Source organism: Tenrec ecaudatus, chromosome 4 (genome assembly GCF_050624435.1).
Source record: "Tenrec ecaudatus isolate mTenEca1 chromosome 4, mTenEca1.hap1, whole genome shotgun sequence".
Classification (NCBI taxonomy): Eukaryota; Metazoa; Chordata; class Mammalia; order Afrosoricida; family Tenrecidae; genus Tenrec; species Tenrec ecaudatus.
In genome coordinates this window covers 164,333,849-164,478,027 of record NC_134533.1, presented here as the reverse complement: position 1 = coordinate 164,478,027, position 144,179 = coordinate 164,333,849, and the positions used below count along the sequence as shown (strand labels likewise).

The 144,179-nt window shown below is 37.6% G+C and overlaps 1 protein-coding gene across 1 annotated transcript; it reads left to right on the top strand.

Annotated features, from left to right (window-relative positions):
- The first annotated feature begins 46,709 nt into the window (after nt 1–46,709).
- Nucleotides 46,710–141,197, top strand: BCHE (butyrylcholinesterase). The gene is made up of 4 exons (XM_075546999.1): nt 46,710–46,877; nt 52,874–54,398; nt 125,703–125,869; nt 140,679–141,197. Exons 1-4 carry the CDS (start codon nt 46,829–46,831, stop codon nt 140,801–140,803), a joined length of 1,866 nt encoding a protein of 621 aa, XP_075403114.1. The 5' UTR covers nt 46,710–46,828; the 3' UTR covers nt 140,804–141,197.
- The last annotated feature ends 2,982 nt before the right edge of the window (nt 141,198–144,179 follow it).

The window sequence follows — 144,179 nt, the reverse complement described above, 5'->3', positions numbered from 1 at the left end:
TAAACCAGGAAGCTGCCAGGCTTTTCTTTGAACGCCACTCTTCTTGGTTGACTTGACATAATTGTGTATTGATTTAGCACATTTAGAGTCTACCATTAAACTGTAGACGTTAATTTAGTTTTCAGTCCCCAGATTTGTGGAAATGCCCGTAACAGGCATTGGGAAAGCATCTATCTAATTCAGATAGGTGAAATTATATAACATTTAAATGTCCTTTTCCAAGACTAAACTTCCTTACTTTTAGTTTTTTATCCTAGCACGTTTGATGCACAGTGCTACAACATTGGTGCACTTGAGTAGATCTCTGGTTAAAAGTAAAATCATCCAAAGCATGATGAAACCTCTCCTGGTAGAATCTCACTTACTAGTTGAGTCACAAGAACTTTTCTCTACTGCAGCCCTGAGGATTAGTGAAAGATTAAAAGGATCAGAAAACTTTCTTTACATAGTTATCTGAATCAAGAGAAATTTATTTTCAATTCTGTTTTAAATTCAAACCTCTCATTTTTAATTATCTGAAAATTAGGCCTCGTTTCAGATAATAAAAATAGTCAACTTAGCAGCACACTATTGTTTTTACCTCTCACCCTTGTCCCATATTAATCTATTGAGAATTCAGGTTTATTGATACTAAAATTATGAAATCTATTATGAGCCTACATTAAAATATATGGGAAATATAATGGGGAATAAAATAAACTACCAATTCTCACTTATAAATGCTAATACATTTGAAGGGGGTATGTATCAAGACAAGTTATTTTAGTTAAAGTAGACGTGGGAAGGTGTTGAACTAATTGAATGAAGCACTGGGGGCTAAAGGAGTGACAAATTACAAGTTGAACTCCAGGAAGCTTTAGTGTGACAACTATGTTTAGAGAGTCCATAGCCTGTCTTTTTTCCCTATTTAAATGGAGAATGCACACATGCATGAGAGGTGATGTAGAAAGGTACCAGTACAAATGAAGTAGGATTTAGCACAAGGACAAGTACTACAAAACCCTTTTATCTTACTTTTGTTAGTAAAAGAAAATTATTCTGAATTTTTAATTATCTCTAACTTGTAAAATGTTTGAAAATAATTTCATTTTTAAAAAGCATTGAATATATATGTGTGTGTATGTATGTGTATATGTGTGTGTATATATATATGTATGTATATATATATATATATATCATATTAAATGAAGGGGGAAGTGCAGAGTGGAGACCCAAGGCCCAAGTGTCGGCCAATGGAGATCCCCTCATAGAGGTGTTTAGGAGAGGAGATGGGTTAATTAGGGTGCGAGGTAGTACCGATGAAGAACACAGCTTTCCCCCAGATCCTGGATGCTTCTTCCCCTCAACTACCATGATCCGAATTCTACCTTGCAGGGCTGGATAGGGCACAGGCTGTACACTGGTACACATGAGGGCTGGAGGCCCAGGGAATCCAGGGTGGATGATACCTTCAGGACCAAGGGTGTGAGGGGCGATGCTGGGAGAGTGGAGGGTGATTGGAAAGGGGGAACTGATTACAAGGATCCACATGTGACCACTTCCCTGGGAGAGGGACAGCAGAGAAGGAGGGGAAGGGAGATTCCGGAGAGGGCAAGATATGACAAAATAACGATGTATAAATTACCAAGGGCACATGAGGGAGGGGGGAGAGAGGAGGGAGGGGAAAAAAAAAAAGAGGACCTGTTGCAAAGGGCTTAAGTGGAGAGCAAATGCTTTGAGAATGATTGGGGCAGGGAATGTATGGATGTGCTTTATACAATTGATGTATGTATATGTATGGATTCTGTTAAGAGTTGTATGAGTCCCTAATAAAATGTAAAAAAAAGAAAGAGGAGAAAAAAAATGATGAGGGCAAAGAATGTACAGATGTGCTTTATACAATTGATGTATGTATATGTGTGAACTGTGATAAGAGTTGTATGAGCCCCTAATAAATTGTTTAAAAAAAGCATTGAATAAAAGAAACACATTGAATATATTTCCAAATTATATTAAACTGCATTTCCATTTTGTAGATAAAATATTATGAATAAAGTTTTTCCATATAATTATTTAGGCCATATCAATGTCTTTGTGTCATAATTTTGAATAATAGTTAAGGATGATAAATTATTTTTATTCTGGAAGACTGCATTAGTAAAGTTGGTTAAATGCAAAAAAAATCTGCACGTTGTTTTTTAAAATTATATATTTTATTATAGTTTCTTTGACAACTAGTTCTATTTTTAATAACAAAGGAAGAACATTTTAAGTAATTGAAAAGTCTACATGTTGAGTTTTAATTTAATATTTCAAGAATCTCTTCAAAGTTAAAAAATAACTAAGTATTAGTGTTAACAGAAATACATTACATAAATAGATTTATAATGAGTAATTAATGTAAGAGGATATTAATGATTATATTAATAACTTGCAGGAAAAGAAGGCATTTGTGATTTTTTAATGTAATATGAGGGGTACCAAAAATTGGAATTATTTTTTCAAAGCAAAGTATTTAATTAAAAAGAAATAAATAAAACAACCTTATCCCCTTCAAAGTACTCCCTATTACATTTACTACATTTGCCAAATCTGCAGTTCCATTCTTGGAAACATTTTTCAAATTCATCTCTTTGGATAACTGACAGCCTCATTTTTTTCTTTATCCCTCTATGCTCTCAAACTGCTGTCCTTTCCTGTCTCTCTTTATTCACAAAAACAAAAATAAGCCACAGGGAACAAGGTCAGATAAGTCCAGTGCATGGGGCAAGAGAAACATGCTGTTTTTGCCCCAAAATGGCACACTGAGATGACTGTGTATGTTAGGCAGGGTTCTCTAAAGAAACAAAGCCAGGGCACTTACAATGATTAGATAGATAGATAGAGCATGAGGAATAAAACAGCTAGTTAGTCCATTCAGCAATAGAGAAGGCTCAGTTCAACTCATGTCTGTGGAACAGTTAATATACTTGACATCATTCAATACATGAGGGCTGCCGGGTTAAAGGTCAAGGAAGCTGACACCTGAGTCTTCCCTTAGACAATGCAGGCAGAGCTCACCCAGAGTCAGCAAATAGCAGGGCAGGTCACTGACAGTCAGCAGCTCAGGAGCTTAGTAAAGCAGGCCTGGATGGGATAACAAACGAAAGCAACACAAGATTACAGGATCCACCAGCCTCAAGCTCAAGGGATGTACACACCAACAGTGTGGCAGCTATTAAAGGAAGCTTAAGCACTAGTGACACGATCCATGAGTTGGCTGTCCCACAGATAGTATAGCTCATAAGTTGAGGCAGAGAACTAGCTCATGCAGCCACACACTGGTCTGATCACCAGAGAGCAAGAGGGAGAGGGTGGGGCTTACCAAGCCATTTATCTCTTCTCCCTCCAATCAAACTGTGACCTGATTAATCCCATGCATTCCTATTGGCAAGGTTGGCACAATAAACCTATCACAGTACACCCCTTGCCAACTTGGTACCTGTGCATAATTATTTAGCCGTATGTAAATTCCAGACATTAATGAAATCACACTTACACCTAACATCATACATATAAATGAAAACGCACTGGATCTAATGGTGTCTGGTACATCATCCACGAACAAAGGAAAGATATTCAATAAGCACATGTAAAGAACATAAACTGACAATCACAAACTTCGCTTTTGCAATTGATCACATGGTCATAAGTGATAGGTAGAACTACCTTCTTTTACTACTCATGCTGTATTATCTTTGCCCTTGGCCAGCACCTCAGCTGGCTGTGGTTCTTTGCCTTGTGGGATGACCCAGGTTTTCATTACTAAGGGGTCTGGGTCATTAGATATCCTGTCAGGATTGGGTTGCTATAGTTTACTTTAATCACAGGGCATGGTAGTACTAAGAGATGGCCTAAGGGATCACCTTAGATTCCAGGCATATTCTTCTTTACCTCCATTGTGTGGCAACAGTCCAATTTCTCCTCGCTAATCAGGATCACTCACAGCACTCAGTAATTAATGTGTTAGCTAGGGACACTAGAGAAAGTAATCATAGAAATGGAGGGTGGATGCTTGTTTGATCTCTGCCTCATGGCAGGTTTTCTTCTTTGGCTGGCCAGAGGTCAGACATGGTCATGTAGTTTACTGGGTTGCTTTCTGGAACGAATATGGGAAGTTAAAGTTTTTATTATTGTGTTTGGTTGTTGTTTTTGGTTAGTCCTCTTTGAAATGGCGAAAATGAATGTGCTTAATGTATATTTTGAGCTCAGGGGACAAAATTGCCCCTTGAATTTCTCAGAGCTGCTCAGTGAAAATGGCTGACAGAAGGTCAAAATGGCTAACAGAAAACTAAGCACTGGCTTGATGCTGTCACAGGTCTAAAATCCCATATTTTGTTTCAATAACATAGTTTACAGAAGGATTAAGATAAAATAGATAAGGATTGAACTTGACTGTCTTAAGAATTGAGTTTACCCTTGCAAGTCTGGATAGAGCAGAGGATGAACACTGGAGCAGATAGGAGCTGGAGGCACAGGGAATCCAGGGCGGATGATACCTTCAGGACCAGGGGTGTGAGGGGCAATACTGGGAGGGTAGTGGGAGATTGGGTTGGAAAGAGGAAACCGATTACAAGGATCTACATGTGACCTCCTCCCTGGGGGACGGATAACAGAAAAGGGGGTGAAGGGAGATGTCGGACAGGGCAAGATATGACAAAATAATAATTTATAAATTATCAAGGGCTCATGAGGGAAGAGAGAGAGGGGAGGGAGGGGAAAAAATAGAGGACCTGATGCAAAGGGCTTAAGTAGAGAGCAAATGCTTTGAAAATGATGAGGGCAATGAATGTACAGATGTGCCTTACACAATTGATGTATGTGTGGATTGTGATAAGAGTTGTATGAGCCCCTAATAAAACATTTTAAAAAAAAGAATTGAGTTTAGGATCTGATTCTACTTTGTTTATACTGATTTCTTCTACTTATTATTGTTGATAAAAAACAATTGATAGAAATGATTATTGGGGTATATGAAAATCGTTTATAAGCCCACTTGCCTTGAGCCATCATAATTTCATCTAAATGGGTTTGGTAATGGTCTGCAAAGAGGGCTCTGAAAAGCTATGCCAGACTTGCCTAGGGGGCTGTTGACAGATTGGAGGGAAAAAAAAAGGAGCTTTTTGGATTTTGAATTCATGGTTTGTGCTTGAGGCTGGAAAATCTGGAACCATAAAGAAACGCTCCTCTCTAGGACTGAATGTTAAAGGGAGCCTGTGGGCAAGCTGAGATGCTTGCTAGATACACTTTTTGAGTGGAGGGGGGAGAAATTCAGCAATAAAGAGATGGGTGGAGTCTAGTCTGTTAATCAGGTAAAAGCTTGATGACTTGATTTGGAGGTGCCACAGAGATAAAATGCTCAGTAGAGGCCAGATAAAGACAGATTCTCTGCTTGGTCTCCCTGCGAGATATTCCCTGGGACAAACTGATGGAGCCAGATCCCTGGAACTGGAGGAGATACCTGGAAACCCACACCAGTGATGAGATTCTTCCACTGTCACTGGATCTACAAGACTTTCCACCCACTGGACTGTGATCTTCCTGCATTTGGTATTATTGCATGGCTGTGTGAGTCTAAATGTATCGACTAGTTTAGGACATATGAACTCTTATATTGGACTTATGGATTTGATCTACACTAGGCTGGGATGTTTTCTTAATGTACAATTACTCTCTGATATAAAGTTCTTTACAACACAATATGAATGCCTATGAGTTTGTGTCTCTAGTAAACCCAGACTAACATACTACCTGAGTAGGTGTATTATTTTGGTGGAAATCCAGTCCCCTGTCTGCAGCAAATCAGGACTTTTTCGTGGCACTCAGTTAAGCAATATTTTTAGAACCTCTAAATAGAAAGCTTGACTAACAGTCTGGCCTGATGGAAAGAACTCCAAACTCACCATGAGTTGTCATTTTCATCCATTTGGGAAGTTGACAGGCAGCCAGAACAAGGTTTGTTATCAATCGACATTTCACCTTTTTTGAAGCAAGAAAACCACTCATACACTTGAGGTTTTCCCACAGTGTTGTCCTTGTAAGCTGTGTTTAACATCACAGCAGCTTCTGTAGCATTTTCCCCCAGCAAACACAATTTCACAGCCACATGAAGTTTTCTTAAACTGGCTATCAAAAACAAAAAGAAAAACAAGGTTCAAGTGAAACTGCTTTTACAAAAAAATTTCACTGTGACCAAAAAGAATCTTCTCAGGAGATGCTACTGGGTGCACTAAATCAGAGTGAGTTGCTGGATACTGGCCTAGTTTTTATGGGCAGCCCCTCAGTGTCAGATAATTTAGTTTGTATAAATAAAGAGGTGGAAATGAATTATGTGTGCTTGAGACTATTGACTTAATTTAGGCCATTATCCCTGGATCCATCTTTGTATATCCATATACCTTGTTCCTGGTCTATATTTAAAGAGATTATACTTCCCCAAAGCCTCTGACTTTGGCCTGTTATCTTGATTCCAGCCCTCAGGTGAAGCAACAGAAGGTTTTATACTTCAGCCTCAATCCACTTTTACCAAAAAAGGTACAATTTTATCATCACAACTGTAGAATTTTATCATTACAAATGTATAGCACCACACAATTCTAATGGAAGAGAAAGCTGAAGCATCTCTGTTTGAACATGTGCAGACAAGAAAACTTACAACATAGTACATACATTACTCATAAGCTTATATAAGAAACATACATTTTTAAAAATTTTACCTGATAGAAAAATATTTACATAATTTCTGGGAAGATTCTCAAAATAATCTCTAGCTTACCTAACTTCCTTTTCTGTTCCTTTATTCTAAATGATAATTACTTCTTTGCTTAGAAGGTAACCCAAACCTGAATCATGACTGTCTTTATCCTGAGACGCTGAAAAAGGTCTGTGAGTGCAAAAGCTATGTTTACCGTTTTCACTGCTGTTTATGTTGTCTTAGCGTGGTTTCATGTTGAATAAGCACATTAAAAATCATTTTATTGGGGGCTCATACAATTCTTATCACAATCCATACATCCATCCATTATGTCAAGCACATATGTACATTTGTTGCCATCATCATTCTCAAAACATTTGCCTTCTACTTGAGTCCTTAATATTGGCTGCTCATTTCCCCCCTCCCTCCCCACTCCCCTACCTCATGACCCCTTCATAATTCATAAATTATTATTATTTTGTCTGACATCTCCCCCCTTCTCTGCTGTCTATCCCTCAGGGAGGAGGCTATATGTAGATTCTTGTAGTTGGTCCCCCCTTTCTAGCCCACATTCTCTCTGCCATCCAGGCATTGCCACTCTCATCACTGGTCCCAAAGGGGTCATCTGTCCTGGATTCCCTGTGTTTCCAGCTGCTATGTACCAATGTACATCCTCTGGTCCAGCCAGATTTGCAAGGTAGAATTGGGATAATGATAGTGGGGAGGGGGGAGGTGGGGAGGAATCATTCAAGAACTAGAGGAAAGTTATATATTTCATCATTGCTACCCTGCACCCCAACTGGCTCATCTCCTCCCCACAACCCTTCAGTAAGGGGTGTCCAATTGCCTACTGATCAGCTTTGAGTCTCCACTCTGCACTCACCCACATTTACAATGAAATTATTTTTTGTTCTTTGATGCTTGATACCTGATCCCTTTGACAGCTCATGGTCACACAGGCTTGTGTGCTTCTTCCCTGTTGGCTTTGTTGCTTCTGAGCTAGATGGCCTCTTGTTTATCTTCAAGCCTTTAAGACCCCAGATGCTATATCTTTTGATAGTCGGGCACCATCAGCTTTCTTCACCACATTGGCACCCATTGATATGATTTTTAGTTCTTTGATGTCTGATAATTGGTCCCTTCTACAGGTAGGTTTCTGTGCTTCTAAATTGGCATTCCAGGATGCACACCTTCCTGACATGATTACTGAAGAAAAACGTGTGCATAAGCAAATGTGGTGAAGAAAGCTGATGGTGCCTGGCTATCAAAAGGTATAGCATCTGTGGTCATAAAGGCTTGAAGGTAAACAAGCAGCCATCTAGCTGAGAAGCATCAAAGTACACATGGAAAAAGCACATTTTTACAACGTGTAAGAAAGAATATATTTGAAAATGCTTAAGGTAATCATATATCTACATGAGAAAAAGGTTTTTTTTAATTTTGTTGTTAAGGCTAACGTTTTTTAACACCTTTAATAAACTCGTTCAGTGATAATTGTATGTTAAACTTCAGACTCTACATTGTTTATATCATGGAAGTAGATTACCTGTTTTCATATCTTCTCTACTCAGATGACAAGTTATGGAAAGAGGAGGATCAGGACAGGATTTTTTTTTTAATTAAGCATTCACCACTTTTAACCTTTTATACTATAAGTTCACACATAGAAAACACTATGACCTTATCTTCAAAGAGGTTGTAGGTTAATAGGTGACTTGTACCAAACCACTAATAGCAAACCATAGTGAGCTTGAGTTGAGACAAACTTGGAGAGAACCTATAGGACAGGGTAGAATTTCCCTTGTGAGTTTCCACTACTGTAACCTTAAACAGGAGTAGAAATCCCCTTTTTTCTCCCACGATTTGCTTGATGGAACTGCTGACCTTGCAGATCGCAGCCCATCATGTAACCAAAGCGCCCTCCAGGCTCCGGTGATGTGCACAGTGAACTTTCAGAAAGAAAAAATTTCAAGAGGATGTAATTTCAAGTTATGAAGAAAATAGAAGTTTCCAGTATTCCATGTTGTCAAATTTTACATTCAAGTGGAGATATAGGCAATACATGGAGTAAAGCATGTAGGGTGTCCGTTCGCAATAATTAATTTTAATTAAAATTTACTTGAGGTTTGTGGGGCATAAGATAGCCCCCCTCACCCACTCACACCCTTTTATATCACTATATTCTATAGATACAATAAAGAAAATAATTTTATTTATCATACATGTGCTCATGAAAATATAAAATTTATGTTCTAAGAAATTATGCTACCTTAACAATTATGCCTTTTGAATATATGGATTATTGGTGGTTTCATTTTGATATGAAAATGCCTTTTACACTCTGTAGCAGCATTTGGCATAGTGTTTTATTCATAAGGAGTTACTCAAAATATCTGGAATCTTAGTTGGGGGACATCTGTCATTCTAAGCAGAACTAATCATTGATTGATTGATTGATCAGCATCAAAATATTTAGCACTTACACTGAGAAAATGTAACATAATCTTTGATCTAATTTAATCATTTTTGATAAATTACATATTCATGTTAAAAAGACTGATCTGTAGTTTATTAACTTAAGTTTGATGTAGAAGGATTATGTTTTCCATCATTGAATGCCAATATTATAATTTGACCCCACTTTATTAACATAAGATAAAATGAAATATCTTCATTTCTGAAATCTCTGTATTTTAATTATTATATATGTAACGTCTGTCCATTATCGTACTTTGGTGACTTGTGTGTTGCTGTGATGCTGGAGGCTATATGTCACAGGTATTTAAAATGTCAGCATAGACAGACAAAGTAAACAGGTTTCAGTGGAGTTTCCAAAGTAAGAGTAGTCAACGGAACAAAGAATTGCATGTCCACTTCAGAGGCGCAGCTTCAAAGTATTGTCAAATAATGAAGGTCTAACCAATGGACCAAACATGTTATCAGATATTTTGCTGTTGGATGGACCCCTATGGTTGAGAGCACCCTGAGTATCACTGAGGGAGAGATCCATTCTCAGATTAAGGGTAACCATAATAATCTGAATATAGTGAAGCCTGGGGAAGGGGAGCCTTCAAAGTCTTCATTTGTTGATGAGGCACGACTCCAGGTAAGAAAAAACAGCTGCAAAAATCTGCTAATCATTAGAATGAATCTATGAAAATTGGGAACAATCAAAAATGAAGTGGAATTCATAAGGTTTGATATCCCAAGCATTAGTGGGCTGAAATGGACAGGTGTTGGCCATTTTGAATCAGAAAATAAGATTAACCACGTTGGAAGTAACAACATCAAGAGGGACGGTATTGCACTCACTGTCAATAAGGACATTTCAGAATCAATCTTGAAGTACAACACTGTGTCAGGATTATATCTATCCACCTTCAAGGAAATCCAATTAGTACAACTAGTATTCAAATTAATGAGAAAGTTACAAAATCTAGTGATGAATAACCTGAAGAATTCTACTAGCGATTTCAATCAGAAATTGATCAAACATGCCACCGAGATGTATTAATTATTGGTGATTGAAATGGAAAGTTGGAAACAAGGAACAGCGGCTGGAAAATATGGTCTTAGTGATAGAAAAAAACCTTGGTGATCACATGATAGAATTTTGCAAGACAATGACTTGTTTATAGCAAATACCTTTTTTTTCCACAACACAAAAAGGCAAGTATACATATGAGTCTCTCCAGAGGCAATTCACAGAAATCAAACAGACTCGATCTGTGGCAAGGAACCACGTAGCAGCTCCGTAACACCAGCTCAAACAGGGGCAGGTGCTAGCTGTGCAACAGAGCATCGAGTTCTCATGTACAAATTCACATTAAAGCTGATGAAAATTAATAGTCCACGAGAGCCAACACAGACCTTGACTCTATCCCACCTGAAATTCAAGAACTTCCCAAGGGCAGATTTACTGCATCGATACATAGATTTACACTCATGACAGAAGACCTGATGAGCGGTGGGGGGATTTCAAGGGCATTATTCATGAAAAAAAATCAAAAGGTCAATTGAGAGACAGGAGAGAAAGAAAATATCAAAGTGGATGTCAGAAGAGTAGTACAGGGAAATGGAAATAAACAAGAAGGTCAAAGAGTTTAACAAAAGATTTCAAGGGGCATCTCAAGAAGATAAAGCAAAACATTATAATGAAGTGTGCAAAGACCTAGAGATAGAATAGGCTGTGCAAAGAATAGAATGGAATGTACAAAGGAAGAATAGGCTCAGTATATCTTAAACTGGAAGAACTAAGAAAAAATGAGTTCTTAAGTTGTAACGTTGAAAGATTCTATGGCAAAATATTGAATGATACCCACGGATGCAGAAGAAAGAAGTTCCAGCTACACTGAAACAATAGTTAAAAACAAGGCTCATTGAATTGAAATACTTTCAATCTTTCAACAGCTTATGAAATATTGGAAGTATTTGCTCTTCCATCCCAGAAAATTTAAAAGACAGCTACTTGGTCAATTGACTGGAAGAGATCCATATTTGTACCCATTACAAGAAAGGTGACCCAAAGAATGCTTAAACTATAAAAGACTATCACTGATATCACATGCAAGTAAAATTTTGCTGAACAATGGTTGCAGCAATACATTGAAAGTCAGCTGCCAGAGATTCAGGCCAGATTCACAAGAGGTTGTAGAATAAGGGATCTCATTGCTGATGCCAGATGGATCTTTGCTCAAAGCAGAGAATACAAGAGAGGTGTTTACGTGTTTTATTGACTATGACTAGGCACTAAATTATGTATATCATAACACATCATAGGTAACCTTGAGAGCAATAGAAATTCCAGAATACTTTATTGTGTTCATGAGGAACCTGTACATGGATCAAGGGGCAGCTGTGAGAACAGAACATGTAAGTGCTTCATAGTTTAAAATGAGAAGTCTATGTCAGGGTTGTGTTTTCTCATTATACTTGTTCAATCTGTATGCCGAGCAAATCATCAGAGAAGATGGATTATATGAAGCAGAGTGCAGCACAGGAAAGGAGAAAGGCTTATGAACAACCTGCAATACGCAAATGACACAACCTTGCTTGCTGAAATGAGGAAGACTTGAAGCACTTGCTGATAAAGATAAAGGATTGCAGTCATCAGTATGGATTGCAACTAAAGGTTAAAAAGACCAAAAATTTCATAACTGGATCAATAGGTAACAAACATCGTGATAAATGAAGAAAAAGTCGAAGTGTCAAAGCTTTTGTCTTGCTTGTATCTGTAGTCAACTTTCATGGAAGTAGCAGTCAAGAAATCAAAAGACAGCGTGCAATAAATAAATCTGCCCTCCCCCTCTGTAGACTATTGAGAAATAAGGATATCGTACATCCTTATTGAGGACTAAGGTGTTCCTGACCCTAGCCATGATATTTTCAATGTCTCGTGTATGTGAAAGTTGGATGTTGAGTAAGGACAACCAAAGTATTGATGCATTTGAATTGTGGAGCTGATGACAAATATTCAAAGTACCGTGGATACTGAAAGGACAAACAAATTTGCCTTGGAAGAAGTACTGCCAGAATTTTCCTTAAGGGGCCAAGATTTGTCTTACAGACTTTGGACAAATTTTCAAGAGAGGCCAGTCCCTGTAGAAGGACATCACATTTGATAAAGTAGAGGGGTAGTGAAAATGAGGAGGGTCCCCAATGAAGTGGATTCACACAGTGGCCAAACAATGGTGAGCAACCGTGAACATGGTGCAGGACTGGAAAGCACTTCCCTCTGCTGCATGTAGGGTCACTCCGGGTCAGAACCAATTCTCCGGCACCTAACATCAATGTTACATTTGATCAACACAGTAAATCTTATGAATATCACCAGTAATATATTCCATGATGCTTTCACCAAGGGTTAACAAAAATTATACCATGAATTCTCAGCTAAACTGGGTTTTGGGTCAGAATGACACAGAGAGAAGAGTAGAATTAATTACTTCCATACTATGTGCACAATATTCTTTTTCACGTGCCACGTGTTCTTGACTCCCTTTTAAGGACTTTCATTTGGCAGTGATGTTGCAAGTTATGTCAATTGTATTTAAAATAGAACCAGATCACCCACGTTGAACAGGTTTCGGTTGTTTCCAGATTACGACAGACAATCAGGATATCAGCTTCTGAAAATTATCCAACGAAATCTGTGTGGGTCACGAAGAATGTGGCACAACTTTGCTTATGTTGTCCATGCCCTCTGACGGGACCAATTGCTGGAGGAGGGCACTGTATTTGGCAAATGAGAGAGCCAATGTTAGTAAAGGTTAACTTTAGGAAGATGGATTGACACAGCATTTAACAGCAAAGGACTCCAAAATGCCAATGATCATGGGTATACCCAGGACCAAGCAACTGTTTTCTTCTGTTATACATAGGATCACCATGTGTCACTTTCAGTCAAGGACAGCTATTTCTCTTTACTTTGCTATTATTACTGACAGGAGTGTGATTTGTTTTATTTTGGAGAAACAGTCAAATGGTTGGGAATAACTGCACTATTTATTATAGGTGGTATGCTAAAATAAGTGTGTGAGTCTGGGTACATTAGAGAAACAAATCCTCAGAAACTCATGTATAAGAAAGAGTTTTACATAAAGCATAAGTGTACATTAAGAAAGCATTCCAACCCACTGCTATCCAAGCCCATAAGTTCAACATTAGCCTATATGTCTGACACCAATCTACAAAGTCCTCCTCCATCTCACAAAACACACACAATGGCGCCGACTACAGGAGGAAAGCCGAATCAGTGAGCGTGTAAGCATCTCAGCACTGGCAGGGGTCTCCACATGACTGCTCCAGCACCCAGGGCTGCATCAGGGTAGGTCCATGTGGCTTCTCCTCAGAGATGTCTTGCAGTGCCTGGCCAGCTAAAGCAGAGAACTGGATAAGGCAGCTGCACCCTGGTCCGACCACCAGAAAGCAAGAGACCCGAGACTGGAAAGGTGAGACTCACCAAGCCATTTATCTCTCTGCCGTTCAATTAACACCACATGTGTTTATCAGCCAGTTTTGCACAATAAACGTCCTCTATCTCAATAAGTTTATAAGCAGAAAATTTGACATAAAATGCTCTCTCTTTACTCTGCACTCTTCCTGCCTCCAGATGTACGGATATTGGCACACAAGTTTTCAGAATGCTCCAGTAGATTTGGAACTTGTCGCTCTCTCCTAACCCCTACTCGCCTGAGACAGCAGAATCTACACACACACACACACACACACACACACACACACACACACACACACACACACACACACACACCGGCGCACTCTCACTTGATCTTCAAATTTTGGGAACTTTTCACCAGCCACAAGTGTCTCTCTCACTGGCTTTATTTCTCCAGCCACAAGTGTCTCTCTCACTGGCTTTATTTCTCTAGAGAAACTGAAGACACAAATGTAAATAATTTGTGGTGTAAACGAGAAGAAACCCTAACATGGGAGTGAATTTATTTTCTTTGAAGTCATGCTGTTATTTTTGAACTCTGGACAAAACTCTAACACTTCTCTACTGAACCACCTCAGCCATTACCTATTTAAGGTCATTCTATCTGTTTACTTACCTGCACATGAAGGATAATTATTGCTTATTTCCCAAAGTTTTGGTAAAGTTAAAATGAGATAATCAATGAAAATAATTTATCCCAGAGGCTAGCACAAGTATTAAGTGCTATCACCATTGTCATCATCATCATAAACATGCATAGAACACCTTGTCATATTAAACATTCTTAGGAGACTGTTACCCTAAGGCTTCTTTTAAAAAGAGTACCTTATTAAGGCTAAATCTGATCTGTTTGCTTGGTTTGTGTTTTCAGTTGCCTTTTTTTACAGAGGCAGAAAGCCTCCAGAGCTTTTTCACTAAAGCAATTTGCAGTTTTGCAAATGTTGGGGATAGTTAAACCGTTTGAGGAGAGTAGAAAAGGATCAGACTATATCTAACAAGAAAAACACAGCACCAGTCTGAGGTAGCAGAGGTCATTATTATTTTTGGTCAATAAGAAAAAAATTATATTTCCTTTCTTATGATAAAGCAAATAACCATGAGGATGGAAAAAGTCTTTCTCCAGGAAGTACTCACATAGATAGCTCCTTAGTTTATTTGTTTTTGTTATTCTACCCACAAAATACAATTGAAAATGGGAGAAATACCTGGTTACTTAGAAGCATGATTCATTTCCAGAAGTTTGATCAACCAATAAGGCTACGATCACTTAAAACCCTGATTGTCTCACAGCTGCCCAGGGAAAATCTTTTACTTGCAAATCAGCAATGGAGAAAATCAGTTCAGTATTTAATATTTTTAAAAAATGATAATAGTTAAGAAGTACTAACATAAATCCCATGTTATTTCTAGGAATTGTTTAATTAAATTTCCTAAAGGTTTCTCTTGTATATATATGTATATATATATATATTTCCGTTTTTACAACATTTTGCACAAAGCATACTTATAAGCAAATCCTAAAAACAGAGGTAGATCTTACCTTCCCACCTCCCTGTGCAAAAGCAACTTTTAAAGTTCCCTAATCCTGAACATCCTGATAGTCTTTCAATTTGGATATTCCCCTACTTTCATCTCCTTGAAAATAATATTTTGTAAATTACCCAAAATGTTCAGAAGGTGTTAAAACTGCCCTTTACCTTGATTTAGGTGTGTGTTTCCTCAGTATATTCATTGGTCAAATCTCATTATAATTATTCATTAATATCTGTGCATAGTTTCCATTTGCACAAATTTGGTATTGTTTGCTAGAGAATAATATATTTGAATGTTTTGTGGTTAGCTTAAAATAGAATTTTAGACATTTTTTAGCGTTAACACAGTAGATTATGGATTTCCTTCAAACGTTCTCAATCAAAAGAGATTAAAATATGTAGTTTAAAAATCATAGCCTGGTGGCAGTTTCTAACTGCTATTGTTAAGAACGGTATTTATGAGAAGAATCAGCCCCAAACTGGTAAATAATAGTAAGTGATAGCTCTATAATTGTATCCACTTCTCTGTGATACCATTGTTCTAGATTTCTCTCTGGAGATCAATGTCTGGTTTTAATCCATCAATAGAACCTTGAATTTAGAGGCCTGGTGAACACTCCTCCTTTACGCTAACATGCCTCCTGAATTCAGATAGACACATGTCAACTGTGGGAGAAATTTTCAGTTTGTAAAGCACATACTCACATCTGATTCTCTGCTTTGTACTTTTTTGAGATGGAGATGGATAAAGAATCAAAATTCAATAACTTATATATCTTGGCATATTAGCCCTCTCAAATACAAAAATGCATACCAGTATATTTTCCCCAGCTACAGTTATTTGGAGTAAGAGGATAGGGGTGGGGGAAGATGATGTTTCTGGAATATGTAAGTAAAGTCATTCCCTATTACAGAGTGAAAGGACATCCACTGGAAACAGGAGAAAGTGGAGGTGGTTTCCAGGCATCACGGGCATTCACTCTGGACTAGACATACTGCAGATCACAGGCACTGAAATTTAGTGCCTTACAAATTATTGTAATTCTCCTTGGATTCCAAGTTCAAACATATTTTATAGAGGTCACTTTATTTGGTGTTAAACAGAATGAAATAAGAAAAAGACAACCATCTGGATGGGGGAGAACATCTGCATGAGATCATAACGGTATCTGAAAATGTCCTAGTCATCTGGCTATTTAAATAGGACATGATCAATAAAGAAAATTGCCACAAAAATCATTTGTTTGCTGGTGGGAATTCAAAAGTGGGAAAAGGAACCTTGATTGGGCAACCTACACTATAAAAAAAAAAAACACGTCAAACACTCTCATTGACGTTGACAATTCACAGCACCCATATACAAGGCAGGGTAGAACTGCCCCTGGGGATTTCTAAGACTGTAACAGTTTACTGGTACAGAAAGTCCCTTCTTTCTCCCAAAGAGCATCTGGTGGTTTCGAACTGCTGACCTTTCAGCTAAGGAGCTCTGTGGCTCTCCTTCTTCCAAGATAGATTTGTTTTTCCTTATAGCAGACCATGGTACTTTCAATATTCTTCTCCAGCACCACGGTACTTTCAATATTCTTCTCCAGCACCACAGTACAAAGGCATTGATTCATATTCAATCTTCCTTATCCAATGCCCATATTTTACATGCATATGAACCACCTGGATATACCATGGCTTTGATTAAGTGTACCTTAGTCTTCAAAGCAACATCCGTGCTTTTCAATATTTCAATGAGGTCTTATACAGCCAATTTGCCTAATTATGCAACGTGTCTTGTGATCTTCTGACTGCTGTTCCCATGAAGTAAAGCAAGACAAAATTCTTGAGATGCTTGATCTTTTCTCCAGTAATCGTCATGTCACCTATTGGTCAAGTTGTGAAAATGTTGTTCTTTTTCACATTGAGTTGTAATCCATATCGATGATTGTCATCCTTGGTTTTCATCAGCAAGTGCCTCAATTTTCGTCATTTTCAGCAAACAAGTTTGAGTTATTTTCATATCAAAGGTTGTTAATAAACCTCGCTCTGATCTTGGTACTACATTTTTCTTCATATAGGCCAGCTTTTCTGATGATTTTCTCAGCATACAATGTGAATAAGTATGGTGAGAAGTTCCACCCCTGACCAGACATCTCCTGATATTAAACCAAGCAGTATTCCCTTGTTTGGGTCTCACAACCCTCCCTTGATCCATGTACAATTTCTATATGCACACAATAAAGGTTTCTGGAATTCTCCTTCTTCTGACCCAAGAGGGCTATCCACTGGCATTCTTACTGACAGTGTTAGCATTCCATTCATTAGGCCTTCGTATCTGACAATGTTTCAGTACTATGCATAAGGTTGGCCCCTATTTCCTTCAAAGTGGGCAGTCTATTCCTTCTTTGGTATTTGTTTTAGTGTGGAAACGCTGCTGAAATTTGTCCACGTTAGGTGACCCTATGGGCCTTTTAAACACCAGTGACATAGGTTCTAACATCGCAGCAAGACACAGGCCATCACAGTATAATAAACAGGTAGGCATGTGGTGGATGGTTAAATTATGTTATATAATGATCTTTCTTACTAGACAACACATTCTAGGAGCACTCTTTTCTGAATTGATGAAGTAGATAGACATGAAGAAAACAAACAAACATCATCACAGAGAGCCCTAGTGATTCCAATTCAATTTGACAACTTTCAATTTTACTAAATTTGTGCATTGTATATTGAATATTCTGGTTATCAATGGATTTTTTTAATCTTGAGGCATGTCTCATTAGCAAATTAAGTTCTCTAGAACTGTATTCCATCCACACTATTAAGGTTGACTCTATTTTGAAGAGGTATACTGTCCTCAGTCAGATTTTGAATGCCTTCCCGTCTGATGGACTCATATTCCAGTACTCTCTCATGCTTTCCTATTCATGAAATCTTCAGGGTGAAATCCTCAGAAGTGAACACACTATTCCTTTGTTTGTATGTTCTTAGTCTGTAAGCTCTACTGAACCTTGTTCCTCATGGGTGACTTTGTTGATATTTGAAATCTGGTAGCAAAGCTTCCAGAATCACAGCAATATATAAGCAACTACAGTCCAACACACTGACAGGTGAGTTAAAAAATGCATCACACACTATTTATTTAATATTCCAATATTAGATATATAATTTAAGTAGATATCATAATCTAGATGTTAGAAAATTCATGTACTCTAATTATCATTTTCAGAAATCTGCTTTGTTTTGGCAATTTCACCTTGAATGTGTTGGAGTGAGATAGGTGTGTAAGAAACACTGATACCAACCTGATATATAAACACCTGAAGAGATCTCTAATCATTGCCATACAAAGATTGAATGTGAAGCATCTATAAGTCACTATGAAATTCCTAGCCACTCTGAACATCAATTTCCACCTTCATAAAATAAAAGAATTGGACTAGGTGATTTAAAAACTGTCCTAGAGGCAACCTTTATATGGAAAACTTAAAGTAATTTACACACATATACGCACACACACACACAAAGAGAGCATGGCTGAGCAGTATACCATTTTCATTGTTTATCCCACATATTGCATTGCTTTCCAAGTGCTTAGGAACAGCATTTGCAATTACATTTAAATTGCTCTGTCCTATAGGATAAATATGGATCAGAAGTAACCCTCTTGTTTATTTTCATGAATAATAGGAATGAGTACAGGTTTTAAAATTATAGGTAGTGCTTTGTCTTTCTTTTTAATGAAAAAAATTATCATTTTTTTCCTATGGATTGGCCAAAGAAACTACTATTTGGTTATCATTTTGGTTAAACATTATTGTTTTGGCTTGGCTTATATATTTTTTTGTGCTTATTTCAGCTTTAAAATTTTACTTTGCTTTTATGAGTTAATGATCTATGCAGAATTCACATGCATATATCATCAAAGAGCATTTACACAAAGGCAGAAAATAATTTATTTTCCTAATATTCCATGTTGGCAACTATGTTTTTTAAACAGATGGCACTTTGATAAATTACCCAATATGTAGGAATCATGGCTTGAATCTGGAAACTTTTCACAGATGCTTATAATGTGATGTTCATGATCACATACCACTTGTACATTAAGGAAACGACAGAGCCTTCTGCTGCCAAATACATTTATTTGGTGAGGTTTCTTTTCAGTAATGTTTATAGGCATTGTTTTAATTTAGTGGTAATGTATTTCCCCAGAAAATGCATTTATTATATGTAATAATTTTTAAGGCAAAATACCTGTATGGGAAATTTTTTATGGAAAAGATATTCTATGCTTAAAGATATTTGTCAAATCGATTTTGTAGATTTTAAATCATTATGTTTTTAACAACAAATCTAAAAAGACTATCACAATAGGAAGATTTTATTTTCTTACAAGGAAAAATAATTGTTTCAAGTGAAATTTAAAAATTGCTATCAAGATGTATAAACCATGATATTATATCAATACCTTTTGAAATTCTGATGAGAGAAATTCAGGTTACAAAGTCAGCCATTTAGGAATAAAGATCAGCTATTATTATAAAAGCATCTGGTTAATCAACTTGAGTTACAAAGAACTTTAACATAGAATTAATAGAGTTCTCCTGGCTTTGACCGCCTCTGGTGGCTTACATGCTCCTGTGATATTAGAAGCCATGTCACTGGTATTTCAAATACCAGGAGGATCACCCAAGGTGAATGTGTTTTGGCAGAACTTTGAACAAAGGACAAATTACTAGGAAGGGAAAGAATGTGCACTTCTGAGAAATTTGACACTGAAACTTTACGAACAGTAGCGGTACAGTGTCACATACTGAAAAACTAGCGACTAGAAGCAGGACATTGTCAGAAGAGTCGCTCAGGTTGGAAAGCACCCAAAATACAGTAAATACAGTCAACCACAGTAAGATGAATTGAGGACAGCTTTTGGATCCTTCATTTGTGGCTGGGGTACAACTCAAAATGAGAAATAATTGCTGTAAACATCTATTTGTAATTAGAATTTGGAATGGATGAAGTATGAATCAAGGAAAACTGGAAGTCATCAAAATTAAATAAACCACATACATATCTGCTACCTTGACTTTAGTAAGTGGAAATGGCCTTGTGTTGACCATTTTGAATCAGACACTTATATGATTTACTAGATCAATTATAACAAGTTTAAGTGTAATAGTGTTACATTAATAAAAAAAAGGACACTTCGAACCGGGAAAAAATGGCGACCTGATAGGACTCACCCGTCCAGAGCTCCTGCTGCCAGAACAGAAAATTGGGAAGTAAGGTGAAATAAACGGGGAGGTGGAGACCTGAAATTAGAACTAGGGTTCTTTTCTGAACCCCTTTTTGTGTGTGTGTGATTTCCACTCACAAAGCAAACCAAGAATGGTTTAAAAGCACTCTAGCTTTGGTGCGCCTGCAGGAGACAGCTGTGCCCTTGCCGCGAGCTGCAATTTTTCCAGGTGAACGCCCTGAAGGGGACAGAATCTCAGATATGAGGAGAACCCCATGCCAGAGCTCCCCACGTTGTTGGCTGCCTAGAGCTCACAGCCTGGGGACTGGTAGAGGCGGGTAGCCATAATATAGAGTAGAAGAAAAAGCAGATTTTTACCTCAGGTAGATTGCGGTGTGGGAGAAGATAGGCAGATAGTCGAAGTCCAGGGAATGAATTTAATTCCAATTGGCAAAGAAGGCAACAATCCCCCTGATATTGGATCTCCCCACATCAGAGCACATCACAAGCATAATTTTTAAAAGGTGAAATGCATATTATTGGTTTAAAACTTAAACACCAGTCTGGTTGCTCAGGTCCAAAGAGCACATATGGGGGGGGGGGGCTTAACATAAATGAGCATAAGCAGAAACCTAGCTAAGGAAGGCCAGAACTCAGCTACAGGGCCTGGCAGCTTTTTGAATAACAAAGACCCGCTGTAGCAAATGTCAGCTTCAAACAGCATGAACCTGCAACCTAGAGACTGTGGGAGACAATTTAATTGGATTTGATTCAAGCTGACCAGGGGGATAATAAAATAAAATAAAATCCTCTGATCTAGTAGGGCACCAGTAATCTAGATAGGACAATAAGCCCAGCTTCCCTTTAAGTGATTCTACACATAGCTGGAGAGGCCCTGCTTGTCCTGGGGCCCTCAACAGGGCTGTGGGAACACCCCAGCCCCCGCCCCTGCTGCAGTGCTACATACAACACAAGGCAGGTATACCAGTAAACTCCAGCAACTGATGCCTTTCCATGGGTGTGATCTTGCCTTTGAAGTAATCCCACACAGCATCTATGGAACCCTACATCAAATGGGTACACCACTCTGCTACCTTGAGGAAGAGTTGGAACTCCTCTGCCTCACGCAGTGATCAAGTCTCAGTTATCTCCTTACCTACTACTCTATTTCATCTCACTTTATTCACTAGCCCTCTATCTTTCCCACCGCAGTCAATCTCAACGAGGTCAGGTTTGTGTTGGATTTTTCCCCCACTCTCTTTCTTCTTCTTCCCTTTTTCTTTTTCCCTTTCTCCACTACTCTCCCTCTCTGTCCTATCATATGTCACTACTGGCTTCCAGGTCACTACCTTCCGCTTAGGGCAAACAACCCAAATAGCAGGGAGAACTCCAGCCTGCCCTCCATGGAGGTGCTGTACACCACACAAGGCAGCAGGGGCAAACATCTACACTACACTGCGCTGCTGAGGAACCCTCCATCAGACATCTAAGGCAATCTTGTCAACAAGGGCAATTCTGCCCAGCACCACTGGGTCCCTGCATTAAAAGGGCATGCCAACCTGCTAGTGTGGGGCAGGGTCTAAAGTGCTTTGTCCCCACATTCAAGCAATCAAGGATCAGCTATCTGTTTATTCTGTATTTCCTCCTTCTCTCTCTCCTCCCTCTTTATCATAATAGCCAATCTGAGTGAGCACAGTTGGGTTTTCCCCCCTTCTTTCTCTTTCTTTCCTCTTTCTGTGTTTGTTCTCATTGTTTCTCTCTCTGCTTGAGAGATTCTCTCTTCTCCCTCTCTTTCCTTTCACATGCCACTGCTGGTTCCCAGACCCCTACAGTCTGCCTAGTGCAACCCTGTCCTCCTAGTGGGCAGCCTGACCCCTAAGACAGTGCTGCACACAGGACGAGTCAGTGCTACGCACAGCACAGCACGGGGTCAGCTATTTCTTTATCTATTTTAAAAATTCTCTCTCCTCCTTTTGCTCTTCTTTTTCTTTCTTCCTTTGTGTTCTTCTTTCACGTTTTCTTCTTTTATCCTCTTCTAGCAGATTCTGTTCTCCCTTTTTGTTTTGTTTTCTTTCTCTCTTTCTCTCTTTTTACTGTTTTCACTTTAGTTTACTCTGTGACTTTTAGCTGTGTGTGTGTGAGTTGGTGTCAGTTTGCTTGGCATTGTTGCTCCAGTCTGTGTCTTCCTCTTTCCCACTTTTTCCTCTCCTTTCACTCTCTTTCCTGTCACAAGACACTAGCGGCCTCCAGGACACTCCCCTCTGCCTAGGGTAACTCTGAAGACCCAACTGGGGGAGCACCCACCCACATTTATTGGCTTGGCAAGCAGCTGGGGAATTCACACCAGTTCTCTTCCACACACCAAGCATCAGGGTGTTCTCCCCTACAAAAAGTGGGGGCATCCCCAACCCACATGCAAAAATTCACATTCTTTTCAAGACCACATGGCACATATTTGAAAATAGACCACATGCTGGGACACAAGGTAAACTTGGGTAAATTCAACCATAGAGATGTTATACAGACATCTCTCTCTGATCACTAAGCCATAAAGCTGGAATTCAACAGAAGGACAGTGAGGAAAACAAGGGTAAACAATTGGCGGATGAACAATTTCCTATTGCAAAGGAGTGGTTATTGACCCAGATCAGAGATGAAAATCAGGAAGTTTCTAGGAATCAATGAGAACAAAAATACTACGTACCAAAATCTGTGGGGTACAGCAAAGGCATTTATCAGAGTAAGGCTGATAGCAATAAATGCACACATTAAAAAAGAGACTTGTGGATGATATGCTAACACAGACTTACACCAATTAGAGCAGAGTCAACAGAACAACACTACTAATAGCAAAAAGATAGATATAATAAAAATCAGAACCAAGACACAGGAGAGGGAAAACAAGAAAACTATGGAAAAAATGTTCCTAAAAGTTGGTTCTTTGAAAGAATTAACAGAATTGATAGACCTCTGGAAAACCTAACCAAAGAAAGGAAGGAACAAACGACATTTGCAAGGATGAGGGATGAAATAGGGGAGATTACAACAGACCGTAATGAAATCAAAAGGATAATTACACAGTCCTATGAAGGTCTATATTCTAACAAACTCAACAATTTGGAAGACATGGACAGCTATTTGGAAATACAATTCCTCCCGAGACTATCCCAGATGAATGTCAAGAACCTCAACAGACCCATAGCAATGGAGGTAATAGACAAGTGAGGTAGTTAGTTTATTGTGCCAGCCTGACTGATAAACACATGTGGGATTAATTGAAGGACGGAGAGATAAATGGCTCGGAAAGCCTCACCATTCTTGTCACTCGCTCTTTGATCATCAGACCAGTGTGTGTCTGCCTTGCTTGTCCTGTGCCTAAATTTGAAAGCTAGACTATTTGTGAACTGTCACTGTAATTGAGGTCCCTTTAAGACCTCCTTCACCATACAATTGGAATTTACATCTCTTGAGCTGGGGACTAACTGTTGGTGACCCAGCTGACATTTGGTGACCTGGCTGACTGTTGGTAACCTGCCTTGCTGTTTGCTGTCTGTCCCAGGATAGACTGGATCTCTCTACAGAGGACTACCTGGTGACCCTCAAGATTTGAAGAACTGAACTGCCAGTGTCTCACAACTCCCTTTCAGGAGTGACTTGCACTGAGACATTTGTACTACTTTATAATTTAACTGTTCATTTCTTGTATTATCTATCTATCTATCTATCTATCTGTATATAATTTAACAGTTCATTTTTTGTGTTATATATCTACCTATCTTTATAAATATAAATATAAATATAAATATATATATATATAATTATTAGCAATCTGGTTTTCTCTCTCTTGAGAACCCTGTCTAACACAACAAGGTATTCAAGGGATTACCAACAATAAAATCTCCTGGGCCAGATGGCTTTATAGGAGAATTCTACCAAGAATTCAGGGAAGGGCTGACACCAATCCTATACAAACTCTTCCATAACATAGAAAAAGATGGAAAACTCCCAAACTCTGTCTATGAAGCTAGTATAACTCTGATACCTAAAGCTGGCAAAGGTGCCACAAAAATTGAGAACTATACACTGATATCCCTAATGAACATTGATGCAAAAATCCTTAACAAAATACTGGTCAATAGAATACAAAAGCATATTAAAAAATAATCCACCATGACCAAGTGGGATTCATACCAGGGATGCAGGAATGGTTCAACATATGAAAGACCATCAGCATTATTCACCACATTGGCAGAAAAAAATTATAAGAATCGTATGATAATATCGATACATGCGAAAAAATCATTCGACAGCATCCAACACACATTCCTGCGTAAGATACTCAAGAAGATAGGAACAGAAGGAAAATTCCTCAATATTATAAAAGCCATATATGAAAAACCAATAGCTAACGTGGTAGTTAACAGAGAAAATATGAAAACGATTTTACTGAAAAAGGGTACCAGACAAGGATAACCCTTGTCCCCACTCCTACTTAACATCTTACTTTAGGTCCTAGTTAACAAAATAAGATAAAGGAAAGATATTAAAGGTATTCAGCTGGGGAAGAAAGAGGCAAAATTATCATTATTCGCAGATGGTATGATTCTATATATTGAAGATCCCTTAAACTCCACAAGCGGAGTGTTGGAAGCAATAGAGGAATAATGCAGAATACCAGGATAAAGAATCAACAAACAGAAGCCTATTGGACTGCTCTACACATCAGGTCACAGAAGAGATGATTATAAAGGTAGTACTCAAGCACAAATTGAAAACCTAGGGATGTACCTGACTAAAATAACGAAAGATTTATATGAGGAAAAGTATAAAACACTACTTCAAGAAATCAAGAGTGACCTCAACAAATGGAAGAATATCCCATGCTTGATTTTTCAAAAAGATGGAAATTTAGTTACCATATTACCCAGCAATCCCCATACTGGGCATATACCCAAAGGAGTCAAGAAACAAACCACGGCCAGACATCTATGCACCAATGTTCATTGAAGCACAGTTCACAATTGCAAGAAGTTGGAAACAACCCAAATTTCCATTAACTGATGAATGGTATAAAAACTGTGGTGCATACATACAATGGAGTACTATGCATTCCAAAAAGCAGTGACGAATTCATGAAGCATATCGCTGCAAGGGAAGCACTGGAGGAAACTACGCTAAGTGAAGTAAGCCAAGCACAAAAGGACAAGTATAACATGAGTGCACTGAGGTAAGTTTATATATGTGTATATATATATATATATATATATATATATATATATATATATATATATATATATATATATATATATGAAAAACAGAAAGGTAAATGCAAAAGGGGCACAGGGAAAAAGCTACTGTATACAAACACTCCAGGGGTGAGGTCTAGGTAGTATGGCAGGGGCCATACCAAATCCAGTGGTACATATAGTAGCTAATTAAAAGGGGGGAGGAAAGGGGAAAGAAAAAAAAAGTTGTGTGATGGGGGAATAGGGTACTGACCCACCCAAGGGGAGGGTATTGTTTGTGTCTCCACAGGGAAAGAGGGACCAGATTTAAAACCAGTACCAGAGAAATGCAGCATGGCGGCAAGGAGTAGGGAGCCAGTGGAGGAGCCTGAGGGCTCGGCTCCCATACCAGCTATGTGGACAACTGCCCCTCACCCCAGAAGAATTTACTTGAGAGGACGTCACTGAAGTTGCAGCAAGGGGAGAGGGGCGTGTCTGATCAGAGCAACTGGAAGCAAATGAATGGAGAGGAAGAGAGAGTGGAGCACAACCTGGCCCTCCAGGCCTGGAGGACGATATCCCCTTTCTGAACAGCCAGTGGACAGGGTGGACAATATGGCTAATCCCACTACAAGACACGCTGTCCCTTGGTGTAGTGGCCCAGGGCACTAAGGGGGACAACACTGGAAACTCAGTGTCAGGACTGGCCCAGACTGACCCTCGACACCAAGGAAAACCACTAAAAGCATGCAGCAGAGCAACTGTGGAGCAGAGCAGGGAGCCCCTGAGGGAGTACAAAGGACAGACTCTGGGGCCAGAGCATGGTACCCCATTGGACCTGAGTGAAGGACATGCCTAGAGATCAAAAATCAGATCTTGGTCTATTCACAGGGGTTTTCTTTCTTTTGAAATTTTTTTTCTTTTAATTAATTTATTCTTCTATGGGTGATTGGTTTTGTTTTTGTTGTCATCGCTGTGTTCTCATTCATTGCCTACCTTGCTATGGCTTGATTTGTGGTGCATATTATTATCTCTACAGGTCTATATTGATAAAATAGACTGGATGAATAGTCTGGAGGAGAAAACAATGGGACCAATGGTTCCGGGAGGACATGGGAGATGGGGAGCCGGGGGTAAGGAGGTTGTCCTGGCCAACCCAGTGATAGGAGAGCAACAAGGGATCCAAAATCAGTGACAAGGTGGGTGTGAGAGGCTTGGTAGGGATTCAGCCAGGGCAAGGTAACTGAGCGAAATTACTGAAACTCAAATCAAGGCTGAGCATGATGGTGGGACGAGAGGAAAGTAAAAGGCAATAGAGGAAAGAACTAGGTGACAAAGGGTATTTGCAGGGGTCTAAAGACTGGAATGTACATATGTAAATATATTTATATGAGAGTGTGGGGAAATAGATCTATGTGCATATATTTATATGTTTAGTATTAAGGCAGCAGATGGACATTGGACCTCTACTCAAATTGCTCGTTTTTAACTTCTAGTGGAAGTTGTAGAAAATTAATACAAATTTGTGAAAGCTAAAACACAACCTTGAGTATTTCCCATCTGAATTTCTAGGTCTTAGGAACTGATCTGACTCTTTGAATACTAGTGAAAGAAAACCTGATGAGCTATGAGATGTTATCTAGAATATAATACGTAAAGAAAGCATAAGGTCATTACAAAGATAGGAAAGGTCAAAGTCAATGTCATAAGAAATTCTGAAACTTTTCTTAATCTTAGACTAGCTAAAGCAAATGGAAGAATTGACACAGTAAATGAGTTAAACAGAATTTCTTCAGCAGCTCAAGAAAGCACAATAAAGTATAACAAGGTGTCAAAGACTTTATTATGCTTGCATCCAAAACTGGTGCTCATGGAAGCAGCAGTCAAAAAATAATAATTAAATAATGCATTGTAGTAGATAAATCTACTGTACAAGACAACGTTAAAGTGTTGAAGAACAAGGATGTCACTTTGAGAACTAAGGTGTAGCTGACCCAAACCATGAAATTTTCAATTGTCTCATCGTACGCATATGAAATGCAACATTGAATAAGTAAGCCTGATGAAGAACTGAAGTATTAAAATGATGATGCTGGTGAAAAATATTGAAACTATCATGGACTGCCAAAGAACAAACACAGCTTTCTTGGAAGAGGGACAGCCAAACTGTCCCTTAGCAGAGAGGAGGGTGAGACTTCATCTTAGCCACTCTGTGCTTGTTATCAGGAAAACCATCCCGAATAAAGCACTTCATGCTTGGTAAAGTAGAAGGGCAGAGAAAAAAATATGACTTTTGAGGAAATGGATCCGCATAGTGGTTACCACAAGGGACTAAAATCTAAAACTAATTGTAATGATGTCACCGGACCAGGCAGTGGTTCCTTCAGTTGCCATCCATAAGGTGGTTATGCGTCTACCTGGCTCAATGGCACCTAACAAGTTATTTTGAGTGTTGATTTGACAAGGAAGGGAGCTACATTACTTGTCATAATATGAATCCGAAGAATCAGTAGAAACTCTGGGGGTGCAGAGTTAAATATTTGGGTTAAGTACAGAGGGTTGTTATGAGATAGATTGACATGATACCAATAAAAATGGAAGAAACATACCACTTAACAATATAGCTATTGGATTTGAATCCCTTTTAATATTCCAGCATCTGAACACAAGTACGAAGCTTATTAGACTTTGTGTATAGTGTCCATTCCTTAAAAATATCTAACATTTACAGAGGACAACTCGGCGGCCCACAAGACTTGAAAGACTGCCAGTGTCTCACAACTGTCTCACGGACATGAGTTACACTGAGCCATTTGTACTGCTTTAAAATTTAATTAACTTTATTTCTTATGTTATCTCTCTCTCTCTCTCTCTATATATATATATATATATATATATGTGTGTGTGTATATATAATTATATATTATATATATATATAATTATCGCTTTCTGTTTCTGTTTCTCTAGAGAACCATGTCGCACATAGCTCCTTTAAAAACCTCTCCTTTCCTCTTTTTTGGGAGAAAAGGTCTGCATTTTCAAGGTTTTTCTCTCTAAAAAGTCTCTCTGCTTCCCTGGTAAGCTTGGCTCCCCATTTTGTTATTCTTAATGAACACAGACAATGACTTTTAATTGGAATTATAGTTCAGTCGCAGTGTATAGACTCGCCACAAGTCAGAAGCTACTTAGAAGCAAACAATGACCATACTAAACTTTGACATATCTAGAAAGTTGAGGAGAAGATGAAACCACTTGTTCCTGTAAAGTTTTACAGCCTCAGAACCTTTATGTAGGCAGCTATGACTGAGAACTGACTAGAGGGCAATGCTTGCTTTTTGGTTTTGACAATTAATATCCTAAATTACTACTTGATAGTTTGAAAGTTCAAGTCCACCCAAAGATACCACATACACATATATATCCTAGTGAACTCCTTCAAAAAATGACAGCCCTTACAAAACTCCACAGAGCACAATTCTACTCTGATACACGTGGGTTTATCATAATTCAGATAAGAATCAACACAAATTGGTGTCTTAGTTTGCTGTTCTTGTTGAATATTAGAGGTATAAATAACGATGAATTACATGCCAAAGTTAGACAATTTACCTATTTTGCTGTGTTATATCTCCAAACAGAATTATAAAACTTTGTACGTGGGTAAAATGGAAACCTGCTAAAACTTGTGTAAATTATGACTGTTACATTACATTTTTTACTTTTATATAAAATTCTAATATTTGCAGCCACTTTCATTTGTATTAAATATGACCATGAATACTAAAATTGAAAATAATAAATTTCACAAAATATTTAATATAGACAATAAATGGTCATTTTCTGATTAAGAAAACATAGGAACCCACTATTTGCTTTACAAAGTGGAATCTGTGGAATCCAATTTTTCCTTCAAGTTTGCTTGAAAGTTCAGATACTCTAATTCAAGGAAAAACAGCATATGGCGCAATTTGAGAGGGATAAATTCAGGAGACATGGGCAAATGAATTATTCTCTCAAATTTTCTCCATCTATCATTAATTTTTCATAGTTTTCTTAAGTTGAGGTAGAGTGCATAATGGCTATAACAAAATTTTAAAACTACCATATATAAATTAGGCTGTGTTAGGCTTGGCTGTCTAGAGAAACAAACCCATTGACAGTCATATGTACAAGAAAGAGCTTTAAATCAAGAAGTAATTATATATTAAGAAAGTGTCCCAGCTCAAGTTCAATTCAAGTCCATAGGTCCAGTACTAATCCTGGAGTCCCTCTTCAGACTCATGCAGTCACATGCAAGTGATACAAAATGCAGGAAGATCATAGACTGGTGGTGGGTGCAGAGTCATGTAGATCCAAGGTAAATGGAAACATGGCAGGGTACCGGAAGCTCTGTGTGGACGACGGAGTCCCAGCAAGCAGGAAGGCAGAGGAATAGGGTGAGTAGGAGTTTTCCAGTGTCCTCTTTATGAAAGGCCACACTCTCAAGGAAGCACCATTAGACAATGACCCGATTCACAGCTTGGACTCCACCCCTATTCTCTCATAAATATTCAAGATGACATAAAAGTATCTTACTACTACACAGGCCAACATGTTCACAATGTTTTTCAAGAGCACTTAGTTTCATGAAATCAAAACTGTTTTTACAATACTAAGACCTTATTTGCATTTTCACACTTATTATCTCATGAGTGTCTATGTTGTCTTCCAGAGGTTGTATGACATGTGATATCAAAACAGATTATCCAGTGACTGGCTGTCTGTAAAACCAGACACTGAGGAGAGTTTTTAAAATGTAAAACAATGACTCTTCTCATTGAATTTTTTTGTTTTGTTTTGGAATTCAAAATTGTTTTGTATAAGAATTCATTTATTCATGTTAACATATAATGGGTTTATTGCTTTTTGAAATAAATTTGAAAATTATATTTTTGTCTTTTAATTAATAATGTTATGAGTAGCTGTAAAACTTAAAAAAATATTTAATTTTTTTTTATCATTTTAAGGGCATAAAAGCCGTCCCCAAATAGCAAAACTTTGGCACTTTCTACCATAGATTAATCTCTATTATTACCATTTTCTATTTATGCAAAGGCACCAATGCAATAAAAATATATACACTGTACCTCAGAATGTCCCAGTATATACATTTATTTCCCTCTCATATTAGGCTATGCAATTAAACTATATTGAAAATTTTAATATCAGTCATAGTACTATGTATTGGTTTTAAAATGATCAGTAAGATACATATTAATTTAAAAAGGAAACAGTGAATTGAAGTTATAATATTCTTCAAACCAAAACCAGCAAGAAAATGGTACTCTCTTGAAAGAAAATAGTATAATACTGGTATGCAGCACTGTTTTCTAAATAAAGTTTTAAAATTATTTTAAGCTAATAACTATGTCTTAGTTATCTATCTGGAAATATAATAATAACATGATCAAATTAGAAATAAAATGTGCAGCTGGTAATGTGAATACAAAGTCACCTTCAAGATGTGCTGATTTGTAAGAGTTGTGTATCACCCTGAGTCTTGTCAGTTTTAGGATATTAGGATACTTGTACCTTTCTGGAAACAAATACAATTGTGACTCACAATTGAACAATGATGCAAAACTACTCAAAAAAGATCCCCTGTTCTAGTATCAAAGCTACTTGTGAAGAAAACACATATTCCTGGACTCTGTTCCAAATATGCTGAAGCTGATATTCTGGAAGTGGTGCCTAATGATCTGTTTTAACAAGCCTCTCAGTTGATTGGATGGACAATTACTCTGAGAACCACTGTTCTAGGACAAGATATAATTTTTTCTGGTGCTCAGATTTGAGAATAATATTCAGATCCCAGGTTGTACATAGTATATATATATATATATATATATATATATATATATATATATATATATATATATATATATATATATATATATATATATATATATACACACACAATATTTAGGTTTCAATTTCTAGAATGAAATGGTGTCAATATGTGTGTGTGTATAAATACATATAACAATATTTAGGTTTAAAATGGTGCCCTTACATGAGAGTAAGTGGTCTTTTACAGAACAGAGAAAAAAATACTGGGGGAAGATCGCATTGAGTTAATATTTTTGTAGTATAAAAGCAATAAATGTTCATTTCCAGTCATCTCAGTTTTACCCTTGCTACCATCGACATTGAAATTATGGCATGAATTGTCTCAGAAAGAAGGCTTAATAAAGCCTAAACAAACAATTTCTTGTTCAGTTTAGTTTCAAATGAAACATTGTCTCTTTGTTTCTTTCTTTCTTACTTTCTTTCTTTCTTGACTACAAGAAGATTAAACATCAGACATTGATGTTTATTTTGTACCCTTATATCTTAAAAAGTGTCTTTTCAAATAGCAAGACACAACACAGAAATCTGAGCACCGCTTTGCCAAAACCAAGTATAGAGACAATGTAGTATATAAATAATATTACAACAGCTTGATGGTGACTTAGAGAAAGGAAATTAATATTTGAGCAATGACAGGCATATAAATACACAAAACAGAAGGGTGGCCGAGAGATTGAGTAGACCTCAGCTGAAGGTCTCATGCCCCCACCTGGGCACTGTGAAAAGAGAAAATAAACCCAAGGTCAAATAGCAAGCTGGAAGTTGAAAGCCTTGTACCTGAAGCACATGATAAACACAGAAGAATGGAACTAGCAGTTTGACATGCACAGTCAGAGAGCTTGTGATGTTACCACAGGGATCTCAACACTTGCTTGCAACAGGCCAGGACTGCATACATTCTTTATTCTCTGAGCGCTGCCAGAGCCCCAGGACATGCAGGGTGAAACAAGTTGAAATAAGACGATACCAGACTCTGATGACTTTATGATCTAAGTGAGCAGAGATAGCCATAATTAGCGAGTTTCAGACTAAGGATTTAATAATGAAGCAGAATAAAAAGCACATTTATAGAAATCAGTTAAAGGCTGACTGCTACAGGGAAAGATTTGTCAGGACAAAAAGATTGCATTGATAGTGTCCTTCCCTGAATATTAGAATTCTTCACCTTGAATGTAGATATCAAACTGGTGCTGCAGAAATATAGCCTTCGCAGACAGCAAGTCCTAATAATAGGTTTTAACTTTTCCCTCATTGGGTATTTAGTGAAAAGAACCATTTGAAACAGAAAAAGAAATAGAATCTTTTCAATAAGTAAATGTCATTTCCACTCTTCTGTCATCCCCATAAGTAGGATTGTATCATCCAAAACATCAGGTGTTATTTTCAGAGTTAAAGTGTATAACCCAACATGGGAGTTAAAAGTCATGTATCAACGTGATCTATACACCAGTAGACAAGACTGTAATGACTATAATGGGTCCAGGGATGGGGATGGAGACAGGGAAAAGGCAGGGATGAAGAGTAGTACCAAAAAAGAGAAATGTTTAACAAGATATTCTTGTTGACTTCATTTCTTGATATGGGTTGTGATATATATAATATATATAAATATATATATAATATATTTCCACCAAAAAAAGCCTTCCAGATTCCTTATCCCTCAAACCTAAACAGTGGTTTGAGTGGCTTTAAAAAAAAGGAGTGGGGAAAAGAAAAAAAAGAGCAAGAAATGTAAAATTGAAATGGACTTGGATTTTTTAAATGACAATCAAATTCATCCTAAACAAACACAAACAAAAAGAGGAGTCAGAGTCATGGATTGGTCTGTCCAATAAGATTCTGATACCTTACACTAAAGTCCTTCCTTGCGGCAAACAAGGCATTTGAGTCCTAGCTCAGAGAAGTACATCCCCTTTCTGTTCATAATGATGCTGTACTTGCACTGAGTGCATGCTCTTTATCAAACACAACCATTACTAGCCAACCAGGCATTGTATCAAAATAGCAATCAATTGCATTTCTATTGAAAAGAATAAATTCTTTTTCAGAAAAGAGGACCTTTTCTATTGTACTAGCGTTTCTTGACATACATTTTTTTTAAAGGAACAAAAATAAAGTTGTTCCTAGGAATCTTTCTTGAAAAATCAATATGACTCATTTACCAACTCTAAACTGAGTGCTTGGTATGCGTGTGTTTCTAATATTGGCATCCATTTCAGCCATCAGCACAGCTCATAGTCAAGATTTGAGTGCAAACAATCCAGGACATGCTACCTAAAAGGATGCCAAATGTGATAATAAATACCTCCTATAAAAATCAGACTTACTCATAAAAGACCACTTGTGTAGACAGATAACTCATGCTGACATTTGTGAATCCCAGATTTATTCAGGCATTTTTTTCGACTGACCATTCTCTATAAGCTACATTTATAATGTTTGCTGATTATCGTGAAAAAAAAAAAGGTGTCTTCTGATTCATTTTAAAAGCAGAGCTTGAGTAATCTTGGAATTGCAGTAACACACCACAAGGAACGTCAATGGGCTGCTATCTGCTGAATACACAGTCATGTTAAAAAACAAAGAACACTGAAGAAACTAGTCCAGCAAAACATGCACAGTTACATGGTTAAGTTTGTAGCTTTATTCTTATACAAGTCTCCAAATATTAGACATTTTAAAATGCAGTCAGGAATCTATGTAAAGGGCATTTTCATTGAGACCTGCACACGTAGCCTTGTCTCTGTTAATTGGTGCATAGCCATTCTAGTAGGTGACATTGTTCTTGAGCACTAATCAATTGATGTCTCGGTGCCATCTGGCACTCTGTTGCCAAGCACAGCTGCAACACTGCAAGGTGAAGTGTGAGTGGCAGGAAGCAGAGTTTATGTTCATCACGATGTAGTCCAGACTCCATAGTCAATAAATCCTCGGTATGCCAGGTCGATATCCCCAACTGCTTTATGCTAATGAGTCATGAAATACCTCAGCACATCTCATTTTCCATGGGAAAATGTATAATAAAAGATGATCATTCCAATGAGATTTTGAAGAGCTTCCTTTGTGATTTCACAGTGAAGGATAGTATTCATTTTGTGGATTGAATATATACAAGTCATTAATATTTATTTCACTACGTTAGAAAAAGCTGCTCCTTAAAACTCTTTTGTTCGTATTTTTTATTATCCCTTCGACGTATGTTATCACATTGATCTTTGACTCGTTTTCACTTATCAAGAGGACCTGTATAGCTAGCTTGTCATTACTTTTCTGAGAATAAAAGAATAAAAGAGAGTGGTACTAATAAAAGAGAGTGTCTGAGAAGAAAGAGGAGAGATGCTATTCTGCAAGTTTAGGAAGCTGAGCTCCAATTAAATATTTTTAGACCAAGGAATAGCTTGAATTCTGATAAAATATCATTCAAAATACCATCAATCATTATCTTTGAAAGCACGCATCACCAGAGCTTGTAAGGTTGGATGGGGCAAGATTTTACACCTCCCACCCCAGAATAGCAAGGTGTTGATCATGGTTAAGATTATGAATATATATAAGTTTTAATAATGGTATAACTAGATATTCCACCAAGTCTCTCATTACCATTTATATTCCATGGTTACCACAATCAGCATATTTTTTTGAGAATAAATGGATGTAGTTCCAGTACATCTTCCAGAATTTGTTGCTCCAGATCTTACATTGTGTTCCTCAGACAGAAGAGCCATGTCTAGTCTGTAAATAAATGGATTCAATGAATGTATACAACTGGAATGAAGGGGGTGAATGGAAAATCTTGGAGAAAGATACTGGCAAATCCCTGTAAGACACAGTTTCCTGCAGCAGCTGTCTGGCTTCAAAATCTCTTTCCAATGAGGAGAAGCACAGTTTGTTTTTTTTTTGTTGTTTTTTTTGCGAACATTTTCTTTTTTTATTTGGGGGGTTGTGCAAATCTTGTTTAAAAAAAACATTTTATTAGGGGCTCATACAACTCTTATCACAATCCATACATACACATACATCAATTGTATAAAGCACATCTAGTTTTTTTAAGAAAAATATTTCTCTTTCTAATGATAAAAATTCTTTGAAACAGAGGCACATAGAACATTTGAGAAGTTTAAATTAAAATGATTTACATGTTATATACCCGCATTAATGATTTCAAGCAACCATCAGATTTTTATAGACTATCCCGTGCTAAGAAATTTGTAAGTATGCAATGGGATGCTAACTGCAAGGTCAGCAGGTCATAGCCCCTGGACTCTCTAAGAGATATCGGTGAGGCTTTCTACTTCTGTCAAGATGAACAGTCTGGAAAACCTATGAGGCTGCTGTGAATCAGAGTTGACTCAATGGCAATGAGTTAAAAGTTGGAATTACCTTGATGGCTTGGGTTTGGATTGGGGCTTTGTTTAAAATCATATTTATTGGAATTTTCAATAGCTGTTTCTAGGTCTTTATAAAAGTTGATAATTTAAACAGAATTGGACAAATGATTATATCGGAAATGATTAAAATGCTGTGATACTTAGTCAATTTGACTGGGGCAGGATCTCAGTAGTTCGGTAGCTGAGGCCTTTCATGAAATGATCTCACATCATGTAATCAGCTCCATGAAGAAATCTGCTGTAAGCATGCCAGCCGTTGTAAGAGGATCAGGGGATCCAAGAGTTCAGCATCCTTATTCAGGTCACAGCCCTGCGATTGAAAGGAACTTTCCTCCGGGCTATAGCCTACTCCTATTTCAGTATAATCGAGGGTGAGAGTTTTCTCTTGCTGGAGTGTAACCTGTATCATCCCACTGACCTCCTGGTCTTTGAACTTCAGCCAACAGCCAGTGACACAGCTGACTCCAGGAGCTATTCATGACCTGCCAACCTTAGAATCATTCAACTCTGGAGCCGCCAGTCGGAGATGTTTATTTCTGACTCATTCATAAGTGCCTCCGGCCACCTCTAGTCTCCCTCCTCCTGTTGGACTTTCCGCTTTCTGATTCATCGGGAAAAGCCTCCAGGTTAACATCTGATCCATGAACTTGACTAGGACTGGACTTACCAGCTATAATAACCATGAGATCTACTTTCTTAATATACATTTCTTTATTTTATATAAGCATCACTGATTTTGCTTCTCTACATAACTCAGGTTAACACAAGTACAATTTGATGAATTTCAGAAGATAATTGAAATTAAAATTCTCATTTGGATGTGTCTTGACATGAAGTTTCCTCATAACCCTCAAAAAAAGTTTCTGTGAATTTCAAAATATCTGTAAATTTCCACTGCAAAAATAAATCATCTGTGAATGTGATCACTAAGTATGAACAGACTGGAAAACAATGTTAAGGTACAGATTGTGCTAAGATGCAGCAAGATTAATTATTATTTGCCTGATTATATTTAGTAACTAGGGTAATATGCCAACAATCAATACTTAGCTAAATGTCAGGATATTTGCAATTACATTTTTTTTTTGGAATTACAGTCTTAATCTAGTTTCAAAACAGAAGAGAATCTCTGTTTAATAACTCCTGTGTTAGGACCTCTGACAGTATCTTTCCCCATTCTCACTTTACTAAAGGAGATTTATATTTTAACATTTGTGAAATCATTCTGAGATATAAAGTTTCCAAGAAACAACGGGGAGATCAGTGTCTAGAATGTAACTGAAAGGATATAAGGAAAGAAGACTTCAAGTTTAGAAATCAGTTAAGGCATTAAAAAAAACATGGACTGGATTACCCTGGAACTAGAGTTAAGTCTCTACAGGGGGAAGCAACTCAGTTGTTCATCTTAACTTCTATCACAAAAGTCACGTATGGCCTTAAGTAGTCCATGGCATGAAAATTATACTTTATAAGATGCTCATATTTTTTCTTTAAATTGGTTGTCTGCATATTAGGGAACTTTTCAAATTATTAAGTTTCAATAATTAACCCAAATTATAGGCACAATCATCAACCAGAAACCAAACTCTCGCCCATCAAGTAAATATGAACTCATAATGACTCCCTGTGGGTTGCCATGACTGGTAAAGGCTCACAGGTGTAGAAAGCCTAGTCTCTCTGGTGGGGTGCTGGTGGTTTCAAACTGCCTAATGTAGGACTGCCGCTGGAGGAGTAGATCTTGTATTAACTGTTATAGGGATAAAGTAGGAGACAAAGCTGTCCAAGTCAATAGGAGAAATCGAGAAACAAAGCAAATATTACAAATTTTCATCTCATAAGAGACTTGTTCTTGTTGTACTCAAATCTCCCTGATTCACTGTGGTCCCGTGTGAAAGAGAATCAGACTACTCCGTCGCCATGAACGGCTGCACAGTCAGCGATGGCAGCTGTCGGATCCATGTTAGCTCAACGATTTTACCTTCAATAAGTAATTCTTTGTCTTCTTTGTTTTGTTTCAGGTCAGATTTTGCTTATTTTTTTCAGTATTCTTATTTTTATTATGTGTGAGTACACACACGTACACCTATTCCAGAGTCGTTAAAACAATGTTAATGTCTTTTAAAGAAATCAAGGTTTATATGGGAGAATTTAAATCTCACCTCAATCAAGAGTAAGTCAAAACATATTTCTACAAAAGATTATAGAAACATTTATTAAACAAAAATATGGTGCTATTGTTTCTTGAAATAGCCTTCATTTAGATATACACACGACTGAAAGCAATTTCTATTTCGCTTATCCTTCCCTGAAGAATTTGGACTTCTTTGATTTATACCTGGTCAAAATGAAAGTTCCAGTATCCTCTAGGGCAGTGGCCCTCAACCCGTGGGTTACAACCCCTTTTGGGGTCAAATGACCATTTCACTGGGGTCGCCTTAGACCATCGCAAAACACATATTTCCCATGGTCTTAGGAACTGAGACATCGCTCCTCTATCTATCTCCGGGCAGGTCCACCCACCTGCAGATATGCCCACCTATGCTACATCATACTTCAAGACAAAATTTCATTTCTTTGTAATTAGAAGTAAATATTTCACAATATATAATTACATATTGTTTTTGTGATGAATCACGATGCTTTAATGATGTTCAATTTGCAACAATGAAATATATCCTGAATATCAGATATTTACATGACGATTCATAATAGTAGCAAAATTGCAGCTATGAAGTAGCAACGAAAATAATTTTATGGTTGGGTGTCACCACAACATGAACTGTAATAAAGGGTCACGGCATGAGGAAGGTTGAGAATCACCTCTTTAGGCACTCAAATAAGCCATAAGGCTATGGTCTGTGTGGGGTAAAATGGTCAAATGTAATTCTGGTACATTGATTTGGTCCTACCTTTAATGTATGAGAAGTTGTTTGTGATTAAAAAGAAAACCGAACGTTTTTAAATACAATCTTCCTGGTCTTTTTGTCACCAATCCACTTTTCAATGTTCTTAAAGCTTTTGTATTATGACCAGCAAGATAACCCTGTATCCTTTGGGGAGACAGCCACTTGGAATCCCCCGACTGAACCCCACCCCCCAAAAAGCAGTCAACATAACCTCCAGAGTTGACTTCTCTGCCTTGAATTTAACTGGCCCAGCAAATCCCATCACCAGCCACTCTGCTGATTGGATTTTCTTTGCTAAAGGGAAGAGAGAAGCCACTTGACACAGTGTGGATCAAGACATGCAATGGTCTTGTGGTCAGTTTGTATGATGGCAAAGTTAAAAGTAAACAAAACCAAAAAGCATTACCGCTAAGATTAAATCATGCACATATGCACTTCTATAGTTAAAACATAATGTCTAGAAGAATTTATAGCTTGAGCATTAGGGGAGGGGATTTGCTTCCCCAGGGAACTTCTGTCCATAGACACTCAGTGAGGGTCCTGTAAGCAGTTGGGAGGTAAAACTTTCTCCCACTCCACCTAGACTTGCCTTTTAAAAAAGAAAAAGGGAAGGGACCAACATATATTACCAGGAAACTATCTTGCTTCTAAATACCTATTCACTCTATCTTTGGAATTCTTAAGAGCATGATGCGATTATAAGAGTTCTTTAAGTGTTTCTGGAGTCACCACTGACAGAACTTATATCCCTAAAAGGATTACAAAGATAAGATTTCTTTGGGTTATTTAAAGGATTTTCGCAATTGATACTGAATTTTTGTATATGTATACCACATTGGCAGTTATCCCTATAATGAGAGCTACCCAGTTATAAAATATGGTATAATATGTATTCCTTTCTTTAGCTAAATCATTTGTTATACTAATTTAGTCTAGTATTGTATTCAGGTAAGCCTCAACAATTAGTCAGGGGTTTTCAGATGATTGAGCCCCCATAGACTTTCTCCTTGAAGTCAAGTTGAGATCTGTGTAATCATTAATATATCCTTCCATACTTAGATTAATGCCTTGAATCAACTGGAAAGGGAAATGCAAGACCAGAATTAAGCCCTATTTTTCTAAGTTAGACTCATTGTTCTAAGACATTCATTTGAATAAGGAGTCCAGAACAATAGCAGTATGTTTGATGTTTATGCTATAGTTTAGGCCAATCTTATTTTGAACCTTGTTACTGATAACCTTATGGTTTAGAATATAAATCAAATTGACTTGGCCATGGTTTCTTTAAGTTAAATTAACCAGAGTTCCTCGCAGAGTGGCATATCATTAGAAAATTCAGCCCAAATCATGTCAATATGAGAGTGTACTTTATTGAGACAACATTCTCCATGGGTTCATACATCTGTGTATCATATAATCAAAGGTATATTCAAACTTCATTTAAGATTATCCTGTCAAACATATCTATATACAGAAAACCCTTGGGAAATTAGAAATACTGTCCCACGCTGGATAAACAAGTGGCAGGTTTACTTGAAACTTTGATGGGCAGAATGAATGTCCCCATTCAGAGAAAAGGGAAGGAATATATACTGCTCATGAAATATTTTAGCTCCTTAAATTCAGGATCCCTTCCCTACAACGCCCTGTGATGTAGTGGTTTTGCATAGGGCTGCTGACAGCACAATCAGCATTTCAGAACAACCAGCTTCTCTTGGATAGAAAGATGGGATTTCTACTACAGTGAAGCATTAGTGTCTTGGAACTCACAGGGGTAGTTCTATCAGGCCTGCATGAGTTGGAATCTACTCAGTAACGGTGATTTTGTTTGGGGACTGTTTTTTAGTAAAGCAGTCTACTGTGTGTACCTGTCCCTCTTAAAACTGCCTTTGAGAATTGAGGTTCATGGGATTTACATAGACATGTCGGTGCCCCAAGTCCTCCTATCACTGTGGATAATGGTCTTTTGTGTCTGGTCTGACTCAGGAATTTTGTGTCTTCTACTAGCAATCATGAAACTGAGGAAAACTAACGTGTCAACTTTCAAATATAGTAAAAATTTCCAGCTGTTAACAAACATTATCTTCTGTGTAAGAAGTAAGAAGGAATAAGAAAACATATATGAATATGGTTATTTCTCCCCCAATCCCTCGAAAAAAGAAAGGAAAGAAAAATTGTAAAGAATCAGATTAATGATGATGTGGTGGCTACATAACCTGGTGTCAATTTGGGACTTGAGAGGATTAAGAGTGAAGGTGTGGAGTCAAGTCGGTCAATCTGGTCACAGCCAATGAAGCCTCTGTGTGGGCATAGCCTTCTCCTGGGAATTCTGGGAATTCCTGGAGATCCTTCTTGGAGGGGGGAGACATTATCTCTCTCTATTGCCAAGGTTGACTCCCTGGAAAGACAGCCCTGCGGAGAAGCCACATGGACTTTCCCTGATGCAACTAGAACCCTGGAGCTGGAGAAGCCATGTGGATACCCCTGCCAGCACTGAGATGCTTACACTGCCACTAGATCTACAAGACTTTCCACTCACGGGCCTGTGATCTTCCTGCATTTGGTATTGTTGCATGTGTTTCTTGAGTCAGAAGAGGATTTTATAGATTGGTGTTGGACACATGGGCCAATATCAGACTTGTGGATTTGATCTGGACTGGGCTGGGATGTTTTCTCTATATTCAACTGCTCCTGTGTATAAACCTCTTTCTTATACACATGAGTCTCTATGGCTTTGTTTCTCTAGTCTTCCTGGACTAACACAGATGGTAGGATATTTGAGTGACTTCTGGGAATAACTATTTTTTTCATGTATTTTTAATTAATTTTTTGCTTTCTTCTTGAATGATATTACCCCAGAGCTCATCAGATCTACTGTCATTAGTGTTCAATGCATCAAATCTGGTCCTGAGATTTTTTTCAAAATTCAGGTAGGATAGGCGCAACGCTGTATTTTGGCTTTTTGCACTTGTTTTTTCTTTGGCTTCAACTTGAACTTACATATGAGCAGTTGGTAATACATACCACAGTCATCCACTGACTTTGCTGTAGCTATTGGTATGTCTTCTCCCTCTCCTCTTCCTATAGATGGAATCAATTTGATTTGTGTCGTATTTCAGCTGGACAAATCCATATGTATAGGCACCTTTTGTGTCATAGAAAAAAAGTATTTTCTATGAAAAAGTGATTGGTTTTGCAAAGTTCTGCTATGCGACCACCAGCTTTGTTTCTATCACCAAGCCCATCTTTTCTAGCTTCTGTTTCTTCTTCATTTCCAGTTTTTCCAATTCTAATCATTAATAAATATCAATACATCTTGATTGCATGTTTGACCAGTTTCAGCCTAAAGACACTGATGGAACCCTTCAATTTCTTCATTGTTAGCTTTCCTTTTGGTACATAACTTTGAACAGTAGTTGTATTGATTGGATTTCCTTGATTGAGAATATATATTCCTATTACAGACAATGCTGTACATCCAGATAGATCTTGAAATGTCCTTTAGACAGTAAATACAATGCCATTCCTCTTGCTTATGTCATTCCCAGCATAGTAAACCATATTATTTTCTGATTCAAATTGGCAAATACCAATCCATTGCAGTTCATGAAAACCCAGGACATTGCTCATAATGTGTTCCATTTCATTTTTGACATCTTCCAATTTTCCTAGATTCTTATTTCATACATTCAAGTTACAATTATTAGTAGATATTTGCATCTTTTTCTTTTACCATGAGTCGTGTCCCCTCAGCAAATGAAGACCCCAAAGGCTGTCCTCCCTTCCGGACACCAGAATCGACTCTACTTGGAGCCAGCAGCTCCTCCTAGTTGCATTTTGAGGGCCTCCGACACCAGGGACCATTCTCCGACACTATCTTCAACAATGCTTTGCTTCCATTCATTAGGCCTTCAGTGTCCGACAGTCTTTCCATGCTATGTATATTGTTTTCAGTAACTATTTCATCTGAAGTTGGGGGTCGATTCCTTCCTCATAGACTCCTCTTAGTCTGGAAACTCCACTGAAACCTGTTCACTTTGGAACATTTCATGCTGACATTTGAAATATCAATGGCATAGCTTCCTTCCAGCAGCAAGGCAATGCTCCAGCAAGCACAGTACGATAAACTGCATGTGCAGGTTGGACACTGAATAAGGAAGCGCAAAGAAGAGCTAATAGTTTTGAATTGTCCAGACATAGAACATTGAAACTACCATGAATTGCTTAAAGGACAAACAAATCTGTCTTGGAAGAAGTGTTGCCTGAGTGCTCCTTAAAAGCAAGGATGTGCAGACTTCTTACATACTTTGGACATGTCAGGAGAGAGCAGTCCCTGGCGAAAGCTATCATGCTTAGGTAAGTCTAGGCACAGCAAGAGAGGAAAGCCCTCAAGAAGATGGATTAACACAGTGGCTGTAACAATGGGCGCCAGACCATGTTTGTTCTGGGGTGCACAAGTTCACTATGGGGCAGAACTCCCTTGGTGCCACCGAACAAGGAAAGCATGGGGATTAGTGGACGAGAGACGTGAGCACCTCTTTTCAAGAAGACTTACATCTTTCTAAACAGAATGGGGCAGTTCTACCTTGTCCTATTGTATCTCTATGAGTTGCCACAGGTTTTATTTATTATTATTTTTATTGTGTGTGTGATTTTGTTTTGCTTTGTATTGGGTGATATTGGTAGTGAGCACAAGGGATTAGAGTTTGGTCAGCTTAATCTTTCCTTAAATTTTTACCATTTGAAATATATTAAGGTACTACATATCAAGTTTTAGATAAAATCAGTAAATAAAGGGGGGGGAAAGATGGAATACAAACAAATTAACTTAATTCTATCGGTGTACCTAACATAACCATAATGAGGTTTTAAATTTGTTAGAATTGTCAAACTATTTCCCCGTTACAATAATTATCATAAAATAATTGGGTAGTAAACTATAAAATGAAATATTACTGTTATTGGAATTTGAATAGTAAGTTAATGTCAGGAAGTAAAAATGAGGGAAACCAAATTATAATTAATAACATTATTTCTCATATAAAATTGTAACCATATTTCTAAATAAGCTCTTAGTTTAAAAGGCAAAAATGTTGTGTGCTACATGATCCTTTCTTTCCACCATGACATATAAAATGCAGAAATACACTTTACCTTATATTGCCTATTTTTTTCATAAAAATATGTTATTTTAGTAAAACCTTACAAGAAAACCAAAAGCCTTCATATATAAAAGATCAGGGCACTTTTGTGATAATTAATATGCATAAAACAAAATGATGTCTAATATAATAATTTTCTCATATTGTATCATGTTTCCTTTAGGATTGCTACTTAGAAAATATTCAGTCCACTGGTAACGAGCAAAACAAGACCTTCAAATAAAAAAGCCACTGTGACTGACTAAACTTCAAGAACAAAATCAACATTTAATGATATGATTATTAAATTTCAGGACTGTGAAGCAATGGAATGCCATTTGTCCACAAACTCTGAAGGCTAACCCCTGTGTACAACCCACATCTCACACAGGGGACGAGTTGAGGAAACGATGACTACACAGAAATGAAGCAGCTGTTGTAGGTTAAACAGCAAAAGAAGGAAATTAACCCAAACCAGGGAGAAGGTATGAGCTGAAGCAGATCAAATGAGGTAACACAGCTTGAAGACCATGAGCAAGGATTAACTCAGAACAGAAAGTAGAGATGATTCACAGAAGCAAAAACATGGAGCGGAGCACAGGTGTGAGGTTTTTAAAACAGATACTGTTGCTAAACACATATTTGAACAAAATTGATGTAAAAGAAAAATGTTGTTATAGATTATCCTATGATTTAGTATAACGTGTACACAGTAAAGTATGTGTACAGATATGGGAGTATATATTATGATATCCTCATATATATGAAGATAAGTAAAATTACTATTTAGCTTCCAGTTCATATGTGCAAATGTTTATTCCAAACAAAATATATGCCTTAGCAAGGACTGGAGGGCTGCAGACAAATACCCTCCGTGATATATTTGTCTCATTCTTGTTCAAATTGCTCAAACTTATTGCCCTTCTGTTTTAATCGGGTGACTTAATTTTTTTTAAAATATCCAACCCAAACAGTGGCCTCCTAAAGGATGCAATGGACCAATTAAATCCAGGGCAGAAAAATCACTTTCAGAAGAGTGTAGCAGCACTTTGGGGGGTTTAAAGTTAGACTCTTGATAGATTTTCTTAGGACAGGTGCAATCCCTGGAACTTGTTGGGATGAAGTTTTAAAATAGTACACATCGCATTGGTGACAAAAAGGCCAGGAAAGTCTGGTGAAGGGATTGTCCCCATAGATTGTATGTGGCATGCGCTTATTCTGCTCCGGTAGCAGCAGCACCTTCCTCGAGTTTTGCTGAGAAACTTTGCCCTGCCTGTGCTTAATCTTGGGTTCCCTTTGCTCCCCAATTCAAAGAATATTGAAAACATAAAGCAAATCAAGTCCTTTAAGGATGCCAAAACTGCTATTTTGATGTGGTGTGAATCAAGAGGACCTGTTTTCTGGGAAGGGTTAGAGAGATGGAAATATTACCTTGAAATGTGTATAGGCTTAGATGGAGGATACACCAGGAAATGATAGCCTCACATTATACATTTTTGTTTAATAAAACTTTCTATTATTTTGTAGCAATACTTTTTGCATGTGTGTGTGTATATATACATGTCTGCATGTCTCATATATGAGATATATAAACATGCATATTATGATATGTATATGTACAAATATGTTAGTGCATGATAGGGTAAATTAATATCAGGAAACTGAAAAATTTTCTCCCAACTCATTAAGATGAAAAAATTGTGGAATTTGATGACAATGTCAACTAGATTCGACAAAAACAATGCAGTGGGTTCTTGTTGGAGATAAGCTTGGTATTTGGAAATTACAAATTTCAAAACTATTTAACCAAGTGGCTTTCTTCCATAGACTACCAAGATGATTACATTTTATAATAGAAACACCACAGCTTTATAAACTATTGCAGCCTTGCTAGTCTGTCTTTTTATAAAAATGGCTCCCTGTACCTTGTCTGATACACAGATGGACCAAGCATTCTATAAATCATTTCTAACTAGGTTGAAATAACAAAAAATATTATTCTAAAATGCACTGAAAATAATTGTGATTGTTAGATTTGTTATTTAATAGGTATCTCAAATTGAAACTTCCACAGAAAATTAAATTTTAAAAAATCGAAGTGATTACTCTCTTGAAGACAGCTTGCATGATTAGGTAAAAATTCTGTCTCCAAAAAGTACTAGTTGTAGGGTACATAGTAAGTTCTTATTTTTATAAGCCTTATTTTCCGCATTGACAAAACATGTTTAATACTTATATATCCTTGGAATAAAATAATATAGTTTATATAAAATGACCATTATAATATATATAAAAATGTGATCATAACAAATTGCAGTTCTTAAACAGATGTGTGTTTTAGAGTTTAAAGCACTAAAAAAAGTATACTCACACGCATACTATTCAGTCTTTTACTATGTTTTATAATGACATGATTGGCCCAGAGAATTTCAATAATAGCATTTCTTTAGAATAATATACATATCTATTTAACTTGTAAAACTGCATTCTATAAAAGAGATAAAAGCTCTGCTAATTATAAAATAATGGGTTAGTGTTAAAATTACATTTTCTTTTAAATTTTATAGTTTCTTTTTGTAAAAGAGGCGTCTGTATCTTTTTACTTCCCTCTTACACAAGCGCCTACAATCCTAATTCAGGAAACCGGTAATACTTTTTTGTAAGCGAATCTCTATTGCATTCATGCCATCAGCCTCTGAACAGATGTCAGAAAGTAAAGATTGGCTGCTCGCAGATCAAGTAGCGGCTGCCAACTCTCGCGAGCTTTGTCAGTAACAGTTGATTGTAATGTCAATTCAGTCCAATTTACAGACTAGAGCAGCGGCTGCATTCCGAATCTCCCTGAAGTATTAAATGATCTCAACTCCTTGCAAACTTTATTATCTTTGTTTCACGGATTCGGGTAAGTTGCTCTGAATTTGCATCTTTGTGTAGCGCAAGTCACCGGGAAGCAGCGCACGCGGTAGGAATGTGATCCTTTCAGGGATTTACTGTGTGAACGCTCTCTCTGTGGGAGACAGTCACCGGAGCTTGCAAATAGCACAGATGAAGCAAGGGAGTCGGCTCCTATCTTCTTATGCTTTCGGGAAGCAGACTAAGTCCATTTAACTGCTGCAGAAACGATGCAAACGGTAACACGGTTGCGTCCCTGAGAAGCATGTTCTGATGGAAAGCCAAAGTAGAAAAAGCTATGCTGGTGGCTCAGTGAATCACTCCCTAAAAGAATAACAGAAGTCCTCCTTGACCAGGCTTGCTCCTTTCCGTTTATCTTCCTTTTTTCCCTACATGGTATAAAAGCATAGAATTCCTGTAGTGTTGTTTAATAGGATACTTTTCTTGATCTACTCATTGCCATCTGAAACTTTCAGAGTATTGATTGGTGAATGAAAGATCGGAGTTTCTTTTATTTAAAAGGGAAACCTGTTTACTGCAAACTTTTGCACTTTTGCTTTCTTTGTTTTTATAGGTGTATAAATTTAGTAACATCTTTCACATGTGTTATCATAAAAGTACCAACAAATGCACTTTTTATTTATCTGTCATCTCCTAAATCTACCTTTATTTTAATAGTATTCATTTCTGTGTAATTAGAGAATTAAACATTAAGCATATATAATATTTAAACTATTTAAACTAACTGGTAATATTATTGATGCTGTCTGATTAATTATGCTTCTATGTATATATTTTTTAATTTTATGACTATTTCAAGTTTTCATTAATGTACTTTATCATAAAGTTAGAAATCATTATACTTATCTTTGTAAATGCTTTCTTAATGTATCTCCTGTTATTAAAATAATTAACTAAAATATGATATTTTAAAACCTGACTTTAAAATTTAGAATGAAACTCTAGTCTTGTCACTCTAGACATGAAACACAATATTCTCTTGGGGGCCTACTAAATTTTCTAATTGCATTTACAAAGTTCTGTTGTTGTCTGCTACTGGTTTTGTTGTCTTTTTAATGTCCTACTTCTTTATTGTTCACTTTTATAAAATATAAGTGAATACTATCTTAGACATCCACATCTTATTTGTAAATATTATGCCTGCTTTTGATGGGATGTTTTAACAAAGTTTTAATACATATTGAAATATTCTCTTTCATTTTGGTATTTTCATGACAACACTCACCTACTCTTACCAAAATTGTATTTTCCAGATGTTAGAGAAGTGGAACTGAATCCATGTCAACTTAAAACCAATTTAAAGTGTCATCAAAGGCAAGGGCTATCTCTACTAGTGGGATATTCAAATTCAATGCTACTCAGAAGAGAAAAGTTTGTGAATATTGTGCATGTTAGAAGACAGTTACAGAATTCCTGTGCCATCGCACTGGATGCATGGTCTCACATTGCACATAGCCTTTACGTGCTTAATCGGTATCTGAAATAGGCTTGAAAACCAATGGTCCAGTCTATTTATAAACAAACTTCTTACATTCTGCCCTTCATTTAGCCTGCAACAAAGCATGCTTTTTAGTTTGGGGATAACGGCTTAATTGTTTTAATTTGATGAAATATATTTTAGTGGCAACTGCTCTAGATCAGATTAGATTTACTTAGGTGACTTTCCTCCCACCTTTTTAGGAGGAGGTGTTTTGTTTGTTTGCTTTATTTTTTTCCAAATAGGAATGAATACTTTATTACATTTTTTAGTAGATATGGAAGTCATCAAGAAAAGTCAACCCCCCCAAAAAAGTCCCCCCAAAACACCATTCCAAACTGTGAGAACTCTTATAAGAATTTGGATTATCCTCTAAGAAATTTCTGAGCAATTATTTAAAAAATTTGTTCCATTGTGGAGGTTAAATATAAATAAATGACTCTTTATAGCACTCATTGTTGGATATCCTTATCTTGCAGCATAACAGTATAGGTATCTTCTACTTATTGGCTAACAAATTACTATACTATTTTCAAAATTGAATTACCTATTAAAAAATGAAACAGTACTTTTTAAGTTGTATTCAACTTTTAGAGTGTTTGCTTAAAATGGTATTATGTAAACTTGGAATACAGTATTAGTGGTTTGCACTTTCAATTTTATGCCCACACAGCCCCCATAATCCATTTTCTTTTGTAATTTCATGTTCCCTCCTTCCTTGAAAATAATAAGCATTATGTTAATATTTCATTTTTTCTGAAATCTGATGCTGAATTTTACTGATGACATTTTGCTCCATTCCTTACGACAAGCATATAATATCCAAACCCACTGTTACCTAGTTGAGTCTGATTTACTGCTATCCAAAAGACAGAGCAGAACTGCCCTGTGGGCTTCTAAGACTGCTTCATATTCCTACCTCATGGCTGGTGGTTTTGAACTGCTGACCTTGTGTTTAGCAGCCCAATAGGTAACCACTATAACACCAAAGTTCTTTGACAAGCATATTATTAGAATTTAAATAATTTGGGAAAGGTCGGAAAACCAAGTAAGCTTTTTTGAAGAAATTTCATTATCAATATAGGTTTGCATATTTCCCCAGGTCTTTATTTTGTTATTATGGTTTTGATTACATAATTGTTTTAATAATGTGAACACATATACTATAAACTAATGTTATTGAAAAACTATTTGTATTATATTAGAGCAGCAAAGATTAAATTATGGAAATTACTGTGATGTTTATTTAGATAAAATATAATAAATAAATGATATAATATAAATATTAGTATATGTCAATGGTCACTATAAAATATGAATATGGGGATAATTATATTTTAATATTAAATTATTGGTTTTTATACTAGAGAACATTCACCAACAGGTAGTATTCATATTTATTGGAATTATGTTGCCTTTCTTTCTTTCTTTTTAAATACTTTTATTAGGGGCTCTGACATCTCTGATCATAATGCATACATTCATCCAGTGTGTCAAGAACATTTGCCACCATCATCATTTTCAAAGCATTCTCTTCTCCCTGAGCCCCTGATATGAGCTCCCCGTTTCTTCCCCCTCCCTCCCCCACCCGTCCTTCTTGAAATGTTGCCATTCTTGAAATGAGCATCAAAATGTACGATTGTTTTCAATGTTACTTAATTATATTGTATACAAGATGACAATTCACAGATATCCATGTTGAACAAAACATTCACAAAAAATACACTGGCACTGATATCTATTCAGTGAAAAATATATAAATAAATTAAAGATCACAAGAAACATTGGTGTAAGTAAACACTAAGTGACATCAGAATTATATGACAGTCTTTTCAAATGTTATACCTATAAGTGTATTTAAAATATATTTCTTATTAAATGCTAAGTTAGATATATTTTGGGAATGAGTATGCTTCTTTTTCAATACAATTTTTAGAAATAAAGTTAGAATTTTTTCAGGGATAAAATATTTGAAATTTTGGTTTACTAAGCTGAAATAATATTTAAGTATAACAACAGAAAAAATAACAGTAGGTATTCTAGGTATTGTATGAGACGTAGAGAAACACTGACTCAGACCAAGTGCAATGAGGAGACCTTGCGGATTAGTCTATTAGCATCACACCTGAGACAAGCCACTTTTGTATTTTAATATTTATTTTATTTCAAAAGTAGATATTAAAAAGTATTCTTCATAGCATTTCATTCCTCTCAACATGTCCAGCTTGATTTATTTAAGGAAAATGGGATGATTAATTATCAGGATAAAAAAGATCAACAGCAACTTTGTATAACTTGTATGCTGTGAGAAATAAAAAGATTTTTAGCAACTATTACAAAGACATGCATCTTTATGTTTTTGTTATATTTTATTTATTCTATTAATAATTTATAAATCATATAACAGACATATAGTATACATATTATTTATTTATGTCATCTATTATTTTATTTTAGCACAAAGCAAAATTTGTCAAATTAAAAAAAATAGTATCACTTAAGGAAAAAAGCTTTCTTATATGGTAATCACTATATATATCTTATTATATTTCTATATGTATATATAGATTTACATCCATAAGCTGGACAATGAGCTAAATAATCTGAGCTGTGATTTATTTTACTCAGAGATTTATTGTGGCCCAAAATCACTTGTGGATCACTAGGCATACTGTGAACAGAAATGAAATAATTTTATTTAAGACATGATATAATATTTTAATTCTTGGCCATTGTTATAGAGATAGCTCATTATCATCTGACTTCTAAGATCAACGGAATAAACAACAAATAAGATACAAATGCCAATACTCACAGAATTATATCCCGATTAAGGTAGACTGGATTTAAAATCACAATTGTAGGAAAAACGTAAAGTGCTGCACATTGATGATATTGTTATTATTATGTGAATGCCAAAAAGAATTTTTAATAGCTTTACACTGGTTATTTTCAGTGTGAGCTATATTTTCAGCATTCAACTATATTTCCATAATTTTTGTCTCTTTTTGTTACATGTCATTTTCAGAGTCTGAATTAATTTTTAAATTATTATTTTACAGAAACTCCAGTAAACATAATTGCTTTGTAACACAACCTGATTGCCTTAAATACTCTCTTCATATGATAAAGTAAAGTTATATTTAGATAATAAAATGCAAAAGAGTTATAGTTTAGGTTAAAACAATTATTATTTTCACCTCCCCTACTTTTTCTGGTGTTTATGCAGCTTTGATCTTCTGCGATAAATACACTATGATTAAAAAGCAGAAGTTCATCCCAAGGAATAAATATACATAGGTCTTTATATTTCTAACACTTAATTTTTTTAACTACATACATTTCTATAGTGGTAACATACTTATTAGTCTTTATAACTTGTAGAATAAGCAACTACTACTTTCTTTAACTTAACATTCTATAAGAAGAATATCCATATTCTCTCCTGACCATAGACTAGGATTGTAGGAAAGAAGGAATTATTGGGTGAAAATGGCCATTGAAAGTACCATGGAAACAGAAAAGCCAAATGATAGGATATATATGTATATATATAATTGTATATTATTATAATTATATATAATTGTATATAATTGTAATTATATATAATTGTAATTTTATATATATATATATATATATATATATATATATAATTACATGGGCTCTTCACAGTTTTTTCAAGAGCCACACCAATATTAAAGTCACAGATATTTCCGAGAATATACATGCTTCTGTTTCCCCTCTGATCAAAGTTTTCAGTCCATCTTAATGTTGCGCTGGTTGGGACTATGTATATATAGAGGATGAGTCAGATAATCTTGCAATGAACAATCTTTCTTCTTTTGAGTAAGTCTAATAAATTGACTTTTGAAAACCAAAAACTCTCTCTCTCTCTAGATTGCAATATTTTCTTCTGACTTCCCCTCCAGTTTTCCTCTAAAGTGAAACTTCTCAAACATCCTCTTTATTTCCAGAGTAATATTATATATTTCTAGCAAATCAAGTTTAAGGAACTCTATTAACACTGTCAGGTAAGTATTGGACTGCTAATCAGAAGGTTAGTGGTTCAAAACCACAGCCACCTATGGGACAAATATGAGGGTATTTCCCTCCATAAAGGTTTCCAACTTATATAGGCTTGCTTATTCAGAATTAACTTAATGGTGGTGGAGAGTACGAATTTAGTGATTGTTTCTGTGTATCTAATCTCATCCTTAAAATACATAAATCCCAAATTACTAAAATACTAATAATTGCTAAAAAAATTGGTAATAATTTTCCAAAAGTGAAATTTTTCTTTTATTTTCCCATGTCCCTTGTTTATTTTCTCAAATTAAATACAAAAATACATTCTACTCTTTTCTATTTTTCCTACATACACATTTATTGTGGTAGTAGATTTACTAGTTTTAATAATTTGTATTACCAATACGAAGTATGGTGTTAATATAAAATCAATGAATTATATATGCATAAGGATGCTAAGATTTCCTCTTTACCCCTTCCAGAAAACAATATGCAAAGCAAGGACACAATCATATACATCAAATTTCTCTTCTGGCTTCTTCTCTTTTGTATTTTTATCAAGAAATCACACACTGAAGAAGACATCGTCGTTACAACAAAGAGTGGAAGAGTGAGGGGCATGAACTTGTCAGTTCTTGGTGGCACAGTAACAGCCTTTCTTGGCATTCCCTATGCACAGCCGCCTATTGGTAGACTTAGATTCAAAAAACCGCAGCCCCTACCAAAGTGGTCCAATACTTGGAATGCCACAAAATATGCAAACTCTTGTTATCAGAACATAGACCAAAGTTTTCCTGGCTTCCTCGGATCAGAGATGTGGAACCCAAACACGGACCTTAGTGAAGACTGCCTATATCTAAATGTTTGGAGTCCGGCACCTAAACCAAAAAATGCCACGGTAATGGTATGGATCTATGGTGGTGGTTTTCAAACGGGAACGTCATCTTTACAAGTTTACGATGGCAAATTTCTGGCGCGTGTAGAAAGAGTTATTGTCGTTTCAATGAACTATAGGGTGGGTGCCCTAGGATTCTTAGCTGTGCCAGGAAATCCGGAAGCACCAGGGAACGTGGGTTTATTTGATCAACAATTGGCACTTGAGTGGGTCCAAAAAAATATAGCAGCTTTTGGTGGGAATCCTAAAAGTGTAACTCTTTTTGGAGAAAGTGCAGGAGCAGGTTCGGTCAGCCTTCATTTACTATCTCCTCGAAGCCACCCACTCTTCACCAGGGCCATCCTGCAAAGTGGATCCTCGAATGCCCCGTGGACAGTAATGTCTCCCTATGAAGCCCGAAACAGAACATTGACCTTAGCGAAATTTCTTGGTTGCTCAAGAGAAAATGAGACTGAGATAATCAAATGCCTTCAAAATAAAGAGCCCCAGGAAATCCTCCTGAATGAAGTATTTGTTGTCCCTTTTGAGTCTCTCTTGTTAGTCAATTTTGGCCCAACGGTGGATGGGGATTTTCTCACGGACATGCCAGACACCTTGCTCCAGCTTGGACAATTCAAAAAGACCCAGCTCTTGGTGGGGGTGAATAGAGATGAAGGCACAGCATTCTTGGTGTATGGGGCTCCTGGCTTTAGCAAAGATAACAACAGCATCATCAATAGAGAACAATTTCAAGAAGGATTAAGACTGTTTTTCCCAGGAGTGAGTGACTTTGGGAAGGAAGCAATCCTTTTCCACTATACAGATTGGTTGGATGACCAGAGACCTGAGCATTACCGGGAGGCCTTAGATGATGTTATTGGAGATTACAATTTCATATGTCCTGCCTTGGAGTTTGCTAGAAAATTCTCAGAATTGGGACAAAGTACCTTTTTCTATCACTTTGAACACCAGTCCTCCAAACTTCCTTGGCCAGAATGGATGGGAGTGATGCATGGTTATGAAATTGAGTTTATTTTTGGTTTACCTCTGGAAAGAAAAGTTAACTACACAAGAGCTGAGGAAATTTTGAGTAGATCCATAATGAAACGCTGGGCAAATTTTGCAAAATATGGGTAAGTGGTGGCTTTTTGTAATTGTTCTGTGGGTTTTACTTTTCATAGTTTATTTTTATCTCATGTGTAGACTCAGGTACTTAAATAACCATGGAAACTTCATTAGTCACCTGGTTTCATGTCCAAAATACTGAAGAACTTAACAGTATTAACCTAATATTCGATGTCAATTTATGCTTACGTTGAGAAATAAAATTACTATAACATTGGTTTTAATTCTACATTTACAATGTTCATAGATAAAAACAAGCATGTATGCAGTGTTTTAGTGATACCTGGTCCAGGAAGAAATACATATATGCTCAGGGAAATGAAAGTGCAAGATGATGATGATGGAGTTGGGCTTCAGATTACCTCCCTCACGGACAGTTTGTTGTTTTAATATGTGTTTATAAGACAGGTTAATCCAGAATGCTCAGGTTACTCAGGCTTTCCAGGAGTTTTGAGAGCGCTCATGGTTGACTGCACTCTTCTCTAGGTACAAATTAATTTGAATGATCTTGGATAATTGGAGAGATTATGAAAAGATATAGTTACCTAATTTATTATATATATTGTTATATATATAGGATATTCATTCTAAATACATGTGTATAGAAAGAAAAGTTTTTATCTTTTACATTTCAAGGTACTTATCAACCCAAACCAAATTTAAATATTTGGGTAATCTGAAAAAATATGAATAATCAAAATAAATAATTAGAAATTGGAACATCTGTTTTTAAAAGGAATGCTTACAAAAGCTCGCAAGTCAGTTGCACACTCTTTAATAATTAAAACATTTATTGATTATAATATTCTTGTTTGGGATTTTATGAACACATCTGTTTTAATTCACTCTGTTTTATTGTATATGTATATCTGCAGTATAATTTATATGATGATTTTCCCTCAAACATTTTAATACCTATCAATGGTGTACAAAGTTATTCTTTTTCACTTAGCATTAAAGCCCCTCTACAATCTTGGTCCTGCAAGGAAATCTTGTTGAAGATCATCTAGTATCAATTGCAGCAGCACATTGACAGGGAGCTGCCATAGGTTCAGGATGGATTCAGAAGAGAACGTGAAACAAGGGATAGCATTGCTGATGTCAGTTAGATCTTGGCTGAAAGTAGAAAATACCTAACGGATATTGATTTGTGTTGTATTGACTGTGCAAAAGCATCTGACTGGGTGAGTCACACAAACTATGAATGTCTTGAGAAGAATAGAAAGTCCCAAACATGGCGAGTTCCCTGACCTAGCTCACCGAACTGCCCGCGGCCCATGTTCCCGTTGCCTTTTATCTGCTCTCCTTTCCCTCCCGGGAGTTCTTTCCCTGCCTCCATAAATCTTTCTTAAGTTCTTAAAAAACTAAAAACCAGAAAAAAAGAAAGTTCCAAACACATCCGTGCTCATGTGGAACTTGTATATGGATCAAGAGACAGTTGTGCAAATAGGACAAGAGAACTCTGAATGTTGCATGTTGATTTCATCAAGGAGTTTATGCGCATGTGTGTTTTCTCTCACAATGAAAACGATGAGCGTCGGATGTGTCAAAGGTATACGGACAACAGATAGAAATGAATCAGTGAGGAAACTCTTTCACTCAGAAACCTATAGAGACAGTTCTGTTCTGTCCTACGGGTCACTATGAGTTGGCATGAATTTGATGACAAGGAGTGTGGTTCACATTGGTGCAGAGATCTTTATTGTGGTTATATTTTCTTGTTTGAGTGTGGCTTTAAGCATTATATATTGGCCTTTGTTTCTCATGATGAATTTTTACTTTAACAACTGTTTTATCAGAAATTAATATTGTTACTCCTGCTAACTTACCATTAATTTTATTTTTTTCATCCTTTGATGGGTCTATTTTTGTCTTTATATCTGAGATGTTTCCTGTTAGCAGGATATTGATTGATCAGGTTTTCTATCCATTCTGCTTGTTTCTGTCTCCTCATTGGTGAGATCGAGTCATTTATATTCAGTGTCATTATTGATAGATGTGATTTTATTGCTATAATTTTCTTTGCTTATTCTTTGTTAAATGTAATTTCCTGTGATGACTTTCCTGTGGGTTTTCATGTCATCATAGCCTTTGCTTTTATTGGTTTTATATTACTTTTTAGTAGTTTGTTATGGTTTTGCTCTTATTTTATTGAATTTTTACCCTCTTATTTACGATTTACTTTTTATTCATTTCTTCCTAAGTTTAAATTAATTTGTTCTTTTTTACAAGCTATTCAGTTTCTTCTCCACTAGCTTTATTTGGTATCCAATATAATCTCTCTATTACTCTATAATTATCTTCATTGCATAATTTAATTTCTGATGCCCCATGTAAAATTTTGTAATTTAATTTTACTTGGTGTCTTTCTTGAGTGAGTTCATTTCTCACTGATGATGTGTTGTATGTTGATGTTAGGTTGCTCTCTGTTGTTGATTCTCTTTCCAAAGAACTCTTTTTAGTAATTTTTGGAAGGTTAATTTAGTTTTATTTAGTTTTTCTATGTCTGAAATGTCCTTATTTATTTCTTATATTTCTGGGATTTTTTTGAATGTATGATTCTTGGGTAGCAAGTTTTTTCTTGCAAGGTTTTGTTTATATTGTTCCATTGTTTTATTTATTACATGTTTTTAATGAAAAATCCTATTAAAATAATCTTTAGATTTAGCTCAATAATAAGAATATTCACTTTTGTTTTTCTCCAAGTCATTCTTGAATTTCTTTCTTTTTCTTTGATGTTAGAAAATATAACTTTGGTACATAAAAGTGGTTTTCTTTTCTTTTTTTTTTTTAAACGTTTTATTAGGGGCTCATACAACTCTTATCACAGTCCATACATATACATACATCAATTGTATAAAGCACATCTGTGAATTCTTTGCCCTAATCATTTTCTTTTCTTTCTTTCTTTTCCCTTTTCTTTTTTTACATTTTATTAGGGACTCATACAACTCTTATCACAATCCATACATATACATACATCAATTGTATAAAGCACATCCATACATTCCCCGCCCCAATCATTCTCAAAGCATTTGCTCTCCACTTAAGCCCTTTGCATCAGGTCCTCTTTTTTTTACCCCCCTCCCTCCCCGCTCCCCCCTCCCTCATGTGCCCTTTGTAATTTATACATCATTATTTTGTCATATCTTGCTCTATCCGGAGTCTCCCTCCCCCCCCCCCCTCTTCTCTGTCGTCCCTCTCCCAGGGAGGAGATCACAAGTGGATCCCTGTAATCAGTTCCCCCTTTCCAACCCACTCACCCTACGCTCTCCCAGCATCGCCCCTCACACCCTTGGTCCTGAAGGTATCGTCCACCCTGGATTCCCTGTGCCTCCAGCCCTCATATGTACCAGTGTACAACCTCTGCCCTACCCAGCCCTGCAAGGTAGAATTCAGATCATGGTAGTTGGGGGGAGGAAGCATCCAGGATCTGGGGGAAAGCTGTGCTCTTCGTCGGTACTACCTTGCACCCTGACTGACCCATCTCCTCTCCTAAGCCCCTCTATGAGGGGATCTCCAGTGGCCGACACTTGGGCCTTGGGTCTCCACTCTGCACCTCCCCCTTCATTCAATGTGGTATATATATATAAATATATACATATACATATATATATATGCACATACACACACACATTCTTTTTTCTTTTTTTTTGCATGATGCCTTATACCTGGTCCCTTTGACACCTCGTGATCGCACTGGCTGGTGTGCTTCTTCCATGTGGGCTTTTTTGCTTCTGAGCTAGATGGCCGCTTGTTTATCTTCAAGCCTTTAAGACCCCAGACACTATCTCTTTTGATAGTCGGGCACCATCCTCTTTCTTCGCCACATTTGCTTATGCACCCATTTGTCTTCAGCGATCCTATCATGGAGGTGTGCAGTCAATGATATGATGATTTTTTTGTTCTTTGATGCCTGCTAACTGATCCCTTTGGGATCACTCGCTCACTCAGGCTGGTGTGTTCTTCCATGTGGGCTTTGTTGCTTCTGAGCTAGATGGCCGCTTGTTTATCTTCAAGCCTTTAAGACCCCAGTCACTATCTCTTTTGATAGCCGGGCACCATCAGCTTTCTTCACCACATTTACTTGTTCACCCACTTTGACTTCAGCAGTTGTGTCGGGAGAGTGAGCATCATAGAGTACCAATTTAATAAACGAAAGTATTCATGCATTGAGGAAGTGCTTGAGTAGAGGCCCAAGGTCCTTCCGCCACCTTAATATTAAACCTATAAATGTAGATAATTAGATCTATTTCCCCGTCCTTATATATATGTTTGCATGTACACGTCTTTGTCTAGACCTAATGGTGGTTTTCTTTTGGGGTAAATTCCATTTGCCCTTTTTGTTTTCCTTCAATTTTTAAATGGTTATTTTCTGTTTTATCATGACTTTAGAGAACTTTTCTTCCAGTATTTCTTGACCTTTAATCACTGTGATGGTATATTTATCAAACATTAGTTGTTTCTTTAGAAAATTACCATAGAAGTAGTTGGTTTATGTGGTAGTTACATAATCTGATATCAATTTAAGACATGTGAGTGAATGGGTGGAGTTTAGCATGTCAATCAGATGGCTAAACCTGATCAGGTGACAGCTTGATGACCTCATTTGGAGACACTAAGGAGATAAACAACTTGCTGGAGGCGGGACACATGTTCACTCCCTGGGAGACATTGAAGCAGGACACATCGAGGTACGCTAGTGCCACGAGGTGGAGGAGCCATGCAGAGACCACTGCCAGCGCTGAGATGCTTACAATGACACTGGATCTGCAAGACTTCCTACCCACTGGCCTGTTATCTTCCTTCATTTGGCATCATTGCATGTGGTTTGTGAGTTTGAAGAGAACTTTATAGGTTGGTATCAGACGTATGGGCTAATATTATGGACTTGATATGGACTGGGCTGGGATGTTTTCTCAATATTTAATTGCTTTTGTCTATAAAGTTCCTTCTTATACAGATATGAGTATCTGTGAATTTATTTCTCTAGTCTACCCAGACTAACACAGTTTACTTTGTCTTTTCTTTTTTTACTTCTTTTTTTAATGTGGTTGTTCTTCCTGTAATTTGGACTAGTGAGCTTTATCTTCCAGCTCACAGGTTCATGCTGTAATTTATTCAATTCTACTGCTTTGTTCTCAGAATGTTAGCTAGTTCTAATATCTTAGTGTTTGTCTTTTGGATTACTATTTGAAGTTGTTAAATCATTCTTAGGTTTTTCATTTATTTTGTGTGATTTTTGGTGTAGTACTTTCCTGAGTTATTTTATTTTCTCTCCTGATCTTTGTTTTTGTGTTTTTCTGAAGCTCTGCTGAATTCTTCTTCTATTTGTCTAAAGCAACTGACCATTGTTTTTCTTAACCTCACGGGAAGGTCTAGTAATAGTTTCTTATCTGGAAACTCTACATCTGTGTCTGTGCACAGGCTTCTTTGTATAAGATTTTCCTGTTTTTCCATGTGCACTGAAGTTGCCTGTCATTTCTGAAACATAATGTATTGATATTTGTATATATTTGTTGGTCTGGTAATATTAGAATGAGTAATATCCTCTGTGTTCTAGTTGTAAAAATTGAAATTTCAAGGGTGGTTGGATTATGTGGCAATAGCCTATTCTGGGCAAAGATTGATGACAGACACATATTGGTTAATATTTTCATCAAGGTTGGAGACTTGAGGTTGCGTTTGCCAGGAAATGTAGGCCAGTGATTGAAACAGCTGTCAGAAAAGGAGAAAAGAGACACTATCTAAGAATATATCTCTCTCTCTACCCACATGAACTTTCTTTGATGGAGTGAATGTCAGCGCAGGAGCAGAACCTCAGGTCAAATTAAGTGATCCTTATCCGACAAGGATCAGGTGTTTGGACTGTGCCATTCTCAAGTCTCGGACTCCAGCAATTTAATGGACTTCACCCCCTCCCAACCCCCGACACATATCCCCCTGAATGCATTCAGTCAGTGTTGTCCTTCCCCAGTGCTGGCTTATGCAAGGTATGTTGAAGCAAAAGTGCATTGTCCTCTGTTGTATTCAATTAAGTATGGGGCCAGAATAGGCATGGGGATCGAGGACTGAGCTCATCTTTTCCTTTCTTCCATTGCCAATTTCTGGATCCCTTAGACTCATGTTGTTGGGCCAGCTAAGAATTCTCTGCTATTTCAGGGTTTCTTTCCCTCTCAATTGCCAGGCAATGGGTGGTTCAGAGTTTGTTCTCCCGAGGTTTAGAATTAGGTATTTGAATCCTCCCTGTGTTTTAGTGAAGTTTTTGTTTGAAGAGGGTGCCATATTGTCATATTTTTTATCCTTCTGAAAGGTGATCAATACTTACATTATTTTTTTCTTAAACAGCAAGCCCATGTGTATTATCTATTAATTTTGTCAGATACAAAGAAATGCAAACAATTACCATGTGATTGTTTCATTGTAACAATTGTATACAACTCAATCCCACTGTTGTTAGGTGTCAGTGGGTAGAATCTGACTCATAGCAACCCCACGTACAAAGAAGAAAACACTGCCCAGTCCTAATGCATCCAAGATTCTTCCTACCTTTGAGCCCATTGTCACCAACATGTAAATACAACACATTGACTGTGGGATCTAGGCCACAAATGAATGGTCCTGAGGAGCTTGGCACAATTAAATAAGAAAAATCATTAAGAAAGTGGCCTTGGAGATGAGTGCTAAGTTTATTCAACTCTGGGATTTTAGTAATCATATACACCTGATAATGGGCAATGTACTAATCTTAGTCTTCCAAGCATTAAAGGGAGTTCGAAGAATACAAAAGGAGCAAATGTTCTTTAAGATAAGCATCCTTTTCTGTGTACATGCAGATTTGACTGCATTTAGGAAAACACTTAATCCAAGCATTCATAAAAACAGATGTGCTGTGGATAATCGTCCTTCCTGGAATTAGTGTCGAGGTGTCCCCCAGGTCCCAGGCCTGTGAAAGCAATGCCTTTTCACTAGGCCTTGGCATCCAAACGCCCTGTAGGCACAGACCATGTATACCTTCTTCTAGGTCCTGAGTTTCCCACAATTTCCCCTTTTGTTTTCTGTGTTAACTTCAAAAAGGCTATAAAGGCAACATGAGTGCTCTCTTGAGCTTTCTTCAGAGACACTGGGAGACTGCAAGAATACAAACAATAGCAATGAGTAATATAGAGAAACCAGAGCCGGTACTATGCATAGGACTCTGTACTCAGGCCCAGGGGTCAAGTTCCAAGTCCATTCACCAACTGTTTAATCATGTCAGTGTCAGAAGACTTTTCTCACCCATTTCCTGGAGGCATTGAAATTTTCTTTCTTCAGCTGGATGTTCCCTTTAAGTAATTTTAAATGGTGTTTAGTTAAGGACCAATCGTGTAAGGTTTAATTATGTGGTTAAAGGATGACACACAACATTTGAAATGTTCCCATCACAGTTCAGTATCAGTTGGTGTTGTAAATATATTATTTGATATCCCAACCACCGAACAGCCATTTTCCTGCTCACTTTTTGTCTGCCTTTGCTGGTGGGAGTTGGATTGCCATTTCTGCACAAAATGCTTACTTTGATGGATTCTTGAAGTGCCACTCCAGTGATAGTGGCGGTATTAGCAATGACTGTAAGTCCCAGGATGCCATCAGTCAGCATCCTCATAAACTGGTGAGGTCTTTTCAAAACTTCTGTTACTCTCTGCACCAGAAAAGAGGCTTCTGGACTGTCTTCCCACTTGTGGTCCAATTTTACCAGGACTCATACCCCTGTCAGTTCTCAAGATGTGAATGCTGTCTTTAGAAAAGTGTATGGTTAAGACATGTTTACAATTCACAATCTAGAAAGGTGGTACAATTTCATTTATCATGGTGTGCCTCACTGTAAATATATATGGCAACAGACATAAAGAAACTATCTGTGCCTCATTTGTAGTATAAGAATTAGTGGAACTAGACCAGCTGGAGCCTATGGAATTCCCTGTATATTCCACCATAGATTTTGTGGCTAAAGGTATTTTCCACAAATCCCATTGTTTCAGGCCCCTCTTAGGTTTGAATTACCACAGGCAAATTGGTGCGAGGTCTCTTTGTGTCAGGCCATCAGTTGAGGCCAGGTGGTCCTGGGTTATCATCGCCAAAGAGGAATCCACAAGCACTCTCCCTCCTCTGTGGCAACCCAAGCATACCTCCTAGCATGCGCGCTCAGCACCCAGTTCCCAAGCGCCACTGTCCTTCTTCCACCAGATTTCCTCAGGTTCGCCTTTCTGTGTGGGGGTGGAAACATGGCATTCTAGATATCATAGAGGCTTTGGTAGAGAGAGAAAATGAAGAGTTAACAAGACTAGATGAAGTTTGTCATATACAGAATCACCTTTCACTTTACCCTTCTGCTGTTGTAACTGAAATTTTAGATTGCCATGCATTTGTCCAATGAGAGCTTGGCATGGAGATGATGGAGGTACCAGTCTTGACAAAAACTGCTTGTTAGTGTAAGTGGGACTATTGTCTGTTTTCAAATGGGCTGGGTATACCTCACGGCAAAGCAGGAAAACAAATGGCTAGCAACATGGTTGTGGATAAGCTGATGCCCAGGACAATCCTGAAAATGTATCTGTTCAGACCCCAGGGGTCTGAACAAGGGTATGTGAGCAACATCCATTTGCCGAAATGCATTGGACAGATTCCTTCTAAGATGAACTCCTCTGGGTCTGTCCGTCAGGGTCATTTGCTTGCAGTGTAAGCAATCATGGACCATTTCTCTGGCTTGAGACCAGACAAGATGATTCCATTACCATAGACTACCCCATTATTGTACAGCTGCTGGTGCTCTGCTCATGGGGGTGCAAGAGACAGCAGAGCGTGTTGAGTTAACATCAGTACTTGAAATTCCCACGGCTATGGGTCCAGGCAAGGAGCTTTGAGCTCAGATGTGTCTGACACATACCACGTAGCTGTGAAATCTTCACTGAATCTGTAAAGTGAGATAGAACTTACCACTGTCAGAAGGTAGGGCCACTTCACCATTGCTGCTTCAATGAAAGAACATTCTGGCACTGCCCATGCATAGTCACTCACTGTACGGATTAGCTGCTTCACATTTTGCACATCAGATAAGGGCAAATATTTCTTTTTTTCCAGCCAAGGTAAAACAACTTTGAAAAGATAGGGTGGAGGGACCCCAATACGCAGCTCTAGCATTTCTAGAAGTGTTCTTAAAATGTGTTGTGGCCCCCTAAAGTGGCGTAGGGTATGAGAATTTGTTAGTAATCTGTGGAGCTATTTCAGGAAGTTTCCTAGAGTTTTCCTATAGTGCCAATCCAATTTCCCATAAAAAAATCACCCAGCTCTATTTGAAAATCTACAGAAAATTCTAATAGAGTTTTGTATCTGAGTCAGAATGTAAGGCAATGTTATGATAGTAGGGTCAAGTGCACTCAGTGTCAACAGCGACATAACCAGTAGCAATCAGGTGAGCTTTTTGCTTCCAATAAAGCCAAAATATGTGGGGTCTGTATTTCTCAGATGCAATCAGTCCTGCAGGTTTTCCTCGTGGGTTAGTGAAGCAGTGGGCTGAATTGCCATGTGAAAAACAAGGTGGTACGCTGGATGAACATCAGTGGATCTTACGTTGGCTGTTGCGTTCTTCCACAAACTGTAAGTCTAGACGAGCTTCGGGAGCGACCTCTCACTGGCTATTCAGTTGGGAATCCCTTTGAAGTGTCAACAGGAGTTCAAGCTCAGATATGGGAGTACCCAAGAAGGGCTGCACACAACTGATATCGATCCCCAATTTTTGAAAATCATTCGACATTTGTAGGTGATACTTTTGGATTTCAAATTTCTGTGGCCTAATGGTGGTGTAGGCCAGTACTGTTCCCAAGTATGTATCAGGACCGACTGGCTGGATTTTATCAGGAACAATTATCAATCCTGTTTGAGAGATAGCCTCACTGATGTGAATATAAATCTGTTGTAAAATCTCAGTTTATGGTGCTGCTACTAAGATATCATCCATGCAGTGGAGAGTGTAGATTTTGAGGAAAATCTGTTAACAGCCATTTTCTGGTGCAGGGATGACCGGGCAGAACTCTCAGAGAAATTGGAAGAGAATTTACTTAGCTGGTGACCCAGAAGAATTTGCTTTCAAAAGATGGGGCCCCATCTTTTAAGAATAGCCCCAAGAAGAGAATAGCTTTTAAAGATAGCAAGTATTGCTACATAAGCAGAAGGCAGGGCTATCTGTGTACAGGTGTGGTCATTCATTTGATGCTGGCAGGAATTTTTAACAGAGGGTCATTCATAGGGGAAGGAACCCTAGGTGGAGGGGAGGTCCCCTCTTTGGAATGCTAAGCAAAGGCAGTTAAAAGAGGAATTTCTAGATTTTCTCCTTTATTCCTCCCTTTTGATGCTATATATGTATTTGGAGCACCAATTTCCAGAGTTTTTAATGGATAACACCCTCGCAAGGCAATGACGGCAGGCAGTTTTGTTAAGGATGCTATTTTCTATCATTCTAAATCACGATCCAGAAGAGGGACAGCCCAACAATAAGAAGTAATAAATCAACAAAGAGTCTGATAAGGGGTAGTATCCACGACATTAGAGAGGATGCTAGGCTCAAGCTTCCTTCGAGGTTGAACTTTCTTCTATTTCCAATTTTCGCCCTGAGTTGTTTGACTTTATCTGAGATTATTGCTGAACTGTTCGTAGAATCAGCATTCTTCATTCAATGCTTGACAGGCGCTTCCTTGTTCGGCCAGTAGCAATCAAATGTCCTTAGGTTCTGTAAAGCTCTCCTGCTAGTGAGGCTGCTTGCTCTTGGAAGGTGTCTATGGTGTCCGCTGCTCCAGCCTATCTCCATTCAAGGTCTCGGAAAGGCTGTTGAACACGTGGTCCTAATTAATGCACTCAGCCCTATTCCAGTGGCCATCCTTGCTGCACATTCCTTGCTCGCATTTCTTTGTAAGCTTAGCGAGCGTTTGGATTCTATCTGCTGGGTTGTTAATATTCACTCTCCAGGCAGCAGATATATGAGGATGCACATTTTATTGTCTGGGAGCCATTGATATACAGTGGCTTCATATAAAAAGTAGGTGCTATTGCTTCCACATGTTGGCGGGTCTTTCATAACAGTGATAGTATGGAAGTACCTTATGGAAGTTAGGCTCCTTGCATCAGTTGATATGCATGTCATGTTTTAGGTGTCTAGAAGCCCCCTCTTTGACCAATGGTCTCTGTGAAAGGGGCTGCTATTGCGGAAGGGTTCTGGAGCGTGGGCTTGGAGCTGGGGTTGTGGTATTTCCTGAACCCACCAGACAAAGGCACATCCAATAAAGTAAAGTTCATGGCACAGTGAGTGGCATTAAGTAAATTGTGCTTGGGATGCAGTTTCCAGTGGGGCTCCAATTTATGTTGTAAGCTTCTGTGAGTATTCTGCTGGGCTAAATAGGTCTGAATGAATGCCTTAGCCTTTTCTAGGGATACTTTGGCTGAACCTTCATGAGGTACTCCTTTTCCATCAGAGAGCCCGAGCTGGCTGTGGAATGCCCAGCACACGTTTTCCACAAAGGGACTACTCATTTACATCTGTGCACACTGACCGTTGAGGGGGACTTTTGCATACCAAATGAGCTTTCCTCACAAGTGTTGACTACCGAGTGACTGTCCACACGTATACAAGGGAATTTTCCAAAATATAGTACTGACAGCAGCTTATGACCATGTGAGGTTGATTACACTGTATGGACCTCTTCTGCTCTAGACTTGGGCTTCTGATGAGTAACAAGAGGAGGGTTGTTAAAATCATCTATCCAAAGAGAAGGAAACAACAAAGAAGGTAGACATTAGCCTCACCTGAGGTGAACTCATAATAGTGTGCTCAATGGTCAATTGGTGTCTGAAGGTTGGCCTTGGGTACTGCTGGAGGTCACAGAGAAAGGAAACCAGGTAAAGTTGAAAGTGGTGAAGTGAGATTTTAGTCATTCGTACTTAAAATTACAAGGAAAAGAACAGTGGTTAGACATGGGACACAACCTACATAACAAATGGCTAGCAGTGCTCTGTGTTAAGGTTTCCACTCACTGGGGACAGTGGATGCCAAGCCAATGGACAAGACCAGGGTCAGGAGTCTGATGGGGACCAGAGCCCACCAGAAGCAGCAAGCATTCATCTAGTAGTTGTATCCTCAGACTTCTGCCATGCATAGACGAGTCAGCTTTCTGTGCGGTGACTAGACAGAGCTGTGATATTTCTATTTGACAGTCAGCCTGAGGGAATGTACTGGATCACAGCTGGTTATTTTGATTCTGGAATAGTGGATCCATGCAGAGTGTCCTGCAATTTTAAGTGGTTGGGGTTACCAGGTCCACAGGAAAGGGACCCGGACATATTAGTTGTAAGGGCTCCTGTTTTCAGTTCTTGGCCCAAACTTAATCTCTGTGTTGGAAAGGGTGTACTGGGCTTCTTAAGTGAATTGGAAAACTTTCAAGTACAACATGTTGGATTTTTTAAGGGTAGCCCCCCAGGGCTTGTAATTCTTTGCTCAGATTTAAATGTCCTAAGGTGGTGAGATCGCCTTTAAAATGTCTTAGCAGGGGTGGTGGTCACCCAAACATTATTTCAAATGAAGAATGTCCACTAGCACCAGGGTTGCACTGCTTTCTAAGGAGTGCAAAGAGCAGGCCTTTTGGCCATTTAAATCTTTTCTCGCAACAGAACCTTCCCATCATTGCCTGTAAGGTCTGATTCATTCTTCCCACTTGCCTGGAACTCTGGGGCAATGTGTTGTGTGCAAGTTCCATTGTATGCCTAGCAGGGCAGTCGGGTTTGGATTATCTGAGAAAAAACACGAGGGTGTGTTGTCACTGCCTATAATCAGGGCATTCCATATCTGGGGTTAATCTTGCAGAGGAGGAGCTGAACAAACTCCTGGGCTTTTTTTTTTTTTTTCCTGTGTTGCTAGGCTTTGCTTTGGCCCATCCTGTAAAGGTACAGGCTGTTACTAGTAAATAATTCAGCCTTTCAGCTCTTGGAATGTAGGTATAGTCTGTCTAGCTATCTCCACCCTTTGAAAGGCAGGAACCTTGGTGTTGGACTCCTGGCTTTCTGAATAGCTTTTTGAGGGAGTTATTTTGGGCACATGCTATGTATCTCTGGCATACAGCAGAGTATAGGGTAAGAAGTTTGGCGTTGAAGCAGTCAGTACTGGTTGATGAAACCATTCAGCTGTCTTCCCAAAGTGAGTCTGGTCGTGGATATCACTTACTAGGTGATATGTACTCGTAGTTGGGATATGCGCTCGTCCACATGGTAGCTCATAGGATCCAGATGAATCAAGGGTAATCTTTTTGGTTGGTGCTCAAGAGTGTTCTTCTGGATGTAAATTGGTCTGTGTTCCTGGGAAGCAGGTGGTTCTATGGGTCTCAGCCGGTGTGAGTCGAAGGCTAGATGTTGTATCCCTTCTGGCTGCATTTTTCACGTTCAGATCTGCCCTGTTGTTCCCGAGGCTTGGTGGAGCTGGAGTTAGGGTCTCAACGCCTGGGCCTTGTCAGGTTCCCAAATAGCTTCTAACACTGCAAGGATTTCCTGCTTGTTTTTAACTTTTTTTCCTTTGGAAGTTTATACTCCTCTCTCGATGAATTAGTCTGTACACATGAACAGTTTGCAAAGGCATACCAAAAGTCAGTATATAAGTTGAACCGCTTCCCTTTTGTGAGAATTCGTGCTCAGACCATTGCCCAGTGCTCTGCACACAGTGCCGACTATTGAGGAGAAGGCCTTCAGCCTACATCACCGCTGTAGCAGAGACTATGGTGCACCCCATTTTCCTTTCTCCCCACTCAAGAAAGCTGCTTCCTGTGTAGACCAGGTGAGGTCTACATGTGACAGAGGCTGATCTTGAAGCTCATGGTGACTGGAAAAGAGTACATCAATTCATTGCTCACAATCATGATCTAGAGACCTAGTGTTGACTGGAAGAAACATGGTTGGATTAAACGTAGAGACCAATTCTAAGATTTCGTTAGGATTTTCACAGAGTTGTCCCTGGTATTGGGTGATGTGATCATTTGACATCCACTTATATTGTTTAGCAGGATTAGAAGAGAGTGTGGGGCTTTTATTTTAAGTGTTTTTCTGCTTCTTTTATAAAGAGGCCTGCACCAACGAGGACCCTAAAGCAAGGGGGCCAGCCCACTGCTGCTGGATCCATTTGCTTCGAGAGATAGGCAATGGCAGTTGCCATGGCCCTGCTTTCTGAATCAAGACTCCAAAAGCTATATGTTCTTTTTCAGGGACAAGGGGATTGAATTCTTGGTGGGTGTCAGGGAGGTCCAAAGCCAGGGCTTCTGGTAGGGCCTGTTTTATGTCCCATAAGCTCTGATTTCTGGCTCTGTGTCCATTCACAGGGAGCATAGTCTAGTTCTGTCACAGTGTGATGCCTTCTGTGCATAGCCTGGGCTCTAGATGCGACAGAACCCTGCAGCATCTAAGAACTCCTAGAGTTGTGGGTGGAGATGGTGCAGATGTTCAGATCCTAATGACCAGTGTCCCTTCTCAAGATTGTATCCTGGTTACTTAACACAGTGTTGACAGATTGGTGATTTCTTCCATGATAATTTGTACCCTGAAGAATCAAGCCACAGGAGGCCCTGCCTCAAATTCTCCTTTCATCATGCTTGCAAGGAGCAAATCATCCATATATTGCAGAAGGAGGCAATTTAATTCATCATGGGAAATTGGCCAGATCTGATTTCAGGGCTTCTCTAAACTAAGTAAGTGATTTTTTTTATGACTCTGAAGTAACAGAGTCCATGTGAGCTGGCTTTTAGCTCCACTCGAAGATCCTTTGGCAAACAGGAGCAAGCCTTCGACCAGCAGTTCTCAAGCTGTAGGTCACGACCCCTTTGGGGGTTGAATGAGCCTTTCATAGAAGTCGCCCAATTCATAACAGAAGCAAAATTAGAGTTATGAATTAGGAACAAAAATAATTGTACGGCTGGGGGTCACCACCACATGAGGAACTGTAAGAAAGGGTCACAGCATTAAGAAGGTTGAGAACCACTGCCACAGACAGAAGACGGCATCTTTCCGGAATCAGACTCAGAAGAGTGTACACACTGGAAGTACCAGGTTCAGGAATGTGACGGCAGAGTTGACTACTTGTAAATTTTGCATTGGTTGGTTGAACCCTCTTAGTGTTTTTACTGGAAGGAGGGGTCTATTCCAAGCTAATCCCCACTTTCAGTAGAATTCCGGCCTCACGAGTCTAAAGATGTGTTCTTGAAATCCTAAGCGGGTTTCTTTGGTCATGGGGTACAGCCGGATTCAGACTGGTTGGACTCTGGGCTTCAACTAGACTACTACCAATGCCTGATTACCTCCAATGTCCTGGAGGTAAGTGCTCAGCTCACTTTGGGCCTTTGGGTGTGAAAGTAATCCTAGCCAGTAGTTTAAATAGGAGGTCTTAGCTGAGATGAGGAATGGGGCAATTCGGGACATAAAGAAATTTTTGGATAAAATCATGCCCTCCCAGCCAGCATGTTCTGGCTGGCATACCATCTGAGTGGATGCTTCTCCCAAAGCCCCTAAAATGGTCACACTGTCTTTGCTGAGGGGGCACTACTGGAGTGTAGACTACAGAGAGGCCTGCCCAGTGTCTACTAGAAAGTCAACAGTTACCTCCTTTGACTTGGACTGCAGGCTCTGGGAGACTGAGAGTATAAGAGCCTGGTCCCCCTCAGTCTGTGTCATGGCCCAAAAGACACACAAAGGGGGTCTCTTTGGCTCTCTGGACTTACCCTTGCATTTCGGGGCACTCATTCTTCCAAAGTCCTCTTAATTTGCAGTAGGCACACCGATCTGGTTTCAGGAATATCATGCGACCATACTGACAGCCTTGTCCACTGAGGCTTCATTGTCAGTCGGTCCTTGGTTGTTGCAGGATCACATCAAGCAGGGAGGCATCTTGTTCAGCCCTCCTGTCTGTCTCTCCGCCTCTTTAGCTCAGTTACTGAACACTTTGTTAGGTATTTTGAGTAGTTAGTGTTTCAACATTTCTTATTTATCAAGTGAATACAGTTTCTGTGCCTGCTTTTTCTCTTCTTCCCTGGAGATCATTGTGTGTTTAAACAGGAATGGAAACCAAAGTGAAAAGTCAGGAAATTTTGAGTGTTTAACCAGTCACTTTGTAAGGACATCACAGGTTTATGTATGTATGTATGAGTATATATATTTATTTCATGGGTTAGGCTAATTAAAGGTAAATAGTCCAACCCATCAGCTACTGAGCAGCAAAAAGATAAGGTTGCCCATTCTTCAGAATATTTGGTCTCAGAAACCCTTTATAAGATCACTGTGAGTTAAATTTTTCTTCATGATAGTTGGTTTTGGTTTTGGTTTGTTAGTCATTATATATCATTTATCTAAAGCCTTTTGCAAAGAAATCATTATCAATTTCTGGTTGAATTTACCTTGTGCTATCATCATCCACTTAATAAAATACATATTCCCAAACTTCACTATGATGCACAAGATGAGCGATGCCTTTAATATTCCAAAGGGAAATTATATTCACATGAACAATACCATTCCAATGGCAAGGGATTAAGTACATAGATTCTACTAGTAGAATGGAAAAATACTGACATTAGGAGACTGTAATATTTCTGAAATGTGAAATTTGTGATCTATAAGGGAAAAGTGAGTACAGCTAAAAGGTGCCATGACAAAGATGAATGGCTTAAACCTACTGACTTCATTGTATTGTATTATTCATTCACCTGGATGTCTTCATCTTGTATTATTGAAAGCTATCATTAAATATGATTGGGAAATGCATTCAGTTGCAAACTTGTTTCTTTAACATACTAGAATGCTAATATTTGCCTGGTTAATGTTACAGAGGTAAAGGAAGAGAAAAGACTTAAACTTGACATTGTGACATTTAGAGACAAAATTAAGTTTGTGAAAGACTGTCTGTCATCTGGCCATCTAGTCTAATTATGATCAGACATATAATTAGATTTACTGACAGATAATAGTTCATTGGTTTGAATAAGGAAGAACAAACTTCTTTTTCTTTGGTTCTATAGATATTTGTGGAACTTTATCATAATTAACCCACCTAGAGCAAATGTTAACATGCAGAAGGATCAGGACTCAAATCTTCATGTTTTATTGTATTGCTGTCATAACAGTATCCATATTGTGTTAATATGGGTACTTTAGAGAAACAAATCCACAGAAACTCATGTATAAGAGAGAGTTTTATATAAAGGTTAACTGTGCATCAAGTAAACATCCCAACCCAGTGCTGCCCAAGCCCACAAGTCCACCATTAACCCATTAATACATATGTCCAACACCAATCCACAAAGTCCTCCTCCATCTCACAAAACAGATGCAATAACGCCGACTGCAGGAAGAAATCCAAGTCAGTGAATGTGTAAGCATCTCAGTGCTGGCAGGGGCTCCACCCAGCTGCTCCAGCACCCAGGGCTGCATCGGGGTAGGTTCATGTGGCTTCTCCTCAGGGATGTTTGCAGGAAGTGAGCATTGCTGAAGCAGGGAATTGGCTAAGGCAGCTGCACCCTGGTGCGACCATCAGAAAGCAAGAGACTCGAGAACTAGAAAAGTGAGGCTCACTGAGCCATTTATCCCTCTGCCCTTCAGTGAAACCCACATGTGTTTATAGGCCAGGTTGGCACAATAAACTAACTACAGTATATACTCGAATATAAGCTGACCCGAGTATAAGCTGAGGTACCTAATTATTACCTGGGAAACTAGATAAACTGATTGACTCATGTATAAGCCTAGAGTGGAAAATGCAGAAATTATTGGTGAGTTTCAATAATCAAAGCAAATTAAAATAAAATTACTAAAAATTGAGACATCAGTGGGGTAATGTATTTAAATGTTATTTTAAATAAAAACATACAAAATAAAAGGACAACAAGTCATTTAACATTAGTAAATCAGGACACTAAGTGGAAAATAGGTTCAACAAAAACAGTAAGGTATCAACAATGATACCTTAAGAGTACTATTCCCTGAGCTCAATCAGCAATCAAGCTAATATGTAAAGAGTTAAAATCCTTCAAAACTGGATTCCTCATCATCATCCATATCCCAGTGCAGAGCTTCAGCTGGTGTGACGTCATCATAGACGCTGTCCTCACTGAGATCGCCGTCATCACCATCACTGCTGTCATTTTCATACAAAGCGCAGTCTTCACTGCCATCCATAGCATTGCTAATACTACATTTCTGGAAGGCACGTCACATCATGTCTTCTGGAATGTCTTCCCATGCATCTCGAACCCACCTTACTATTAACTCTATGTCAGGCTTCATGAGATTTCCTCCTTTTGTTAGTTGGGCTTGACCAGATGACATCCATTCATGCCACATCCTTTGCACACTGTCTTTAAAAGGCTTATTCAAAGATACATCCAGAGGCTGCAGTACAGATGTAAGCCCACCTGGAATAACGGCTAAAGTAACTTTGCTATATTTTGCCAATTTATTTATGTCATCCGATAGTTGGGCTCTGAACGTATCCCAAAGAAGTAACAATGACTTTTTCTTTAAGTCTGCTTCTGGGCGTCGGTTCCAAATTTCTTCCAGCCATTTTTTTTGTTCCGTCTTCATCCATCCAGCCTTTAACATGTACACACACAGTAATTCTTGGTGCGAAATTGGTCTTTTTAAGCAAGGTCTTTCTTTCTTTTTAAAATCATGACAGGACGCAGCTTATTTCCATTAGCCAAAATGTAAAGTGTTTTTTTTTTAATTTCCTATGGTTTTGAGAAAAAATGTTTATTTTTCTCCTAAACTTACCACAGTTCTGTTGCTTGGAAGATCAAAAGTCATGACAGTTTCATCCATATTCCAAATATAAGCCAAGTCATAATTATAAATCCTTCTTGTTTTATAATAAATGACTGGAATGACATAGTAATTTTTTCTTCAAGTCTTGTGGCAATTTCTGGGAAATCTTTGTTCTTTGTCTCAAACATAGTAGGCCAAACCTATTCATGAAGCAGGTATACCATCCTGCTGATGCAGCAAATTTTTCAATGCCTGTTGCTTTATATTTGTCATCCTTAGCCATTTGTAGAGCACGTATGCGGATTCCCATGTGTTATGCAGTAACCATTTTGATGACACTCCATAACCCATTTATGCAATTCGCTCTCTAGAGCCCATAAAAAGATGTTAAACCATAGCAAGCTTTTTTAGCTTTTGGAATCTGTTCCAAGTCAGCCTTCATTTTCTGCCACTCCCTCACTTGCTTGTCGTCAACACAGAATTCCCTACTTGCAAATACTGTTATTTCTCTTGACACGACCTTCATTTTGAAACCAGCTTCATATGACCAGTGCTTTTGTTTTGGTTCAAGAGTATCCATTTCTAATAGGATAAAAAAAATAAGATCTTGAAAAAGAACTTTCATGGTAATGCCCACCCACCCCGCAGCGTGTTAGCTGGGAGGAGGGGGGGCAGTCCATGTGGGTGCGGGATACAGGATGTGAATTAACACAGAGACCAGAGGGGAGAGATGGAGCCACAGACACATCCTTACAAGTTCAGCTGCCTACTTAAGTGAATCACTACTACGGGTACTTCTGCGAATTGGAGCCATCCAGGTCATAGGACATCTCTGATTGGTTAGATGTGAGTAAACAAACATTCAAAGCCCTGCAGTGTCAGCGGGGCTTTGAATGAACAGTTAATTTTTATTGATATATTTCCCAAATGTTTTTAATTTTGGAAAAATTTAATATTCATTCCACTCTTACATTTTTAGTTCAATCTTATCTTCAAATAATGAGTATATTGTTAATTATTTTTAATAATAGTCCAAATATGCACATATACATATCTAAGTTGTATTTTGAAATTATTTGGAAAAATATGATATTCAGTCAAAGATTCTGGATTTCAAGGGAAAATATTGGACTAAAGTTAGAAATTTAGTATCAAATATCATAAGTAATGACATGTGGTGGGATTACATTTCTGGTGGTCATACATAAAAAAGATATTTGCGGACTTAATGGTTCAAGACAAAGAGGAAGAGGAAAAACTATAAGTAGATTCATAGCCAATGGTGTGAAAAAATAACTAGAAAAGGAGATATTCCCCAAGACCAAATGGAAAAAAATGTATTTAAAAAGGGGAGTGAAGATCTGTATCAACTATAGATTGAGTCCAATGAAAACTATTGCACACGGTCTATAACTTTCTGTGAATTTGGAAATGCAGTGGGTTTGGGAGTTATTCATAAGTAATGTGTTGATGAATAGTGTAAACTGAAACCGTAAAGGAGATTTGAAAGCAAATAAAAAGTTAGAAGTTTCAATTTATGGCATCTCTTTCAAAGAGCATCTTTAAAGTAGAAGACAGCTATTCACACAGGGAACGTGGGGACTACACAGGAAGAGCGGTTTAAAACAATTTCTTTTTTATGGTTTTGTGTTTTTTGTGTGTTTCTGTAGTGGACCTTTACTGTGTCTGTGGGACTGTGGAACGGAGCAGCGACTAATCGTGATTAATTTTGTTTGTCCTGGCATCTTAAATACCTAATATTATGAATTGTTTTTAAAATTTAGAAATAATGCTTCTACATTCAATATAACTTACTTGATTAGAAGTCAGGTGGGTTTGGACTTAGAGTATGCAGAGCACAGACAAAGAGAGCCAGAGGCCTAGAAGCAGAGGGAAAATAAAACAGCGAAATATTCTTAATATCAGAAGAGCTATCACACGAATATTTATTTGGTATTTGTCCCACAGAAAGAATCATATTTCATCATTTGGAGCCTATCAACTTGTAATGTGCCTTAAATTCTAAAAGAATTACCTTTTTTATATTTTAAAATGACAAACAAACCTGAAGCAAAGGTTTTTGGGAAGACTGAGGCAGGAAGCAAGCAGCATTACAAGCAAACTGAGAGACCACAGACTAGGAAACTATGAAGCTGGGAGGAAACCCTCTGCCATGCGAGATCTGATATAAGCAGGGGAAAACGTTGACGTTGAGAACACAGTTCTTCTGTAATGCTCTATATGTGTCTGTCAACAATCATATCACTTTTATTTTTCTGTTTGAAAAATTAGCATGCAAATAAAATGAATATAGCTAAAATAAATATCATCTGAGCCTTTGAAGCATATACTTTTCAGGAAGTGCATAAACAATGGCAATTTAGTTTATGTGTGTGGCTAGAATAACTTTAAGGAAAGCCTGACCAAGTAGCCTTTGATATTATTTGAATTAAGAACTACATCAATGAGAATTTGTTAATCACAGAGTTATTAGCTGGGAGCCTGCTGATGTAGCTAGCTATAAGAGTGCACTCACCACAGGGTCAGCATTTCAAAGCCACTAATCACTCAGTTGAAGAAAAATGAGACTTTCTGCCCCCATGAAGACTGACTGCCTCAGACTTACCTACAGGGACATTTCTGCTCTGTAGAAATAGGATCTCAGTGTTTGGGGATCAACTCAATAGCAGTGGATTTGGTTTTATCTTTTTGTTTAGATTGATTAATTCCTGCTTGTTCCTGCTAAGGACTTCAGTTTCATTATCACATTACTCTATTAAAGTATTATTATTGTTATTTTGTGATGCATAATAATTTAAAGAGATCATGTTCCACAAAACTCAGGGCTCCAATTTGAACCATGATGCCTGATAGTAAAACCATGTTTATTTTTGTTCAACTTTACTGATCTCCATTAGAATTTCTATTGTTAACAGGGAGAGGAAAGACAAATTATTGGATTCCCCTTGCCCTCAGCTTTCTTTTATCGAAAATTGCAATACTAATACTTGTGCCAGGTAGCACACTTTGAAAAGTTTGGTTTGCAAAAGAAAGATCAGCAGTTCAGACCAACCAGAAGTTCCATGTAGGAAAAGACTTAGTGATCCCCGAGGGATCTGCTACTGTAAAGTTTCAGCCTCCGAATCCCAAGGGAGAATTTCCTTTTCAAGGTTTCTTATGAACTGGCAATTTGATGGCATAAAATGACAATCCATGTATCCTGTTGTAATGGAGATCTGAGAAACTAGATATAAATTCCAAGCCACATTGGTGGCAACATGGTGCAGTATTTACCCCACTGCACACTAGGGCAATGCCATGTAAATTGCCTGATATTTTTAAAGACACATATTCCATTTGGGAGTTCCAGATAAAATACAATATAGATCTCTGGGTTTGAATGAACTAAACAAGGAGTAGAGTTTTAGTTTTGTTTTTAGTATCATTATATCCCATAAATGTTATGCAGCGCATATATAGCAAAAGAGTGCTTTTTGCCTAGCTAAAATTCAAGTTTAGCTGCATGTTGTGATTTGTTTGGTATAATTTGCTGCCTCTGGAACCCTTCATGCAAAGCAATGGGTTTAAAGGAGCAGAAGTCCACTCCTGGGAGCAGGGATTGGGACAAGTGTCAGCAAAGCTTTGATGAAAGGCTTCTTTCTTAAAAATCCAGAAAGTTAAATGAAAACTGGTCCATATCATTGGACCAGGCCATCAGGGAGTGGGACGTGGGTTGCTGGATTATGTACTTCCTTTCTTATATGCTGGCTATTTTGGTCAAGATTGGCCTCAAGGCTTGGAAAGACTCTGTTGCAATTTCCTCCTGGGTACATTTCAGTCAGCACACTGAGGAAAGTCCGAGTTCTCATTATAAGGGCAAAGACTGACCCAGTTCAGCAACAACAATGACAAGAACATGTTCTTGGTGTCTTGGTTTTTGGATGTGTTCCTGGAAATATTTGGAGTTCTGAATCAGAAAGTTGCACTAGACAGACCACATCAGCTCTGGTTTCTTAAATATGGGGTCCACGATAGTCTCAGTTATTAAGTAATACAAATTTATTAGTTATCCTAGTTTTAAATGAGAAAAATTCAGACTCACAAAATACAGAATAAGACAAAAAGGTAAGAGATTTTTGAAAAATAACTAGGTATTAAGAGGTAGGTGTATATGGACTCATAGTCGCTAGCTGGTTATTCATTTAGCTGCCAGTCGTTTCAGGTCAGTGGTTGGAACCAACCAGTAATTCTATATCTTTTAAAAGATGTAGAGTTTTGGGAATCCAACTGGGGCAGTTTTTCTCTGTCCTACAGGGTCATGACGGGTAGAGTAGATTAGATGACAGGAGCTTTCTTTTTTGATGTCAGAGGCTGTGCAATCTGTACAGACTTCAAGGTGGATTATGCAAGATCAAAACACAGCTTGAGAATAGTGCAACATGGAAAAGAACATGGAAAAGGTATCCATGTGTGGAAGGTATGAAGGAAAGTTAGAATGTCAGATATGTCAGACTTCACAACAGTTTTCATAAATATTTTGAAGAGCTTCATTTTCCTCCTTCTAATTATGCAGTAAACATTTCAGAACATGTTTTAGCCTGAAAAAAATCACTGGAAAATGAATGTTAAATGTTTCAGAGGTGAGTTGAGCTCCATCAGGGCTCTTTATTTCTTGTATAGTAATTCTAATTTTTGGCCCTTTTAAAATATAACAAATTGGAAATGTCTGCTATTCAGTTCCTAATAAAAGTGAAGTAATAACATGGGAAAATTTCAAATTCCTGTAATTTGTACTATTCAAATATAACGTTGGATATAAGGACATCACGTGAAATTTAAGCTGACATAAATATTTAATATACAACACAACCTATTTTAAATAAAGCCCATGTGCACTTCCTTGATTTCAGGCTAGCTAACACCACTTTAACATGTCCTAATCTTTTTTATGGGAGAACACAGTGAAGCGTGGTATATTGCATATGTTCTGTATCTCAAGTACTAAACCTCATAGATTAAAAAAATACGTCATTTGGGGAATCAACAGGCCAGTTGTACCCAGAAACAAGCCTACCATTTGAGGCCCACACGTGTGTTGGCCAGTGCACTGTTATCATTATGTTAGAGACAACTGCCTTTTCCCTTAGCCTGCTTTTAAAGCTATGGATGCACACCTCAATTGTTTTGTTTGCTTTTTGAGGATTAAAAGAATTCTGGGGGAGATATATTTTATAAAATGTAGTCATAGGCATGATGAATCATGTTAATGAACTCTTAAAACGAGGGACATATTATCTAAAACTCATTATTTATAAAATCGTCAAGTTAATCATGTTTATACCGCTAGACTTTGCAACCTCAGATTCTGTTTTTAATTCTCTATTGACAAACATGAGTGTTTACAATGATGTATGTGATTCCGAGCTTGATTGCGAATGGAGAGGTCAGTGGTGTGAACTCTCTGGCTGCTCTGGGAGAAAGCAGTGTCAATGTGATTTTTAAAATACACAGCCTTGGGAATCTATAAGGTAATTCTCCTCTGCTCTGCAGGGTCATTATGAGTAGCAAATAATCCATCGCAATGGGGTTTTGGTTTGCGATATACCAACACCACCTTTAACATATTAAAATAAATTAATCAGACATGTACTATGCTCACATTTACTACTGTGTAACCACGTCATAACTGTTAGTGCCATCACGGTGATCCTCACTCACAGTGTCACTGGATGACAACATAGTATCACCTTGATGAGGTTCCCTCACCGTACTCCCCACTGGAGCAGATCGCCAGCCCCGATCCCGGGAGCCAGTGGTGAGTAGAAATCCCAACCTTTCCATTAGCAGCTAAGAACATAACCATTTTCAGTTCAAGACACCTTAGAATAAACATGGCAAATAACCAAGGCAATCTAACAATTATAATGCCTTTCCATTGTATCGCAAACTTTAAATTCAACAATTCTGTTAATTAGTCAGGTTTACATGATATTATGTATAAATTGATTTTTAATCTTTACAGTAAATTATAATTTACAACTACAAAAATTTTGTATCTTTCTCTAGTTAATTACTTGCTTTTTACCCTTTATACAATGGAGATCATTTTTATTTAATGAATACATGTGGAAGAAAAATTATTAACTTCTAAAAATGACACAAATGTAATTAGAATTATCCTTTCTCCTACTTGGAGCTTTTCCAGAAAATTTACATTACCTGTTATTTTAAAGTTTGTTTTTACTTCCCCTCACTACTTTCCTAACAAGTGAAAGATGTTGGTGTAACTAAGGCAATCCCAGTGGTAGGGTCAGTCACAGTCATAGTCCGGTCAGCAGATCGGTCCATAGCCCACCATACCACCAGGGCCACTTTTTAAAAAAAGTAACCTTTCAGTGTGATTTACAAAAGATCGAGAGCCTTTATTTTGTAGTGTACACGTGACAAAATATCATTATAGCATATGGAATATTTTCCATCAAATGGAGATAACAAAGAAGACTATTCTTAGATTATTAGGGTGTATTTTATTGTTGTTGAGATTATTATTGGATTATAAAAATGATATGGCTTTATAGATCTCTGAATGAAGGTATGCAGAATATGAGCATAACTACTCTGGATTTATACTCTGGATAGAACTATATAATCAAGATCAACACATGGAAAATTATGAGATGGTTAAAAATCTAAAATTTGACATTAACCTTAAGTGATTTAAGAGCTAAAATGTATTCATTTAATGAAAATAAAAACACTAAAAGAAAAACAAATATTACTGCATTAAAATGTTCAATATAATCAATCATCTAAATTTTATTTTAAAAAAACCAAAAATGTTGCCCTTAGTTGTTCCAAGATCTTTTAAATATAGGTCAAAGTAATTTATTTCTATTCAACAACACATATAGAGTACAATTTATTATAACCTTGTGACTTGCACTATGTATGAAAGTGGAGACCATATTGAAATATACTTAGAGAGCGACTATCACAGAGTAAGCACACGTATGGAAAATAATTTTAATAACAACTTATATTTTAATAATCACAAAATTAAAAAGGCTTTCTGGGAAATTGTAAAACTTTCTAATAAGGAAATTGGGGTATTTTTCATTTAGACATGATAATTACATAGTTTGATAGTACATTCTTTAAAATTTGAAAGCTAATACAATTTAACTAAGGGTCATGTTGTATTACTCACACTTCAAGTCAGCTTTCCTCACTATTGTATATCTCAGCAATCATAAAATACATGCTTTTGGTAACTTTGTATGCAAAATCCTATAATTCAGTTAAGAAGGTACAATAATATCAGAGTAGACAATTCTTAGATTATAAGCATGCATTTCATTTTTCTTGAGATTATTACTGGAAATATAAAAGTACATTGACTTTATAAAATTGCAGAATACATTTAAGCAGAATATGATCAATAGATATAAATAGTGTTAAATGTTGGTTAATATATCAAAGTACAACCTACTGGCTTCATGTCAATTCTGACTCATGACAATCCTATAGGACAGAGCAGAACTACCCGTAGACTTCAGAGACTATAATCTTTATGACAGCAGACTGCTACATTGTTTCGCCACAAAAGAACTGGTCAGATTGAACCACCTATCTTTTGCTTACCGGGTGAGCACTTAACCACTATGTTGAATCATATTACATATAAGATTAGAAGAGATAAATGAGTAACAATAACAACAAAGCCCTTTGCCTTCAAACATTTCTAACTCAGAACAACCCCCCATAAAGTTTCTGAGACTAAATTGTGGCAGTTACATAATCTCTTCTCAACTTAAACGAAGAGGTGTCATCTGCCTGTCAATCAGGTCATATCCAGGGATGACTCTGGGTGGGCATGCATTTTCCTGAGGATTCTGGGAAATGCTGTCTTCCTCCATGGAGGCAGGACACACTCTTTCTCTCTGCTATACATTCCTGATGACAAGCCATATGGAGCCACGCTGATGGCCTCCAGAGCCCTGGAGATGCTTCCACCACCACTGGCTCCACAAGACTTTCCACCCACAGGCCTGCAATCTTCCTGTATTTGGCATCATTGCATGTGCGGCAGGAATATAAAGAGGAATAATTGGAGTAATGTCAGCCATATGGACAAATATCAGACTTATGGACTTGATCTGCACCGGGCTGGGATGTTTTCTTAACATACAATTGCTCTTTGATATAAAGCTCTTTCCTATATGTATATGAGTTTCCCTGGATTTGTTTCTCTAGTCAACCCAGACTAACACAATAATCTTTGCAATAGCTTATTGCCATGCCTTGTTCCCAAGGAGTTGCTGGTGGGTTTGAGCTCAAAACTTTTTGTTCAGCAGTAAAGTATTTAACTACTTGTCCACAGAGACTCCCTTATGAATCATGACAGTTTAAATTTTTTGCCTATATTTCATTTGCTTAACTTATTTGATATATATTTATATATTTTCCATATAATATAGTGAATAGTTCAGGTTTGTCTCAAAATTAAGCTTCTTGGAATGTAGTAGAAATGAAGTAGCTACAATATAGCTATGACTTTCTTTTAAAGTTAAATATCCATTACATTTATAAAAAAGAGGAAATTGGTAGTCAATTTAAATAAAAATAATCTTTAAAACAGTAGATTGCATAGCAAATGTTCATAAAATATCACTGTAATGCTATAAACCTACTAAAGAATACACAAGTCTCATTTTTAACTGAGTCAATAAAACTGATACACAAATATTAACTATGTATTTAAAAATTGAAGCCTATTTTACCTAACATATATGAATTCATAAACAACATCTGTAAAAATCTAAACCCTTTTTTCCAAAAGCTAGAAAGCATAATTTCTTAATTATCTCATTCATTTTTAAACCAGTGTCTTCATGTTCTGAGAAACTGAAGATTTCTAGATTTACAAAGATTTCTGGATTTACAAAAAGTAACTATAACTATTTTAAATGTAATAAAAAATCAGAGTGTTCTAGATAGGGGGAATTTAGCTATATTTTCTATTGGACACAAAGCTCCTAAAAATATTTCTTTACTTTCTAAATGACTATTATCACGAGAGAGCATAGGATTATTCATTATAATAATAATAGTTAATATTTTATAAATAACATGAGCTTCATAATAGTAGACAGCATTATGATTCAACTATGATTTACTTCAAGGAGCCCTGGTGGTTTAGTGGAGTATGCATTGGGCTGCTGACCACAAGGTCAACAGCTCAAAACCACTAAGAGCTTGGCGGAAAGAAGATAGGCTTTCTACTCCCCTGATAGATTATAATTGGAAAATCACAAGGGCAGCTCTGTCCTGTCCTGTGGGTCACTGTGAACTGGAACTGACTCCATGGCAGGGAGGTTGTCATGATGTGCTTCAAAGGGCAAGGTTTTTTTCCCTTGAAATTTATAAAACATACTATAAGCAGGAGTATTTTAATAATGTCCTGGAATCTAGTAGATTTCTAACTTTTTCTCCTTTAGTCATTTAATTCAAAATGTAAATTAGAAATATAAAAAGCATATGGTATTTAAATTTTCTTCCCCACTCTCCCTTTAAAAATGCAGTGATTGTTAAATAAAATAGGTATAGTCGTAGTTTCTTTATTACAAAAAAAGACTATGTATTTAAAATCTCCCAGGAACCAGCATCATTATTTACAGTTGCTTCTAGAAGATGATAACATTCTAGACAAGCTGTTTTTTCCTCCAGTTTAACAATTGAAGTTGACACAATCAATCAGGTCAGCCACGTAAAGGGCCCAATTTTGCATTATAGGAATCAGAACAATATTTCATCTTAATTTTTAGTATGATGTAGACAGAATTAAATAACATAATTATTATCATAAAAATAATTATATCATTATTTGGGCATGTGTTCTAGAATATTTTTATTTTATCTAATATTAATGACCTAAATGATAATTATAGAAGTTTTTATGTGTTTTACATTAAATTTTGCCTAACAACTCTATTACATTATATCATCTTATTCAGTTAACAATTATTTATTGAAACCCAATATATTCTAGGCACTCTGCTAAATGCTATGGAATAATTAGTGAATAATGAAGACAATAGTTCAAAATCAGATACAAATCTGCTATCAAGGAGGTTAACAGTCAATGAAGCATGACTAAGTACAGACCAAACTCATGGTCATCAAGACAATTCTTATTCATAGTGACCCTGCAGTAAAAAATATTTTTCTCCTTCAGAGCACCTGATGGAGTTGAACTGTTGAACTTGCAGTTGTAGCAACCCTGCTCTTAATCCACTACAACATCAGAATTTCTGTTCCCACAAAGAATTACAGTCTCGGAATCCCTGCTTGCAGTTGATATCGGTCAGAAGAGAATTCAATAGCAGTGGACTGGATTGAAAAATAATGACCTCAGTAGAATAAAATATAAGAAAACTTTAACCTAGTCTTAGAGTTTTGTATATACAAAGACCCAAATGTGAGCAAGCAAAAAAGAATGAGAAGGTAGATGTGGGGAGACATGATTTTGGAGAAATTTGGGAAATGATACCATACATTTGTAAACCATTTTAGGATTGTATCACTAGGGTGCTATATGGAAACACTATTTGGTTGAGCATGGGCAAAATTACATCGAATTTTGATTTTGGCAAGCTGTCTTTCTGCAGAATAGAGGATGGCCCAGAAAGGAAAGAGAATGGTGACAGGGAGAAGGGTCTGAAGGCAGGGTGCATTGACCCAGAGGAGTGACAGTAATAGATGAGATTGAGAGGTCTAAGAATCTGCCTCAGAGGAGTGACTTGTTTTGAGGGATGACTAATGTTTTGGTTAAGCGAATGCATACGCACACAGCCACTGCTTGAGAAGATTGAAAGTGAAATTGTATCTCCAGCATCAATGACATACCAGTTAAAGTCAAAATATAAAGTGGATGAAAAGACAAGGCTATTATGAATTCAAGATCTTCAGTGGATAGACCTAATCTGTTAAGATTTTGTCTCTATTTAAATAGATACGAAGAATGTGCAAGAAGAAATGTGATCTCAATGACTGTTACTCATTTTTCTGACTTCACTAGCTAAGGATATTTCCTGAATTAGGGACATATGTAAAGCATGCACTGTGGTTTAAATTGACGAGTTCAATACTGAATAAATGTATTGAGTTAGTGTTTGTTGCATACTCAACACGAGAGGTCAAGTAAGGATCTGGATGCATATAGCAATTTAGATCATTGCATGATATATGATCCTTAAGAGATTTCATAGAGAGAGAGACATATACATAGGCCTATGCAACCTTAGAATTATCATGTCAGCTCCTACCTATAGTGACATGATGTGCAACAGAATGAAACACTGTCTGGCCCTCCACCATTCTTACAATGGTTGCTGTGTTGGATGCATCACTGTGTCGATTCATCTCATCAAGTGTCCTCATTTTGTTGCTGCCTTTTCACTTTACCAAGCATGGTATCCTCTTCTAAGGACTGGTCCCTCCCAATCACATGCTTAATATAATTGAGATGAAGTCTCTCCATTCTCCCTTCTAAGGAGCATTCTCTGGCTACACTTTCTCCAGGGCAGATGTTTGTTCTTTTGACAGTCCATGGTACATGCATTATCTTCTCCAACACCACAATTCAAATGCATCGATTCTTCTCCTTATTCAATGTCCAACTTTCACATGCCTATGAGTTATCAATTGTATGAAAATACCATGGCTTGGGTCAGGCACACCTTAGAGCTCAAATAACATCCTTGCTTTCAACAATTAAAAAGGTCTGGTCAGCAGGTTTACCTAATTCAATACATCATTTGATTTGACAATACATAATTTGACAGTTGCTTCAAAGACACTAATTTTGGATCTGAGAAAAAATGTTTCATAGCCAATAAAAATAAATTTATCAAAAAGGAGGGTAGGTTGTCCACAATTTAAGATGCTATTATTCCCTCCTTTGGATTGCATTTTATTTTTTACAATCTTTGCATCACAAAGAGCGATAAGCTTCTTCTATGTGGATTTAGTTGATGCTTCATTTATATAACTGTTTTTGTTTGTTTGTTTTTTATTTCAAGGCTTTAAGACCCCAGACACTATTCTTACTTATATTTGGACACTGGATAACAATATAATCCCCAAATCCAATTTTAGGATCCCCACATGAATTGAGCTACTAGTGTGTGTTAGGCAGGGTTTCTAGAGAAACAAAACCAGGACACTTAATGATTATATACCTAGAATCATATATATCAAGAAGAAATATAACAGCTAATTAGTCCACACTACAGTACAGAGGGCTCAGTTCAACTCACATGGACCACTGGGTCCAAAGTCAAGGAATCAGACAGCAGAGTCTTCCTCAGGCAAAATAGGCAGAGTCTGCCCACAGGTAGCAAACAGCAGGGTGAGTCAGGACAAGTCAGTAGCTTGGGAGCTTAGCGAAGTAGGCCCAGATGGGTTTTCGAATGCAACCAATGAAAGGCGACAGAATCCACCAGCCTCATGTCCAAGCAATGTACATACCAGCAACATGGTGAAGCAGGTCTCAAAGGAACCTCAAGCGCTAGCAACATGATCCATGGGTTGATTTGACCCATAAATTGAGGCAATGTGTTAGTGTGTGTTGATCAGAGAAATCAATTCAGAGACACTTATACATTTATAAGAAAGAGTTTTATATGAAAAAGCAATTGTGTATTGAGAAAACATCCCAGCCAAGTCCAGATCAAACCCGTAAGTTTGATATTAGCCCATATGTCCAATACCAATCTATAAATTCCTCTTCAGCCTCATGCAACATATACAATAATGATGACTGCAGGAAGATCACAGGCCAATGGGTGGAAAGTATTGTGGATCCAGTGGCAGTGGAATCATCTCAGCACTAGCAGGAATCTCCACGTGGCTCTTCCAGCTCCAGGGCTTTAGCATAGCTCCATGTGTCCTGTCAGCAGTACCATTTTGAAGGGATTGAGTCTGTCCGTATCTGGCCTCTAGTGAGCTAGTTGCTTCCCTGGCACCTCCAAATGAGGTCATCAATCTGCAACCTGGTTGACAGGTTAGACTTCACCTCTCGGTAAATTGATACCAGATTATGTAACCACCACTGGCAGAGAACTAGCTAAAGCAGCAGCACACCGGTCCCATCACCAGAGTGCAAGAGAAGACGGGGGTGGGCCTTGCAGAGCCATTTACCTCTCTATGCTCTCCAATCAAAGTGTGGCCCGGTTAATTCCATATGTTCCGATTGGCCAGATTGGCGTAATAAACCTAACTGTCCCATGGTGAATCCCCTCAGGACATAGCCCAGGGATGCAAATAACTTTGTTATTAGACAAAGAGCATTTTGAAGCCATTTTTGGCAGATGTAGTTAGGTATTATTTGATCTCTCTTTTGACCAATATTAACTTTGTTTCAGTTTTTAATATTTTATATTTTTCCATTGAGGTTTTTCTCTTTTGTCTACTTAATGTTGTTTGTTTTCTTTTTGCTTATGTTTTGTATGATTTTCTGTATCTGAAATCCAACATAGGTATATCTGCAGAGACAGTAACTGGATTAATAATTACCTAGGGGCATAAGAGGATGAGGGGAATCTGGGAGCTCGCAATGAAGACAACAAGGACATATTCTGAAATGAACTGTGGTGATGATTCCACATTCTTTTTAATATGAGAGAACTATTAAATTTTATGATATGTGAAGTATATGCCAATTCAACAATTTTTTAAAGGAATGTTATAGTATTAGAAAGAAAAATAACCTTTGGAACAAAGTGTTCTTGTGTTGAGGGAGTACTTGAGTCAAGGTCCAATGTCCATCTGCAACCCTAAATCTTAACATATAGATATGAGTACATAGTTCTATTCCCCTCTCATTTTATATATATATTTACATGTGTACATGCCTGTGCTTAAACCTCGATAAATGTCCTTTGCCCCTTGGTCCTTTCCTTTAGTCTCAGAAACCCACAGGGATAGTTTGATTTTGTCCAGCATGTTGTTATGTGTTAGAATCAACTTGATGACAGTAAGTTTGTTTGTTTTTATGAGCTAGAATATCAATTACTTTCCATACAATATTTCCTGATTCAATTCTAAGGATTTAAAATTAGTGAAAAAACAAAATATTGAAAAAATTTGGAGAGAAAAAAATTTTTTTAGGTTTGAGAGTTCTTTTTAAAACTATTTTAAAAATAGTTTTATTAGGGGCTCATACAACTCATATCACAATCCATACATACATCAATATGTAAACACTTTTGTATGTTCATTGCCCTCATTATTCTCAAAACATGTGCTCTCCACTTAAGCCCCTGGCATCAGGTCTTCATTTTCTCCCCTCCCTCCCATCTCCCCCCTCCCTCATAAAAGCTTGATAATTTATAACTTATTATTTTGTCTTATCTTGACCTGTCTGACGTCTCCCTTCACCGCTTATCTGTTGTCTGTCCCCTAGGAAGGAGGTCACATGTAGATCCTTGTAATCCATTCCCCCTTTTCAACCCACCCTCCCACTATGCTCCCAGTTTTGTCACTCACACCACTGGTCCTGAAGGGATTATCCACCCTGGATTCCCTGTGTTTACAGTTCCTATCTGTACCAGTGTACATCCTCTGGTCTAGCCAGACTTTCAAGGTAGAATTTGGATCAGGAGAGTTGGGGGAGGAAGCATTTAGGAACTAGAGGATAGTTGTATTTTTCATCGTTGCTACATCACACCCAGACTGGCTACATCACACCCAGACTGAGACCCTTCCGTAAGGGGATATTCAGTGGCTTACAACTGGGCTTTGGGTCTCCACTCTGCACTCCCCCACTCATTCACTATGATAAGATTTTTTTGTTCTGATAATGCCTGATACCTGATCCCTTCGACACCTCGTGATCACACAGGCTGGTGTGCTTCTTCCATGTGGGCTATGTTGCTTCTGAGCTAGATGGCTGCTTGTCTACCTTCAAACCTTTAAGACCCCAGGAGGTATATCTTTTGATAGCTGGGCATCATCAGCTTTCTTCACCACATTTGCTTCTGCATACATTTGTCTTCAGTGATTGTATCAGGAAGGTAGGCACTAACTGATATGAGTTTTACTTCTTTGATGCCTGATAAGTAGTCCTTTCTACACCTCATGGACAGGCAGGCTGGTGTGCTTTTTCCATGTGGGCTTTCATGCTTCTTAGCTAGATGGCCACCTGTTCACCTTCAAGTCTTTAAGACCCCAGATGCTGCTATATCTTTTGATAGCCAGGCACCATCAGCTCTCTTAATCACATTTGCTTATTCACCCTCTTTGTCTTGAGTGGTTGTGTCAGAAAAGTGAGCATCATAGAATGCCAATTTAATGGAAGAAAGTATTCTTGCATTGAGGGAGTACTTGAGTGGAGGCCAATGTCTTCCTGCTAACTTAATACTAAACCTATAAATATATGCACACAGATCTATTTCTCCATCCTTATATATAAATATCTTTGCATGTGTACATATTTTATTAAAACCTCTATAAATGCTCTTTGCCTCTCAGCTCTTTCTTTTGTTTCTCTTGACTTTCCTCCCATCCCATTATCTTCCTCAGTCCCCACCAGGGTTTCAGCAATTCCTCTTGGTTACATTACCCTTGACCATGCCCTACCAGGGCTCCCACACCCTCCTCACCACTGATTTGGATCACTTGTTGTTCCCTTGTCCCTGGGTTTGCTAACACCACTACCTTTCCCCCTATCTCCCCCTCTCCCATGTCCCTCCAGAACTGTCGGTCCCATTGTTTTCTCCTCCTGACTGTTCATCCAGCCTATCTTATTTAGACAGACCTGTGGAGATAATAACATGCACAAAATCAAGACAAAGAAAAACCAAGCAACAATATACAACAAAACAGCAACAACATACCCATGACAAAAAAAAAACACCCCAACAACAACTAAACCCCCAAACACCACAAGAAAGAAAGCTTGTAGTTAGTTCGAGGATTACCCATTGGCCTTTAGGAGTATTTTCAAGTCCAATCTGTTGGGCACCATGCCCTGGCCCCAAAGTCCACCTTCAGCATTCCCTGGGGCCCTCGCCGCTCCATTCCCTTGCTGTTCTGCTGCACTCCCCCAGTGTTTTGCCTCAGTGTGGCGGGATCAGATCAGGTGCAATTCCTACACTGTGTCTCCAGTGCTGTCCCCCGTAGGGTTATGGGTCAGTGAGGGACATCTTGTCTCATACTGGGGCTGGCCATGTGGTCCTCTCTGTGGACTGGCCGCTCAAAGGGAACATTGTCCTAAAGGCATGGTGGGCCAGGATGTGCTCTACTCTCTCCTCCTCCCCCTTCATTTGCTCCTGTTTGCTCCTATCAGACATGTCCCTTTCCTGGAGCTGCAGATTGAATGCTGTCCTTTGAAATAAATTATTCTGGGGGGAGGGGGCAGGTGTCCACTTAGTAGTTGGGATTGGGGCCGGTCCCCCAGACCTTTGAGAGAAAATTCTATAGTGATTTTGCCACTTGTAAAGAATAAACTGAAAAGGAATGAAAAAGATTTTAAAAATCTTTGTTTTTAGCTATTTAGGTATAACCAATATAACATTCACTTCAGTTATTTTTATTACTTATTAAATCTTCCAGAATCATGTAAATAGGTAAATATCTCTCCATCTGTACATATGTTCATTAGTATGCAAGCATCAAATTAGATATTTAAAACACAGAATAGAACATTTTATGCCACTAAGTAACATAGCCTTTTGGTTATATGTTCTTTTGAGAATACAATTTTGGTAAGAATTTAAAGCACTGTGTGCTCCTTTCTCTTCTACCACTTAAGTTTAACAGAGCATCATCTCAGTCCTGTGTGTTTGCACTAGTCTTCTTTTTCCTTAATTCATTATTAATTGGGAATTAATACACATATATCATATCACTCCATAGTCCAGTCACGTCAAGCAGAATTGTACAGTTACGACCACAACCAGTTTCCAAACGTTATTTTGCTTCCTGGACTCCCTGCCATCAGCACTCCTTTACCACACCTGTATTTGGCTTGCTATCCTACAGCTTCCTCAGTCCTGGGTTTCAGATACTGAAAAACAGAAAAATAAATAACACAAATTCCAATGGCATAAAACTTCTGAGATAAACCCTAATATGAACAAACAAACACAAAACAAAACAAAAATACAGAACATGTTGAAAACCAGATCTGGTACAGCATGCAGCAGAGGGAGCATCAACTGAAAAGGCTTTAAATGTTCAAATCAGGTCTGTCCCTTTGGCCTTTGATGCTCATGCCTCTGGTGTACTCCGTTTAGTCATTCCTTCCTCCCCTCCCATCCCTCAATTATAGGTAGAGGGTGCTTACCGGAGGCTTATTTTCTATGTAGTTCCCACAAATGTACCTTTGGCTTTCACTGTCATCAATAGCCTTCTGCAAACTGGATTCTCAAATTTTGGCTCTGATACCAATCCCTCCCTCGACTTCAGATTATATGATTTACAATACTTTGTTGACTGATGATGGTGTGCTTCTTCCGTGTGGATTTAGTTGACATCTCGCTTAGATGGCTGCTTGTTTGGAGACAAGACTTTAAGACCCTGGGCACCAATGATTTACTTTCTTCACCACATTTTGCTATCGCACCCATGTCTCTGTGTTCCCTTCCTGAGGGTGAGTATCAAGCAGAGCCATGGCATAAAAAGTAATTGTTCTTGAATTGGAACTAGGATTTATGCAGTAGTCTTTTGTCTGTTTCTCTGTTCTCAGTGTTTGCTCAACTTCAGTCTATTCTCAACACAGCAGCCAACACGCATGTTGACATTACATCAGGTTAGGTCATCTCTTTGTTCAACATCCTTCAGTGCTTTCTTTCCACTCAGAGTAAAGGAACAGCTTTCAAATGAATTAATGACCCCCTAAATAATCTGTATCACGTCTCAGTATTCATCTCCTGTTTACTTTTCTTCTCTACTTTATTCCTTCTAGAAACTGCTTTCTTTGCTGCCACTTGAACATTCTAAATGCCTTCACAACCAGACATTTCAGACTTTTGACTTGCCAGATACATTTGTCCCTTTCTCCAGATATTTACAAGGGAATACTTTTTGTTTAGCTCAGTGTACTAAAAAGTAAATTACATGAACCATTTCAGTACTAACTTATCAATATTTTCTGCTTCTTCCAAACTTCAATTTTTCTCCTTTACTTTTTTCTTTTTGTCCCTAGCACATGTACGTTAGTCAATTTATTGTATTCATCCTCTCTCTCCCTCTCACATGGAGCTTATTTGGAATTTTTAATCTGTTGTTTATTTGTTTATGTTTCCATTCACAGCTGCATTATCTATACTGAGCAATACTATCTGTCACTTAATAAATACTTAATGAATTGGCAAAGGTAAGAGGAATCAGTTAAATCATCTATTAATTCATCTAAACAATTCTAAACTTCCCTAGAGCTCAGTTCATAAGAGTCTTTCTCTGTCCTATATCAATACTTTTCCCAAATGAGCTTATGAAGTTTCATTGCATTAAATATGCATACACATATACACATATTCATAATTTTAATTTATTTCTTTGTAAACATCTCCCAATTGCACAATACTCAAAACCTAAACCATAGATACATATATTTCCTAACTTATTTCATCCACATCAGCAAATTCTATTAACTAAATCTTAAAATATATACCCAGAATATCTAACTATCTCCATATCTACTCTCAACAACAAGCATATCTTTCATAATATATAATATCCAGTATTCTTCATGTCCCTCTTTCCTTTTTCTATAATTTATTCTCCACACTATCATTGGCACTCCAAAATATAAGTCAGATTTTATCTCTCCCCCAATAATAACTTCCCATTGACCTTTCCAAACACTTAGAATAAAATTGTAACATATTGTCATTATCTACAAGAGTTTATACGACATGTTTATTATCTACCTCTTCTAACTGCCTCATTTTGCTCACTCTACCCCAGCCAGTAGACTCTTCTTCATATCATTTATCAAAAACATATTGGGTAAGCAGTCTCTGAGAATTTAAATATCTTATGGAAGTTCAACCATGTTCTAGTATCACTACCTGGTTGCTAAGTCTGGGATTTCTAATCATGCATATACAGTCCCCCAGGTGTACTGTGGCACTGAGAACAAAATACTGGATATTAATGAAAACAGAGGACCAAAAACTTTCACCATTCTTTACCCCATTGTGACATTAACTGTGTTAGATAGATTTTCTGGGCCAATATGGCTCCCATAGGAACAGGTGGGCAGAGTTTAACCTGTCAATCAGGTCGCAGCTTGACTGAAGGGCAACTGAGATAAATGGCTTTCCAAGGCTGGCTTTCTTCTCACTTTCTCCCTGGAGGAAGGCCACACACCCTCTGTCTGCTTTCACTTTCCTGTTGACAAGCCACATGGAGCCATGTGGAGACCTGAGAGAGCCCTGGAGATGCTTCCACCGCCACTTGATCCACAGACTTTGCACCCACTGACTTGTAATCTTCCTGCATTTTGCATCATTGCCTGTACTGTGTGAGTCTGAAGAGGGATTTATAGACTAGTATTAGACTTATGGGCTAATATTGGACTTATGGACTTGATCTGGACTGGGCTGGAATGTTTTCTTAAAATGCAATTACTCTTTGATATAGAGCTCTCTCTTTTTCTTTTTTTTTTAAATCATTTTATTGGGGGCTTTTACAACTCTTGTTACAAACCATAGATCAATGGTTTCCAACATATTCAAACATATATTCAATTTTTTTTTCTAGATATTTACTTTCCATTGAACCCTTGGGATCCGCTCCTCTTTTTTCTCCTCCCTCCTCCCCCTACCCAAACTTCATGGCCCCCTGATAGATTGTTAATTATTTTCAAATCTCACAGTGACTGCCAGTCTCCCTTCCCCTCTGGTTTCTATTGTTCTTCCCCCTGGATGGGGGTGTGTGATTATGTGCTATTCATTGTGATCAATGCCACCCTCCATCCCCACCACTTCCCCCTACCCTTTTTTCATTTCTGTCCCATTCCTGTTCCTGAGTTCCATGTGTCTCATGAGTTTTATCTTTTTCCCATGCCTATATGTACATGTTCCCGTCTAGTCTAGATTTGGAGGCAACACTGAGGTCGTGATAGCAGGGGGGTAAGGGGGCCTCGAGGGAACAGAGGTACATTGCGTGAACCATTAGTACTCTACTTGACCCTGATTGACTTACCCCCTGGAAGAGGTAAGAAATAAAACACAACCAGTCATCTGTGCTCCAATGTTTATTGTGGCGCAATTCACAATCACAAAGAGTTGGAAACAACCTAAATTTCCATCGATAGACCAATGGATTAGTAAACTCTGGCACATAACGTACAGTGAGTATTATGCAGCACTGAAAAGCATGGACGGATTATCACATGAAGCACATCGTTTCATGAGAAGGGTTGGAAGGAATTATGTTAAGCAACATAAGCCAATCTCAAAAGGACAAGTATAACATGAGTGCCCTGAGGTAAGTACAACCAGCACAGCAGGAATACAAGTAAAACTCTTTCTTATACATGAGTGTCAATGAATTTGTTTGTCAAGTACTGCGGTTCTCAACCTTCCTAATGCTGAGACCCTTTAATACAATTCCTCATGTTGTGGCGATTCCCAAACATAAAATTATTTTCATTGCTACTTCATAGCTGTATTTTGGCTACTGTGAATCGTCATGTAAATAACTGATATGCAAGATGTATTTTCATTGTAACAAATTGAACATCATTAAAGTTTAGTGATGAATCAGAAAAGCAATATGTAATCATGTGTTGTGAAATATTTATTTCTAATGACAAATCAATGAAAATTTGTCTTAAGGCATTGTTGTAGCATGGGTAACAGTCTTCCTGCCGGGTACTCATATCTGGGCATATCTGGATGTGGTCGGACCTGCCTGGAGATGGGGAGAGCAGCAGTGTGTCAGTGTCTAAGGCAACTCCTGTGAAAGGGTCAGTAAACCCCTAATGGGGTTATGACCCTCAGGTTGTGAACCGCTATTCTAGTAAATCCAGTCTAACACTATAACCTTTCCACCTCTTCACTCTATTCCATGCTGGGTTTGAAATTCATTATGATGGCCACACTGAACTTTTAGACAATGCTCACAATTAACGGAGTTTTTAAGGGAAATTAATTGTTTATCACAAGTCAGGGTCAGAAAATAAGGATGCAGTCATCAGTCCATAGTAACACCTCTCCGCAGCCAGCAGTGGATTCTCTCTGCAATCCTCAGTTTGTCAGCACCAAGGTTCCTGGGCGTCTGCCTCTGTGGGCCAGGAAGCCAGCCCACATTTGACTCTGTCTCACAGTCCAATAACATCAGGCCAGATGAGGAGAGGGGACCCTGTAGTCTCAGCACGTCTTTGGTACATCTCATCTTGGTGGCCTCTGCTGCTTCAGACAGAGATCTTGAATATGTGTCCCAGATGGCCCTTATACATCAAGGAAGGTCTTTAGGGGAGGTGGAGTTTTGTGTTTTAGCTACCCATACCCCCAAGCATGGTGTGATAAAGCACACCCTCGATTAAGTTAATCTGAAAGATACCCCCAAGGAAACATAGGGTGTGACTTTGTTCATACCCTCTACTCAAATCAGGACTTAATCCCACCTTGATCCTGTAATAGAGAACCTACTCAAAATGGTATCACACTCACAACCTAAAGCCAAGAAGCATAATGCATTCCATAAGGAATTGTGACTAAATGAGCCTTATTAACTAATGACATCTCAGGGTGGATATGGTAATATTTCCCAATGAAACTCTTAGAGGAAAGCCCTTGCTTCCATCAAATAATGAGCAGGGCATTGTCCTGATGGGGGCGGGGGGGGGGGGGGAAGGGAAAAATGAAATCCTATGTACAACTTTCCTGGCTCTTTTCTCACCAATTGAATTCTTCATAAAAGGAATAATAATAAATTCTCCAGAAAAAGTCCTCATGATTTACTTATGTACTTTAAATAAATCTTTCAAGATTACTCCTTTGAAGTCCCCATCATCAATCCCCATAACTCTCTGAGCTGACCTTTATCTTGTATTTAATTGGACCAGCAAATGCTTCTGGGAACTACTGTTTATACTGTAATTTTTAAAAATAACCTATTCAACTAGCAAAATTGAATTACTAATTGAACCTGTCTTCAGCCATCCACTTGATTATAGAAACATTGTTGTAAATGTTTTGTTTTTGGTACACCTGTGCACATATGAATTGTAACCTTACTTAACTCTTCCACTTTTATTCAAATCTTCATTGGTAAATGAGTCATGTTAAAAATATCCTACAAATGATTCTGGTTATAACTCCCTAAATGAATGTGTCTCCTTTTGTGTTAGTCTGGGTAAACGAGGGAAACAAATCCACAGAAACTCATAGGTATAAGAGAGAGTTTTATATAAAGGGTAAGTGTACATTAAGAAAACATTCCAACTCAGAGCTGTTCAAGCCCATAAATCCCACATTAGCCCATATGTCTGACACCAATCTACAAAGTTTTCCTCAATCTCACAAAACACATGCAATAATGCTGACTGCAGGAGGAAAGCTGAATCAGTGAGTGTATAAGCTTCTCAGTGCTGGCAGGGGTCTCCACATGGCTTCTCCAGCACCCATGGCTACATCAGGGTAGGTCCATGCAGCTTCTCCTCAGGGATGTCTTGCAGGAAGTGAGCCTTGCCAGCTGAAGCAGGGAACTGGCTAAGGCAGCTACCCTGATCCAACCATCAGAAAGCAAGAGACCTGAGAACTCAAAAGGCAAGGCTCACCAAGCCATTTATCTCTCTGCCCTTCAATTAACCCCACATCTGTTTTTCATCCAGGTTAGCAAAATAACCCTTAACTATCTCACCTTATTAAACACTACTCTTTTTTCTCAGTTGCATTTATCTTTCCTCTGAGACTCACTAATTAATAATGGGGAGTAGAAATACATTGAAAAACAAGTACAAAGTGCTCATAAATACACAAGAAGAGAGTTAACAATTTACGTTAAACCAATGATAAATATGTAATGAAACAGAATAAAAAATTTAAATAAAAACAAATTTATTAGATAATCCTCATCAGTATGCAAATAATATTAATTACTATCAATCTCCTGTTTTAAAAATGTGCGTGCAAAAAACATTGTGATGATGCTTTTTATTAAAAGTATTTTTAAAAGACGTAATCATGGAAGTTGCACATCGAAGCATATAAGAAACAAAAATAGAAATTTTTTCAGGGAAAAGATTCTCATTTTTAAAAATTAACTTCCAACACACTGAAAGTCAGCAGAAGATAATGATGTTTGTAGCACACCCCTTGATTGTGCCTTACCACATAATTATCAAGCTAATTAGTTCCTTTGGGTCTATATTTTTGAAAGAAAACCGACCTCACATACATTGGCACAACAACGTGCTCAACCATACGAGCAATTTTGAAGATGGCTACAGACCAGGTCATGTTTCTGTTGTGCACAGGGTCATGTGGAGTGCCATTGGACTTGATGGCGCCTAACCGCCCTAACAGCAATAACACATAGTATTTATTGGAAAACCTCGTCCCGTAAGTAACATGTACATATTTTGAAAAGTGTAAAAGTAGCGGTTAGATCGGCTTCAGTAAATGCAAGACGGTGTCTTGACTGTCCTCACTATCATCTTCACCCTTATTTTGATGTTCGGACTCTTTCTCATCATGTACATAGTATTTCACTCTAAACCACCACACTGGTAGCAAACATTCCGCATAGTTATGCCATGTTTGTTTTACACCCACCCCTTGTAACACATGCTACAATCTCTGTTTTACAAATAAAGTTGTTATAATTGGAAAGTGTATGCAATTGTATAAGGTCGCTATATAGCTATTAAGATTTTAATGAATACATTTTCCTTGCCAATTTGTTGATTTTAAAATTGTTTTAAAACTATGCTACCTAATGTAACACGTTAGAGATCCTAGTAACAAAAAATATTTTAATAATAGTATAAATCCACTGCTGTCGTGAATTCTCATTATCTTGTTTTGCTAAGTTATAATTTTCTATGTAATACATTTATGTTTTAAACTACTTAGATATTTTAAAATGTCCACTAAGTAATTTTTAAAATTGGATAGTTCTGAGAAGAAATGGAAGCATTTTTGAGGTAATAATTATATATAAATATCAGTAATATATCTGATTCTAAAAACACCAATATTTCTGTAATTCTGATAATAATACTGAATGTATGATTTTGACAAAATACCAATTTTTACTATTAAGCATTTCTTTAAGTAGATAGTTGCCTTCCAATGCAAGAGACAATGGTCATGGAATACTTATTTTAAATTTAAAGTCATTAAACTGTATTCGTCATTGTAAAATAAGTAATTCTGCTTGTTTGTATTGTGACTCATGTGCCTTGGACATAAATAAGTAAAATTCTGTTGTAGAGCTGCAATTAACTCATACAGATGTCCCATTCATCACTGTCACTGGAGAGGGGTCTGGAAGGAAGTGTCTGGTCTGTATTTAGTATCAGTGAGAACTTTAATGTTCAATCTGTTCATATTTCTCACATTACTTTTTCTAGGGAATGGTCAGGAAGTTTAACCATTAAAAAAACATGAACGAAGGAAGGAAAGTGGCGTTCATTTACTCCTTACTGTGACTCTATATCCAATTCTAAATTGCCACGTGTTCTTTGAGGATAATTGGTTCTGATTTCTCCGTTTGGTTTCTTCTTGTGCAATATTGCCATATGAATATATAGCTTTATTAATTTGTTATTTATTATAAATCCCCACCAATTAAATTTATGAATTTTTATTTCAAGGAATTTGTCAGCCTAGTCACTGCTATATTCATTCTCCATAGTTACATTTCTGATATATAATAGGAACTACATTTAAAAAAAGAGAGAATAACTAACATTCCTGAGATAAATCGGTTGAGCATTTTTTTCTATCCTGTACATATTACATATCCGGCTAAAAATAAACTCATGGTCTCACACAAAGTTATAGGCAATTTGATTTGGGGGGAAGATATTGAGAGGATTAATTAATTAACTGATTAGAATGATTACTTTTATTTTACTGTGAACAGACACATATATTTTCAGGAAAATAATTAAATTAATATAAGTGCATAGATTATACTGGTCTGTTTTATCAACTTGAGTAAGCAATGAATAAAGTTATGAGTGATTGGAATTGTCTTGTCCCAGGAATAACACACATCTCATTATAGAAAATGAGCAAACAGAGCTACAAAAATTTATGAAGATATTCTGCAAAAGATTAAATATTAAATGAGATGAGATAAGATAACCCTAGTGAAACTTTAAATTTAGTTAAGGGTCTGATAAAAATAAGAAATAATTTAAGCAATAGTAAATATATGGAAAATATCCAGAAAATAATTAACTAAAAAAATTATAAAGATTTAAAATGTGTGATTGTAATGCAGTTTAATTACATGACAACAAAAGAATATATTTCAAGGTACTTGAAAACAACTAGGAAATTAATGAAAAATTTTCAAGTATTACAAAATATGTTGTTAGGCATCTTCAAGTTAGAACCCACTCATAGCAACCCTATCTGTCTTAGAATGACACACTGCCCGGTCTGAGCCATTCCCACCTTGTGACGTTGAGCACTGTCTTGCAGCCACTGCATCAATCAATCTTGTGGAAGATGTTAACCTTTTTAGTGCTTTTCAACTTTACCCAGGACTGAACTCTCATAATAAGGTGCCCAAAGCTTATGAGATGAAGTTTGCCATCCTCTCTTCCAAAGAGAATTCTAGCAAAATTTCCAAAACATATTTATATGTTCTTCTGGCAGTTTATGCTACTTTCAATATTTTTCACCAGTACCATAATTAAAATGCATCATTTTTTAAGTCTGGTTTTCATAATTTAATGTCCACCTATTATGTGCATATGAGGTGATTGAAAGCAGCACGATCAGGTAAGGCACACCTTAATAGTCAGTGGGACATCCTTGTTCTTCAACACTCAAAAGAGTTGTTGTCCAATATATTGGCCAAATGTAAAATATTTTTAGGTCTCCAGATTGTTGCTTTCATAAGCACTGATTATAGGTTCAAGCAAGATGAAATCCTAGACCACTTTAGTCCTTTCTCTGTATATTATGATTTTACTAGTTTTGAGGAGTTTTGTTTCCTTTACATTTATTTAAATCCATGCTAAATGTTATCAGCATCCTTAACTTTCATCAGCAAGCAATCCCAGCCCTCTCCAAGCAAGTTTTTTTTTTCTTTTCCCATCTATGTGTCTCAGGTGGTTAATTCGTGTTCCTCCAAATGTGATGCTGCATTCTTTTGATATAGCCTATGCTATCAGTTATTCACTCAGCATACAGACTGACTAACTACAGTGAAGTGATACAACCCTAATGCATACCCTTCCTGATTTAAAACCATACAGTATGTCTGTTTTCTGTTCACACAACTTTCTATTGATCCTTGAACATGCAAAATTGAATGTCTTTGTGAAGTCAATAAAACACAAGTAAATTTCTTTCTGGGTAGTCTTTGCTTTTATCTAAGATCTATAGATATCCCCCAATCCACATCTTTTTCTGAATCCAGCTGGCATGCCTGTCAGCTTCCTGTCTATATACTACAGCAAATATTGTTAACCAATCCAGCAGATTTTTACTTATATGTAAGATTAATTATATTGTTTAATAATTTCCACATTCTGTTGGGCCACTGTTCTTTGGAATAGGTACAAAAATGGATCTATTTCAACTAGATGGCCAAGGAGCTGTTTTCCAAATTTCTTATCATAAACCAGTGAATACGTTTAGTTTTTTACCGGCTTTTTGAAACATTTCAATTGGTATCCTATCAGTTCCTGGAAGGTTTTTGGCTAATGCCTTCAGTGTGGGACTTCTTCCTCGATACTGATGGTTGTAGATCACATGGTATCTCAGTGCACCTTTCCATCTTCTTTTGATCAGTATTTTCCCCACAGACTCTCTCAATATTGCAACTTGAAGATCAAATTATTTCTTCCATTTTTTTCTGCTTGATGCATGCTCTTCCTTTTTTTTTAACTCTGGGTCTTAGCACACGTCGTTATAATATTTTCTTTATCATCTAGAACTGCCTTTTGACATTGTCTCTTAAGTTCGGTTCTTCATAATTTCTTCGATTTGCTTTAACTAGTTTATGGTTAAGAGCAAGTTTAATAGTCTCTTCTGACATCTACTTAGATCTTTTCTCTTTCCTGTCTTCTTAAGGAATTTTTGTCTTCATATATCAAATTATTGATGTCATTCCACTGCTATCAAGTGTTCTATCATTAATATTCAATTACTCAAATATATTCTTGAGCTGTTCTTGAAATTCAGGTGTTATATACAGCAGGTCATATTCTGGCTCTCATTGACTCATTTTTTCCCCTTCAACTGCAACCTGAATTTACACATGAGCAATTGATGCTCTGTTGCATAATCTATATCCCTTTTGTTAAGTTGCTGCATCATCTTTACTTTTAGATATAGTCCGTTTGACTTTCATGCATCCCATCTTTTGAATCAGTGGCTAGAGTTTCTGTTTATATTTTTTTAAAAAGCTTATTGCAATGTGAAGTTGCTGGTCTTGTAAAATTCTATCATGCAATCTCCAACTTCATTTCTATAACCAAGGTCATATTTTATAATTACCATTTCCTCTTTGACTCCAACATTCAGGTTTTAATTGCCAATAGCAATCAGAGCATCTTGATTGCATGTTTTATGAAGTTCAGAAGGAAACGTTGGTATAATTCTTCCAGTTTTACAGGACTAGTTTGCTAGAGAGGTTGGTGCTTAAATTTGAATAATTGTATTATCTGTATTTCTGTTCAAGTTAAAGGGAAAATAATTTTTTAATCATTTTATTAGGGGCTCATACAACTCTTATCACAATCCATATATTCATCAATTGTGTAAAGCACATCTCCACATTCATTGCCCTCATCATTCTCAAAACGTTTGTTCTCCACTTAAGACCTTGGCATCAGGTCCTCATTTTTTTCCACTCCTCCCTGCTCCCACCTCCTGCATGAGCCCTTGATAATTTATAAATTATTATTTTGTAATATCTTGCACTGTCTGACGTCTCCCTTCATCCATTTTTCTGTTGTCCATCCCCTAGGGAGGAGGCAACATGTAGCTCCTTGTAATTGGTTTCTTCTTTCCAACCCACTCTCCCTCTATCCTCTCAGTATCACCACTCACACCACTGGTACTGAAGGGATCATTCACCCTGGATTCCCTGTGTTTTCAGTTCCTATCTTTATCAGTGTACAGACTTGCAAGGTAGAATTCGGATCATGATGGTGGGAGTGGGGGGTGGGGGGGGGGACAATTAGGAACTAGAGGAAAGTTGTATTTTTCATCAGTGCTACATCGCATCTTGACTGGCTCATCTCCTCCCCTAGATCCCTCTGCAAGGGAATCTATAGTGGCCGACAAATGGGTTTAGGGTCTCCACTCTGCACTCCCACCCTTCATTCACTATGGTAATATTTTTTTGTTCTGATGATGCCTTATACCTGACCCCTTCGACACCTTGTGATCGCACGGGATGGTGTGCTTCTTCCATGTGGGCTTTGTTGCTTCTGAGCTAGATGGCCGCTTGTTTATCTTCAAACCTGTAAGACCCCAGACACTATACCTTTTGATAGCCGGACACCATCAGCTTTCTTTGCCACTTTTGCTTATGCACCCATTTGTTCTCAGTGATCATATCATGGAGGTGTGCAACCAATGACATGATTTTTTGTTCTTTGATGCCTGATAACTGATCCTTTCAGCACCTCATGATCACACAGGCTGGTGTGTTCTTCCATGTGGGCTTTGTTGCTTCTGAGCTAGATGGCCGCTTGTTTATCTTCAAGCCCTTAAGACCCCCAGATGCTATAACTTTTGATAGCCAGGCACCATCAGCTTCCTTCACCACATTTACTTATTCACTTGCTTTGTCTTTAGCTATTGTGTTGGGAGGGTGAGCCTCATAGAGTGCCCATTTAATAGAAGAAAGTATTCTTGCATTGAGGGAGTACTTGAGTGGAGGCCCAATTTCCTTCTGATAACTTAATAATAAACCTATACATTTAGGCACATAGATCTATTTCTCCATCCTCATATGTAAATATATTTTCACATGTGCATGTCTTTATCTAGACCTTTATAAATGCCTTTTGCCTCCCAGCTCTTTCCTTTATTTCCCTTGACTTTCCTCCTGTCCCACTATCATTTTCCGTCCCCACCTGGGTTTCAGCAATACCTCTTCACTATATTACCCTTGATCATGCCCTAGCAGGTCTCTCACACACACCTCACCACCAATTTGGGTCACTTGTTGTTCCTGTGTCCCTGGGTTTGTTAACATTACTTCCTTTCCCCCCAACTTCCCTTTATCCCATGTCCCTCTGGGACTGTCGGTCCCGATGTTTTCTCCTCCAGCTTGTTCATCCAGCCTATCTTATTTAGACAGACCTGCAGAGATAATAATATGCACAAAACCAAGACAGAGCAAAACCAAGCAACAATATACAACAAAACAACAACAACAAACCACTGACAAAGACAAAATAAAACACAACAAGAAAGAAAAGCTTGTAGTTAGTTCAAGGATCTTTTGTTGGCCTTTAGGAGTGCTTTCCAGTACAGTCTGTTATGGCACCACACCCTGCCCCCAAAGTTCACCTTCAGCATCCCTGGGGACATGTCTCTCCGTTCCCTTAAGACACCGCTGCACTCCCCTGTGCGTTGCCTCTGCGTGGCAGGATCAGGTCGGGAACCATTCCCACAATGTGTCTCCGTGCTGACTCCCGCAGGGCCGTGGGTCAGTGAGGGGCATCATGTCTCATAGTGGGGCTGGCCACGTGGTCCTCTCTGTGGACTGGCTGCTCTAATTGGGGCCATCATCCTCGGCCTGGTGGGCCAGGATGTGCTATACTCTGTCCTACTCCCCCATCATCTGCTCCCGTGTGCTCCAATCAGATATGTCCCTCTCCCGGAGCTGTAGATTCAATACTGTCCTTTGAAATGAATTCTTCTGGTGGGAGGGCAGGCATCCACTTAGTATTTAGTACTGGGGCCAGGCCCCCAGACATCTCAACTGGTTCCCTACTCCACTCCAGAATGTTGCATTCATACCTCTGGGCACTGGGTTGAAGTCTGGTCCCTCTTTTCCTGTAGAAATATAAACAATACACTCCCCTTTGATGGGTTAGGGTCCCGTGCTCCCTCTACCCATTTCTTCCTTACTGTCATCATTTTTTTTCCCTTTCCCCACCTCCTCCCCAGTTGTCTACCATGTGTATACCTGCATTTGATCTGGTCCTTGCCATACTACACGGTCTTCACCCCAAGAATATTTGTATGCAGTAGCTTTTTCCCTATGCCCCTTTTGCATTTAAAAAAAAATATTTACCACAGCAGACTCATGTTGTACTTGTCCATTTGTGCCTGACATACTTTGCTTAGCACGATTTCCTCCAGTTCTTCCCGTGCCACAATGTGCTTCATATGTTGATCACTGCTTTTTAGTCATGCGTAGTACTCAATTTTATGTATGTACCACAATTTTTAATCCAATTGTCAGTTGATGGAAATTTGGGTTGCTTCCAACTCCTTGCAATTGTGAAGTGTGCCACAATGAACACTGGAGCACAGCTGTCTGGACTTGGTTTGTTTCTTGCTTCTTCTGGGTATATGCCCAGTAGGGGGCTTGCTGGGTTCTAGGGTAACTCGATTTCCATCTGTTTTAGATATTGCCAGATAGATTTCCATAGATGTCGTACATACTTACAAGTCAACCAGCAGTGGATGAGAGTTCCTGTTTCCCCACAGCCCCTCCAACACTTGCAGCTTTATGATTTTTTAATTGGGCTATCTTTGAGGGTGTTAGGTGGTACCTCATTGTTCTTTTAATTTGCATTTCTCTTATTGCTAAAGATTAGGAACATTTTCTCATATGTTTGTTGGCCATTCGGATTTCTGCCCCTGTGAAACTTCTGTTCAAGTCCTTTGCCCACCTCTCAAGTGGGCAATACGTTTTTTTTTTTTCTTTTTGGAGGTTAGCAGAGTATTGTAGATTTTAGTAATAAGGCCTTTGTCTGATATGTCATTGCTAAAGATGTTTTCCCAGTCCGTGGACTGTCTTATTACTTTCTCAGTGAATTCTTTCGAAGTACACAAGTGTTTTATCTTCAGTATATCCCATTTGTCAATTTGTGCCTAATCTGTGTTTATGTCCATCCCTATTTCTGTTAGCCTATGTATTCCCTGTGCCAAAGTTCTCAAGTTGATCCCAATTCCCTCATTGATGGTCCTAATAGTTTGGGTTTAAGTTCAAGGTCTGTGATCCACCTTGAGTTTATTCTTGTGCATGGAGTAAGATAAGGGTCTTGCTTCATTTTTCTGCATGTTGATATCCATTTTTTCCAGCACCACTGTTAAAGAGGGCATCTGCTTCCAATTTGATATTTTTTGGACCCTTATCAAAGATCAGTTGGCTGTATGCTGATGATTTTATTTCTGGGGTTTCAGTTCTTTACCCTTGGTCTGAGTGTCTGTCATTGTACCAATACCATGCAATTTTGACAACTGTGGCTGCATAGTATGTGCTAATGTCAGGTAAAGCAAGCCCTCCCACTGTGTCCTTCTTCTTGAGGAGTTCTCTGCTAATTCTGGGCTTCTTCCCTCTCCATATGAAGTTAGTAATCAGTTTTTGCCTTTCTTTGAAGAAAATGAGGTTAATTGTATCGGGATTGCATTACACTTATATAGTACCTTTGGCAGAACTGACAACTTGACTATATTGAGTCTTCCAATCCATTAGCATGGGATATTCTTCCATTTGTAGAGGTCGCTCTTGGTTTCTTGTAATAATGTTCTGTTGTTTCCTTCCATATAGATCTTTTGTTCTTTTAGTCAGGTATATCCCTAGATTTTCAACTTGTATTTGACTATTCTGAAGCATACCACCTTTTTGATTTCCTCTTCTGTGGTCTTATCCGATGTGTATGACAGTCTGATGGACTTCTGTTTTTTGATCTTGTATCCTGCCACTCTGCCAAACTCCTCTATTGCTTCCAGCACAACCCCTGTTGAAACTTTTGGGATTTTCCATATATAAAATCATGTCATCTGCAAATAATAATAGTTTCACCTCTTCCTTCCCCAGACAAATACCTTTGATGTCTCTTCTTTGCCTTATGCTATTAGCTAAAACCTCCAGCATGATATTAAATAAGAGTGGGTACAAGGGACATCCTTGTCTGGTCCCCTTTTTTCAGTGTGATTGTGTTAGTCTTTTCTCCATTGACTATCACATTCGCTGTTGCTTTTTCTTTTTAAAACATTTTATCAGGGGCTCATACAACTCTTATCACAATCCATGCATATACATACATCAATTGTATAAAGCACATACGTACATTCTTTGCCCTAATCATTTTTTTCCTTTTCTTTTTTTGCATTTTATTAGGGGCTCATACAACTCATCACAATCCACACATATCATACATCAATTGTATAATGCTGTTGTTTTTCATGTATAGCTTGGATTGTCTTGAGGAACTTTCCTTCCATTCCTGTCTTCTCAAGTGTCTTAAACAGGAATTGGTGTTAGATGCTGTCGAATGCTTTTTCTGCATCTATCGATATTATCATGTGGTTCATATAGTTTTTCATGTCAATGTGACAAATAAAACTAATGGTCTTTCGTATGTTGAACCATCCCTGAATCCCTGGTATGAATCCCACTTGGTCATGGTGAATTATTTGTTTTATATATTTTTGTATTCTGTTGGCTAGTATTTTGTTACAGATTTTTGCCTCAATGTTCATTAATGATATTGGTCTGTAGTTCTCAATTCGTGTGCCCAGTTTGGAATCAGAGTTATACTAGCGTCATTGAAGGAGTTTGGGAGATTGCCATCTTTTTCTATATTCTGGAAGAGTTTGTGTAGGATTGGTGCTAAATCTTCCCAAATGTTTGGTAGAATTCCCCAGTGAATCCATCTGGTCCAAGGAATTTTTTTGCTGGTAACCCCTTGATAACCTTTTCTATTTCTTCTATTGCTACAGGTCTGTTGAGATTCTTGACGTCCTCCAAGGATAATCTAGGGAGGGATTGTTTTTCCAAGAATTTGTCCATGTCTTCCAAGTTGTTGAATTCATTGGAGTACAAACCTTTGTAGTACTGTGTAACTATCCTTTTGATTTCATTAGGGTCTGTTGTAATGTTCCCTTTTTCATCCCTTATTTGTGCTATTGAGATTTGTTCCCTCTTTTCTTTGGTTAAGTATTCTAGTAGTCTATCAATTCTGTTTATCCCTTCAAAGAACCAACATTTAGCAATATTAATTTTTTTCCATAGTTTTCCTATTTTCTCTCTCCTGAATCTCATCCCTGATTTTTATAAATTTTTTTTTTCCAATAGTAGGATTGTCCTGCTGACTCTGCTCTGGTTGTTGTAAATTTTGTGCCAGCATATCAAACATGAATCTCTCTTCCATTATCAGGTGTGCATGTATTGCTATGATTTCAATGTGCTTAAATTTATGTAGATTCGCCTTATGCCCCAGCATGTGGTCTATCTTCAAATATTTGCCATGTGGGCTTGAAAAGAATGTGAATTTTTGTATTTGAATGAAAAATTCTGTAAATATCAATCAGTGCAAATTGTCTAATTGTGGTGTTTAGATCTCTGGCCTCCTTGTTGAGTTTCTTTCCCTGTGACCTATCTTTCTCAGAGAGTGGTGTGTTGAAGTCACCCACTATAATTGTAGAGGCTGTGATTTCTTTTTTAGTAGTTTGGATTGTTTGGTTGACGTACTCAGTGGGTCTCTCATTTGGGGAATATATGTTTACAATGCTTAGTTGTTCTTTGCCTACCATAGCCTTTAGCATTATAGAGTGACCCTCCTTATCTCTTTTTATGGTTTGCACTTTGAGGTCAATTTTATCTGAGATTAGGATTGCAACCCCTGCTTCTGTGGTATTGCTGTTTGCTTGGTATGAATTTCTCCAGCCTTTGATAATCAGCCTATTTTTGTCTGTAGTCTTGAGATGTGTCTTCTCTAGGCAGCAGATTGATGGGTTATGTTTTCTAAGCCAGTTTGCTAGTCTCAGTCCTTTAATGCCGAGTTCCGGCCATTGATATTCAGGGTTATTATCTCCATCTGCGGACTCTGTGAGGTAATCTTATAACTTTTGTGTTTTGAGTTTTCCTACTTTCCTTTCTCATTCGTGTATTGTGCATGTATGCGTGTGTATCATTCTTGACTTCTCTCCATCCTTAAGCCAATGCATTCTTGGGGTCTGTATTCTCTTTGTTGCTCTGTGGGTGAGGTTGTTCTATGACGTGGTCTCTTATTTATGCTTTGTGAGTGTTGTTGTTCTGGCCGTACTGGGTTGGCAAGGATCTTTTTTAGGGCTTGGTTTCTTCTAACGTATTCTTTGAGTTTTTCCTTGTCTGGGAAGACTCTCAATTCTCCTTCTATCTTGATCAATAATTTGGCTGGGTAGACTATTCTTGCTTTTGCGTTGTTTTCCTTCAATTTTTGGAAAATGTTACTCCACTTTCTCCTCTTCTTTAAAGTTTCTGCTGATCTATCTGAGCATATTCTTATTTGGGAACCTTTATATGTGATTGCTTGCTTTTACCTAGCTGCTCTCGTGATTTTCTCCTTTTCCTCAAAGTTGGATAGTTTAACTATTATGTGCTTTGGTGACTTCTTGGGATTCAATCTAGTTGGTGTTCTTTCAGCCTCCGAATAGTTGCCTGGTTTTCATTCATTAAGGTGGGGAAGTTTTCCTCCAATAATTCTCTCACTATTGTTGCAGATGACTTGTTTTTGTTCTGCCTTCCTCTGGTAAGCCAATAATTCTAATGTTGTTCCGTTCATAGCATCAGACAGCTCTTATATTTTCTTCGGCTTCTCTGATGATCTTATTATATATTTTTTCACATTTCTTAACTTCTACTTGGCTGTTTTCCAAGTCACTGAATCGGTTCTCTGATTCCTCCAGTTGATTCTCAAGGTCTATGTTTCTGCTACTGGTTTTTGTTATCTCCTCCCTAAGCTGTATTTCCCTTTGGTGTATGGCCTTTATCTTCTCGAGCATCTCATCCTTTTTCTGTACTGTTTCCCTCATATCCTGTATGAATCAAAGCAGCATTCTGAAAATTTCTTTCTGTGGCAGCTCAATGTCTGCTTCTTCTATGTATGTTGTTACGTTCGGGACATCTTCCATTGCCTTTTGTTTCTCCTGTTTTTTCATTGAGGTTGTTGGGCCTGATGACTGTTTCCACTGCATTGTTTTAGAGGATCCAGGTACCATTTTCCAGGGAGTCGAAATGCACTGACTCTCTCTGGGAGACTTGTAGGAATATTTCTTTGAACTGCCTACAGCTAATTTTACTATCGGGTTAACCTACCACTTTATCCTCCTGTGGCTTCCCTATCAGGCGAGTACCCCAGAAGGCTGGTGTGTTGCCTGCTTTGGTGTTGCGGAGGTTGGGCAGAGGTTCTTAAAACAGCTTGGAATGTTGATAAGTGTTGGTAGAGCTGCCTTATGTCCCCAGGTACACAAGCAGCAATTCCCTTGTGAGAAGTCCGGCAGAGTATACCCTGAAGGGAAAACAGGGCTTTCCTTAGCGTAGGGTTAGCTACACAGGTGGAGTCACCTAGTTGGGTGTGGTGGAGGTGTAAATGTCCTAGGCTAAAGGGAGTGGTCTGGAGGTCTGCAGTGGAGTGTAAGAAAACAGGAAATAGACAAAGAGGAGGGGGAAAATAAAAAGTAAAACCCTTTAGACTGTGGGGGAATGTAAGGAAGAGAGGGAAACAAAAGCGACAAGGTAGCTGAGTTCCACTCCTTGCCTGTGGAGCTGCAAGGGTTTAGTTCCTGCCCCAAGGCTGCAGCAACAGCAAGTAGCAGCAGAACTGAGAAAAAGCCCCTGAACAGCCTTCAAAGACCCTGGGTGGACAGAGAGCAGAGATATAAAAAAGGTAACAATGTAGCTGAACCCTGATCCCTGCCGTGGTGCTGCCAGGGTTTAGTCTCCTCCCAGAGGCGGCAGTGGCAAACTGTGGCTATGCTGTGAAAAAAGCCCTGTGCAGTCTTCCAGGGCTCTGGGGGTACAGAGAACAGAGATGTAACCAGAAGCAACAATGTAGCTGAACCCCGATCCCTGCCTGTGGGGCTGCAAGGATCCTGTCCCTGCCCTGAGGTAGGTGGGGGCAAACTGGCTGTGTTAAGACCAAGCCCCCCTACCTAAGGGCTCCAAATAGTCCCAGCTTCCAGCAGAGACAGTGGCAGGGCCAAGGTCAAGGCCCAGCTGCCTTCCACTGAGGTAAGCCAAAAGCCCCCAGCCCCTCAAAACCCCATGGATCTGTGCCTAGTTATCTTTATGATATTTCTCCTGTGTTCCAGCAGTGTTGAATTTTCCTCTAAGCAACTCTCCTGAGCTGGATTCTGTAGAGTCCCTCTGGTATGTGTCACTCCGTCGCCATCTTCCTGGAACTCTCTATAGATAGAATAATTTTAATGTACAAATATTGGCAAAATACCAAATTATAATTAGTAAAAAAATATGATTTTTATTTGGTAGACAACACATATACATTTACTGTTGCTTCTCTAATGTTAATATAGATGTACTATGAGGAGGCTTCAAAATGTTTATTTTAGAAATTCATCAGTTTTAATTCTATTGTACCTCAAACTTTTTTGAAGCCTTTTTCACCAATTTAAACCTTTAAAACTTGTTCAATAAAATACAGTGTGATTATTTTGTTTACATCACCATGGTCAGAAATAGACTTTGTACATATATTTGGGAACATTTATTATACATAATTTGGTCTCTATTTTATGCATATATTTGTTGCAATAAACCATAATTGAAATATCCATGTACCAACATTTAGCTCCAAAAATTGAGTTATTGCTTTCTATGCATATTAACACAATTATTTCTTTCACCTTTCCTTTCCTAGAAACAATATTATTTATGTACAATATTTATGTATATACACACATATGTAAAGCATGGTGCCTAAATCCTTATTCACACATTGGATGTTTTATGTATTTATACATTAATACTTCCCTGGATTGAACACCTTCAAATATTTGCCCTAAATTCAATTAATGACATCGCTACTGAGCACGAGTGTTGACTTCGGAAGGGATGTCAGCCTCAATAGCAAATTGCTTCTCCAGAAGCATGGACATGTGTAAGGCAGTGCTATTCTTATGATATGAAAATGGTGTCTGTGCCATTGGAAAACTAGACATGGTGTTGAATGTTTATAAAGTCTTCAAATTTAATTGGAGAGAAAAATAAAATATTTCAAGGTAGCATGAGAAAAGTAATTTGTTTGTTTATGTATATTTGCCAAGTATTCTATAAGAAGATATTGTTGTGTCCTTTGTATAGAAATGGAGAAAAAGGAAATAGTCATTGGCACAAATGTTACACCCAATAGCTTAGCATTCTGGATTCTATCGCTGGAAATCATGTACTCATGCCTAATTTGTATCACTCATTACATTGTGCATGCAACTATGTAATCTAGTTTTCAAAAATAATTCGATAAGAGTGTTTTTCAATATGACACACTAGTGTAGATCATTCAATATTCATACAGACATGTCTCATTAAAACTTTGAACACACCAGATTTATACCTTTGGAATTGTGGGCTTTGAGGACACTGAATCACGCTTTATGAGTTGGAATACTATATCCCTCTTTGTCATTATGCAGTCTTAGATAAATTCGTTAATCTTTCTGTGCTTCAATTTTTGATCTATAAAATTAGGATAGTTACATTACTTTCCTCAGATGATTGCTAATAAGAGTCACTATATTTTTTTTGGGGGGTAGAGGAACAAAGCTTAGACTACTGTCAGATTCATATTAAGTTTAAAATGAATATTTTGTTATCCTGTACTCATGTATCTTCCAAATAAGTCCCAAACAGCCGTAAAACATATCTAAAACCTTCTATAATTGTTTAGGAGAGAAAATAAAACAAACACAAAAGTATTTGTCACTTTGTTTAAAAAGAGACTGTGTCATTTATAATCACATAGTTTAAGAGATTTTCTCTAGGAAAATCATTTAATAGCCGACCCATTTAAATAAGTCCTCAGGAATTTTAAACTTTATCATGCCAATTTTTATTGAACATTTACTCTTGCTAGAGTGTAGATGTCAAGAAAAAGATATATTCTCTGCCCTAAAGGAGGTTTCCGTCTAATACATGTGATTCATCAAATACAGGGACCCCCCGAGAATAGTGATGTAAAGAAACTAACTTTAAATTTGAGAAGAAACATATATTATGCTCAAACAATGTATACAATTTTAAAATCTCATCAAAATTGTGTGCTACTTTTCTTAGAGCACTTGATTCCTAAGTCTTTTGTAATATTTAACTGGCCTCTTAATATCAAAATATTTTAAAATGTGTGTGTGCTGCTGTGAAAAGCAGTTTGCAGGTGTTTTGCTTGGCGTTCCTTGGGCATCTTGTTGAAACAATGGGCTTGCTGCCGGGAAGAGTATAGCACAGACTAGAGGAAATTGACATGAAGAAGAGCCCCACTGACGGAATTTCGAGGAGTCAACTTGTCTCATTTGTTTCCCACCCCTACCCCCATCCACAATGAATGCTGAATCTAACACTTATTAAAATAAATGGTCTGATGCCAATATCTGAATGGGCATTTGAACTTCACTCACCACTGGGATTATTAGGATCTCCACTATTGCAAGCAAATGATAACAGCTGCTCTGTTGTCAGGAGAAAACAAAAAAAAGGTATAAATATATGAATCTTCACATGTCGAATTAGGCAACATAAACGGATGCACTTGTTAGCCAAAGGAAGGAGAAAAGTAAGGGAGAAAGGGAGACAAGGGGGAGGGGTAAAAAGATAAAGTTCTTTCTCTCTTAATAGATTCTACCTAATTTGGCTGTAAATCTTTATAGATGTAGATTGTGACATCTTTCTCCCATAGAGCGACTGGTTGATTCAACCCACTGGGCCATTTTAGTGGCTGAGTGCTTTCACCATGGCATTTCCAAGCTTTTTCTGAGCGTTTCCAAAAGAAATCAAACCTAATCCCTTGGATTAACTCCAGCATCTCCGGTCAGAGTAGAATATCCTGATCAGGTTTCTGAGGCTAATCTTCAAGGGAGTCGTATTTCTGGTCTTTCTCCTTAGGACCTGCAGCTTGGTTTGAAATGGTAGCCTTGCAATTCGCATGCCAATGCTTACTTAACAACTTCACCAATTTCTTTTCATAGAGCTGCTTGAGAATTAATATTGCCTAGCATTCTTTACTTCACCAATATATTAAGCAAACATTTCCAGGGTCAAGTAGTTCAGAGAAAGAAGAAGAATCTTCCAGAGCGTGAAAGCTTTGTTCATCTATCAGACCAACCACTCAGTAGTAAAGATCTTTGAGATCATTTTCCTGGCAAACCCTCACCCTTTCTGACGTTGCTGATGAACAGCTGAAATGTGCCATGAAGCCCAATAGCTACACGAGGATTGTGAACTGTGACTTAATTTGTTTCCATGACTCTATCCAACTACTCTTGTGAAGTATTAAGGAGAATAGGTTAAATACGAAAACCTCTTGTAAGTACCAATTAAGATTTAAATGTGTTCACAAAAGAAATAAAAATGTGCTTTAAAATGGGCACTTACTTCCTAGTTAAACATTGAGAAGAAAATTTTTTTAAAACTACATCTAAATAAAGGTGAAAATATATTGGAAGTTTCTTCCTTCAGATTAGAAAGAGTAGCACGTGCGTGCGTGTGATTGGGCACGTTTTATTTCTGTGCCTTTCCCTTAAGTATAAATGAATTCAACAGCAAAGATTATCTTATGTGAGACTCTGTTAGTTGCTATTGAATTGTTTTAACAAGTTAGAAAGAAAAAAAATAGTAAGACAAATCTCCTGATTTGAGGTAACAGTCAATAATTTGTATTATATGTTCACTACTCAGCTTTAGTTGATTTTATCATTGTTAAATCGGATGTTCCTTTCTTACCTAGCATGCACGCCGTTTCGTGGCATGTTGTGGTTACATCATAACTTGACTTTTCTTATTGCCATTGCTGACATCTCCAGCTGTATACCTCCAGCTACTGCTTTTCTTTAATTCTTAATGTTAGAATATGGGGTGCAACTAAATAAATCTCACCTTCATAATATTATTTATTCAGCTCAAATCTGATTTGCTCCTTTTTATTAGTATTGAGTGAAAGTAAAGCATCCTCCTATTCCTTCCTGGAAACTTTATTCCACTCGTGTGTTTGTCTGTGACAAGACACAGGATAGTACAGGTTATATACTTTATTGTAAAAAAACTCTCTCCATCTTTCTTTATGTTTGTGTCTGTCTCTCTTTGTTCTCATTCTTTCAGCTCCATCTCTGGTCTCATAATAGCCCATATTCCATGTAAAATGCACTTCTCTGTGGATGTGAGTATGCACCCATCTCTATTTAGTTAGGAGTGAAGAATAAAAAATAGTATTTCCAACAAACTATGGACTATATTTGCACAATATATTTAAATCAATAAGTCAACACTAGTAAATTTTCAAATGACTGTAAATTCCAAAGGTACATGGATCCTATTACATTATAGTTAAATAAGCTTTAATTAAGTAATCCACCTATAAAATTGTTCTATTCTGGAACTGCATTATTTTATACTTCATATTGCTTCAGTACTAATTTTATGGCACTTCTTATGACTAGAGGTAATATAATAACTAATACTGTATAACAAAGTAGGAGTCTATATGGAGGACATCAATTAACTTCAAAATTATGTCTGAGTTTGTCAGCAGATTAAAAAAACATATGCATATTGTTACATGTGAATAAATGGAGTAGAGGCTATATCTGACTTCTGGTGGCTTCATTAGGGAGAAGGAAAATCCAACTCCACACCAGCCCAAGGTTGTGATCAAATATATGCCTCCTGCCTCCTTTCTTCATCCTAATTGGATATCAACAGCCTCTCCCATGGTACTATGCTTTCTGCACAAGATTACAATAGGTATTGAATATGCAAATATATATAAGATTCAATTTGTTCTAAAATTTACAAAACCGTTATCATTTACATAATTTCTTAGTTTTATACTATATTGAAAATTTGCTCTTTATAATATAACAGGTTTTCATATAAAATATTTGTGCAATTATATATTTAGCATATTAAATATTCCAGTTGTAGAATATGTGTCTACTTTTATACTGGACTTAGGTAATAGGAATATGTATACATGTATGTGTATATGCACAATGAAAACAATTTGTCTTTAAAATTTTATATTGAAAGTTCAATATAAAAAGTTTCTTAAAAACTAATCAATCAACATAGGACATTTTGTTGCAGATTAAATTGGAACCAATATGACTGAATTACTTCTAATATATTAATGGATGAACACCAAATTGCCTAAATGCAATTTAGGGAGTATTAAACTCACTTTAGTTGGCTGTATAATTAAGAATAAATGTTTCAATTGATTTATTAAATTTAAAATAGCTATCACTGAGTCAGTGTTAGAAATTGTACAGATTTTAGAATACTCAATTAAATGAAATCAGTAGTGGAAATTGGGTAGCTTTATAAATACAATACAGTATAGTCATAGAAATTTATCTCAAAAGAATAAAACATTAATATAAGATAAATTCAATGCCCATATATAGGCTGAAGAATTACCTGTTCAAATCAGGAGAGAAAACATGATCTATGAAGTACACAATTGTGTTGATTATTTTCTCTTTATTTAGCGTTATTGTTTCACTTGTGACTCTCTATTTTCTAAAACAGATTACACTCTTGAAATATTACTCAGGTTTTATTTAAGCATAAAGAGTAATTTTGCTTATTATGTGAGCATTGCTTGTCTGTCCTTTATGTGATATGCCAAAAAAAACATTTTAACTTGTGTCTGTCCACTATCAATCATGATATTGATGGCATGTTAACGCATTGAATTGTGCATCTCCCTCAAAATAAGCAAACAAACATGTTAGGAATAAGTAGGCAAGAGTTGGACTCTCTAATCAAAAGAAAGCTTATGTATAAATCAGGTGAACAGCACTGAATATAAGGATACCTTGAGTCAACTTTTTAAAATATACTAATAAAATGTGTTATAAAATCTATGTTTGAATGCCAATAACAAGCAGATAGTTTTTAACAGGAATGTTGAGAAAATAGTTTCTGCCTCTCTTTGTTCACTATAACATAATTAAAATAATTTATACTTAAATAGAAGGAAAAGTTTAAACCCAAAATTCAGCAGTTCAAAACCACCAGCTTCTCTGTGGGACAAAGACTTTCTAATCCTAGAAAGAAGTAAGGTGTGGAAAACCCACAGGGGCAATTCTATACTGTCATGGATGGTCGTCATGAGTCAGAATCAACTCAATGGCAATGAGTTTTATAGTTTTGTATGTATGCTTTAAAGTAGGAAAAAAAAGTATATGTTAGTAAAATTAAAGCATATATATCTCTATTTTACTGAAAATTGTAAATATTGCCAGTTTGAAGTTGCTGTTGTTGTTGTTGTAGGTTTTTTTTAGTGATAATGAAGTAATGACTTGGGGGCTAATCTGACCTCCTCTGGCTTCCTTATTGACAAGAGGCAGGTGTCAAATATACTGCCATGCTCCCTCCTTCTTGACCTATTCTTACATCAACAATTTCTCTCTTAATACTCTACTTCTATGTTGTGTTTCATGATTCATTGCAATGGCCACACGCAAATCACCGACAACACTCACTATGACTGGGGTTTATTAGGTAAGTTAATAGGTTGTCACAAATCAAGATAAATAATCTATAAGGATACAGGCATTGATCCATGGGAATACCTCTGCTCATCCAGTAACCAAGTCTCTCTCTGGTCTTCAGCATCTCTGCCTCACAGTCCCATGAGCTAGCTCACCCTCCAGGTATCACCACTCTCACCACTGGTCCCAAAGAGATAATCTATCCTGGATTCCCTGTGTTTCCAGTTCCTATCTGTATGAGTGTACATCCTCTGGTCTAGCCAGATTTGTAAGGTAGAATTGGGATCATGATAGTGGGGGGAGGAAGCATTTAAGAATTAGAGGAGAGTTGTATGTCTCATGGTTGCTACCCTCACCCTAAGTGGCTTGTCTCCTCCCCACAACCCTTCTGTAAGGGGATGTTCAGTTGCCTACAGATGGGCTTTGGGTCTCCACTCTGCACTCACCCTCATTTACAATGATATGATTTTTTGTTCTTTGATGCCTGATACCTGACCCCTTTTACAGCTCATGGTCATACAGGCTGGTATGCTTCTTCCACGTGGGCTTTGTTGCTTCTCAGCTAGATGTTCACATGTTTATCTTCAAGCCTTTAAGACACCAGACCCTATATCTCTTGATAGTCGGGCACCATCAGCTTGCCACAATTACTTATGCACATATTTGTCTTCAGTGATTATATTGGTAAGGTGAGCAGCCATTGATATAATTTTTTGTTCTTTGCTGCCTAATACCTGATCCCTTTGACATATCATGTCAGACAGGCTGGTGCGATTCTTCCATGTGGGCTTTGTTGCTTCTGAGCTCAATGGCTGCTTGTTTACCTGCAAGCCTTTAAGACCCCAGACACAATATTTTTTGACAGCCAGGTATCATCAGCTTTCTTCACCAACTTAGCTTATGCACACATTTGTCTTCAGCAATCATGTCAGGAAGGTTTGCATAATGGAAAGCCAATTTAATAGAACAAAATGTTCTTGCATTGAGGAACTACTTGAGTGAAGATCCAATGTTCATCTGCTGCATTAATACTAAACCTATAAATGTATGCACAAAGATGTATTCCCCCACGATCCTATATAAATATATTTACATATGTACATGTCTGTATTTAGACCTCTATAAATACCCTTTGCCTCCTAGTTCTTTCTTCTATTTCCCTTTACTTTCCTCTTGTGCCACTATCATGCTCAGCCTTCATTTGGGTTTCAGTAATTTCTCTGGGTCACATTGCCCTTGCTGAATCCCTGCTAGGCTTTTCATACCCTCCTTGTCACTAATTTTGGATTACTTGTTGTTCCCCGGTCCCTGGGTTGGTCAACAGCACTCCTTATCCCCGCCTCCACCTCTCCCATGTCCCCCCAGAACCATCGGTCCTGTTGTTTTCTCCTCCAGCTTGTTCATCCAGCCTATCTTACGTAGATAGATCTGCAGAGATAATAATACGCACCAAAAAACAATGCATAGCAAGACCAAGTGACAAAAGAGAAGATAACGATGAAAACAAAAAGAACACCAATGACCCAGAAAAGAATAAATTAATTTTAAAAAAAGAAAAAAATTAAAAAGAAAGGAAAACCTGTAAATAGATCAAGGTCTGAATTTTGACTTCTTGGCATCGCCTCCAGTCAGGTTCGATGGGCTACCACACTCTGGCCTCCAAGTCTGTCCTTTGCACTCCCTCAGAAGCTCTCTGCTCTGCTCCCCCCGTTGCTCTCTGCAGGACTTTAGTGTTTTGCTTCAGTGTCGTGGGGTCACACAGGGCCAGTGTTGTCCCCTTAGGGCCATGCGTCAGTGAGGGATATCATGTCTCATAGTGGGATCAGCCATATTGTCCACTCTGTGCATTGGGTGTTCGGAGGGGGGATATCGTTCTCCAGGCCTGGTGGGCCAGGCTGTGCTCCACTCTCTCTTCACCCCCAGTCATTTGCTCCCGTGTTCTCTGATCAAACATGTCCATCTCCCCTAGTTGCAGTTTCAATGCCATCCTCTAAAGTAAATTCTTCTGGGGAGAGGGTGGTATGTAGGTGGTATGGGAGCCAAGTTCTCAGGCCTCCTCCACTGGCTCCCCACTCCATGCCTGCACACTGCATTCACATCCTGGAATACCAGATTTAAGTCTGGTCCCTTTTTCCCTGTGGGTACACAATACCCTTTCCTTGGGTGGATCAGTGCCCTATTCCCCTGCCACACATCTCTCTTTTTCCCCTCCCCCCTTCTAATTAGCTTCCATATGTGCCCCCTGGATTTGGTCTGATCCCTGCCATACTACCTGGACCTTACCCGTGCAGTATTTGTATACAGTAACTTTTTCCCTGTGCTACTTTTGCATTTTTCTTTTCTTTTTTAAATGAACTTACCTAGGTCGACTCATGTTATACTTGTCTTTTTTGTGCTTGGCTTATTTCACTTAGCATTATTTCCTCCAGCTTTTCCCATGTGGTGATATGCTTCATGCACTAATCGCTGCTTTTTAGTGATGTATAGTACTCCATTGAATGTATGTACCATAGTTTTTAAAATCCATTCGTCTGTTGATGGAAATTTGGGTTGTTCCCAACTTCTTGCAATTGTGAACTGTGTCACAATGAACATTGGAGCACAGATGTCTGGCCGTGGTTTGTTTCTTGCTTCTTCTGGGTGTATACCCAGTAGGGGGATTGCTGCGTCATAGGGTAGCTCAATTTCCATCTGTTTTAGAAATTGCCAAATTGATTTTCATAGTGACTGTACTTACCTACAGGTCCACCAGCAGTGGATGAGAATTCCTATCTCCCCACAGCCCCTCCAACACTTGTTACTTTCTGAGTCTTTGAATTGGGCTATTTTTGAGGGCATTAGATGGTATCTCAGTTGTTTTAATTTGCATTTCTCTTATGGCCAATGATTGGGAACATTTTCTTATATGTTAATTGGCTATTCGAATTTCAGACTCTGTGAAACTTCTGTTCAGGTCCTTTGCCCACCTCCTCAGTGAGCAGTTAGTTTTTCTTTTATTGTAAGCTTGCAAAGTACTGTAGATTTTAATAATAAGACCTTTGTCTGATGTGTCTCATGTGTCATTGTGTTTTCCCCGTCAGGAGGCTCTCTTATTACTCTCGGTGAATTATTTCAATGTACACAGCTGACTTACCTTCAATGTATCCCACTTGTCTATTTGTGACTCCTCTCTATTTGTGTTCTTCCCAATTTCCGATAGCCTATGTATTTCCTGTGCCAAAGTTCTCAGGCTTGTCCCAATTCCCTCATTAATGGCCCTAATTGTTTGGGTTTTATCTTATGGTCTGTGATCCACCTTGAGTTTATTCTTGTGCATGGAGTGAGGGAAGGGTCTTGTTTCATTTTTCCGCAGGTAGATATCCATTTTTTCCAGGACCATTTATTGAAGAGGGCATCGGCTTCCCATTTGATAATTTTGGACCCTTATCAATGATTACTTGCCTGTATGCTGATGTTTTTATTTCTGGGTCTTCAGCTCTTTTCCATTAGTCTGAATATCTGTCATTATACCAGCACCACACTGTTTTGACTACTGTGGCTGTATAGCATGTGCTAAAGTCAGGAAGAGCAAGCCCTCCCACTCTGTCCTTCTTCTTGAGGAGTTCTCTGCTAATTCTGGGCTTCTTCCTCCTCCATATGAAGTTGGTAATCAGTTTTTCCAATTCTTTGAAGAAGGATGGTGGTATTGGTATCGGGATAGCATTGAACTTATATAGTGCTTTGGGCAGAACTGACATCTTTACTATGTAGTCTGTCAATCCACCAGCATGGGATATTCTTCCATCTGTTGAGTTCACCCTTGATTTATTGTAGTAGTGTTTTATAATTTTCCTCATACAAATCTTTCATTTCTTTAGTCAGGTATATACCTAGGTATTTCAATATGTGCTTGGCAAATGTAAAGGGTACTATCTTTTTAATCATCTCTTCTGTGATGTTGTCTGATGTGCAGAGCAGTCCGATAGACTATTGTCTGTTGATCTTGAATCATGCCACTCTGCCATATTCCTCTATTGTTTCCAACACTTTTCTTTACCACCCCTCTATTTTTTTTCAAGCATGAAGCCCTTCTCCAGGGACCAGTCTCTCCTAATAACATGTGCAAAATATGTGAGATGATGTCTTATCATCCATGCCTGCAGGGATCATTCTGACTGTACTTCTGTGAAGATAGACTTGAGTTGAAAAGAGGCATATTAAGAAATTTCACTCCACCACAGACAAGAACATAAAATGTTTATGAGACATAGCAAAATGAAAATGTTTAAATTTACCTTTTAATTTAGATTATGCTTTCATACTGTTTCTGAATTGTGTATTTGGGAAATATGTTGTACTTCACAAAATGTTTAATTGATACAGATAGGAAGAAAATGATATTTCTTGTTTAGATGAATTTCTATGGAGAACCCCTCAAATTATAGAATAAAATGTTTCATCACTTTAATAGCCATTACAGGAATTTTTTGAAAACTATATTTGCATCCATAGGCAAAGGAATTCTGTTATCTCTGAATTACAATTCAGAATGTCATGAGATATTTCATAGGACAAAGTTTACTAAATGAACACTGGCAGTGCCATTAGTACTTCGCTCTTGAACTCAAGTACAAGTCAGCTCTGTTTAAGTTACCATTTTCAAAAAGCAGAAATGAATGTGCAGTTAAAATGGTGCCGTGAGTAAATTAGAGTGGAATTAGAAGGGATGTGGGCAATTTAGGACCATAAGAATTGCTGTACCAAATCCGCCCAATGACTCTCCAAGTTTAACAGCCCTCCTCCAGCAGCTGGATGCTTGTTAGTTTGTAAAGCTTTGAAAGAAAGCGGGGGTGGGTGGGTGGGGGGGTGGAGAAACCTACATAATTCACCTAGACAAGTGTACTATCTGTGATCTGAAGAAATTTTCTTCATGACCTCTCTCAAATAATATCCTCAAGCAGGAGGTTTCAATCGTGTTCTGATATTGTTTTAGCTTGAATGGCTCTGGTTATTAATAATTCTTATTAAATCATCCATTTCCTACATAAAACCAGCTAGTCTATCAGGAACTTCTTTGTCTAAATCTCTAAAATTCATTGTTTAGTATGTCTGCTTCTTGATAAAGCATTAATGTATGAAGCTTATTAGAGACAAGTTCTTCCTGGAAAAATCTATCTCTAGATAACCAAGCTGGAGGAAAGCCTGTTTCTCTTCCCAATTTTGTGGGAGTTCACAAGCTTTCTGAAAGTGAGGGAGAAACAGGGGAACTTATGTCTATTAACACTAGAACCCATTTATAATCTGAAAAAGTTACTTTGAAGGCAATGTTTTCGGTAATCTGAACTCTAGAATGATCAATATTTATGCCATTGTATTCAGTTTTACTCAGAGAATATTATTTTATTGTGGATATAAATATCCATTGATATATTATATATGTATATTCTAAACATCCTCTACAAGTTAATATCTCTAACATAGTATGTTAACAATAATGCCTTTAGTCATAAATCCTTCAAGAATGGAAAATGTCTACAAGCTAAAGTCTGTTGACACAGGGTATCTGGACTTAATGCAGCAACAGTAATATATTAAAGCTATACATCCAATAGTACCTCCTTTTGTCTTAGAATCCAAGGAAATTACTTTTCTACTGATATTTGAACTTAAAATTGCATTCATTCTTTATGCCTCTGGTTGTCCGTTCCCTTTAACGTTCCTTTTTGATTCCGTCCCCTATTCTCCTTCCTTACTTCAAATGGAATTCCACTCTAATAATAATCTCCTTTCAGGAATATAGTGATTATCTAGTATTACTCCTTTCTTTGAAATGCATGCCTTTTCCATAAGATTTTGTTTAGGCCATTCTATAATATCAACCAGTTCCTACATGTTACCTACCAATAGGTAGGTAAACAGATAAACAGAGGAAAGATTGAAGTTGTCACAGATTTGGTATTGCTTGCATGCACAATCGGTGCTCATGGAAGCAGTAGTCAGGCAATGAAATGATGGGTTGCATTGGGTAAATTTGCTGCACAAAACCTCTTCAAATTGTTGGAAATCAGGAGGCTACTTTGAGGATAAAGGTGCACCTGACCCAAGCCATCGTGCTTGTTTTTTCTCTCTCTCTTTTTTAAAAACATTTTATTAGGGGCTCATACATTTCTTATCACAATCCATACATATACATACATCAATTTTATAAAGCACATCTGTACATTCTTTGTCCTAATCATTTTCAAAATATTTGCTCTCCACTTAAGCCCTTTGCATCAGGTCCTCTTTTTTTCCCCTCCCTCCCTGCTCCTCCCTCCCTCATGAGCCCTTGATAATTTATAGATTATTATTTTGTCATATCTTGCCCTATCTGGCATCTCCCTTCACCTTCTCTGTTGTCCTTCCCCCAGGGAGGCGGTCACATGTAGATCGTTGTAATCGGTTCCCTCTTTCCAACCCACTCACCCTCTACTCTCCCAGTACCGCCCCTCACACCCCTGGTCCTGAAGGTATCAGCCACCCTGGATTCCCTGTGCCTCCAGCTCCTATGTGCACCAGTGTACAACCTCTGCTCTATCCAGTCTTGCAAGGTAGAATTTGGATCATGGTTGTGTGTGTGTGTGTGGGGGGGGGGGAAGCATTTAGGAACTGGAGGAAAGCTGTATTCTTCATCGGTGCTATGTCGCACCCTGACTGACTCATCTCCTCCCCTAGGCCCTTCTGTGAGGGGATCTCCATTGGCCAACAAATGGGCTTTGGGTCTCCACTCTGCACTTTCCCCTTCATTCACTATGGTATTTTTTTTGGATGATACCTATACCTGATCCTTTTGGCACCTCGTGATTGCACAGACTGGTGTGCTTCTTCCGTGTGGGCTTTGTTGCTTCTGAGCTAGATGGCCACTTGTTCACCTTCAAGCCTTTAAGACCCCAGACACTATCTCTTTTGATAGCCGGGCACCATCAGCTTTCTTCGCCACATTTGCTTATGCACCCGTTTGTCCTCGGCGATCGTATCATGGAGGTGTGCAGCCAATGATATGATTTTTTGTTCTTTGATGGCTGATAACTGATCCCTTTGGGACCATGTGATCACACAGGCTGGTGTGTTCTTCCATGTGGGCTTTGTTGCTTCTGAGCTAGATGGCCACTTGTTCACCTTCAAGCCTTTAAGCCCCAGACACTATCTCTTTTGATAGCCGGGCACCATCAGCTTTCTTCGCCACATTTGCTTATGCACCCGTTTGTCCTCAGCGATCGTATCATGGAGGTGTGCAGCCAATTATATGATTTTTTTGTTCTTTGATGCCTGATAACTGGTACCATGGTGTTTTTAATAGCCTCATCTGCATATTAAAGTTGAACATTGATAAGGAAGACCAAAAAGAAGTGACACATTTGAACTATGGTGCCGACTAAGAATATTGTGAGCACCATGAACTGTCAAAAGAACAAAGCAATCTGTCGTGGAAGAACTAAGGCCAGACTACTCTTTAGAGACAAGGGGAGTAAGACTGCTTCTCACAGACTTTGGACATTTTATCAGAAGAGACCCTTCCTCACCGAAGGACATCCTGCCTAGTAAAGCAGAGGAATAGAGAAAAACAGGAAAGCACGGAACAAGCTGGATTGACAGTTGCTACAACAGAGGGCTCAAACATAAGAACAATCGGGAAGAAGGCCAGGATGTGCTGGTGTCTCTTTCTGTTGAGTTTTGAGGCAGCAGGAGTAAGAAATACCTCCATGGTACCTAGCAGTAACAACGATATCATATCATGGAGCTTTGATGGCACATCAGGTCAATACTTAGCTGCTAAGTCTGGTGCTTTGAACACGCACAGCATCAGGGGTGTGGGGTTTGGGGACAATCCTCGTGGTTGGCTTCTGTAAAGACTAAAGCTGAGAAAGCCTTATTGGGAAATGTTGCGCTAATATATGGGGTCACAGTGGGCTAAAAATAACTCAACTGCACAGTGTAATAAACAACCTTATGACATTAGTTCTATGTTATCATGAATGTTTTGCTTATAAATTTCCTGTGGCAAAAGGTGCTTTTTTATATTTATTTAAATTCCTTTAGCCTAGTACATGTCTGACGCATAATAATCACGTTCAAATATATTCAGGGGAAATCTAGAATATTGATATTGACTCATTATAGTGGAGCTCCTTTTAAAAGTATTTACTTGTTGAGTTTCTATTTGTCTGACCTAGGGGATAATATCTAATTGTGTATTATTGTGTGAAAATGAATCTTAAACAATGGATGTCTAAGTTATGTAGTCATTGGTTACAGATTTTGATATCAAAATTAAAGATAAGGGAAATAAAAAGAAAAGACAGAAGCATATGTAGATTTTACATGGACTTGGATCCATAAAGCTGGAGACTAAAGGATTTCGAAGTAGAATAATGGAGGAAAAGCAAGGGAGTGAGAAAAGGGAGGAAATACTAGGTAATTATAACTAATTTCTGACAGAGACTCAAGGTAGTTCTTAGAGTAGTGTGAAAATGACATAATAAAGAGGTGTGTAATATGTCCCATAAACATGCTGTAATTATAAAAATGAATAGAAGATAACAAAAGCAAGAGATATTGGGTAGTAGCTATGAACATTTACAAGGAAATGAAATTACTTGACATGGCTCTTTCAGCAATAACCTTTGAAATTACCACCGAATGACTGAATGGAAGCATACAATTAAGGTATAAAAACTTTTACTGGGAATAGGTTAGCTTTGCTCAGGTATGAGAAAGAGCCATCTCAGAAAAGGGAAAAAGAATCCTATAGCCATAAAGTAATAAAATCCACCGGTGAGTTCCCTATCTGAAGAGGCAGGAGCAGCAGAGACAACAGAGACCACACCAACTAGACAAGAAGGGAGTTCAGAGGAGCTTCGCTCTTGGTCCACAGGAAGGCCACAGGACCACATGTCTGGAAAGCGGAGGACCAGAGAGATATTCCTGCCAGCATAACTGATAAGATGCATTGGGCAAAGCAATTGCATCTGTAATATTTTGGAACTTATTATTTTATTTTATAACAGCCATAATTGTAAGCTTTGTCTGTGAGTTATATTTGATCATTATAATTGATGACTGAACCATTAGGGAAGTAGAGCATTATCGGAGAGATGGTTGGTGTCAGATAGCGTAAAGAAGGATGGAGCTGGGAAGTATGTGTGACTTCTACCTCATAGAATTCATGTAGATTTGGAAGCTCCCTTTCTTTTGTGTAGACCGAAGTTAAATGTGGCCCCACATATTTTCTTCAGTGTTCATTGTGAAAAAGATTGGTTCTGGGTTAGTAGAAGAAGATGAGACAAAATAACATTGTCCTTTTGAACATAATCAGGCTGGATGAAAATATTTGTGTCAACGAAGTAAAAAATACAACACAACTTTAATGGTCCTATAAGCTAAACTGTGATGCTTGCAATAATTATTATTTGAATTTTAATTCCTACAATTTTTACTGACCGTGTTAAAAGATACAAATCTAGTTTCACTATGCTATGCATAATGAAAGCAAATAAACATTTTATTCTAACTTTGTAAACCCTTAATAACAGATTTAGAGAATAATATCCTTCTCATCTAACAAAACGTGTTAGTAGGATGACAATATTTCTCTTTATTTAGAAACCCAAATGGGACACAGAACAATGGCACAAGATGGCCAGTCTTCAAAAGCCCTGAACAGAAATATTTAACCTTGAACACTGAATCATCAAGAATATCCACCAAACTACGAGCTCAACAATGCCGATTCTGGACACATTTTTTTCCAAAAGTCTTGGAAATGACAGGTGTGTGTTTTCTTATTGTTTGATTAATTGCTTATGTGTGATATAAAATGTGGGGAAAGTAAGCAACTGAAAGCTTATTGATGGTATTAATCAGTATATGTATCTGTGAATTTACACTAACTTGAATCTAATGAGTACATTATTTTAAATGTTATTTAATTCATTTTTATTAAAAATTTTATTGTAAATTAGGTGGGGGCTTAATATCAGATAATCAACTTTGTATTCAGCATTTAAGTTTTTTCTCTTTTTTTTCACTTTAAACTTATAATCAACCCCCATCCCAATACCTTGCCCTTCTTCCACTCCTGTTGACGACCTTTGACTATGAACTTCCTTCCAAATTCAACCCATGAAGTACATAGCCTTCTTAAGTTAGTGAAAGCTCATTTCCATAGGAAATAACCTATCATACTACTTTTTTAAAGCCCATAATAGGACTTTAGAAGTTAGCCTCGAGATTCAGATCTATGGCAGTACTGGGGAGCCCTGTTGCTGTAGTGGTTACACTTTGGGCTGCTAACTGCAAGGTTAGTGGTTTGAAATCATCACCAACTTCTCTTGGGAGAAAGATGAGACTTTCTATTCCTGTAAAGAGTTAAAGGCCTAGAAACTCACAGGGCAGTTCTACCCTGCCTGATAAGATCACTGTGTGTTGGCATCAACTAGATGGCAGTGAGAGTGTGAATGAGAATAGCTTATACAATCCCCACAGGTATGTCTGTGTCCCACCTGCTCCCCGACCCACCCTTACTGCAACCACCTACCTCTGACAATTCCCTGAAGAATGCAAGGACTATTCATTCATGTCAGACGTTCTGGCTGTATTTGATTATTCCATTTTTATTTACTTAAATCTGTTTCATATCACTGGGTTATGCTTTGGTGTGCTAACTTCAAGGTCAAGAGTTCAAAACCACCAACAACTCTGTAGGAGGAAGATGATGCTCTCTACTCTCCAAAAGCGGTACAGTATCATAAAATCACAGAGGCAGTTCTACTTGGTTCTAGGGGTCGCTGTGAGTTGGAAAGATTCAGTAGTAGCATTGTTTTTTGTTTTTGTGGATTAACATCAATGTACTCCATTTAAATGAATATATTCTAAGAAAAAGTTCTGCATTACTGCCATTAGAGGAAAACTAGTATCACTAGTGATAAATAGAAAAGTGTTGCCATCTAGTAAATTCTAACTCATATATAAAAGAAAGAATGCAAGAATTGTTGATGAAAGCCAATTCATAGTGATGATTGATGGCCTCTAGCCAACATGAATTTTAGAACTCTTGTAAAGTTTCTTAGAATTATGTTCTCTTTTTCATTGCCAAGAAACTTAATTTTTTGTAAAGCAGTTGAAATTTGTGAAATTAGTCATTTGAGGCCTAAGTTTTGAAACATATTTGGAACATTCAAGCTCTGATCAATTGTCATATTATTTTGCCAATTGGTTGTGTTGACATTATAAGAATTGTGCATCTCCTGATATACCCATTCAAAAATAAATGTTTCACTCCAATATGCCTATAGACAATAGTGTCAAGGTAGCATTTTTTAACATTGCATATTCATGCCTTTGTTTTATTTTTTCCTACATGTTCTATTAATACTTTTAGAGTTTAATGCTATATTTTAATTGTGTGTTTAAAAGGAGAAAAATGTGTTAAAATCTGGATTCTCCAAAAATAAACTTATAAAGAGAGAACATTAAAACACAAGTTTCCTGTTGGAGGAGAAGAAAATTTAATAAAGAAACTAATACACAATCACCATCTTCCTTTCAATGGAAGTTTGTGTTTTGCTACGCAGATGAACAAATTTCAAGGCAACATTTGGGCTAAGAGATCATGAAGAAAGGCCAAGTGATCTATTTCCAAAAATCTGCCAGTAAAATCCCTATGGATCACAATAATCTGACACTCAACTGGAAATGGAGATGAAGCAAGTGGGTGTTAGTGAACCAAGCGGGTGTTAGTGAACCAAGCGGGTGTTAGGGATAGCCCTAAATGCAGAACAAAATCAAATACAGTTAACATCAGCAACCTGCTCTTTAAACTTTGTAGAATACATAAACAGATCAAATAATGATTAGACATGTATTATAAATATGTTGTGGAACTAAAGGGGAAGAATGCACGCAAACATTTCTACATACTTTAAACTTACGAATGTTTAGTTAGGAACACTTATTTAAGTTATATAATCCACTAAATAAATAATAATTAGGTAACTAATGTTTTAGAAAGTGATTCCTTTTAATATAAGTGGAAATGTTCAGAAATTTGATTTACATCATCTTATTATCTCAAAATGCATAATTGAGAAAGTATTTTTACCACTTGAACATTGGTTCCTTTATGAGAAAACTGCCATACATATCTAAATCAATGCTTGATTCTAAAATGCCTAGCAATTTATAACTCATATGATGCCTCATCTATTTCTAATTTTATTTTTATATAGAAGTAATCAGCTTTCAAGTATCAGGCATATTGGGGCTAAGTACATCATATATTTGTTCATTAAAACATGTAATTTTGAGCTATAAAATAGATATCACAATCTAGTGTGAATTTGTTTTCCTTAATGTTAGAGGTTGTGGGTAAGATTTAGTCAAATATATGCTTTCCAGGGCTGTATTGAATTATTTAACATGCATTTTGATTATTAGACATTGCTCACAAAATTATCATTATGTGCTCCATCTATTTGAGAGACAGTTCTGGTAGAAGAGGGCTCTGTGTATGAACAAATACTCTGAGCCACAAGATATACCCAAGATGGACTTCTGCCTGCCTCGTTGGCAGTGTCACAGTGTGGCCCTGTGTCTTCCAGGTTTGAATAACAATGAGGTAACATTAAATCTGCCCAAAGCCCAGGGAAGCTATCATTTAACACACCACAGCAACACATTCTTAATTTTTATTTAATTTTTTAATGATAAGATCAAACTTTGAGGTTAAAATAAGCAAGCAATTGAGTCTTAGTTATCAAGTGCGGCTACAACAGAAATACCAACAAAATCTTAACAAGCATAAATTTACTTTCTCACAGTCAAGGAGGTTGACAGTCCACATTCAGAATCCCAGCTCTCAGGAAAGGCTCTCTCTCTTTGGGCTATGAAGGACGGTGCTTGTCTCTGCTCATGCTCCCGGGCAGTATGCACAGTGCTTAGCTGCTCTCATCCTCATCAATGCCTGCTTTGCATTCTTGTTTCATTTCATCGACGAGGGCAAGTCAAAAAGCATTGATATGGAATCTTAGAAACCTTTCTGAAACAAAACTATAGAAATTTGAGGTTATTGTTTCTTAACATATCTCTCATTAGGGTATATATATTTCTGAAGGTAATTTTTCATCTATTTCTTCCCAAAATAATTCTGGGCACTTTGATTTACACCACATACAAGGATGCAAATCATGTTTATTTTACATTTTATCAGCATTTTAAGAACCAAAAGAAAGTCTGAAGGGACAATACCATAGAAATGGTAAAGTGAATGTGGTAAAGTTTCCCTGTGCAATTCTCATAGAACTACCTTTGACACTCTCAAAGAATGGGCAAATGCAATAGCCTGAGAGAAAATATTCATTAAACTTGCTGGGTTTGTGGAGAGGTCTGGGAGGCTGGTCCCAGCACCAAAAATTAAGTGGATTCCTGCCCCTCCCCTGAAAAGAATTTGTTTCAAAGGATGACATTGGCTCTGCAGCTCCGGGAGATGGACATATCTGATCAGAGCACACGGGAGCAGATGAAGGGGCAGGAGGAGAGAGTGGAGCACAGCCTGGCCCACCAGGCCGTGATGATGATGTTCCTGAGTAGAGCAGCCAGTCCACAGAGAGAACAACATGGCTGGCCCTACTATGAGAAATGGTGGCCCTCAGTGACTAAGGGCGATACAGGGGACAGCACCGGAGACACAGTGTGGGAATTGCACCTGACCTGATCCCACCACACCGAGACAAAACACTGGGGGAGTGCAGCGGAGCAGCAAGGGAATGGAGTGGCAAGGTCCCCAGGGAATGCTGAAAGTGGACTTTGGGGCCAGGGCGTGGTGCCCCAACAGACTGGACTGGAAAATGCTCCTAAGGGCCAGCAAACGATCCCTGAACTAACTACAAGCTTTTCTTTTGTGAAGTGTTTTGTTTTGTTCTTTGTCAGTGGTTTGTTTTTGTTGTTTTGTTGTCTGGTTGTATACTGTTGCTTTGTTTTCCTCTGTCTTGTTTTCGTGCATGTTAGTGTCTACACAGGTCTGTCTGAATAGGACAGGCTGGATGAACTATCTGGAGGAAAAACAATGGGACCGACAGTTCCGGGGGGGACTTGGGCTGGGGGGTGGGGTAGGGGGGTAAGGATGTGGTGTTAACAAACACAAGGACAAGGGAACAACATGGGACCCAAAATGGTAGTGAGGGGGGAGTAGCAGGCCTGGTGGGGAATGATCAAGGGTAAGGTTGCATAGAGAAGATGTATAGCTGTAGCCCAGGTGGGGATGGAGCATGGTAGTGGGGCAGGAGGAAAGTCAAGGGAGATGGAGGAAGGATGGGGGAAGTGCAGAGTGGAGACCCGAGGCTTAAGTGTCGACCACTGGAGATCCCCTCATAGAGGGGTTTAGGAGAGGAGATGGGTCAGTCAGGGTGCGATATAGTACCGGTGAAGAACACAGCTTTCCCCCAGATCCTGGATGCTTCCTCCCCACAACTACCATGATCCGAATTCTACCTTGCGGGACTGGATAGGGCAGAGGTTGTACACTGGTGCATATGGGAGCTGGAGGCACAGGGAATCCAGGGTGGATGATACCTTCAGGACCAGGGGTGTGAGGGGCAATGCTGGGAGAGTGGAGGCTGAGTGGTTTGGAAAGGGGGAACTGATTACACGGATCCACATGTGACCTCCTCCCTGGGGGACGGATGGCAGAGAATGGGGGGGAAGGGAGACTCCGCGTAGGGCAAGATATGACAAAAAATCTGTGGATTATCAAGGGCTCATGAAGGAGGGGGGAGGGGAGAGAGGGGAGAAAAAAAAGAGGACCTGATGCAGAGGGCTTAAGTGGAGAGCAAATGCTTTGAGCGTGATTAGGGCAAAGAATGTACGGATGTGCTTTATACAATTGATGTAAGTATATGTGTGGATTGTGATAAGAGTTGTATGAGCCCCAAATAAAATGTAAAAAAGAAAAGAAAAAAAAAGAAAGTGATTAGGGCAAAGAATGTACAGGTGTGCTTTATACAATTGATTTATATATATGCATGGATTGTGATAAGAGTTGTATGAGTCCCTAATAAAATGTTTTAAAAATATAACTTGCTGGGTTTTATCTCACCGATATAATGTTCAGGTTTTTAAAAAAGATTTCTTTTCAATAAACCCCAATATTCATCCTGTGTCCTTCATGAAAATCTATCAAGGTTACTCCTTTGGCAGTAACACAAAAACTAAACAGTCACCATAACCCTATGCTAACTAAGCTCTCTGCCTTGAATTTAAGTGGCCCAACAGATTGAAGTGGAAGCGCCTGTTTTGATTGGACATTTTCTTAGAAGGCACCCTGGCAAAACTAAGAGGATTGTATCACTGCTGACATTCACTGTTTACAGAGTCATGTATTGTTTGAAAAAGGAAAAAACAAAACAAATATATACGAACTGGAATTCTAGTTGCAATGCTTTTTGACTTACCCTAAAATATTCTCAAAGTGGTTGCTTTAAGGTATACTTTACACCAATTCTGTGTCATGAATATAAAAAAGATAACCTATTTCCACATGGAATTACAGAGATTAGTATTTACAATACATATGTCTAAGAAGCCCTTTGGTTGTCCTTCCAAGGAAGCTGTTGGTTCTTTTGTGGGTCCATGGTTCTTGCAATATTCTTTACCACCAATATAAAGGCATCTATGTGTCAGTGGTTCTTCTTATTCCATGTGCAACCTTCACATGTACATAAGGCAATTGAAAATGCCATGGGTTAGGTTAGGCACAACTAAGACCTCAAAATAGCGTCCATCTTTCTCAAATCTTGTGCAGCAGCTTTACCTAATGCAATGATTTGTTTGGTTTTTATCTCTTGAATGCTCTTTCTGAGAGCCTTGATTGTGCATACAAGTAAGACAAACATCCTTGACAACATCAATCTTTTCTCCATTTACTCTGATGCTGCCTCCTGGTCCAGTTGTGAGGATGTTGGCTTTCTTTCTATTGAGCAGTAATCCACATGGTAGACTGCAAGTCCCCTTCACTTGAGCAAGTAAGGTGGGATCATCTGCATATCCCAGGTTGTTAAGAAGACTTCCTCCAATCCTGATGCCAACTTCTTAATATTCTTGAGAACACCATCTTCTAGTTTTAGCACTATTTCTTTCCAGTCAGACCTTCTTCCAAATCTTATCATATTAAATCTATTTTAAATGCTAAAGGAGAGTCATATGATTATTTAACATTAATAATGTTGCACATTTGCTTCACTAGTAATTAAAGTTTAAACAAATATATCTTGACATTGTATATTTTTATATTTTATAAATCACTAAGGGATGGAAGGGGATTAAGAACACATGTTATGTTCATACTTTTTATTTTAGTCTCAAGGTGTTTTTTTTCATTGTACTTAGTTAAGTGATCTGCCCCAAAGTCTTATGGAAATAAGTTCTTCAAAGGCACCTCTTGAGGGAAATAAAATGTCCAAGGATGCCTCCTAGTTGGCTTTCTCAAAAGGAGAAATGTTGCCTTCATTCAAGATTAAAGTCCAATAAGCTTTATAAGCATTACTTCAGCAGAAGTTTACATTTGAGCAATGAATGTCCTCCAATATGATCCTTACAGCTTGTTTAATAACATGCAATCGAGACTTAACTTTCAGAATACGCGTTGGCATATATATGTATATATATATATATATATATATATATATATATATATATATATATATGCTGTTATTGTATGCACCTGAAAAAAATGAAGTACACAACGTTTCTTTTAAGTGTTAATAAGTACAGAATTTAAGCTCGAATGATATTTCCTTGTCCACTCCTATATTACAGCTTAAATTCTGAGCTGTAATTTTAGCTATTGTTGCAGTGGCTGCCCACAATCCATTTGTAGAGTCTCCACATAGATTATGCCTCTGTGAGTTCCTGCTGAACATTAACCAAGGATGTAGATAATCTTGCCCTCAGGCAGTTTGTTTTGGAAAGCAAAGTACCTCCATCCCTCTGCAGCCAGGCTGATCAGTTGTGTCCTTGTAAGGTTACAAGATGAAAGAGATCGAGAGGACATGATAGGCAGTCAGAAAACTTACACATAAGAGAAAAGATAAGATGCGGTTGAGGCATGGGGGGACACATGGAGCAAAATCCCTGCAAGGCCAGAAGCTTACTTGAGGCAGGTTGATACACACTTCCTGTCATGTAGCCCGCATTTCGTAACAAGTTCTCAAACAAAGGGATTGTTGGCAATTCTCTGAGGGCATACAAATGAACATTAGTACATTAGGGAAGCTGTTCACAGACAGGAAGGGAAGACAAAGTCAGGAATAGGGAGGAATTGATATTTTGCAGACTGCTGTATTTTAGCCATTTTGCCAGGCAATGAGAGGGAAAGCATCCTCTTTATCTCAGGCTGAGAGGCTCAGCTGCTGAGGTGAGCTTTTAGCATTTCCCAGGGCCTTGCCTACACCATGGAATGTGGTGGTCCTGTCCCATTTCCCTAAGCAGCAAACACCATTGCCCCTAGATGTCCTGACTACCTTGGTTGAAATTCCCTGGGAACCAATCGTGGGCACTAACGTATTCTATGTCCTATTCCTGATTCTGTAGTCCTACCAGTAACTGAGAGACATTGATCTGCCACCAAGCATGAGTTTATGAAAATGTTCCTTTATTCCAGGACTTGAGTTGCATTCTGAACCTTTAGATTCCATTATGACCTCTTGCTCGTAGGCTCCCTAACCAAGAAGTGGTATCTGTATCTTTGAATTGTCTTTGTCCCTTCAAGACTTAGGAAATGTGTTCCTTACGTTATACTTGAGATGGGGGTGCCTTCTAAAACGCCAGTGGTTGTTTGAAAAAAGTGAGAAAAGGAACTTAAAAATGAGTCATTCAACATCAAGAAGATGTCAACATGTGTCCCCAGATAATAGAAGCATAAATTAAAATAATAAAAATGCTTAACTTGCCAATAAGAAAAGGGAACTATATATATGTATATATGTACATGTCTATTTCATATGTGGTCACACATGCATATATAAACATTTATACATTTATATATAAGCATGTGTGTGTATAGTTAGTTTAGCTTGCTAGCTACACAGCAAATAGATCTGCATTTCCTAGGTGGTAAATTTCTAGCCACTTAAATAATTTTGAGAGTGATACAACTATCATTACTTCTTCTTGTTTGTCTGTTTTGTTTTTCAATTCTGTCTAGCTCCACATCTTGCTTGTTTAGTGTTTTCTTATGCAGATTAGGAACACCTGACTGACACTAGTGAAAACCTTCTAAGCAAGAACTGGACCAAGTGTGTGCAGTTAGTGCAGAGCTGCCAGCATCTGCACCATTTAAGCTTCTAACACTTAGATAGGCGCTTCTCCTACAAGACTGCTGCAACTCTGACATAAAAAATGGAGGTCATCCCTTACTTCTTACTTGAGAAAATGGATGTGATTGACCTTTTCCTGTGGCAAAGTCTAAAGGCTTTACATCCCTCATGACAAATAGGTTGATTACTCTCAAGTTCTCATCAGCACCCCTCTGCTGGTTACAATTCTCAGGTCATTGTTGTTCCTCGTCTTCTTCCTAATAGGCTTCTCATGATTGGGAAACTAGAAATAGCTCCCAGTCACTTGTATTTCATTGTCAAGTTAAAGCAAACATTTCAGAGAAGAGGGTTCAGAAACTCTGACAATCTACATTTAAGCAGAGGGTAAACAGGCTGTTCTTAGACATGTCATGTAAGGGCACACGGCAGCAGGTGACCACTAGTTCCTTTCCGTCTAAGTTTCATTTATATATAATAAGAAATGTCTTTTTTTCAAAGTAATGCTACTTCTCTGCTCCAACTCCTCCGTTGCTGCCCACTTTTGTCTTAGTAAAAGCCACATCCTGCCCAATCCGCTCTAATGTCTTAAGTGTCTTCCTAGTGCTGCGCCTGCCCTCCCCTTGGTCTCCTTTCCACTCTCCCTCTGCTTCATGTGGTTCCTTCCACCTAATCTGACCTCCGCTTTTCTGAGAGTTCAGCATATTATTGCCTTGGGGGGATCTTTGCCACTACATTTTCTTCCTGTATCCTAGTAGAAACCCCAAACCTATGTAGATTTTCACAGTCACCACTTACCTGAGTCATAGCCTGATGAATACACTATTTAAATCACTCTTGCCTCTCATGACTATATCCCTCTTTTTCCAATGAATCATCGCATGTAGAAAATGGATTCCCTTTTATCCCAAAACCTGTATTCAAAATTCTCTTTGCCTCTGTTTTACAGTTAGGAGAACATTTTGTGCCATGTTTAACTATTTTTAAAAAGTTAAAACCACATACATAATCAAGTGGGTTGACTATAAAGTGTAATCTTATTTTTTGATTCTTGGTATAATAGGTAATGAAATAACATTGTCAGTCATGTTTCAATATAAATTTAACTGGTTAATATATTTTAATTGGTTAATATATAAATTAATAATTTCTAACCTGTTATTATGTTTATATCCTACTAGTATGCCTTAAAATTTTATACTAAAAAATGAAAGATTACATAATCTTTTCCAAAAGTAATATTGTGGTGCCATGTTTAAAAACTTGACTGATAACTGAAAGATAAATGATTTGAACCTAAATCCTGCTCTTCATATTCACTTCAAAAAGATTACTGCCTTGGGAATCTCCTTAAGGAGCAATTCTATTCTTTCCTATGAGATTACTAAGAATCTGAATTGATAAGTCAGCACACTACAACACAAATTTTCCCCAAGAAATCTTCAAATAAATGATGTGTTAATGTAAATTTATCTAGATATTTTCCTTCAAAAGTCTTTATTTTTTGTATGACATATAACAATATAGTTGCCACACTCCCATCTGGTTTTATTTTTAATAGAAATTATATTACTTATAATACATAATAATTTTTTTCATTAAAATAAATTAACTCTACTCACACATACCTATCCATTGTTTTTGTAGAATTTCAAAAATAGTTCCTTTTATTATAGAGTTTAAAACTCTTTTGCAGTAAAGTATGAAATTAATATATTACTTAAACTACATATGAGTATGTTCAAAGCTGGAATAACCCTCTTCCTTAGTACATGGATTTTCATACAATATAAGTACTGTGGTTTCTTCATTGGGTATATGGTAGGGTTGGGGAAGTTGCTTTTGAAAATGGCATATTTTTAAAGTTGTTAATCAAAACAAAAAGTCTAGTATGTTTTAAAATGAGATTTTTAAAGATAAAGATTTTAAAAATAAATAAAATTTTTAAGTACATAAAACACCTGGGCATTTTAAGAGGTTGTTTTCTGTTATCAATTTTTTTAAGGGGAAGAGGAAAATCATTTCTTAAAAACTAGACATTTGTATCGGTTTTATTTTGAGGGGGTTATTTAAGGGTTAACAGATAATTTGTGTTTAAAAATATTTTACACCATGTGATAATCTAGTAGAGACACAATTTCCCATTTTAGTTTTGATTCTTTCACCATTAAATTGGTACCCACTTATGGACCTCAGGCCCTGCTGTAGGACCTTACGAACTGGCAGGTAGGCATATACACATGAACGTGTCCAGCTGAGCTCACCCACAGTGAAGTGGGAAGGGCAGGGTAAGAAAATCTTTTTAAAAGAGTCATCCAAATCTTAATATGGAGAGAATTCAAACAGATAAGGCCCACATATGAAATATCTTTTATGTCATATTAGGGAATTTAAATTCCTTTAAATGGGTAGATATGCTCAGATTTCAGCCAATCCCCCAGTTAAGTGGTGGATATTCCTCACTGTGTCTCGAAAACTTAGTCGGTCAGTCAGAGCAGACAGATACCATCCTTACTTATCCATTTGAGTAGCCCAAGAAAAGACCGAGCGGTTTCAATGATTTAACAGCTGTGTATGCAGCAAGTGAAGAGGATTGTGATGAAAAATTTGTTGCAATTTTGGGTTTTGTCATTTCAAAGTGAGCTGAAAATGTTTCAAAGATGGCATTGCCCTATGTAAACACGGTGACTGATTGACAGCTTTGCATGTGAGAGGACCTCCACAGTGCTGTCTGCAATGTGTATACAATTAGATCTATAAACTTCCATTCTTTGGATCCTGAAAGAGCTCACTAACCCTTTTCTATGTCTCTCATCCCATGGCTTCCATATTAATTTTTCCCATTTCAGTAACTATGACAAAGCACCTAAAATGTTCTGGTCTGTTCCTGTTTTGCTTCTTGTTCCAAGTCATAGCTAGCATGAGACCCTGAAATAAAGGGCCAGTAGGAGTTTCTGTAATTCATTCATGACATGAATAAATGAAAATGTATTCATTTTCACTGTATATAAATTATTTTCTATCTGCTCACCGCACAGTTTCTAAGATTATATCCCATCTACATAATAGCCCTTATTTTGAGGTAATGCCATTTTTCTGTACAGCTATTTTTCTGTAATAGTTTATTTGTATTAGAATACTTTAGCTTTCTTTATTCCTCCTTCATTTTTCTTTTGCTTATTAGTCTAAATTGCAGTTTTGGGGGGTCAACAAGAAAGTATTTAACATAAAATTTGGTTATGAATTCAAAATGGACAATATTCTATATCTCTCCCTATCTGTTAGCTAGATTTTGTCATAAAAAGTTAAGTTTTTCTTCTATTTATACTTGTGCTATATATTTGCCATTGTCTTGTCACTTTTAGATTTACTGTGTTTCTTCCTTTACATGAGTTAACTGCCACATATTAGAATATTCAATCTGAGGACAATTAATAAACAGTATGAATCTCATTATTAGTAATATGAATGAAAATAAGAAATTAAATTTTCCTTGTTTGTTGCTAGGCACCTTTGAGTAAGTCCCAATGTAGCGACCTTACGCACAACAGAGTGAACGGCTCCCTGCCATTGTGGCAGCCGCTCTGTCAATCTATCTTGTGGAGGGTCTTCCTCCAGACATAATGTATTGTTTCCTATATATTAGTAGTATAATATGGACACCCTTTGTGCATAGCGGGTTACATGTTGGGTTGCTAATCCAGGGTCAGCAATTCAAACCCGCAGCAGATCTGGAGGCGGAGTAAACTGTGGGAAAGGGCAGTTCTGCTCCGTCTGATGGTGTCACCATGAAGCAGAATTGACTCAATGGCACTGAGTTTCGTTTTGGTTTGGGCATCGTACAGAATGATCATTCGGAGGATTTTTTTAAATCATTTTATTGGGGCTCATACAACTCTTATCACAATCCATGCATACATCAATTGAGTAAAGCACCCTTATACATTCGTTGCCCTCCTCATTCTCAAAATTCGCCTTCCACTTGGGTTCCTGGAATCAGCTCATTTTTCTTTTTTTCCCTTCCCTCCCTGTTCCCCCCCCCCCCATAAACCCTTAATAGTTTATAAATTATTATTTTATCTTATCTTACACTGTCCGGAGTCTCCTCTCACCCACCTTCCCATTGCCCATCCCCCAGAGAGGAGGTTACACGTAGATCCCTGAGATCAGTTCTCCCTTTTCACACCCCCTTCCCTCCCGGTATCGCTGCTCTCACTGCTGGTCCTGAGGGGTTCATCCGTCCTAGATTCCCTGTGTTTCCAGATCCCTACTGCACCGCTGTGCATCCTCAAAGGACTTTATATTGTACTGTTTACAAAAGACTTCAGAAGATCACTTAATTAATTCAGACATTTTCTTCATAAAATTAATACATAAATTTGCTCAAAATATACCATATTGGCACTGGGAAAAAATAGAAAATAAATGAAGAAAGATTATTCTACAAATTAAACTTTTTCTATTAAAAACAAATCAAAGGCATTAGGAACCCTGAAGGTCTATTGGCTCTGCCTTGACTCCCATCAGCCCCGCGGATGGGGAAAAAGGCTGTGTTTACAAGGGATTTGGGGCGAGCGCTCACACTCAGCAGTAAGCGCGCCAGTGTGAGAGAAAAGAAGGAAAAATAGAAAGAGGGGAAAAGTGGAGGTTGAGGAGGCAGAAGAGAAAAACTTTAAATTCAATTTTAGTTTTGATTTATTTCATGACAATCAAAAATGTTATGTTTTTATAATATCTTCACTGCCTCTAAATTCTGTTAGTAATAATTGTGTGTTTTAAATTTTACTTCTCAATGGCTAGCACTTCTAAAGGCTAAAATATTTCAATGTACTATATTGTATAGATTATTTTGTGATATATAAAGAACACATTTTTCATTTTTCCTCAATCAGTGGATTTCATAGAATCAGTGTCTATATCCTTATATAGACAAGAAAAAAAATCAGATCTGGGGACTCTTCTCTAAATACAAAGTCTTGGTCCAAATTTTATATTACCATTTATTTTCTATATCAAAAACACCATTCTCTGAACTTTAAATCCTTACCTTGTGTAAGTAACATTTTTAAAAGAATTTAATTATCACAAAAAGAGCTTACAATGGATCATTTGGTATATTTAGCACCTTTCTTCCACATTTATAGTTCTCGCCATTTATAAAAGTACTGTCAGTCACAAAAATTATAGGTATTGACCTTTTAAAAGCCATTTTATATGTAAATTGAACATATTTTTTCTGTAAATTATCAAATATTTGAGCAAAGCCCACACAATATCAACATTTATATTAAAGTATACACTAAACCACAGGGACTATTTCATTGCTGCAAAAATGTTTTAAATATTTTTATTGCATATAAATGTTACACAAATCACATAATTTTCTTATCCAAAAGAATATCTATTAATCTCAAATATATCTAACTTACTATATATATATATATATATAAAGAAATTACAATAACTACAAAGCACATCAATTCCTAATTTTAGGATGATTGAAATCACTTAAAATTTTAATTGTAATGTAATAATTACAAATTAACATTTTGAAAGTTCAAAGAAAATAATACTAATAACTCCCAATTGAAAATGTTTGTAGATTCAAGTAATATCAACTGTGTAATAGTCAAATTATATCTATATAGTAAGATTATTTATTGTCCAAAATTTATACTGCATTGTAATATATTAATATACTATTACAAGGTTCTTGTAATATCTTGTTGGTTCATTGCCTCACATCATATACATGTACTTTGCAAATTCCATAAGAGCACAAACAAGCTTATCTCATGTTGAAATAAGTGTCAAATCTATATACAGTATCATTTACAAGGTTATCTTTATACATTAGCAAATATTCATATATAATATTTTGATGAAAACTAATAGCTTTATAAGTATATATATATAAATGAGATGGATTAAAGTAGATTTTAAGTGTAATATGGTTAACAGAATAATATAATATCTATATATCCCAATGAAAATTAAAGTGACTATAAGAGAACAAAATATACTATATATAAAAACCCATTTTTAATAATTGTATATTTTCATCCAATTTTACACATTTTATGTACATATTACAGGTTGTACATATATATTTATTCAAATTTTTTTACATATAGAAAGAACTGATAATAATGAAGAATAAAAGTTGCTATGCAATATACTTGGATAAATTAGCATCTGTAATCAAAATTATTTTCAATTAAATGTATGCAAAGATTAAACTTTAGATAAATACAACTTACTCCATGTTTTACAGGAAATATTGATGAAGCAGAACAAGAGTGGAAAGCAGGATTTCATCGCTGGAACAATTACATGATGGACTGGAAAAATCAATTTAATGATTACACTAGCAAGAAAGAAAGCTGTGCCGGTCTCTAATGAATAGATTTACCCTTTATAGAATGTTAATTTTCCTGTAGATTAGGGCAAAAATATCGGTAGTTCTCTTATACACCTAGTAGGAAAGCTATTATATATCTGAAACTAAAATGCCAGGAGGAAAATATTGATTTTTCATATCTTTCACTTAGTATTTTACCTAGCATTTTAAAACCCAAATGGCTAGAGCATATTTAATTAAATTTCACAACATAAAGTTTTGCAATTAATTATATTCATTTAAAAATGATTTGCTGCTTCAAACTCTCTCTTCCCAGAATAATTTTAAGCAGTTTTTTGCCCTAATAACTTTTATTTGTGTTCCATTTTTAGTCACATATGTATTTTATTATCATAGGAATATCTTTTTAAAACATGGATCATATGATGTTACACTGCATACTCTAACTTGCAATACCATAATTTTTAACTTATTCATGAATGTAATATCTATATACAATATTGAAATAAATACAGAAGATAATTGCATTCATTGGTTGTTTATATATGTAAGTGTATACACACAGAGGAACTATCATGGGAACCACATCTGACATCCTCTGGATATACACGAGGAGAGTTGGAAGAGAATCTAGCTCCTTATCTGTCCAAGAATGGTTTCTATGAAGTAGAGGTTCAACAAACCTATATGGACCAAGTTCAGTTACACTTTTCTGGCCTCAGCCATCACTTTTCTGCCCGGTTCCATGATCACTTTCGTTGGCTAATCAGATCTCATGGGCAATACTCATGCTTATGAGGCTTTATTAGGGAAATTAATTAGTTACATTAAGCCAGACATAGAAATCATTAATGATACAGTCCTTTTGTCCACGGTGTTTCTTATCAGCAGTGTCAGCTAGCATGTCTTTTTCTGGTCCACAATCTTTCAGTCGAGAGGTCTTTTGGCTCTGTTCTGCTCCAGAAAGTGTTACAAAACTCCTTTAGTGCTGTTAAAAACACACGGGACACCCTTATTCTGCAAGTCTTGTTTCTGCATTGAGCTTTAATGCTTCATTCTGTGTCTTGGGATACCCACTGCTCTCTTATGGTCTCTGCTCTCTCCATGCTCCTTGTTCAGGGTCTCTTTGGCTGCCACTTCACACAGGGATCCTGAATGATATGGCTTCTGCTTCTGCTGGTTGTAGGATGCTCTGTAGGAACTGCATCTGAGATGGCTCACTAGTAGAATGACAAAATTGACTATCTCCCTCCTTAGAAGCCTCTGCAGCCTATTTTCATGCTCCTACTCCATCATTTAGTGGGAGTTACAAGAACTATGGATAGTAAATTTTAAAAGATCTTGTGTGCCTGCACATGCAGAAGGCCCTGAGATTGGATTCAAATATACATATGAATATATATAAATATATATGAATTTTAAAATATGAGATTCAATCACCTTCAGGCATATTATGATAGACACAAGATGCTGTTACCAAAAGACAAAGGAAGTTGTTGTTAGCTGCCACTGAGTTGGTTCCAAATTACAGGGGCACTACAGAAAACAGAACAAAACATCCGCCAGTCTTGTGTCACCCTCACAATTGTTGCTATTTTTGCGATCATTGTTGCAGCCACCATGTCAACCTATCTCAATGGTCTTCCTCTCTTTTGCTAACATTATATACGTTACCAAGCACGATAGCCTTTTCCAGGGATTGGTCCTTCCTAATAACATTTCCCAAGTGCACGAGGTTAAAAATGCATTCTAAACAGAATGTCGGCCTATTTCTTCCAAGACAGATTTGATTATTCTTCAGGCAGTTCCCAGTACTCTCAACACTCCTTGCCAACACCATATGTTAAATCAATGGATTCTGCATTCTTCTTTATTCTTTATCCAACTTTCACAGGCATACAAGGTGATTGAAAATATTAGGGGCTGGGGTCAGGTTGAATTTAGTTTTCAAAGTGATATCATTGCACTTCAGCACTTTTAAAAAGTCTTGTACAGAAGTTTTGCCCTTTGCAATACATCATTTGCTTTCTTGACTGCTGCTTCAATGAACATTGTCTGTGGATCCAAACAAACTGAAATCCTTGACTAGTTCAGTATTTTCTCCATCTATCCTGTTATCTTGAGGTTGTCTATTGGTCCAGTTATGTGGACTTAGGTTTTGTTTACATTGAATTACAATCCATACTGAAAGTTGTAGTCCTTGATCTTCATCAGCAAGTGCTTCAAGTCCTCCTGGTTATCAGAAGTACCACACAGTCTGATTTTCTCCATATCACAAGTATTAATAAGCCATTCTCTCTAGTTGCCAAATTTGTCTTCATATAGTCCAGCTTCTCGAAGACAAAATACAAAAGAATATAATTATATACAGTTGAATTAAAAAAATTCGTTGGGAATTCTTAAACTATATATGTCCCTCGTTTATGGATGCCCTTTGCCACTTTCCTCACACCCCTAATCTCCTGAAACATACAGTCCTCAGACTCATTGAAAAAATTTTAGCTGAACAAACATCTGAAATCTGAAATATATACCAGCTGAGATGAGAGACTCCTTGAATGGGCCCAGAAATATTAGTATTTTAACAGGAAAAAAGATACATAGTAATATTTTCTATAGTCAGAATATTGTTGTGCTGTATGGTTAAAATTACAAAGCTGTATTAGTTCACTTTCCTGGCAAGAGAGAATATAAACCAAACCAAACCCATTGCTATCAAGTCCATTCCGGTCTTTAGCAACCCTGCAAGATAAAGTAGAAGTGTTTCACAGAGTTCCAGGCTGTTCTATTTCCACTAGCAGACTGCCCCATCTTTCTCCCATGGAGCTACCAATGACTTTGGGTTAGCTTCTGCATACCTGACCACTATGCTACCAGAGCTTGGAATCACCTCACTTTTGTGTTACCCATAGGGAGTAGAAAAGGTAGTTTATGTGTTAGAAGAGAAGACTGCATGGGGATTACTCTAAGTAAGCCTTGGAAACTCAGGGATAAAATGATTACATTGGTCCATATATTATTGATCTGGAATTAAAACTTGCATGGATCTGCCAACATGAGAAATCTGTGATATTTGACCATCTTTTGTTTAGAGACACGTGTGGTACCACCCAAACCAATTTTGTTATCACTGAAGTACTATTGTCAACATTTTTACTTTATGGTTTCTCCATCCTGAGATGAAAATACCTGGCAAAAGATTGGAGGTTTATCAAACTTTTCATTCTACACCATAATCTTGCTTTCAGGTGCAGGTCTTCCCGGATTCCATTATAGTTTTCTGAATCACTTAAGTCATATTTGATATATACCAATCGAATGTGTCAACCAACATGATAATGCCTGTCCAACAAGATTGACACCTTTTTAAAAATTTACCTAGGGTTCGTAGCATACCTGCATACTACTTCATAT

What these genes read in the sequence shown, in the direction of transcription:
- BCHE (XM_075546999.1), top strand. Translation starts at nt 46,829, where the DNA reads ATGATCTCAACTCCTTGCAAACTTTATTATCTTTGTTTCACGGATTCG. An exon ending in GCAAATTTTGCAAAATATGG is followed by an intron (nt 54,399 to 125,702) that starts GTAAGTGGTGGC and finishes CTCTTTATTTAG; the next exon opens with AAACCCAAATGGGACACAGA. An exon ending in AAAAGTCTTGGAAATGACAG is followed by an intron (nt 125,870 to 140,678) that starts GTGTGTGTTTTC and finishes CATGTTTTACAG; the next exon opens with GAAATATTGATGAAGCAGAA.